Source organism: Equus quagga, chromosome 9 (assembly GCF_021613505.1).
Source record: "Equus quagga isolate Etosha38 chromosome 9, UCLA_HA_Equagga_1.0, whole genome shotgun sequence".
NCBI lineage: Eukaryota > Metazoa > Chordata > Mammalia > Perissodactyla > Equidae > Equus > Equus quagga.
Genome location: NC_060275.1, coordinates 38,064,842 through 38,209,020, shown reverse-complemented (window position 1 = coordinate 38,209,020; position 144,179 = coordinate 38,064,842). Strand labels below are relative to the sequence as shown.

Sequence of the window (144,179 nt, the reverse complement as noted above, 5' to 3'; positions counted from 1 at the left end):
AAATTCAGCTGCTCAGTTGTATAGCCACATTTCAAGTGTTCAGTAGCCAAATGTGACCAGTGGCTATTGAACAGACCTCAACTAGACCATACATCCATTTATTTATTCAGTAAATAAATATTTATTGAGTGTCATGTGTCTGCGAGGCACCGTTTTAAGTCCTGGATATGCTATAAGAGACGAAATATCCTTGCCTTTATGGAGCTTGCATTTTACATGCTAGTTTGAGGGGTGTTTCCACAGTACTTCAGTGCCTTGTTAACTCAAAGTGTGGTTTGTGAACTAGCAGCAGCGTTGCTGTCATCTGGGAGTTTGGAAGAATTGCAGAATCTCAGGTCCCAAAACACATCAACTGAATGAATATCTGTTAAAAGTGATTTAACAGATCACAGGTCATAAATCACAGATCTGTTTCAGGTGATTTGTGTTCACATTGAAGGCCTTATTCAGAAAACCAGTGATAACAAATGAATGTTCTGCTGGATTGTTAGATAGAGCTTTTAAGAAGCAGGGTCTAAAACTCTTGGGAGCCCTCACTGTTTATGCAAATGTTTGTTAAATGCCTGGCTTCTCCAACAGAGTATAAGCTTTGTGAGAGCTGAGATTGTGTCTTCCTTTTCTAGCCATGTATCCCCAGAGACTTCACAGTGCCTGGTAAGCAGTAGGCACTCAATAAATATTTATTGAGTATATGAGTGAACATGGTAAGAAGTGAAAACTGGTCGTTAACCTCAAGCAATTGCTGGCAAGGTAATTCTCAAGGCATCAAGTAAGAGCGCGGGACTGGAGTCAAAATGAATGAGCTTTTCAGCTCCAAACCTCAGTTATCCTGGCCTGAGTTTTACTCTTGGCTCACGTGCGTGCCCTATCTCTTTCTCTTTTTAATAATATAAAGTAATATTAATAAATTTAAATCTTGATCATATGTTAGTGCTGCATATATATATATTTTTTTTTTTTTTAAGCTAAATTCCAGACTTTATTTGCATTTCACCAGTTTTTCCATTAATATTCTCTTTCTGTTCCAGGATCCAATCCAAGGTACCACATTACATTTAGCTGTCATGTCTTCTTAGTCTTTGGTAATTTCTCAGTCTTTCTTGATTTTCATAACTTCGGTGGCCTTGAGGAATACAGTCCTGGCTGAATTTGATGGATAGCTTTCCATAGACCAGATAGGGTCATCCGGTTCTGAGAAAGGGCTCTCATATTCAGGAAAGTAAGGCCATGAGGGCGAGAACTCTTATTTCTGCTCTTATTTGTTTATGTAATATATACATCTCTTATGCTTGTATAACAACCTAGGACTTTAATACTTTGTTTTCAGTAACAGATTTCTTGGGATACAGTTCCTAATTGGTTGCAATTCAAAAGAGTGTTACAACATTGAAGTTGTGAACCACTGTTTTAAAATATAGAGTTTTAATCTTTATGATAGGTTAAGAGCTAGGCTGAGGTGGAAGAACAAGGAAAAAGGAGAGATTGCTAAAAGAGGCAGTAGGTCAGAGAGGGACCAAAGTGAATAGAGTGACATGATGGAGGAAGAAGAGTGGGGCAGCTGCGTAGAAGGGAACTAGGATGAATACTTACTGTTTGTTCATTTATTCAGTTAATATTTACTGAGTGCTTACTGTGTGCCACACCCAGTGCCAAATACTCAAGATAACTGGGGGTGGGACAGCATTAAACAAGTAAACATGCAGATAAGTATGTAATAATTACAGCTTGTGATGAGTGCTATAAAGAAAAAGTAGTGGATGCTGGAGAGACTGTGGGTTGGGGGAGCTGCTACTTTTGGTTGGCTGGGTTGGTGAGGAAGGCTTCTCTGAATAAGTGACATTTGAACTCCTCTCTCTGGCTTTTGGTGACCTTCCATAATTACCCCCACACTGCTTATCCCATTTTTCTGTTATTTCACAACATACACATCTCTCTCTCTCCAGAGGCACTGTGCTTATTTCTAGCCCTGTCTTTATCCATAAATGATTTCTTCTTCCCAAGGTGTCCCCCTCTCTACCTCCACTTTTGGAAATGCTACCTCTTGTTCGAGGATTTGCTTAAATCCCAGCTACCTTATCAAGTCTTTCACTGTTGATTTATGCCTGTATTTGTCACTCTTCTTGAGTTCGTGGTGTTTGAGGGTAGGAATAATATTTTACACTTTATCTGTGTATCCTCACTTATCCCAGCACAAAGCCAAGATAATAAAGAGTTGTTAAGAAGGTAAGTACATTCTGAAGTGTTGGGTGATGAACCTTAGAACAGTGAGTGAGGGTCCAGTTTTTTAAAAATATTTTTGTGGCATCATAGTAGATCCACATGTTGTTATAAGAAATAATTCAGAAAGATCCCATGCACTCTTTACCCACTTGGTCCCGGTGGTATCATCTTGTAAAACTATAGAACAGTGTCAGACCCCTGATAGTGTCATTGATACAGTCCGGATCCAGAATAGATCCATCACCACAAGGTTTCTGCATGTTGTTCTTATAGCTACAACCGCATCCCTCCCACCTCCCCCCCTCCTTAAGCCCTGACGATCAGTAATCTGTTCTCCATTTCTATAATTTTGTCATTTCAATCATGTTTTATAAATGGAATCATACAGTAAGTACCTTTTGGAATTGGCTATTTTCACTCAGCATAATTCTCTAGAGATTCATCCAGGTTGTTGGCATGAATCAGTAGTTGCTTCCTTTTTATTGCTGAGTAGTATTTCATAGTATGGATGTACTTTTATGGTTCTTTTAACTGTTTGCCTTTTGAAGGACATTTGGTTGTTTCCAGTTTTGACTGTTAACAGCACCATTTGTTGAAAAGGCGGTATCTTTCCTCCAGTGAATTGCTTTTGTATCTTTGTAAAAAATCAGTTGGCTATATTGGTATGAGTCTATTTCTGGGTTCTCTCTTCTGTTCAGTTGATCTATGTGTCTGTCTCTCTGCCTGTATCACATAGTCTTGGTTACCATGTTATAAGTCTTCAGTTGGTGTGGCTTGATTGCTCCCACTTCATTCTTCTTTCTCAAAGTTGTTTTAGCTATTCTCATTTCTTTGCCTATCCATGTAAATTGTAGAATAATCTTGTCTTTATTTACAAAAAAATCTTGATGGAGGAATTGCCTTAGACCCATATATCAGTTTGAGGAGAATTGACGTCTTTCTATGTTGCATCTTCCAATCTATGAACATAGTATGTCTCACCATTTATTTAGATCTTTTTTGATTTCTTTCATCAGCATTGTGTAGTTTTATCATACAAGTCTGTGTTTTGTTAGATTTTGTCAGATTTGTTTTGTTAGATTTACATGTAAGTGTTTTTCTTTTGAGTAATTGAAAGTGGCATTGTATTTTTAATTTTGATGCCCGTGTGTTTGTTGCTAGTATAGAGAAATATTAACTTGCTTATATTGATCTTGCATCCTGCAATCTTGCTGAACTCATTTGTTCTGTGAGTTTTCTTGTAGGTTCCTTGTGACATTCTAAATAAACAACCATGTCATGTATACACGGGTGGTTTTATTACTTCCTTTTTAATCTGCATGCCTTTTATTTCCTCTTCTTGCCTTATTGCACTGGCTAAAACTTCCAGTACAGTGTTGAATAAGAATAGTGAGAAGGGGGAACAGCCCAGTGGCATAGTGGTTAAGTTCATGTGCTCCACTTGGGCAGCCCAGGGTTCGTGGGTTCAGAACCCAGGTGCAGACCTACCCACTTCTCATCAAGCCATGCTGTGGCAGCATCCCACATACAGAATAGAGGAAGATTGGCACAGATGTTAGCTCAGGGACAATCATCCTCAAGCAAAAAGAGGAAGATTGGCCACAGATGTTAGCTCAGGAACAATCTTCCTCACTGAAAACAAAGAACAGTGAGAGAGGGCATCTTTGCTTTGTTCCTGATCTTAGGTGGATAGCTTTCGGTCTTTCACTATGTTTTGGATCAGTCTCAGCCTATCCATAGTGATGCTATGGGCTAGAAATGCCTAGGGCACTCTCCTGGGCCCTTGGTGAGACCTCACAGACATTTCCCCTTTTGCAGCCAGTGTTGTGGCTGTACTGGCCTTGTGGTTCTTATTATGATTGCAAGACACACCTCAGCAACAGCCATCAGGGAACTTTGAAAAGAGAAGATTTATTACTCAGAGGTCCTGGAGGATACACAGCACACCTGGGACCACACAGTGACATCATGGGTAGAGAGATAATGCAGACCTGGAGTTTTGCTTTTATTGGGGTTGAGGGTGAGGTGCCTAGGATTTTTGGGTTCACTGTTTATTGGTGAATTTAAAACATAAGAGTGGGAATTAGGATACAGGAAGGGAAAAGCAAATTGCCAATGGGTCACTTATCTAAGTGTGCCAGAGCTCTTTTAAAAAAAAGAGAACTGCATGGGTGGGGTGGCCTGACTCTTTATCTAGTTATGTAGCTGGATGTCTTTGAAGTGGATGCCTGGGCAGTCAAAAGCTTAATGTCATACAATTTACATCACAATCAAAAAAGCTAATTGTTAGACACACCACACACTATTAAGTATAGTGTTAACTGTAGGTTTTTTTTGTAGATGCTCTTTATCAAGTTGAGGAAGTTCCCCTCTATTCCTGTCTTTCTGAGAGTTTTTATCATGAGTGGGTGTTGAATTTTGTCAGGTACTTTTTGTGCATTAATTGATATGGTCATGTGATTTTTCTTCTTTAGCCTATTGATATGATGGATTATTTTGATTGGTTTTTTAAATTGAGTCAGCCTTACATCTCTGGAATAAAGCCCAGTATTTTCAACTCATGGGTTTATTGGGACGTAACCCTATCGAAAGTCAAGGAAGATCTGTACTAATATTTTGTTAAGGATTTTTTGCATTTATATTCATGAGGGCATTTAGCTCCATAAACTTCTCTCTTAGCACTGTTTTAGCTGTGTCCCCAAATTTTGATATGCTGTATTTTTATTTTCACTCAGTTCAATGTATATTTTTATTTTCCTCGAGACAACTTCTTTGACCCAGGGATTGTTTAGAAGTGTGTTGTTTGGTTTTCAAGTATTTGGCGGTTTTCCTGTCATCTTTCTGTTTCTGGTCTCCAGTTTGATTCCATTGTGATTGGAGACGACACACTGTATGATTTCAGTTCTTTTAAAATTTGTTGAGGCTTGTTTCGTGGCTCAGCATTTGGTCTATCTTGGTATATGTTCTGTGGACACTTGAACGTGTTTTCTGCTATTGTTGAGTGGCGTGTTCTATAAATGTCAGTTAGATCCTGTTGGTTGATGACATTGTTGAATTCTTCTATACTTTGGCTGGTTTTCTGTCTAGTCTGTCAACTCTTGAGAGAGGATGTTGAAGTCTCTGACTCTATTTGTATATTTGTCTTTTTTTCCTTTTAGGTTATATCAATATTTAGCTTTATATATTTTGCAGCTCTCAGTTTGATGTATGAACATTTAGAGTTGCTGTATTTTCTTGGTGGGTTGACTTGTTCTCTCATTATATGATGTCCTTCTCTGTCTCTAGCAATTTTCTTTCCTCTGAATTCTACTTTATCTGATATTAACATAGCCACTAATTTTCTTTTTCCTTTGATTGCTTTCCTTTTGTTGTTTGGATGAGCTATCTTTTCCCAGCTTTTTACCTTCAACCTGCCTATATCATTATATTTGAAGTAAGTTTCTTGTAGACAGCATATAGTTGGGTCATGTTTGTAATCCATGGTACCAATCTCTGTCTTTTCATTGATGCGTTTAGATCATTTACATTTAATGTAATTATTGATCTATTAGGGCTTAAGTCTGCCATTTTATTTTTTGTTTTTGTTCCCTCTGTTTTTTTGTTTCTCTGGGTGTTTTTTCCCCCTGACTTCCTGTGGGTTACTTGAAAAATCTTTTAAAATTACTCTTTGATTTATTGATATTGTTTTTGAGTATATTTCTTTGTATAGTTGTTTTAATTAAAATTTTTCTTATTGGTTGCTCTAAGTATTACATTATATATACATAACTTATCATTGTCTACTGTTGTCATTTGTGTTGAAGTGGAGTATAGAAACCTTACTTCCCTTTACATCCATTTACCCTCCCCCATTTTAATACACTTGTAAATATTTCCTCTACATACATTTAGAACTACACTAGACAGTGTTATAGTTTTTGCTCCCACAGTCAGACATGAATGAGAAAACTCAGGAGAGAAGGAAAGCCTGTTTACCCATATTTTTGCTTAGTTTTCCTTTTGATGTCTCAAGATTCCTTCTTTTATCATTTATTTTTTGTTTTAAGAACTTCCTTTGGCCATTCTTTAGGGTAAGGCTGCTAGTGACAAATTCTCTTAGTTTTTCTTCATTTGAGAATATCTTGATTTCCTCTTCTTTCATGAAGGATATTTTCTCTGGGTAGAGGTTTCTGTGTTGATTTTTTTTTTGGTGAGGAAGATTGTTGCTGAGCTAACATGTGAGCCAGTCTTCCTCTGTTTTATGTGGGATGCCACCACAGCATGGCTTGATGAACAGTGCTGGGTCCACACCTAGGATCTGAACCTGCGAACCCTGGGTTGCCAAAGTGGAGTACGTGAACTTAACCACTACGCCACTGGGCCGGCCCCCTTGTGTTGATCTTTTCTTTCAGCGTTTGAAAAATGTTGTACCACTTCCTTCTGGCCTGCATGGTTTCTGATGAGAAATCCACTGTCATTCAAATAGTTTTTCCTTTGTAGTTAAGGTGTCATTTTTCTCTCACTGTTCTCAGGAATTTTTGTCTTTAGTTTTCAAAAGTTTAATTATGCTACATCTTGGTGTAGATTTCTTCGGGTTTATCCTGTTTGGAGTTCACTCAGCTTTCTGAATCCGTAGGTTTATGTCTCATGCCAAATTTGGTAAGTTTTTACCATTATATCTTTGAGTACTTCTTTAGCTCACTCCCTTTCTCCTCTTTTTTCAAGACTCTGATAACTTGAATGTTGGATCTTTTGTTATGGTCCCACAGGTCCCTAAGGATGTTGATTTCTCTTTAGTTTATTTCTCTCTGTTCAGATTGAGTAATATCTATTGCTCAATTGCTCCTCTTTTCTTTGTCCCTTCCATTTTGCTATTGAGTCCATCTACTGAGCTTTTTATTTTGGTATTTTTCAAAATTTCCATTTCACTTTTCTTTATATTTTATATTTCTTGAGGTTATTCATTTATTTATTTTTAATTTTTTTTAAGCATGCTTGAAATTGTTGGAGCATTTCTGTCACAGCTGTTATAGTCATTGTGAGATAATTCCAACATCTCTCTCATTTTGGTGTTGGTGTCTACTGATGTCTTTTTCATTGAGTTTGAGTTCATCCTGGCTTTTGGTATGATGAGTAATTTTTGGTTAAAACCTGGACATTTTCATATTCTATGAAATTCTAGAGCTTATTTAAGCCTCTGTTAGAGCTGGGTTTTTTGATACCACTCCAGTCGGGTAAGGGGGTGGCATGCAGCATTACCTTGTTATTGCTAGGAGGAATTAGAAATAGACCTTCTCCTGGCCTAAAAAGTAGAGTGTTTTGTTACTGCCAGGTGTGGGTAAAGGTCCAGGATCCCCAGGAGAGATGGTGTGGAAGGATGTCTTGTTACCAGCTGATGTGGATGAAAGCCTGGGCTCCCTACGTGGCCACCTCAGTATCGCTCTAGTGTGGAAGGGGTTGGAGTGCCTTATTACAACCTGGAGAGTATGTGGAAGTCTAAGCTTCTCATCTGACCTTTGCTGGTCTGGATGGGGCCACACTTTTCTTTGTGGTGTTTGTCTGGAGTAGAGTGGTTTTTTTCCCTACGAGTTTTCTGTCTTGCTAGGATGTATCTTTGGCTAGAGAGAGCAGACTTTTGTTGGGGCTTTTTTTGTCTGTGCCTGTTGGCATTTGCAGGTTGTCAGCTTCTTCACCTCAAAGTCTGGGATTTATGAGGCAAAAATAAAACCCAGGGAAATCACCATTGTGTTGTTCCCTGGGACCTGAGATCCCTAGCCAGTCTGCCTTCTTCTCACCACACGTAAGAGTCTTCTTATGTTTGTTTCATATGCAATGGCCAGAGTTTTTAGTTGTAGTTAGTGGGAGGAATAGGGAAAAGTACATCTACTTTATCTTCTCAGAAGCAAATATCCCTGAAGGACCAGTTTTTAACATTTCCCCTTTGTCATGGCCTGATTCTTTTCTAACATATGTAAAAAATATATTTCAAGGAAAATGAAGTAAAAACCCTACAGTATATAACTCCCAATTTTTTATTATTAGATTCAGTAGATGTAAAATTTCTCTCAAGTTTCTATAAAGGTTTCTAAATACTTACTCAGTCTGTGTGCTTACCTTCTCATGGAATAGGTGCAAGCAGTTTGCTCTCTAGGAACTACACTTTGACTAGTACTGCCTGGAGTATTACTACTTCATTCTTTTTGAAATTATAAATCAATGATTAGTCATTCAGTTTAGTTTCTTCTCTGCTGTTTTGCTTGTATTTTTGTTGGGACATCCTCAATGTGAAACCCTTTTAGTCCTTGAGGAGAACGAATGTTCAGGATTGTTTTTAGGGCAGCTATAGCAATAGTGATGGGAGTTGAGAGTGCATCTTTGATTTTATGTGACTTCTTTCTCCTTTAATTTTTGTTTATTTATTTTGTTGAGGAAGATTGTCACTGAGCCAACATCTATGCCAGTCTTCCACTATTTTGTATGTGGGATGCTGCCACAGCATGGCTTGATGAGCTGTGTGTAGGTCCACGCCCAGGATCCAAACTCACCAACTCCAGGCATTGAAGCAGACTGAGTGCACAAACTTAACCACTATGCCACTGGGCATGCCCCTCTCCTTTAATTTTTAAATTCTTATAAATTGTTATGAACTATAAAGCAAATCCTTATAAATGTTTATAAGAATCCTCCTTTATAATTTTTGTAATTAATGACTTCTGATGTTATATCGAGAACGTGATTGTTTTAGTTCTGTAAAGTTGTTTAAATATAGGTTTCTAGTGTGTTATCTTTTGGATGACAACCTCAGCTATGGGACACACACTAAGGGACACTACGTGAAGCCTTCTGGGGAGCCATGAGGTGATTTGAAGACAGTTCCTTAGGTTTAGATGTCATGGTTTTTGCTAGATTTTTGTGTTTTTGTGTTTTTCCTTCTCATAGGAAAAAAGTTCTTTTCAGTATTGATTCAGTTATAAAAAGGAGTGGAATTTGCATTGCATAGGTAGAGTTACATGCTAAGTTATTAAATTATTCTTTGGAAATTATACATTACATTTCATAATTTATTGTTTTCTTTAAGGCTAAACAGTCAGTGAAAATTTCTTGGAATGTTGTAGCTCTCCTTTTTCTATCCCTAGGAATTAGTGAGTTGTCAATAAACACTTTACCAATGTTTACAAGTCCCTCTGTATAGCAGTGACTGTAGAGGGTAGGAAGGCAGTACTGTCATAGTGGTGAGGCCTGACCACTTCAGAAATTGAAGTCCATATTCTGCTCGTAGTAAGACTGCAGAATTAATTTTAATTATTTTGAGTGTTTCCATCTGAAGAGAACACTAATGTAATAGGACTGTTGTAGGGAGAGTAGCCATGAGAGTTTCAATTTTTACCCAGATTAGGGGCATAGGAGAACTAAGACAGCTTTGCCACTGGGCATGGAAAATGGTGCTAAGATGGTCTCTGATCTGAAACTTAGGAGGGGAATGAGAAAGTAGAGGGAAGAAAGGATGTTTAAGAAGAGTCTTTGAACAGGGCTGGAAATCCTTTGATGAGCAACCTCTGGGGCATTTCAGTGCCTGAGATACAAGGACGCTCCTGGAGAGAAAGAGCTTTGTGGTGTAAGCTTTTGACTGGAAATGCCCTTGATTTGGAGAAGCGGTGCAATACTGGCAGCTTATCAGCTGGTCGTTATCAGCTGGTGTTGTAGGCTCTTACCTCAGGAGGGAAAGTTTGAGGAGTGTTAGGAGAACCGTGAGTTGATTCAGACAGACTGGGATGTAGCTTTTGATAGTTGGAGATGGGGTATAAAACACAATGTGTATTGCACTGACCAGTGCCAGGCACTATTCTAAGTGTTCTACTTATATTAGTTCATTTAATCTTTATAAGAACCCTCAGAGGTAAATGCTTTTATCATTATCCCCACTGTACAGATAAGGAGCTGTAGCATGAAGAGGTTAAGTGGTGAAGCTCGGATCTGCATCTATCCCTGTGTCTGTGCATTTAGCATGGCAGTCTGGCTCCAGAGTTTATTGTCTTAACCACCAAACTAGGCTGCTTTGTTAGGATAGTGTGGACAAGATTTACAGGGGCTTTGAATACCAAGCAGAAGAGTGTGGACGTTATTTGGAAGGCAGTAGGGAGCCATTGAAGGATTTGATGGGAGTATTGATTGACATCAGAATTAAGCTTTAATGTACATGTAGGTGGGTGATTGTTATTTTGAAAGACTAGAGGTAGGAAATGAGGCTAATGCACTAGTCCAGGTGACTGTGTATACCAGAACATACAGGTGCATTTTTAGAGATGGAATCAGATGGTCTTGTCAGTCAGTGAAGGATAGTCATTCAGCCTCTAAGGGAGGCCACCATTAACAGCAGTGGAAAAAAATGGGAGAGTTTGAGGATAGTTAATAGTGTGTCTTGAGACATGTCCAGTTGCAGGTGCCAGAGAAGGACTCCAGGTGGAACTATTCTGCAGGCATCATAGTTGTGGAACTCAGTCTTGGGAGGAGAGGTCAGGTCTGGAGGTACAGATGAACATGATCAGCATGGAGATGATGAAAATAGGGAGTGGTAGAGAGGGCTGAGAAATACTTTTAGGACCCTAGGGAAGGAAAGAGTCTTGTACATCCTCATTGAGCAAATATTTGAGTGTCAGTTGTGTGCCAGGTGCTGTAGATACAAAGTGAACAAAACGGACATGGATCGTCTTGGATCAGTCTAATGGGGCAGACAGAGAGATGATTAAGTAAATAATGGGGAAATGACATTTCAGCTGAGACCCAGAGGTCAAACAGATTTTAGTACAGAGAGTGGGGGCAATAGGATTCTAGGTAAAAAGAAAGGTATGTGCAGAGGCCATGTAGCAAAAGAGAACTCATTCTGTTTAAGGGTCTGAAAGATTAGTGTGGCTGAAGGGCCATTGGTGCGAGGGAAAGTGGAGTGAGATGAAGGGAGAAAAATGGCATGGGACAGATGGTGCAGGACCTTTTTCTCAGCGCTGTTGAAAGGTTTTGAGCAGGAGAGAGCTCTGTTTCGAAATTTAAGCAGATCACCCTTGCTGTAATCTGGAGAATGGATTTGGGCAAGAGGGTAGGATGGGTAAAAGAGAGGCATGGAGACCAGTTAGGAGACTTGCAAGAGGCCTGGACTAACATGGTGACAGTGGATCTGTCTGAGGCCAAGGACGGCTCTGGTGTTTGTTTCTCTCAGCAAGCTGCTCTGGCCCTCCCTGGCCTTCCCCTTAGTACTTCTTTTTTTTCTTTATATTATCACATGTCATGCTGACACTGTCAGTTTATGTATCTGTGTTCCTTCTAGACTGTGAGTTCCTTAGGCAATGGTAGAGACCTTCTCTCACTGGTCTGCTAAGCACCAGTGCCTCCCACCTGAAAAGTGACCAGTAAATGTTGGATAAGTCAGTGTGCTTACCTTGAGAGGTGCAAGACTTTAATCAGGTCTTAGACTGAGTCTTTTTCCTGTTTTTTTTTTCCCTGAGGGAAACTCCAAGACCTGGGTTGGCTGGTGACAGTGTTACAGGGGAGGACTGTGCTGACTGGGGCCTATATGGCGTTCAGAGGTGTTTTCAGGTGTCTAACCATTGGAAGGTCTACATGATTTCCTCAGCAGGAGAATTAGAAGAGGGCAAATCAGGAAAGCCAAGGAAGGACACCTTATGAAAAATAGTGGGCACTGATATCCACTGCTGTTGAGCAGGCAGGAGTGTGAAAAGATTTCTTCCTCTGTCTTGCTTTTTCTCCTCTTTTTAGTTTCAGCAGAGAAGTAACAGTAGAAATCTCATTACAAGGGGGTAGCAGTGAGTGAGAGGCAGGGCATTAAGGTGGATGAGAGTCAGTGTAGGGGTGACAGGAGACCAGGAAAGGGGATTGTGGTACAGTGGAGATGGCAAATGCCCCTTTGAAAGGGAGCGGCCCGTAGTCAGCTCCTCACATTCTGTTGTTTGAGTATGCTCACTCAGTGGTGGCAGAGGATTCTGTTTTACCAGAAAAGCTAGAAATCCTGATTTTTCGAGTGAAATGTCCTGATTTTTAAATGTTAGCAATGCAATTTTTAAGAGTCTTTTTTTATGGGGAGGGAGGACAAAAACCCTCATCTCTGGGTGTAGTTTGGCCTGAAATTCAGTTACCTTGGGAGAAAGGGCTGGTGGAGTTGGCTGGTGAGTGCGAAAGAGAGGAGTATTTGTGGAACAAGGCCTCCAAGGCTAGAGAAAGGAATAGCAATTAAGTGTACAAGTGGAGAGCATTATCCTTGAAAAGGAGGAAGGATTCTGTGAGAGAGGAACAAAGGGAATGTGAGGTGAAAGTGAGATGGAGGGAACTTGAGTCTGAGGAGGTGAGACTTTGTAAAGTCAGAGGCCAGGGTTGTGTTGGGTGGTCTGTGAGGGTATGCATGCATGAAGGGAAGGGTCGGTGCGGGGGAGTACGGGAGAGGAATTGTGCAGAACAGTAAGGGCTCTCTCTGGCTAGGCTAGTTAGCATGGGTTTGCTGTGGACTCAGCCAGCCTTGTTTCAGATCTTTCTGTGTAATGTTAGTATCCTGGAAGTTGAAGCAGAAAAATTGAACAGCGGGACTTGTCTAGGGTTAGAGATTGAAAGGCTGAAAGGTCCAATAGGTGCGGGATTTTTTGTGTGTCCAAGAGGGCATAGTTACAAAAGCTATGTGACTTCTAGGTTGGTAGCTAAGCACATGAAATTAGAAACCTGGCTGGGTAGGGGAACAGGAGCTGACTTGGAAGCAGATGGAGAAGAGCAGGTTTGGTGAGGTGAGGGAATGTAAGCACCAGATGGCCAGGAGATGGTTGGGTGGTGGTTTGCATCCGGGTTTGGTTTTGGCTGAAGTGTCAGTTTCAGGTGTCAATAGGCAGGTTGGTGTTGGGCCCCGAGACAGAAGATAGATCACCAGGATTGGTGCTGCTGAGGAAGACAGTGTTAGAAGGCAGCTTGGATGGTGCAGCTGACAGAGGATTGACAGGTTGGAGGTGGACAGGAAGATGGTGAATCCAGTGCTGACATCAACTCACTGGGGAGGGTTGGATGGTATCTTGAAGTCTCAGAATATAAGGATAAATCTTTTGGGGGTGGGCCTAAATGAAGCAGCAGATTTTGACTAGTCCACAATTCAGATTTAACTATTACAATATAGTATTTTAATATTTAGGGAAATATCTTATGTAAAATACACTCATATAACAAAAAAGTAATGAAACACTGTAAAAAGATCTGGATTGATCCATTTTGCTTAGGTCAGACAAGGTGGGGTCCACCTGGAAATCAGTTTACCCACACCCACAGAGATGCTTGATTGCCGGCCCTGACCTATCCTGATTTACCAGCAACTCCCAAATGTGAGAAGTGGCAGTGACTAATCCAGCCATGCCATCACCTGGGGGCCTTAAAGTACTTGCAGTGTCACTTTCTGAGGGGTTAGGGGCTTGAAAATATCTTCAGATTTCCCTTAAACTTTTGGCAGTGGAAGACCACTGGTTTGTTTAGTGACCAGACTGTAAACTTATGGCAACAAGCTGCTGCCTGTCTACTCGCCACCCTCCAAACAAAACTAAACAAAATGATTATGAATTTAGGGATGCTTTCTTCTCCCCATCTGATATCCATGGTTCTGGATTAAAAGGCTTTTGGGAGAGTAAGGTGACTAAGATAATTTTTTTGCATTATTAAGTAATGGGAATTTTTTTAAGTAGAAAAAGTAACATGTTTACATGGTAAAATATCCTGATAGTACCGAAAGTTATACAGTGTAAAGTAATTCTTCTACCTCAATATTTATTTTTTTAATGTTGTAAATGGAAGTCATAGATATTTCCGGGCCAGATGAGAGTTGCCTCAAATTTTTTTGTAAATTTGAATGTTATGAAGGGATATGATAACTAAGCTAGAGGGGAAAGAAACCAGCAGTTGGATGTGATTTACTGGTAGGCATTTTTAAAAAGTTACATTTGGGGTGCATTTTGAGAAATGAAAGAAGGTAGGGAATTTGTATTTTGGAGAGAGAGAGTGCTATGGAGACCAGGGAAGACAGGAGAGAGTTTGGGGAGAACTTAGGACACTGGGTGTTAGGTTTAGAGGTTAGGGTAGATCATGTCAGAGAGAGAGGGGCACAAAGTTACTTAGCATGGGTTTATCTGAACCCTGAACTGGAAAAACTTCTTCTCTTCAGAGACTCAGAATGGGATCTAAAAACCAGCTTGATTCAGATCAGGCAGGAAGGTGGGAATAAGTAGACAAGTCAAAGCAGAATGGGATGTAGTGACATAGACTAGGATAGTGAAAATAGAATTCCTGGAAAAAATTGTTGAGGACTTGAAATCTGAACCAAGCCAACTGGATAACTTATATACTGTTTTCTCATCTCTGAATAACCTCTGCCCTTAAATACTATTGAGCTGTAATAGAGTTTCCTTATGAACTTGAACTTTCTATACGCCAGAATGTGCTGAACTAGGGAAAAAGGGTTTCCACCAGAGACAGAGGGTAAGATCTTCCCCTTTGCATCCTTGTATAGATAGCAGCAGTGAACCTGACGGTGAGCTCCTTATATCACACATCTCTTTAAAAGAGGTCTTATAGAAATACCTGTCCTAGAATTTCACCAGGCAGAGAGTTTCAGTGAGAAGTTGGTGGGCTGTCTTCCTCCCATGCAGCTTACCCCTCACACTGCAATTCTCCAGATCTCTGGGGCAGTCCTTCACATCCATACACTGGAATAAACCTAATTCCATTGCTCTTCTTCAGTCCCAGCAGAGTATCTTTATACTATACTCCAACAATTGATCTTAATTGGCTTCTCACTGGGATTCTTTGGTTGCAGACAGTAGGATCCAACTTTACCTAACGTGAGCAGGAGGTAATTTATTGGGAAGGAATTGGAAACTTACAGAACTAACAGACTGCTTGAGAACCACTCTTGGAAACAGGCAGAAACTAAGGCAGCTCTGGGGATCTGGAAAGCAGAATTAGAGGAATGATCTGATCAGGATGTCACCCCTGGGATGAATGAACTCCACCTGTTTCTTTCTTCTTTGCAAGTTACTTGCTCAAGATTGCAGACTCCTGGAGAACACATCTGATTAGCTGAATCTAGGTCATGCCGGGTGTACCAGTGGTGAGAGGAGGGATTTAGTTGCAGGAACCTCCAGGAATCCCTTTGGCCTCCATAGGAAGAAAGTGTTTACATGGGTTTACAGTCTCAGCAAGGTTATACCAGGTGGCAGAGAGGTCATTCTCCAAAAGGAAATTAGGAAGGGGGAAGAGATGAATGCTGGGCAGTTAAGAAGAAATGTCTCCTTTCAACATTAAAAAATGTCGTGATTCTTCACATCATAGTAATTTAGTTGTATGAAATAAATAATAGCTAGAATTTATTTAGTGCTTTGCTTAATACAATTTGTACTGTCTGATCTCCACCCTTTACATGCTGCTCCTTTAATTGTCACAACAATCTTGTAATGTAGGTGACCACTTTTGTGAACTTACTTGATAGTAGGTGTCAGAGCCAGGTGCAAACCCAGGTAGTCTGCTTGCAGAAGCTTCTGGGAAAGACATTTTTCCTTGTCCAAAGCATGGGAAGAGGCCGCCTCTGTGTGTAGACATTGTCATATGTGAATGTGAGGCTCTCAGCTGCTGCTGCAATCTTGTTATCAAGGAAGACACCAGCTCTAGAAGTTGACGGAGCTGAGAGAATTATAGAGGGATGGAGCCAGAGCTGCTAGGTCAAACCAACCTTGAATTCCACTCTACCTGTGGACTAACAGTTATGTGAGCCAGTAAATGTCCTTAAGTTTAAGCAGTTTGAGGTATGATTTTTGTTCACTTATAGCTAATGGCATTCCCAACTCATGTTGTAATGCAGAATTGCAATGGGAAGAGATAATGAGATTCCTTCTGCTGGATGTTTAAAGTAAAATCATCAACATACTGTTAGAATATGCTAGTACCCTAATCTGGCAAGGTAGAAACTGCATGAATTAGAGTCATACAGCTTGGGTTTTAGTTTCTACTTTGTCACTAACTACCTATGTCATCAGACCCAAATTTCCCTATCAGTAATAACAAGGAGATTGCCCTGGATACGCTGTAATGTACTTTTCATCTTAAATACCTTCTAATTTTGGACCCCATGAAAAATATCTGGTTAAACTTAATTAAGAATTAAGGAGATGTTTTTTTGAAAAACAATGAGCCACCAGATTTTTACTATAATCTAGTAGCCTCAAGACACTCCATTTCTACAACTTGTTTGTAAGTAGCACTGGGAAAGTCTTTTAACAATGTTTTTAAAACTTTTTTCTTTCCAAGGGCTTAAAACCAGTAGCACCTTTTCTTTTTTGTTTCCTTAAGATTCTTCAGATTGTTTGTTCTTTGTCTCTCTCTCTCTCTGTTTCTTTAACTTTTTATTGTGGAAAATTTCAAATGTATATAGACGTAGAGAGAATAGTGTAATGAACCCCCATATACTCATCTTCTCACCCAGTAATTATCACCATTTTGACAATCTTAAAACCAGTAGTTTGGAGCCGGCCCCATGGCCGAATGGTTAAGTTCATGCACTCTACTTCAGTGGCCCGGCGTTTTGCTGGTTCAGATCCTGGGCACAGACCTAGCACTGCTCATCAAGACATGCTGAGGCAGTGTCCCATATAGCACAACCACAAGGACCTACAACTAGAATATACAACTATATACTGGGGGCTTTGGGGAGAAGAAGAAAAAAAAAACCCTGTAGTTTTTAAGTGTTTACATTTGGCTCTTCTTGACAGACTTCTTTCTAGCTAAACTTGGGAGCTAAGTTAGGTCTCCTTGGCTTTAAAGTTTCAGTTGCCTGTATAGGTTTATTTAATACTGTTCTTTTTAACATCCAAAGAAGTTACAACACTGTGAAAACAAGTCTTTCTATTAGCAGTTGTGGCCAAACAATTATGAATATTTAGGCAGTCGTATTTGTACATGTCAAAGTAGGATAAGTTGTGACGTATTAACATAACAACCCCCAAATCTCAGTGGCTTAAAACAACACAACTTGTTCGCTTTGTTACTGGTTGACTGGGGACTCTCCTCTGCCTAGTCTTCCTCTGGGACTCAAGCTGAGGAAGCAGTTACTGTCTTGAATGTTGCCAGCACTGTCACAGAGGGAAAGAGAGCAGGGCAAATTATGCACGGGCACATTATGCACTATCTCAGAGCTTCTGTGTAGAAGTAAGGCATGTCATTCCTGTTCGAATGTCATTGGCAAGTTACATGGCTAACCCATACTTTAACGGGATGGAAAAATGCAAATCTACCAGGTACCTGCCAAGAGAAAGGAAATATTTGATTAATAGCACTAGTGACTATCACAGTATCATGACAAATATAAAATCTCATCTGTCTTTCAAATTGTAGGTAACAGCTCAGGCTTCAAGACTTGTTTACCCTTATGGAACCAGTGTAGGTAATGGTATTGAAACTAACCTCATTGTTTTCTTAGCTCTTGTTTATTTAAGAGCCACTTTTAGACCGATTAACTAGGAAAAGTCCTCAAGAGGGGAAATACCAGTTTCTAGATTGGATCCCTGGTTCTTCCTGGAAGATACAGACTTTTTATTTCTCTCGGGTGATGCTGTATACCAGGGAAGGGGCAGAATATTTGTGGCTTCTTTATTTTCCATTAGTGGAAATCCTTCCCCATACCTGCCCCTCATCCTTTTAAAAGTAGTATTTTGGATCTGAATTCTGATGTCGGTAAAATCCCAGGTCAGACCTTTGGAATGTTTCAAGTGGGGTTCAGGATTTTTGATCAGATCTCTTTGTTGGTGTCTTTTGCTTTTGGAGGCTGAGATTTAAACAAATAGATTCTGACCATCCCAAGTGAGATATATCAGTCATAGCACTGGCCATATTTATAGCACCTTGCAGAGGAAAATACTTGACCCCTGCAGTCCCTATTCAAAGGTACTCTTGCTTGGTCATATGTTACACCCCTCAGAAATGTACACCAGACCTGAGGCAGCCAGGACAGGAGCAGCTACTATGATATGACCTGGCTTGAAAAATTAAGTGAGGGGCCCACTTGGTAGCATAGTGGTTAAGTTTGTCTGCTCTGCTTTGGTGGCCCAGGGTTCAAGGGTTCAGATCCTGGGTGTGAACCTGCACACCGCTTGTCAAGCTGTGTTGTGGCGGTGTCCCACATACAAAATAAAGGAGGATTGGCACAGATGTTAGCTCAGGGACAGTCTTCCTCAAGGAAAAAGAGGAAGATGGGCAACAGGTGTTAGCTCTGGGCCAGTCTTCCTCACCATAAAAAAAGAAAAATTAAATGAGGCTGGCTATCTCTTCCTGAGAATTTAATTTTCAAGACTGGAACAGAGGCTCTGAGTCTAACATAATGCCATGAGAGACTAAAAAAGTCATGATCATCCATAGGCAATCTGAAGAAGTGATGATGGGAAGGAAAGGGACAGAGCAGAGAGTTGATTGCTTGGGGATAAGAAGGAAAGAAGCAGGCTCCTGGAGTGTGTGTCATCATGTAGTCCTTGAGGTACACCTTGCTAATTCCTGCTGCTGGGGTCCTTGTGTTCTTCAGAGCTTTTGCATTTCTATTTCCCTCTGGGAGGTCCGGTTCTATGGTCATTTCTGCCCTGCTTGGCTTGGGATTCCTGGATTTGTTGCATGCATTCTGTAGGATAGGGTTAGTTATCAGTACTTGTTGCAGAGAGCCAGAATAAGGATAAGGGTAGCTGAAGCAAGGAAGAGGTACTACATTTTCATGTCTAAGTCTGGACATAGCTCGTGGCTTGTATGGTGGCTCCATGGTTTTCTGGGATCTTGATTGTTCTAGCTTTATTATCTGCCATCCCAGGGTCTGGTCTTCATCCTCATGTTCTCAAATGGAGCTTGAGCCATCGCATCCCTGCAGGGTGGAGGAGAGTTGAAGAGGCATGCTCTGCTCCTTTTTAGACACCTCTAGCAGTTGCACAGAAGATTTCTCTCCTATTATATCAACTGCAAGGGAGACTGGGAAATGTATGTTTATTCTAGTGGTCCATGTGCCTAGCAAAGATGGAAAGTTCTGTAACTGCAGGAGAAGGGGGCATGAATATTGGGAGATACCTTGCACTCTGCTTTATTTATCTTGAAAGTAAAGTCTCTTGTTTGAGGCTTTCTCTGTGGCTTGGTATGAAGGGAGCCTAAATCACCTTTCAGAATTTCCTTCTTTCATTTCATGCCTGTTTATACCTGAGTTTCTGCTCTACTGATTGCTTCAGTGAAACTAAATAAAGTTCACTTGTTTGTTCATTTACTGAACGTTTTATTAGTGTCTGTTGTACACTTCATTTATGGTCCTAGATATTGAGAAGACACAAATTGAAATAATATGTGATTTCTGCCCTCAAGGAGCTCACCGTTTGGCAGAGAGAGATGCAAAGGTAAATAATAACACTGTGGGGTGACAAATGCAATAATGAAGATCCTCATTAGAGATACAAAGTATTCCCACTAAGATGACAGAGAAGAGTGCTGGCTGCATCTTCTACCTCTTTTCTTACTTCAGGACACAGGAAATGAAGGCCCATACCCTGGCCCTAACTAAGCACTAGCCATGGTAGCGTACTGTCAGTCCAAATTCAGATACTGTTTCCTACAGGAACTTCCCAGTTCTTTGCTGTCAGTGAACAGAGTAAAAGCTTTTTAAAAGCAAATCCCCAAATCTACCACAGTAAAGAGCAATATACATATAATATATATATATAGGTATAGGTACAGTGCTTTATGTCATATAAAATTCTTCTCATTACAAACCCCAGTTTTCCAGAAATCCAATTACCTAGTTTTATCAGAACTAAGATTTCTTTTGGGCATTTTTTACATGATAGTCTTTGGTCGTTGTTAGACTTACCAGTAGTGTTTTGTTTTATTTTAAATCTTATCCTCATTTACTTTTTTCCTGCATCTGTCTTTAGAAAGTTGATCTTGGATTGGTATTAGTGCTGCCTTAGGGAATATCTTCACAATAAGCTTAGGTTGAAATGGAATTTTTATACAAAAAATTAAGGTCCGTTAAAGTGCTGTCAGTTTATGCAGATTACATAAGTATAACATGAGATTAATAAAGCATTGTTCCTGTGGCCCATCTCCTGGGATGTGCAAATAGCTTTGTTGTCTTTGACATGGTGTTTGATTATTTTACCTGGAGCCTGTTGCTACCATAGAGCCTCTTCTCTGTCAGATAATGTGTTAAATGTGTAAACTGAAAGCACTGCTAGAAATAATAGTTTATCTGGATTAATTGCAATTCTAAATTTTGTTGTAGTTCTTGACATCATAATACTATTGAGACAGTCAAAAAACAGGTTTTTCTGTAGGAGAATTATTTAAAAAAATGCAAGGTGGGGAAGACAGCATCAGGAGCATTTTGGAGAGAGCAGTGACTGCGAGACAAAGTGAACTATTTTTTTTATATTAATTATAATTTGCTGCTTGCTCTTCGCTTAGTATTAATCCCTTTACATTTTCTCTGTGCTTTGAAGACATATGTTGTAATAATGAGATCCAAAATACTGCTTAATATTTTTTATATTTAAAGGTGAAATGAATCCCAAGCATTTGAATTATCTTCAATGTACATTTGATTCTTTTTGATAGAAGTAAAAAATTGTTCTGGAAGTCATTGTTCTGAAACTAATAGAACATAGGTCACTTCAGTTTTTTGTTTGTTTGTTTTTTTTTTATGTTCATTGTGCCTGGAACCATGGAGGTATATTTTGATAGAATGACAGTGTTAGAATTTCAAGGAATAGGATCAGCTATATAATGTCAGTCCATTGCAAAATGAAAATGCAGGGCCCCTTAGTAAAAAACTTAAGATTTTCAAGATGGTGACAGCAGAGCATTAAACCAAATGTGGGGCCCTTTGAAGTGTGGGGGCCCTGTGTGATTGCACAGGTCACAGGTCGATGAAGCCCGCTGTGCAAGGAAATCTTAGAGTTCACTTAGTACAGGCCCCTCCTTTTATAGATGAGGATGCATAACATTTATATGCAACTAGATGCTGATAAATTATTACTGTGTAGCAGGACAAGAACCTCAACAATAAAAAATGGGTGCTTCTGAAGGCTTTAATTTTTTTTGCTACCTTTAAATCTGTAGGCATATTTTGTCAGTGTATTTAAAATTACTATCAGTTATTCCCAGTGGTCATAAAAATAATGGCATGGGTAGCTGAAATAAATAATCCCCCAAAATTTTACCCTGAATTATTTCTCAATTCTCCATCTAACAAGGTTTTTTTTTTGTCATATTTTCTGTCCTGCTGCAAGATTTATTGGCTTAGATTTAAATTTATTTATTTTCCTGTAAATTCTCTGAGAGCTCTAATGGACATTGAAAGGACCCACAGGAAGGAGAATGAAGAGAAGCAAATGTCCTTCATAATCTGCAGTGTGGATAAGTCCTTTACAGCTGAGCGTGGTGCCTGTGTAAGTGTGGCAGGTGTCCTGTTGCTCACAGGACACAGGGAAGAGGCAGCATGTATTTGTTATTGGAAACCTGCAGTGTACATCCCTGTCGCTATAGTTTTTTAAATTAATTTTATTAGCTAGTAATCAAAGTTTTTGTTTTGTTTTTGCAAAATTACTTTTAAACTAATTATGACTGCTAATAGAAGTAAATAAATGGAAGCAGCTAGCTAGCTACTTAAGCATGATTCATGGTTAAATTACTTTAAAACTCCAATGTTGCCCTTCTGATAGCTACTTTTGGGGGGTGTTTTTATCTTGTTTCGTTAGGTTACCCAATTTTGTATGATGTTTTAACTCACAGACAATGATTTCATTTCATTTCAATTCAAATTAGACCTGCTCTTCTGGCACTGTAGAATACACTGGGTAGCCAACTGAAAGGAACTACTACAAAAGTTACGAGTAAACAAACTATTCATAGCGTGTGAAAATTACGAACATGATGGGGTTAAGGGTTTACTACCGTGTGGTAGAGCCACCTCTCACATAGCAGAAGTCAGCTCCGTTGATGAGAAACAGTAAGAACTAACACTCTTTTAAACTAAATAATTTGGGAGTCATCTTTTACTGTTTTGCCAGCTAGAATGCTGAATCTGGGTTACTTAACTTTCAGTTTGTGGCTGAGTTTTACTGCAGTCCAGTGTCTAACTAGGAGCCTTTGCTTCCATTAAATACTGACCTGGGAGCTGAGACCTGTGATGTTGATACCAGCCACCTCTTGCACCGTTAGGGTAGAAACAGAATGGGGGATATTCCTGTTTGAGAACATTGCCCTTTACAAAATGGCTCTCAAGTTTATAAAGTGCTTTAGAGATGAAATTCAGTTCAGTAATCTGATGAACATTTATGGAGTGGAGTATATGTGATGTATAAGGCCCAGTGTTAGACTCAGTGATTGATAGAAAGATAAGACATAATTCCCACCTTTAAGAGATTAGACATAAAAATAGCTATAGTTAGAATAAAAAATGTGATTCAGTGATTTAGTCATTTGTCTCATAGTTATTAAGCACCTACTGCTATGAACCAGCCATTGTGCTTGGCCCTGTGAATTCAAAAATGCCTTCCAGAACTCATAATGAGTCCACTCAAATGAGTGAACTTGGCATACAAAAACACAGTGTGATGACATCAGTAGAGGTGGTATAGAGGGGGAAGTCTGAGGAATGAGCAGCAGTTCCTTGAGTCCCAGCATTGTGTCCTCAGGTATACCCCCGGTCCTGGGACTGTACAACCTCTTCCTGCATGGAGTTTGGCCTGAGTTTTTTCTGAGTTTAGCAGATGGACAAGCAAGAGCCATTTCAGACAGAGGAAACAACACATGTGGGGACATGGAAGCAAGAGACAGCATGGCATCTTGGGAACTAGGAGTGGTTGGATGAGACTGAGGAGCAGGGCACCTGAAGGAGGTGCAGAGTGAAAGCTGAAGTGTGGTTGGGGTTATCTTGGGCGGATCCCAAAGGCTCTGCTTGGGATGCTCTTCCATGGGATCTTCCTGTGGCTGGCTCCTGGTCCTTGCAGTCTCCTTCTCAGTGACGCTGCCTCAGAGAAGCCTTTCCTGATCACCTAGTGTAAAGGAGCTGCTCAGTCACTTGCTAACACACCAAACCTCTCTTTTTTATTTATTTTCAGGGCACTCCTTACTATCCGACACTTTCTGTTTATTTTTGTTTATTGTCTGTATCCCAGTACTTGACTACAGTTCCATGAGGGCAGGACCCTGGTCTGTCCTGTTTATTGCTGTATCCCCAGCACCTAGAACCTAGCATAAAGCTGGCATTTAATAAATGTTTGTGGAATGAATGTAAGTATGAATTTTTTTTTACTATGAATTTTGGATATTTTTTTCTGTAGACCAGTGGTTCTCAATATTATTGTTCTCTAGACTTCTTTACATTTAAAAATTACTGAAGACCTGAGTTTTTGTTTTATGGGTTATGTCTGTTGATAGCATATTAAAGATAAAAACCTAGACATTTTTAAAAAAATTAATTCATTTAAAATAATAATAAACCCATTACATGTTAATGTAAATATATTTTTATGAAAAATAAGGGCTTTCCAAAATGAAAAAATTAGTGAGAAGTGTGGCATTGTTTTACATTTGTGCAAATCTCATTAATGTCTGGCTTCTCAGAGCTGGATTCTCAAATCTTCTTTTGTATTCAGGCTTTTATGATGTCACATGTTGTGTAGCCTCTGAAACTCAGCTATATACTCATGATGGAATGAAAGTAAAAAGGCCGATAGTGACTTGGTGTTAGTATACAAATAGTGTTGACCTTGCAGATTTCTTAAAAGGATCTTGAGGATCCCCAGAGCGGGGATCCTTGTGCTGCCATTTTAAGATCTGTTGTTATAGGTGGATGGTTTTCAGACTTTTTAGTATCAGGAGTATGTTTTCAAATAATATCTTCTGCCAAGCTCCAGTGTATAGAACAGGTAAAGGTGGAGCTGTTTGGGTTAAAGTGCATATGTGTTGGGGATTAGGGAGGAGGGAGAAGTCCCTGGAACCCTTCTTTACCTTCTTCCTCATTCCTGGGCTAAGCTGCTAAATTGGCCAACGGATTGATACCTCCAGGGTGGGGAATGTTGTGTGAGAGAGAGTGAGGTGCAGGTGAGCATCCTGTGGGGATTTTCCACTCTACCATAGTTTAGATTTCACTATTTTATTTAATGGTTTTTTAATGTATCACAGCTTACTCCATTTTAAACATTGAAATACTAGTATTACTATTTTATAAAGGCTGTTTCCCCTTAAGTATATGGTCATTGGTTTGCTTTTATTTAAACAAGCCAAAAAGATTTAGTTGCAACCAGGGACCTAATTTTGTTTCTAAGGTTTACTTTTCCAATTTTGTGTAAGTAAGTAAGAAAATTTACTGAAATTTGCAGCAACCTTATAGAAATATTTATGTCATTAAACATTATCTGAGGTTTTTTAAAAGACAATTTGCTCTCTTTGTACATCTGAGAGTATGTAAAATAAATTCAATCAAGGCCCAGTATATAGTCAGACAAAAGTAAGGAAGTGGAGGAAGTCTAATTCTACTTGCCAAATACAGGAGGAATTCTCCACGGGCTGGAGAGTGGAGGAGGAGGGCAGGCCGCTGGTGAGAGCAAGACTAGAGCTTTGACAGTGCTTTAACCATCATTACCACTAGCTGATTTTAGTATGTTGCTGTGTTAAAATGCAGTTATTTGTCTGCCTCAGGAAACTGTAGGTCCTGTCCTTTGGGAGTTTTATCTGACAGACAACATAAAGTGGCCATGCTGGAACATTAATTCATTACCATCATTATTTATTATGGTATCATTAAAAAAAAATCATCTATTGTATATAATTATAACAGTGTTTATATAGAGTATAAACTCTAGCTTTATTGTCTACCTTTTAAGAAATGGAAGGAAAAATCGAAGAATACAGAGAAAAATCAATGACAGAATTACAGGGCTGAAAAAGTACTGTCTTGGATTTGGACTTAAATATTTCAAGGTGTGATTTAATAACTCAACTTCATACGTGATTCTTATGAAAAGAGAAAAATCTATTTTTTTTTTGTTTTGAGGAAGATTAGCCCTGAGCTAACTGCTGCCAATGCTCATCTTTTTGCTGAGGAAGGCTGGCCCTGAGCTAACAGCCGTGCCCATCTTCCTGTACTTTATATGTGGGACACCTACCACAGCATGGCTTGCCAAGCAGTGCGGTGTCCGCACCTGGGATCCGAACGGGCGAACCCCGGGCTGCTGAAGCGGAACGTGCGTACTTTACAGCTGTGCCACCATGATGGCCCGAAAAAGCTACTTTAAAGAGTTATAAATAGGGCACATCTCCGTAAAAGATAGATGAGATATAATTGGGCAAATTGCCTTCTAGATTAGGTTTAACATTCAAAAGAACTGCCTAATAATGATACCAATTAATTTCTAATTATCTTTAGAAATATGAAAGAGAATTCTCAGCTAACCATTCTTTCAGGAAATATTTAAGTGCCTACTTTGATCCCATCATAAGTTTATTTTAAAATTTCATTTATTTTAATTTAGTTTTTGAATAGGTAGCCTCATAACTTTTTGAGCAGCATCTCCAATTATTATTAAAATTTTCCCCTATTTCTTTGAAGTGGATGGAGTCATGTAGTGTTAACATGTCTGTAGGCTGCTGGCCATCCTCCTTCACATCAAAAGAAGAGGAAAGTACTCAGAGTTTCTTACGATTTTATGTTTAATAAAAATTACTTGGTGGTATGTTGTTGGGAAATACTTAATGTTTTAGTAATAGCTAGCTTGTTTAAGATTGCAGCCCTTCTACTCCTGAGCTTTCTACCTGACTACTTCTTTCCATTGCTCTTACTACCTTCTATGATATAAATCAGTGTACATACGTTTATTCTTTGCTGTCTGCATCTCTCCTTCCACATAGGGTCTTTGAATGTGTTCATCTTTGTTTAGTTTACTGATACGTGCCAAGTGCCTAAAACAGTGTTTGGCACATATTTGTTAATCAAATGAATCATTTTTCCTTTGGCTTTTAGAAGTAGAGGTACATTTCTTCTGGGGGAAAATATTCAGGCAGCAGACTATTCACAATGTTTAGAGGCTTCAGTTTCTGGTAGTGTGGCAGAGTAAAGATTAAAAAAAAGTCCTCCCATATGAAACATTAAAAATGCTGGACCAGATATTCAAAGATATTCAAAATACCGTTTTTTTTTTTTTTTTGGTGAGGATGATTGACCCTGAGCTAACATCTGTGCCACTCTTCCTTTATTTTGTATGTGGGATGTCGCCACAGCATGGCTGGTGAGTGGTGTAGGTCCATGCCTGGGATTTGAACCTGTGAACCTGGGCTGCTGAAATGGAGCATGCTAAATTTAACCACTATGCCACTGGTCTGACACCTCAAAATATCTTTTAAATGCATAGTTGAGCTGACAAGCAAGTAAGGAAACTCCTCAGAGGTCAAAAACAAGAAATCTTGAATCCAGGGAGGTAAGCTAATGGTGATACTGGCTGCTATGCTGGGGGTGCTGGTATCTGGAGATCCCTGAAAGCCTAGAGCTTTGGATTTTGCAGGGTGACCGTGGGTCTAGGGATCAAGAATCTAGGTGAGATTCTTGCAAGATCAAGCAAGGTAAGAAGTAAGATCCAGAGACCCTTGTATAAAGCTGAAACTCCCTCAGAGGTGTCAGTAGGTAAACTAGGAAAAAAATTTAAAACGTGTCCCACAATGCAGGGGTCAGTAGGGGAAGTGTGGGGTGGGGTGAGTAGGAGTTGGATAAGGAGGGTTGCCTGTCTTAGCTTGTTTTTTATGGGAAAGGTAATATGGTCTTCCCTGAGAAATTATCACTACCAGTCCACTCTCACTGGATTTGGGGTTGGAGCTCATACTACCTGAATGTCCAATACAAAAAAACCAAAGCCATGAATTTAGTGAAAAGTGTTCTTGAGTTGTTAGGACTGAGAAGCAAATCACATCTTCTTTGGAGGACTATAGGAACATAGACGTCAGAGAATTGACACAGGTGAAGTTTCCAGGAACATGAGCTTACAATTAAAAAAAAAAAAAAGTTAAAAACACTTCAAGTAAGCCACAATGAGTTAATCAGTAGAACTAGGAAATCATATAGTCAGACATTCAGAAACTGCAGATACTCTAGTTGTCAGATACAGAATTAATATATGTTTAATATGTTCAGAGACCATAAAAATATGGGCTAAGGAGCAAGAGGCTATCAAAAATAATTAGGCAAGCTAAATTCAGTATATAAAGGAAATACTACATATTGAACAAAGGGTTTATTCCAGGAAGGCAGGTTTGGTCCTACATTAGAAAACCTATTAATGTAATTATCCACATGGACAGTTTAAAACTGGGGGAAAAAAAAGTGTCCAAAAAGATGCAGAAAAAGCATTTATTAAAATTCAACACTCTTTTAGAATACAAACTCATACCAAACTAAGGATAGGAGAGAAAGTCCATAACTTGAAAAGGACATATACAGAAAAACCTACAGCAAAAATCATACTTGATAGAAAAACGTTAAAAGTATTTCTTTAAAAATAAGCAACAGTATAAGGATGTCCCTTGTTACCTCATCTGTCCGGCACTGCACTGAAGCTATTAGTCAGTCAGTAACGCAAGAAAAGTTACAAGGCTCTAAGGAATGAACAAAATGGTTGTCCTTGGAGTTAGTATGAATATTTTCATAGAAAACTAAAGACCACGTATAACATTTTTAGGATTTATAGGAGTTAGCAAATTGCTGAATACAAGGTCAATATAGCAAAATCAGTTCTATTACTCTAACTTAGCAATTCACAATAAAAAAATGTAATAAAAATATTTCACAACAGTCAAAAAAAGCTACCTAGGAATAAATATAAAAAGAGATGGTAAGACCTTTATATAGAAATTTATAAAAGTGTATTGAAAGACATTAAAGAAGACCTAAACAAATGTGGGGACATACCTTGTTCGTAGGGAGAGAGACTCTCTCTTGTAAATATATCAATTAACCTGTCATTAATAGATGAATTCTTTGCTGTTTCAATAAAAGCTCTGCAGGATATGATTTCATTTGTTTGTTTTTATGGAACTTGACAAATTAATTATAAAATTTATTTGGAAAAGTGAAAAGCCAAGAATAGCCAAGATATTTCTGAAGACACTTGTCCTACCGAACTTTAAGACTCAATGTAAAACTTCAGTAATTGAGATTACTCAAGGCAAGGATAGACAAATAGATGATGGAATAAAATTGAGGGGAAAGCAAAACTGTACGTACATGGAAATCTGATGTATGACACAGCTAGTATTACAAATCACATAAGCAAATGGAATACTCTGTAAATGGTGTTGGAATTATTATTTAGCCGCATTGATAAAAGTGGTTTGTTACCTCACACCGTACAAAAACAATTCCAGATGGATTAAAAACTTAATTGTGAGAGGTAAAACTTAAGCATTCAGAATAAAATATTAGAGAATATTTTATGACCTTAGCCTTTCTTAACTAGATGCCAAAAGCACAATTGCTGAAGGAAAGGGTTAATAAACTTGGCTATATTAAAATTAAGATCTTTTGTTTCTTGTTTACAACAAAAAGAGTATGGAGACTAGTCACAAGGACACAAATAGGAGAAGATATTTCTAACACACATGATTGACAAGGGTTTTTTAAAAATCACAATATACACATGTGTATGTCAATACATATATATATATGTCAGTGTGAAAAAGATAAATGGACAATAGATAGGAAAAGCCATTTCATAGAAGAAAAATGAGTAGCCACTAAATGTCAACAGAGAAATGCAAATTAAAACTACATTGACAAAATTATAAAACTTGGACAATATTAAGTATACCCCTGCAATACTCTATGGCAGAAGTCAGCAAACTTTCTGTAAAGGGCCAGATAGTAAATATTTTAGGCTTTGCAGAACATACAGTCTGTTGAAATTACGCAGCTTTGCTGTTGTAGTGCAAAAGCAGCTGTAAACAAATGGAATGGGTGTGGCTGTGTTCTCATAAAATTTTGTTTATAAAAATAGTAGTTTACCAACCCCTGATCTATGGCACCAAAGTTGGTGAACTGTTAATACATCAACATGGACGAATCTTAAAAATATAATGTTGGATTAAAAACGTAGCAGAATATGACGTTATGATTCTACATATGTAGATTCCAGACACAGACTATAAAGAGTTCAGATTTGTGGGTTTTACCATGATTACTGGGACTAACTTGACTTGAATTCTGAAGTTTGAATTCTGACCTTGACAAAGTCTCTGTGAGTTTGGGCAAATTACCTGACTTTTTAGTATCAGTTTTCTTATCTGTGAGGTGATGAGCATAATAGTACCTAGCTGATTGGGTTGTTGGGAGGATTATGTTATATAGTGCCCCTAAAAGTGCTTAGCACATAGTAAGTGCGCAGTAATTGTTGCTGTGCTTTCCTTCTCCTCCTTTAACTTCTATCCCTATTAAAAGAAAGGATAGCCTTTCTTGCTTTGGGAACTCTAGGTATTTTTTATACAGCCTTGCACTGCATGTGGCTAATGTGGCTAGTGGTAACGCTTGAAATATCCTCACCCAGAAGTCTTGAGTAATGTTTAAATTTCTTTCATTTAGCATAGTTTGTGAGATGCTCTGATGTTTTACTGTCTTGTTTAAATTACCAGACTCACTGTAGCTTGCTACATACTTGACAAAAATAACTTCCAGCGTCACTTAACCTTCCTCTGTAGCATTGCGGAAAACTCCTTTCTCAGAACTCTGTCCTCTTTTTGGTTTTATGTGCCACTCTCCAGATTCTTCTCTGACCTCTCAGACCTTTCGGTTCTCTAAATGTTGATGTTCTGCCCACTGCTAAAACTTATGACTGTTCAGTTTCCTCAGCTGAAAAATGAAGACAAAACCCACTTGAAAGGGTTGTTAAGATAAAATTTTCTAATGCATAATCATCCGTAGAAGAACCCCATACCTAGAGATTCTGATTCATTTATGCTGGGGTGGTGTCTGGTAGGAAAACAAATGAAACTTCATGAGTAGTTCCTCTCCCATTTGAGCAGTGGTGATGTATGAATGTAATGTGTATGGCACATGGAAGGCATTCAGAGAGTTTTCCCCTCAGTCTTCTGTCTGTGGTTGCTGTTCTCTATACCCTTCTGTCACACAGCCTAGAATCCTTTATTACAGATATTCATATTGATTGTCTTCTGTCTGAGGACAGTAACATTGTCTAACTCATCTTTGTTCTCCCTGGGTCTGATGAGCCGGGGTCTGATGAGATGCTTGGTGTGTAGTAAATAGCTACTTGTTAAATTGGAGTTAAATGAATGAATATATTCATGCCTTGATTTTATTCACAAAACAGCAATGTGTGCGATTTTTGGCCTGCCAAAGTAGGATGTTAAATCCATTCATAATCCTAACTTAGCTTTCAGCTCTCTGAAACAAACTTGAAAGTTACTTCTTTGTATTTCAAAAAGTTCTAACATATATAAAAGTAGAGGAAACAGTGAAATGAACCTCCTTAAACCTCTATCCATCTTCCACGTTCAGCAAAGGTAAGGCTTGCCACGTGTGCCTTACCTCTTAATTCCCCCCCTCGCCTAAGTATGGTAAAGCAATATGAGACATCATGTTATTTCACCTCTAACATTCTTGAATATGGGTCTTTTAAAAATGAGAACATTTTCAAATCTATAATACTTTTATCATTCTTGGTAAGACTAACAATTGCTTAATGTCGTCTAATACCCAGTCCGTAGTGATATTTCCCCAGTGGTCCCTAAAGTATTTGTTTGAATTTGGTTTGTAGATTCAAAAGTCAAACAAATCACACACTGCATTTGGTTTTTATGAAAAAAATCCTTATGAAGAAATAATACCTAGCTTTTGTTGTTTCTCTCCCTTTCTCTTTTTTTCTTTCTTTTTTTTTCTTTTTAATAACTCTCCCTCAAGGTTCAGGTTCTTTATAATAAAACCATAAACTTTGCAGTATCAGGTGAAGGTTTCATCTTCTCTTTTAAGACTGTTTTGCTGTTCTTTTTTTGGTAATCAAGCACTTAATGTATATAGGACAGTAATGCAGTTGACAGCAGAGCAAAATGCAAAACTGAAAGTTCTAGTTAAATTTAGCTCTTCTCTGTAGTGCCGTTAGGACTTTCCATTAAATCTGTAAATTATTTTATATTTGTTAAAAAGTATATGCTCTTTGATAATGTTTAAATATGTTTTATATACTTTATAGTTATTCCTCTGGAATTTATGGTTGTAAGAAGGAAGCTAAATCTAGGGTGTAACATAGTGTGTGTTTTGAAAAATCTACTAATGGATGAACTTAATTCTTAAATTCTCCAAAGCTTAAGTGGAGAAATGTCATCTGCAAAAATGTATGTTTTAGTTATATTTTTATTGGTAAAAAATAAAAACGTGTGTAACTGATGTTTGTAAGGAGAGATAACTCAAGTGTTTAGAGATTTTAGCAGAATACCTTTTGAGAATTAAGTGGAATTTAAAAAAAATAGTGCAGAAGAAATGTTTTGAGTTATTTATGTGAAGTAAATAGCAGGATTATTTCAGGGGCTTTTTCAACAACTTTTCTGTTAACTTTCTATTATATTGTTAATATTGTTAAATGAACGACATCCTTGTTAGAGTGGTTTTTTGGGTCTGAGAGCAGGAAGCAAAATCTATCATCTGCTCCCAAAGAGCTAAAAAAAATTCCAAGGAAAGGCACCTGGCATGTTATTTTCTGGTATGGATCTTAACTAGTATCAGTGCAGAAGCCATCTGAGACTAGGGGAAGACCGAATTGAGGGAGTGAGACTGAGAATCGCTATTCAGAGAAACGAGAGGCAAAGGGCCAGCAAGTTGAGTAAACTCCGCAGGAGAGAATGCAGAACAACCGCTCAAGTTATAAGCTAAGAAAAGAAGTTAAGTGGTATTAAGGAGAAACCAAATAAGAGAGAAACCAAATTAGGAAAAAAACCCACAAAAACAAAAGCTGATGTACCAAATTGCTGACTAGTTAAGAAAATGAAGGGTATGTGTATTTTGCAGTGTGTGGTACCTATGATAAATCTATAAAGTGGAATTTGTGACTGACTAGAGTATCTTTCTGTAACACGCTAAAAAATGAACAAGGGTATTTTTTGTTTTGTTTTTTCACATGGTAACTAAATACTTCAGGACATTATCTTGGGCCAAAATCTAAAATCTATCCCTATCCCAAGTTTCTGTTTCATTTATTCTGTTGAGCAAACTTTAAAACTTTTTAGATCCCAGAAGGTCACTTAAGTTAATATCCAAGTAACATCAGACAGTATTTTAGGTGAAGTGGTTCTCAAAAGAATCATCATGTTTGCAGTTGTAAAAGACAAATTTCTTCTGAGCGTGCTATTGTCCTTTGATATTTTTTCTTCCTTCTCTCTTCCCAGATGATCCAGTTGTAGAGGAGGGAAAGTATGGCCCTGAGCTTTGGGGAATGCATGGAGAAGGAAAAATAGGGAAAAGGGAATGACAACAGAGATTTCCATTTAGTCTGCAAATGGGTTTGGTCTTTCTCATCCCTAGGCGAGAGCCAAGAGACTGTGGGCTCTTACAGTCTTGTTTATTATCCAAACTAGCAGTAGCGGTGCTGGTGGCAACAGCATAGTAACTGTCTGCACTCTGAGTGTGTGGTTGGCCAGTTTCTTGTGAATTCTTTATCCACTCTGGTTGGCCACCTCATAAAGTATACATGTTGTTTTGGCATTTTGGTTTGATCTATGGGCCAACAGTTGTCTGTGGGTGAACATTTGAGAATGTCTGTTTAAAATCTGAGAAATAAAAGATTTTTTTTAATAAAAAATTTTACGTATATAGAAGAGTACAATAGGAGAAGATAAGGAACAGTCATGAACCCACATTTCCCCTACGTCTTTTCTTAACGTTTTCCGCTATTTACTTCTGTGTCAGTTAGCATAGGTTTGGTTGCATCTAAAAGATCCTTTGCACCTCTTCTTTCCCCCAAAAAGGTGCTTTAAAGAGGTTTTTAAAGCACCTTTAAAACTCTCAGGACAAGGCAGCTGTATGATCATGAAGGACCCTACTCCTTTTTTCTGCTTTGTAATCCTCAGTTTGTGGCTTTCTTTCTCAAGGTCATCTCATGGTTGCAAAGAAGGTCCCTGCAGCTCCATTCTGTGTGTTCACATTCCAGACAGAAGGATAAAGGAAAGGATAAGGGCAAAAGGGCTGATGGCCCAGCGAAGTCAGTCCCGTTTCAATACCTTTCCCCGTAGCCCCACCCAGTGACTTTCTGATTTAATCTTACTGGCTACATTAATTTGCATGGCAGGCTAGGATATGTAAATTGTCACTATTAGTAATATAGTAGTTTGATTTGTAAGACAGAAGAGGAAAGTAGATATTTGGTGAGCAATAGCAGTCTGCTGCAATTTAGATCTATTAATTAATTAATTTATTTATTTATTTTAAAGATTGGCACCTGAGCTAACAACTGTTGCCAATCTTCTTTTATTTTTCCCCTGCTTTATCTCCTCAAACCCCGCCGTACATAGTTGTATGTCTTAGTTGCGGGTCCTTCTAGTTGTGGGATGTGGGACGCCGCTTCAACGTGGCCTGACGAGCGGTGCCGTGTCCGTGCCCAGGATCCAAACCCTGGACCGCTGTAGCGGAGCGCGCGAACTTAACCACTCGGCCACGGAGCTGGCCCCAATTTAGATCTTTTATATAAAAAAAAAAGTTCCAATATGCTTGAAGCCCTTCCCTCCCTCCTCAGAAATAACCATAGCATACTATATATAGCATATAAATTTGGTATATTATTTGCATGCATATTATTCTGTCTTTACAAATGTTTGTGTCCATGAACAGTCTTATTTTAATATGCTTTAAAACTGCATAAAAATGGAACATACTGTACATATCTTGCATATTGCTTTTTAAAATTTTTTTATTCAATATTGCTTACACACGGTGATGCACATAGCTCTAGTTTAATTTTAACTTGTATATATTCTGTTATGCAGTTCATTTATCCATTTTCTTCTTGATGTACATTTAGGTTGTTACTTTTTTCCCCATTGTAAACAATGCTGCAGTCTTTGTACGTGTGTCCTTATACATGTGTGCAAGATTTTCTCCAGGGTATGTACCTAGAAATGGAATTACTGAGTAAAAGAGTAGTGCTTTCTTCAGCTTTGCTAGATGTTGCCAGATTGCTCCACAAAGTGGCTGTGCCAAATTACAGTTGGAACAACGTTGTATCGGTGTCCCATTTCTTTATGCCTTAATAACATCTGTGTTTTTGCCAGTCTGATGAGGTCACATTTATTTCCTTGAATACTACTGAGGTTGAGCATATTTTCATGTGTTCATTGGCAGTTTATGGTTCCTTGTCTGTGATTTGCTCATTCATACTTTTTGGCTGTTTTTCACTTGTGTGTTACTGTTGTTTGTTTTGATTTGGAGAAGTTTTTAATACGTTCTGATACTAATCTTTTGTTGATTATTTCTATTGTGGATATTTTCCCCTAGTCTTTGACTTATCATTTAACTGTCAATGATGTCTTTGGTTGTATTAAAAAATTTAATTTTCATGTAGTAGAAATTATTCATTTTTTTCTTTTATGGTTTGTGCTTTTTGAGTACTGTTTAAGAAATTCTTACCTATCGAAGGTTGAAGATATTTGCCTTTATTTTACTATAAAGTTTTAGAGATCTGTGTCCTTAAATCTGTAATCCACCTGGAATTTTTTTTGTATGGTGTGAGGTTGGACTTTTATTTTTATGTGTGAATGAACGTTTATTAACTAGCCCATCCTTTTCGTACTGATTTGTAGTGCCGTCTCTGTTGTATATCAAGTTTGCATGTTCATGTGGGTCTGATTCTGGACTCCATTCTCTTTCATTGGTCTTTTAATCTATCTCGGTCCATGTATCCCACTGACTTAATTAGTATAGCTTGATATATGATAGATGGAATTCTCTCACCTTATTCAAAATTTTGTTGGCTTTCATGGCTTGTTCTCCCTTGTGATTTTAAGATCTGCTTTTAAAGTTCTGTGGAAAAAACTGTATCGACGGGGGCTGGCACTGTGGTGTAGTGGTTAAGTTCGTGTGCTCCACTTTGGTGGTCCAGGGTTCTCAGGTTCGGATCCCAGACGTGGACCTATGCACTGGTCATCATACCATGCTGTGGCAGCATCCCACATACAAAATAGAGGAAGATTGGCACAGATGTTAGCTCAGGGCCAATCTTCCTTACAAAAACAGAAAAAACAAAACTATATTGAGATTTTGATTAGAACTGTATTAAGTATATAGATTAATATTGAGAGGATTTCCTTCTTTACTTTAATAAACCTTCCATACATGAACATGCTATCTCTTCATTTTTTTAAAGGTCTTTCTAAGCAATTTTCTAGTTATTAGCAAAAGAATTCATTGAATTTTTTATGTTGATCTTGTATCCAGCAACCTTCCTGAAAGTTCTCATTAGTTCTAATTGTCTTTATTTTCTTAGATTTTCTATAATTTCTTTTTTTTTGTTTTGTTTTCTTCTAATTCTTAAATCTTTTATGTCTTTTGCTTGTTTTACTGTTTCGGATAGGACATCTAGTACATTGTTGACAGGAAGAAATGGTAGAAGACATTTTTGTCCTTTTCCTAACTTTAAAGGGAATGCTTCTGATATTTCACCAGTAGGTATTTTATTTACTGTAGATTTGGGGCAGATATCCTTTATCAGGTTAACAAACTTCATTCTTATTTCTAATTTCTCAGGATTTATTTTGTTTTTGTTTTAAATATCACGTGCTTGGTTGTACTATTTAACATAAAATGTAAGTCCCTTGCAACTCTGTAATTCCGCTTACTCCCACCTCTATGCTTTGCTCTAATTTTGTCATATTTTACTTCTTCATATTAATAAATTGTACAATACAAAGTTGCAATTTTTGTTTCAGTCAGCCGTATGTCTTTTAAGAAATCAGGAGGGAAAAAATAGGCTTTTATATTTACTCACATAGTTACCATTGCAGATATTTTTCATTTCTCCTTGCGGATCTGAGTTTCCATCTGTTGTCATTTCCCTTCTGCCTGGAAGAACTTCCTTTAGCATTTCTTATACTTCAGATCTATGACAGATGAGTTGTTCTGGCTTTTCTTTACCTGAAAATGTCTTTGTTTCATATAATGAGAAGTCAGCCATTTTTTCTCTGTATATAATCTTTTTTCTCTGGCTGCTTAACATTTTTCCTGCTTTTTCATTTTCAGCAGTTTGAATATGATGTGCTCTAGTTGTGATTTTCTTTGTAATTATTTTGCTTAGGGTTCACTGGACTTGGATTTGCAATTTTATGTTTTCCCCAAATTGTGGACATTTTCAGCTGTTACTTTTGCAGGTACTTTTCTGCATAATTTTCTATCTGCTGTGGGACTGTGACTTCACATATGGTAAACTTTATGGTATTGAACCATAGCTCACTGAGGCTCTCTGTTTATTAAAAAATTTTTCTTTCTTCTTAGATTTTCAGGTTGGATAACTGCTTTGGTCTGTCTTTAAAGTGACTGACCCTATATTCTGTTATCTTTAATCTGCTGTTAAACCTGTCAAGTGAGTTTTCCATTTCAGACTTTGTATTTTTGTGTTCTGCATGGTCCTATATGGTTCCTTTTTATAGTTTTCATTTGTTTGATGAGAGTTTCCTCTCTTCATTTATAGTTATTAAGTTCTTGAAGGTATTTATAGTAAGTAGCTGCTTTATTTGTTAACTAATTCCATCATCTGGGTAATCTTGTGTTCAGTGTACATTGACTACTTTTTTACTGACTGTGCGTCACATTTTCCTTTTCCATCTCTAGCAATTTTTAATTTTATTACTGGATATTGTGAATATGGTTTTGTGACCCGCGACTCTGTTTTCTCCTAAAGAGTGTTAATTCTTTGTTCTAGCAGGCACTCAACTGGCTAGACTTAAACTCCAAACTGTTTTCCCTGAATTGGGCGACAGCTCAGTTCTTTGAGCCATCTATCCGTTGCTTTTCTTTGGGGCCTCTGGAGTCTCTCCGTGTTTTGTGGTTCAGGGCGTAGCTAAGAATTGTGGTGGAGTTTATATATATATTTCTGGAGTTCCCTCCTTTCTAGGATTTCCTCCCTCACTTTCCAGTTGCTCTACTAGCTCCAAACTTCATCCTTTAATGCCACAAGCCAATGTGATTGTGATTTCCTTCTTGAGTTTCAACTTCGCTACACAGTGTTGGCTGGTATTTGCCCTCAGGCAAGCAGCTATGTAAAGGCAGATCTCACCTATATAGTTCCCTTCTTTAAAGGGTTGGTTTCTCTAGTTTCTGCCTTTTAGTTTCTCCCCACTGCTTTTAAATAGTTGTTTTTATATTTCGACCAGAGTTTGTAATTGTTGTTTGTGGGAGGATTATTCCAGTGTAAGCTGTTCCACCTTTCTCTGTGTAGGTATTTATTCCATGCTTTCACTTTTTTTTTAAAAGACTTCATTTTTTTAGAACAGTTTTAGGTTTGCAATAAAATTGAGAGGAAGATACAGAAATTTCCCATATGTTCCCTATGCCCCCATGCACAGCCTCCCCCATTTTCAGCTCACCAGAGTGGTATGTTTTGTTTTTTTTTTTTAACGAAGGATAAACCTACATTGTCACATCATAATCACTCAAAGTCCATAGTTTACCTAAGGGTTTGCTCTTGGTGGTATATGTTCAGTGGGTTTGGATTAATGTATAATGACATATATCCATCATTATAATATCCTCCACCCCTGGCAACCACACTGATCTTTTTTTGTCTCCATAGTTTTGCCTTTTCTAGAATGTCATAGTTGGAATCATACAGAGTGTAGTCTTCTCAGATTGGCTTCTTTCACTTAGTAATATGCATTTAAGGTGACTTCATGTCTTTTCATGGCTTGATAACTCATTTCTTTTTAACACTGAATAATATTCCATTATCTGGATGTACCACAGTTTATGGATCCATTCACCTAGTGAAAGACATCTTGGTTGCTTTCAAGTTTTGGCATTTATGAATAAGGCTACTGTAAACATCCACAGTCAGGTTTTTATATGGATAGAAGTTTTCAGCTCCTTAGGGTAAATAGCAAGGAGCATGATTGCTGGATGATATGGTAAGAGTATGTTTAGTTTTGTAAGAAACTACCAAACCATCTTCCAGAGTGGCTGTACCATTTTGTATTCCCAGCAGCAATGGATGATAGTCCCTGTTGGAAGAGAGTTCCTTGTCAGTTTTTGGTGTTGTCAGCATTCCGGATTTTGGCCGTTGTAATAGGTGTGTGATGGTATCTCGGTGTTTTAATTTGCATTTCCTTGATGACATATGATATGGAGCATCTTTTCATATGCTTATTTGCCATCTGTATATCTTCTTTGGTGAGGTTGCTTTCACTTTTAACTTTCCTGAATCCTTATTTTTTTTTTAAAAGATTGGCACCTGAGCTAACAATTGTTGCCAATCTTTTTTTTCTCTTCTTCTTCTCCCCAAAGCCCCCCAGTACATAGTTGTAGATTCTAGCTGTGACTGCCTCTGTTTGTGCTATGTGGGATGACACCTCAGCATGGCCTGATGAGTGGTGCTGTGTCTGCGCCCAGGACCTAAACTGGCAAAACCCTGGGCTGCCGAAGCACAGCGCTAACTTAACCACTTGGCCGTGGGGCCAGTCCCTGAATCCTTATGTTTTTGGTGTATGTCTCATAAATAGCATGTAGCTTTTATTTAAAAAAACATTTAACAACTTATCTTTTAATGGATACATTTAGTCTTTTAATCTTCGTTTTAATTACTTATGTATTGGGACTTATTTCTGCCATTTCATTTTGTGCTTTCTATATTTGTGTTTTTTTAATGATTCTAAATATTCTTCCCATTTTATTTTTAATTGATTGATTTTCTTATTCTTCTCTTTTTCAGCTTTGGTTTTTAAGTTATACATTCCATGTTTACTTAATTAGTTGTTACTTTTTAATTTTCAATAATACTTGATCTTAAGTCTAAAATTAATCAAATATCTCTACCCTATACCTTAACACAACAACGTTAAAATGCTTTTATTTCTGTTACCTTTATTCCTTCTTGCATGGTATTGCTTTCTGGTATTTTCATTCATTTAACCAATAATTACTGAACTCTTCAACCATGTGCCAGGTACTCTTCCATGGACTGTGGTCATAGCATTAAACAAAATACCATCTCTGCACTCATGAAGCTTACAAGATAATTAAAAAAATAATTAATATATATTATCTTGTAAATTAGTGTTTGGTGCTAGAATGGAAAGTAAAGCATTAGGAAGGGATAAAGTATGGCATTGGGGTGGAGATGCTATTTAGTATATGAGTTTCTGCTGTCTTCAGACATTTCATAAGATTTTTAGGGTTCAGGTATGAAAAACATAATTCCCGTGCTGAGGGAGTTTGCAGTCTAACCAAAGAGTCCCAGGAAGAAGATACAGATGGGGAGCCATCAGCACGTGGTGGGTGAAGCTTTACAACTGATCAGTTTGGAAAGGGGGTTGTGTAGAGTGTCAAGCAGCCTGAGGACAGATCCACTGCAGAGTGGGATGAGCCCAGTAAAGAAAATTGTGAAGCATGGTCAGAAAAGGAGGAGAACAAGAGACAACCCTGAGAGCCAAGAAAAGAAGAGGTGGTATTTTATTTATAGCCTGCCTATTCCAAAAATAAGAGATTGAGACATCAAGTAGAATGAATCTGAGAGAGACTGGTCTTGGGGCCGGCGCAGTGGCATAGTGGTTAAGTTCACATGTTCCACTTCAGTGGCCCTGGGTTTGCCGGTTCGGATCCTGGGCATGAACCTATACACCACTTATCAAGCTATGCTGTGGCCGGTGTCCTACATATAAAACAGAGGAAGATGAGCACAGATGTTAGCTCAGAGCCAGTCTTCCTCAGCAAAAAAAAAAGGATTGGCAGCGGATGTTAGCTCAGGGCTCATCTCCCTCCGAAAAAAAAAAAAAGAAAGAGACTGGTCTTGGTAGTTAGAACATTAGAGTGACTTGATCAACAAATGGTTGCATTGAAGTGAAGCCAGACTACACTGGGTTGAGGAGTTGAGAAATTAGAGATAGAGAATAAAGACTGTTTGCACAAAAGGTAGTAAAGGAAAGAAGAGAAAGCGATAACTTGACGGAAAGAGAGCAGCATTTTGGAACTCAGGGCTGAGGTTGTGTTTTGGCAAAAATACAGAACAAAGCCTTGGAGATTTGGGGGACTGTATGGCCAGAAAATAGTGTGGGCCCTTGGCCTGGGGGAGGTTCCTGATGGATCCTTGACTTCCCAGAAGGTGTTCCCCAGGATTCTTGAGATTTTCCATTGTTGATGGTGGCAGTGTATTTCCTAGTGTACTGAGTTCATGGTTGGGAGGAAAGATGTAAATTTTCTGAAATCACAGTGTTTTTTTGTAATGAATTGGCATTTGTATTAGAGATAAAAGTAAAAGCCTGAGAAGACTTCCCCTGACCATTGCTCTTCAAACTCCTCAGGGTGATAGTCAAGATTTCCCCTGGTCTGAACACACCCCTTCAGTCATATCTCCCAGTTTGTCTGTTTTCTGTCCTCTAGACATCCCCTGCATTTTCCTGCCTCCCTATTTTAGCTCACACTGTTTTGTCTGTTTGAAATGTCCTCTTGCCTTTTCCTAACTCAGACAACAATTCCTTGGTCATTCTCCACCACCAGTTTCCCTCCATTGTGCATTGTAGCCCCTTTTAACTTGGCACCTCTCGCAGACATACAAAAGCATTTTGTAAATTGTGCAGTGCCACACAAACTTGCCTTGTTATCTCTCCCCCTAAAGTGCAAGCTGGTTGAGGACAAGGTCTGAGCTTTTTTCATATTTATGTACATCAGGCTACTTAATGTAGCGTCTCGCACATATTTGATATTTGTTAAAGTTTGAATGAATTAGGGGTATGTGATTCTGTGATAGATTAAATAATGCTGTGTCTAAGATAGGCATGTTATACACCAAGTTTGATTTTGTAGCTATTACATTTATGTTGAAATTGTGCTTCTATGCAATCTCCTCTAAAAGTAGACTCCTTAATTTGGATCCTCCACTGATTCACATCTTCATTTTTTTCTTCAGAGGATACGTGCCCATCTAAATCAATAATTGTAGGTTGCAGAGTGGTGTATTGGGATGTTTTTGCTGTAGTAGCAAAATACTCAGTTAAACAATGAGGGCTTTATTATCTCATAACAAGAAGTCCAGACATAGATTTCAGGGTTGGTCTCTTCATTGGCTTCATGGTATCATTAGGGTCCCACATACTTTCCAAGTTTGCACTTTGCCATCCTCAGCATGTTGACGTTGGCTTCCCTCATGACCTCAAGATGGCTTTTGCACTTCTAAGTATGCTATATAAATGATAGCCAAAGGTGGAAATGTGTAGTTTCTCCTTCAGCATCTCTGTGCGGGAACATAACTTTTCCTGAATGCTTCCCAACAGATTTCCCCTCAGGTCTGATTGTCAAGATTTGGTCACTTGCACTGGCAAGAAGAATAGGACAGCCATGATTCACTTGGACCAATCAAGAATAGGTTGTCTAGTGGAGAATGGTCACTTGAATTCAGTTGGGGGTCTAATGCAGTAAAAAACATGGGGGGCTGAGGGTGGTATAAGGAACAAGCAGTATCTGCCTAGGTGGTATCTATGTGCTTTTGGCCTTCCCACCTGGAAAGTTAATATCCTCATAGATTTCTAAGAGGAAGAAAGATACTTTTTAAAAAAAAATTTTTATTGAGATTATGATAGTTTACAACCTTGTGGAATTTCAGTTGTACGTTATTGTTTGTCAGTCGTGTTGTAGATGCACCACTTCTCCCTTTGTGCCCACCCTCACTCCCCCTTTCCCCTGGTAGCCACTAATCTGTTCTCTTTGTCTACATGTTTAACTTCCACATAGGAGTGGTGTCATACAGAGATTGTCTTTCTCTATCTGGCTTATTTCACTTAACATAATACCCTCAAGGTCCATCCATGTTGTTGTGAATGGGACGATTTTATCCTTTTTTATGGCTGAGTAGTATTCCATTGTATTTATATACCATATTTTCTTTATCCAATCATCAGTTGATGGGCACTTAGGTTGCTTCCATGTCTTGGCTATTGTAAATAATGCTGTGATGAACATGGGGGTGCACGGGACTTTTGGAATTGCTGACTTCAAGTTCTTTGGATAGATACCCAGTAGTGGGATGTCTGGGTCATATGGTATTCCTATTTTTAATTTTTTGAGAAATCTCCATTCTGTTTTCCATAGTGGCTGCACCAGTTTGCATTCCCACCAGCAGTGTATGAGGGTTCCTTTTTCTCCACAACCTTTCCAACATTTGTTACTTTTTGTTAAGGTTATTTTTGCCATTCTAATGGATGTAAGGTGATATCTTAGCATAGTTTTGATTTGCATTTCCCTGATGATCAGTGATGATGAACATCTTTTCATGTGCCTATTGACCATCCATATATCTTCTTTGGAGAAATGTCTGTTCTTGTCTCTTGCCCATTTTTTGATCGGATTGTTTGATTTTTTTTGTTGTTGAGCTGTGTGAGTTCTTTATACATTATGGAGATTAACCCTTTGTCGGATATACGACTTGCAAATATTTTTTCCCAATTAATGATGGGTTGTTTTTTTGTTTCAATCCTGTTTTCTCTTGCCTTGAAGAAGCTCTTTAGTCTGATGAAGTCCCATTTGTTTATTCTTTCTATTGTTTCCCTTGTCTGAGAAGACATGATGTTTGAAAAGATCCTTTTAATACTGATGTCAAAGAGTGTACTGCCTACATTTTCTTCTAGAAGCCTTTTGGTTTCAGGTCTTACCTTTAGGTCTTTGATCCATTTTGAGTTTATTTTTGTGAATGGTGAAAAAGAATGGTCAGTTTTCATCCTTTTACATGTGGCTGTCCAGTTTTCCCAGCACCATTTGTTGAAAAGATTTTCTTTTCTCCATTGTATGCCCTCAGCTCCTTTGTCGAAGATTAGCTGTCCATCGATGTGTGGTTTTATTTCTGGGCTTTCAATTCTGTTCCATGGATCTGTGCACCTGTTTTTGTATCAATACCATGCTGTTTTGATTACTGTAGCTTTGTAGTATGTTTTCAGGTCAGGGGTTATGCCTCCAGCTTTGTTCTTTTTTCTCAGGATTGCTTTAGCAATTCGGGGTCTTTTGTTGCCCCATATGAATTTTAGGATTCTTTGTTCTATTTCTGTACAGAATGTCATTGGGATTCTGATTGGGATTGTGTTGAATCTGTAGATTGCTTTAGGTATTATGGACATTTTAACTATGTTTATTCTTCCAATCCATGTGCATGGAATGTCTTTCCATCTCTTTATGTCGTCAGCAATTTCTTTCAGGAAAGTCTTGTAGTTTTCGTTGTATAGGTCAAGGAAAGATACTTTTATAGTATTTTCACTGAGCTGGTGTTGGATCTCAGTAATACTTTATTCATTGACTCACTCATTCGTGTGATAGACATTAACTGAACACCTATTGTGTGCCAGGTCCTTGTCCTCAGGTGGCAGCTGGCCTACAATCTAATGGAATAGGATGACTGAGGTAAGGGGGGAGGGCAGAATTATTCTGTAATAAATTGATTTTAGGAAATTTATTTTTCAACAGGAAATGTGGGACATGTGGATTTGGGATATGAATTCATTTGAAAAACCACTGTGGGGTAAGTTGATAGCTGGGAGTGGATGACTTCAGGATTGCACGTCTCTTTGCACTGGGGTTTTGCTTTTACAGCTCCATAGGTATCAAATTTATGTTGATTGGATTTTTTGCCTCCTATACACACAAGAGAATGGCTTGTATTAAAATCCCAGTTTAGTAATTTGAGAAGTGTAACCATCAAACATAGCCTCACTACTAATTAATTCGGGCATTCACTTCTCATTAGGGAGGTCAATTTGAAGACTAAATGAAGACCAGATTTATAAATAGAAAGATGCTTATATAGGGTTTAACCTGCTTGAGCTTACCCAGTAATCCTGTCATGTGGACTGGAAATCACTCACAGAGCCAGTGTTGAAGATACAGGGTCAAGTTTATCTCTAAACTTCTCTTTGCAGTACAGTCATGTATTGCTTAACGACAGGGATACCTTCTGGGAAATGTATAGAGAAATGCATCGTTAGGCGGTTTTGTCATGCGAACATCGTAGAGTGTACTTAACTAGATGGTGTAGCCTACTACACACCTAGGTTATGTGGTACTAATCTTATGGGACCGCTGTGTATATGCAGGTTGTTGTTGACTGAAATGTTGTTATGCTGTGCATGACTGTACTCCACATGGCCATCTGAATTCTCATTGCGTCAGCACACATATAAAAGGTTCCCAATTTTCTTTTTCATCTAAGAAAGTGCCTCTAGAAATACTATTTAATAGTTACTGAGTGTGTACTGTGGTATATGAGTGTGTTGTGCATTACTCTTAACTTAGTGCAATGGGACTATAAAGTGGGTATGTTTTTCTATTTAGAGGAATAAAGAGGCCCAGATTTATGCAAATGAGGTAATATTGCTGGGATCACATAACTAATAATTAGTGTTGGAATTGAAATTTAAACCCAAATTTGAATTTCAATATTTGGCCTAATAGACATTTGCTTCTGTTTTATATGCTGATTGTGTTAGGGGTTCCCAAGACCACCTCCAGGGTTCAGGCTAGGAGGGAGGATTCACAGGATTCAGCATATAGTCATATTAAGGGCTAAGATTTATTACAGCAAAAGGATACAGAACAATGTTATCAAGGGAAAGAGTGCATGGGCTGAAGTCTGGAGGAAACCAGGCACAAGCTTCCAAAAGTCTTCTCCCAGTGGGGTCACACAGGACGTACTTAACTCCTCCGGCAAGAATTGTGACAACGTGTGTGAAGTGTAGTCTACAGGGGAAACTCAATAGAGACTCAGTGCCAGTGTTTTTATTGGTGCTGGTCCTATAGGTACCCTTTGCCTAGCATGTACCAAAATTTCAGGCTCCCAGAAGGAAAGCAAGTGTTTAGCATAAACCATATTGTTTGTACAGTTTAGGCACTGTGAGTCATGCTTATCATTAATGGTAAGTTTTAAATCAGTGTAGGGAACTGTTTATCATTCAAGTTCCCAGATGCCAGCCAAGAGCCAACCTTGCAACCACGTCTTTCTAGGGATAGCAGTCTCAGGCCTGCTGCTTTAACCTTTATCCTGAGCATGACTAATTATTTTAAGGAGGTTGTGATTATGATCATTTAGCTTCTGAAAAATGAGAGAAGTAGGTGTTATGGCAAACCAAATTCTTTAGTGGTATCTGTTTGGGGGTCCCATGACTGCCCACTAGTTTAATTTGTGGAAGGACTCACACAAGCCAATTTCATGTTGTACTCATGGCTAAGGTTTATTACAGCAAAGGATACAGTGCAGGAACAACAGGAAAAAGGTAAATACAAGTGAGTGCTAGAGAGATCAGGCGCGGACTTCCAAGTCTTCCCTCTACAAGGATCACTTGGACACAATTTTCTCTCTAGTTGTGAATGGTAGAGGTGTACAAGATGTCTCTGGCCAGGGAATCACATGAGTGTTACAGTCCAGAGTTCTTATAGGAAGCTGGTCACATAGGCACATTCCTGCCACGTGACCAGCCTTGGTAACTGAAACTTAGGACCCCAGACCTGATACCAGGTACACGTCATAAATCTTGATGATTATTTTAAACAGTGCTGACAGCTTGTTACATCCTGACCCACTGCCTCTAACATCCTTAGCCAGTGACTGGGAACATTCTGGGAGTTTAGTTCTCAGAGTTTGGCTAGGGGTCTTTGCCATGGCTCTAGGCATCCCCCAGAGATTAGGAAGGCGTGAGTAAAGCAGACCTGCTGTGTCACTTCTTTCTTCACAGCATCCTGCATGAAATAATGTTGCATTTGCTGAATGTAATATTTAATGCTAGATAGATTCTTTAGAATATGGTATTCTAAACTTAGAAAAAAATAATTGATAGTAGAAACAGTTGACAAATTTCACTTCTCTGAGAGCAAGTTTGTAGATTCTTTTCTTTTAGGGATTTATAAAATGGTGACTGTTGGATTTCTGATTTTTGTCCACAACTATTTCTATTACATACAGGTATATGTAATGTTAAAGAACAATACAGAAATATAAACTTAAAATGAATCAAGATGCTACAAAATTAACCTTCACTTTATGAAGGTCTTCCTCATGAGAGGCTTTTAAACACAGTGGCATCTCTTTTTTACAGAATTTGCAGATGAACAGAAATACCAGTTTTGCAGAAAGAAAATAACCAATAATTTAAAAGTTGCCTGATTCCAGGATTTAAAACCAATCTTTACTACTTTATTTATTGCTATTGAAAATCTGCTTTATGTTATGCAAAAAAGACCAAGTAGATGGGGAAAGTTCCATGCTTGAAAATGAGAAGTTCTAAGTTAACAAAGTTGAATAGGTTTCCTTTTTGCAGAACTTCACAGAAGCTTTAGTGCAGTGATATACAGTATGACTCTCCCAGGGCAGATAAAGTGTATAATGTTTCCCTAACTTATTTGACCATGGAATTTCTTTAGTGAGGACTCTGAGATGTGGGTCCTGCAGTAACAGTGATCTTTAGAACAGGGCAGAAGGACAGTGGGAAGCCATTAAAGGGTTTTAGGTAAAGGAGAGACAGAAACAAAACAACTGTAGAAAAAGTTTACTTTAAAGAAAACATTGTTGCAGAGAAGTGTAGTATCTTATACTGCCTCCTCATAAAACCTGTTGAGAAACTACCCTCTCTGGCTGTCTTTTTCTGCCAGGTTTCCTGAATTGGTGTTTCTCTTTTGTAATGTGAATGGCATGTCTCTTAGACTGGTGTTTAACAGTGTGATAAGAGCTTCTATGGTGTGGATCATTGCCTTCATGCTTGTACCATCTACAGTTCCTAACATGGTATCAAGAACATTGTTGGCCAAGAGTCAGTAAATGTCCAGAGAACATGGAATGTGTTGTGACTCTGAAATACTGAAACTTCTTATATTTAAGGAACAGCAGTATAGTAGCCATAAAAGGTGCTATACATTTATTTTAAATAATGATGTCATTTTGAAAAACATTTTTGGAACTTTTAGACTTCTGTTGAGTTTAACTCCTCATCACCAACTTTTTTTATGATCTTTATGATTTTCTTAATTTGTTTATTTTCTCAGAACGGTAGAATTGTTCCAACATAGACATGTAAAAACTTTTAACTACTAGATTTCTTTTGCAGTAGATGGAATACCATTTTAAATAATTAAATGTTCATCATAGGTAAGGAAGGCCAGTGGGTCGAGAATAGCCAGGGTCTTCCTCAGGAAGTAGTGAAAGATGAGAAGACTTGCTTTACCATATAGCAAGAATTATTATAAAGCTGTAATAATTAAGACAGCAGTGTGGTACAGGGATAGACAGATAGACCAGTGGAAAAGAACACAGAACCCCAGAAACCTGGTTTATGGCAAACGTGGCATTGCATACTTTTAAGGAGAGGATGACCTTTCCATAAATAGTACGGGGACAGTTGGTTATCCACATGGAAGAAAATGACATAGAATTTCTACTTAAGCCTGAAAGGTAAAACTTCAAAATTTTTAGACATTAAAACATTATTTTTAATGATCTCTAGAGAGAGCAGAATTCCTTAAGACATAGAAAATATGAACCATAAAAGATACCTCTTATTAAGAGGATAAGCTACAAACTGGGAAAAGATACTTGCAGTACATGAAACTGACACAAGATTAGAATCCAAACTGTATAAAGATGTCCAAAAATTAATAGGAAAGGGACAAAACAACCCACCCAAAACAGTAGTGGACTAGACGTTAGTAGGCACTTTAGGAAGAACAACTAGAACGGCCAGTAAGGTCAGAGATGGTGGGGAAACACAAGTTAAAACTACATCAAGATACCAACTACACACCTACCAGATCGTCCAAAAATGAAAAGTCTGACATCGATAAGTGTTGCCAAGGATATAACATCCAGAGCCCCCAATTTATTTTCTATTTTGCTGCAACCAACAGGGAAAACAAATTGGTCATATTTAGTCATATTTAAGATATGTATACCCGATGACATAATACCCCTAAGGATGTCCTCTAGATCAGGAGTCGATGTGACAACTGATGAGTTAAAAAGATTTTTACATTTTTAAATGATTTTAAAAAATTAAAATAATATTTTATAATTTGTGATGTGAAATTATATGAAATTCAGATTTCAGTGTCTATAACTAAAGTTTTATTGAATACTGTCACACTTGTTTACGTATTATTTACGCTGCTTTTGTGATACAAAACTAGAGCTGAGTAGTTGTAACAGAGATCTTATGTCCTGCAGAGCCTAAAATATTTACCATCTGGCCCTTTGCAGAAAAAGTTTGCTGACCCCTTCCCTAGATAAATACTCTTGTACATATGTACCAGGAAACATGTTCAGGAGTGTTCATAGCAGTGCTGGTGGTAATAACAGAAACTAGAAAGAACCAAATGTCCATTAAGAGTAGAATGGATGAACTATGGTATGCTAAGCCAAAGGAATACTACGCAGTAGTGAAGAAAATGAATTAACTTCAACTACATGTAACATATGGATAGATCTGAGGAACATAGTGTTAGGAAAAAAGCAAGTCTCAGATTTTTCTATTTATAAGCAATTCAGAAACAAGGCATATTAAGGATACCACTTTGAGGAGCTAGGGAAGAGTTGGGTTTGGAGGGGGAATTTTAAAGGTGATGTTCTTGTTCTAAAACTGGGTAGTGGATACATGTGTGTGTTGTGTGGTGATCCTTTATTTCTTTTTTCTTTTTTTGGCATGGAAGATTGGCCCTGAGCTAACATCCATTGCCAATCCTCATCTTTGAGTTTGAGGAAGATTGTTGCTGAGCTAACATCTATGCCAGCCTTCCTCTACTTTGTATGTGGGATGCCACCACAGCATGGCTTGATGAGCGACATGTAAGTCCGCACCTGGGATCCAAACCCACAAACCCTGGGCTGAGAAGTGGAGCGCGTGAACTTAACCACTACAGCCCTCGGCTGGCCCGTAATCCTTTATTTCTGTGGTGCATTTTATACATGCTTTTGATATTTTATTTGTTTTTGTGATTTGGGGCATTAAAAAGTATCTTTTCAAATACTGTAGTCTGCCTCATAATGTATAATTGTTTATGACTAGTAGAGGGGAACCTTGTCAGTGGACCAGAACCTACTTGATTTTACCTGTAAGTCTGCTATCCCCTTCTGTCCCAGGTATTCTGGTTGTGTCAGGAACTCAATTCAAACTCTTAAGTAGAAAAGGGGATTAATAGAAGGAAGAGTCAGGGACTTGATCACCATCATGACCCTCTGCCTCTTGTTCTGTATGCCTCTTCTTGGCCTCATTCTCTTGGGCTACAGGTGGGCTTTCTCTGTGTGTTGGGCTGACTGCAGTTCTAGATGCACAGGCTTCTAGCTTTGTGACTCAAGAAGCCAAGGGGTGAGGTGCTGTGGTTGGCCTGGCTAGATCATTTGACTATCCTGTGGCCTCGGGGCTGGGTCTGTTACCAGAAGAAACCCTTGGGGGAGGGTGGGGAGCAAGGGTCAGAATCCTGAGCCAGGAAGCCATCTCAGTTTGTATCTATTTTATGTCTGTTCTTTAAGGGTAAAACAATATGTGGTATTTTGACGTAGCTTTGTGGATGTCAGGGCTGTTTTGAAGTGACCATTAAGACATTTGATGTTGCCTAAGACATGATGCTCAGTAGTCAGAGAACGGGAAGAGAAGTTAGAAATGTCTGTTGAGCATTATTACTTTAATTTAAAAAAAATACAGCATCACCACGATCTCATGCTACCCCTTTATAGCCACACCCATCCCTTTCCTTTCTCCCTGATAAGGACATTTAAGACACTAAAATGTTTGAGGAAAATAGACATTACAAACTTGCTTTAAAACGTGACGTATCTACTATTATTCTGAATGACTGGAAGGATGCTTAACCCATTGGTAATAGTGTTTAGCTGGGATGAGAGTTTATAAGTTTTGTATCTTTTACTTTTCTGTGTTTGCCAAGTTCTTTGCATTGAGCATATATTACTTTATAATTGGAAAAAAATATCTTTTAAAGATATTGCTAGAAGTTGTCAGTTTATTACCTTAGAAATTGACATTCCACTCAAGATACTGAATATTGAATGCTCTAAATTGGAGTCTTTCAGCCAATAAATTTTATAGGAGCCCATACCATAAGTACCCCAAAATTATAAGCTTTTTCTCCCAGCCTCTAAACTTGGGGTAACACCTGGGAGATAATTAGAGAAAGAGAATATCTAGGTTTATATAGAATATGGACATCGTTTTGTGCAGGAATTTTGGGTTAGTTTTTACTTGTTTTTGTCAAATACTCAGGTAGAATGAGAATATGCTAATACTTGAAAATTGGTTCGGTTTTTTTGGGCTAGTGAATGAGCATCTTAGTGCTAAATTTTAACCAATAATGACTTGACAACTCCAAGACAGTGGCAGAAATATTGGCCTAGATACTTTGTAGGAAGTGGAGACTATAATATTGAATCCTAAGGGACTAGAGCCATCCTTACCTAACTAGTAGGTAGCGGACCGAAATAGCTGCTACTTTGACAACTTTGGCTTCAGTTATTTTCTATTCACAGATTTACTTTTGTTACTGATATAAGGTAGGATCTAAATTTTCTTTTTTACCATATGGAAAGCCATTGTCCTTGCACCAGCTTTCTACTCTGATTTCTAGTAGCACCTTTCCAACTTTCCATCCTTGTGTGGGTTTGTTTCTGGGTACCATGTAGTTTTAGATACCTCTGCTTTATATTAAATCCAGTCCCCAAAAGCTTCATTTGTGTATTGATTAGAATTACCATCATGTGCTGTGTAATGATGTTTCAGTCAACGACTGACTGCGTATATGACAGTGGTCCCATCAGATTAGTACCATATAGCCTAGGTGTGCAGTAGGCTATATTATCTAGATTTGTGTAAGTACACTCTGTGATGTTCACACAGTGACAGAATCATCTAATGATGCATTTCTTAGAACATATCTCCTTTGTTAAGCAACGCTTGACTGTATATTAAATTTATAGATTAATTTTGGGAAGAAGCTGGATTTTTTCCCCCTGAACATAGGAAATATGGATATTTACTATCCATTAGTCAGGTGTTTTTTTATATCCTTCAATAAAGCTCCACAATTTTCTCCATCTCTTGCACCTGTTTTGTTAAGTTTATTCCCAAATACCTTAGAGTTTTTATAGCTTTTTGAATGTGGTTTATTTTCTTTTATACATTCTAGTTAGTTATTACCATACAGGAGCATGATTGATGTTCTGTGTTCATCTTTTTATTCAGCAACCTTGATGAAATCATCAGTTAGTTCTAGCGGTTTATCTGTTGAATTTTTTCAGAATTTCTGTGTGGAAATCCTACTGTCTGCAAATGATAATTTTGTCCCTTTTTTTTCTAATCCTTATTCCTTTTCTTGTCTTATTGCTTAGATCTCCAATACAATGTCAAAATGAAGCAAGGATGCATAACTTGTCTTATTTCTAATGGTATAGAAATGCATCAGAAGTTCCATCATTAAATATTTTAGGATAGGTTAAAGAATTTCCTTTGACATCCTAGTTTGCCGTTGAAGGTCTCTATTGATGAGAACATTGCCTCAAAACTTAATGGCTTTATACAATAAACATTATCTCATATTTCCTTTGGGTTAGGAATGCAGGAGCAGCTTAGCAGTCTGGTATTGACTCAGGATCTTTCAGGAGGTTGTAGTCAAGATGTTGGCTGGGCCTGCTTCCAAAGAGGTTCACTTTCATGCCTGGCAGGGTAGTCCGGGTTGTTGGCAGGAAGTTTCGGTTTCTCACTACATGGACCTCTCTATAAAGATGTGTGAGCTGACATGGCACTTGCTTTCCCCGGAGTGTTTGATTCTGAGAGTGCTGGGAGGAAGTGTGTTTTATGACTAATCTTGAAATCACACAACATTACTTCCACCATATTCTGCTGGTTAGAAGCAAGTCACTAAGTTCAGCCCATACTCTAGGAGGGAAATTAGGCTCCGCAAAAATTATTTTGTATGTGGATTTTTTTTTTTTTTTAGTCTATCTGACCCCACAAAGTTGCATGAGAGCAGGGGCTTCTGTCTGTGTATCTTTACCCTAAACCCTCTCCTGGGAGCCCCAAACTTTTGGATCCAGCAGCTGAAGTTAACATCTCTCCTTGAAGGTATCAAAAGTACCTCTTACTCTACATGTCCAAAATCAAACTTAGGTTTCTTTCCGTCTTCATTCTCTTCCCTTCCAAAAATTGGTCCTCTTTTGCTGGTCCCGTTTCCATGACTGGTACTACTCTACATCCTGTTGTACAAACCAGGGTTTCTTCCTTTTTCCACCCATCTAATCGTCCTTAAATCCCATTGAGTTATCCCTTAATCTCTTGAATCTGCCCCCTTTTATCCAGCTCCAGCTTCATTTCACATCACGGTTTCCTCTTTTGTCCTCAATGCACTGATCTTTCAGTGTTGGGCTCCTTCCTGCTTTAGAGCCTTTGCTACTCACTGCCCCAGATGCTTTTTTTCCTCCCTAAAATCATGTCTTCTTCAGGGAGGCCTTTTTTACAAGGTCAGATCTCTCTATTACAGATGTTTATAGTGCTATATACCTCCCTTCAAAGCAGTCATTGCAATTGGAATATCACATTTATGTGACAATTTGACCAATGCCTGATTTCCTGGAGCCAACTCTAAACTTCATAAGGAAAGGGAGTGTGTATATTTTGTTCACTTTTGTATTCCCTGCTATTTGACACATTCCCTACGTTTACCGAGTTTGTATGTATTAAATTAGTAAGTGAGTGAATACATTTGATTATGATTCTTATTGAGAAATAGAGCAAATGGAATATATAACTAATAAATAAAATAATCTAGGCTCTCTTGACAATATTAGAGGATAACTATCATCTTTTTAAGTCTTTCAGTTTTTCTGGCACAGATTCCAGCTACAAATTAAAGGCATAGATCTATTGAAGGGCCTCATATCTCATGCCTCTGCCTGGTCAGTTAGTAATCCTAGTCTGGATTGTTGAATAAAATTTAGTAATCCTAGGTCTGGGTGCCTGAGTACTGTGTTCTCAGGAGGGGGGACGTAAGCACTGCAGTATACCCCAGAGTCTAAAGCATTAGGTCCAAGAGAGTGAAGCTTCCATTTTATCCTAAAGGTTCTGTTGAGCCTGAGATTCTTCTTAAATTTGAAATTTCTGGAAAGCCTTGGTTAGAAGTGTGAGGGGTAGGAGAAAATAATTATTTAGCCCTAGAAAATGCTGATCCATCTTTGGAAGAACTTGGCTTATGATGTGTAGGGTAGGATCAGAAGTTTACTGATGTAATTGATTATTGTACTTTGACATTAGTTCTGATTTTGTAACTTGTAAATAAATTAAGTAGTTAAATGCATTTCAAATGGAAGGTTTCAATCTATTGCAGTTGGGACAAAACAAACTCTGAGCTCTTAGTAACTTCCAAGATAAATTCTAGTATGTATCATTTGAGGAAACAGTTTTTCTCCTCCTAAAATTGGCATTATTTCTTTCAAGTATCCCCCTATATTTATCTATTTGTAAGTATATTGGGGTCGAATTTATATATAGTAAAATTCAGCCTTTTAAGTCTAGTTTTCTAAGTGTGGACAGATGGACGTAGTCATATGACCACCACCACAAGCAAGATAGGGAATGTTTTCATTATTACAAATTCCTTCATGCCCCTTTGAGGGCAATCCCCTACTCCCTCCTCAGCCTCTGGCAGCCACTGATCTGATTTCTGTCCCCATAGTTTTGCGTTTGCCAGAATGTCATATAAATGCAATTGTATGGTGTGGTATGCAGCCTTTTGTGACTTACTTTCACTTAGCCTGATGCTTTTGAGATTCGTCCATGTTATTGCATGTGTATCAAGAGTTTGTTCTTTCTTATTGCTGGATTGCTGGGTAGTAGTTCACCATATAAATGTACTACAATTTGTTTATCTGTTCACCAGGTGATGGACATTTGGATTGTTCCCGGAGTTTGATGATTGTGATTAAGCTGCTGTAAAGATTTGTGCACAGGTCTTTGTGTGGACATATGTTTTCCTTTCTCTAAAGTAAATAGCTAGGAAGGGGATTGCTGATTCATGTGAGAAGAAACTGCCAAACTGTTTTCCAGATAGGCTATACCATTTTGCATTCCCACTGGCAATATATTGGAGTTCCAGTTGCAGCAATTCCTTCTCAGCACTTGGTATTTTCCTTTTTTCTTTTAGCCATTTATGTCAGTGCATAGTGGTGTTTCATTGTGGTTTTAATTTGCAATTCCCTGATAGCTAATGATGTTGAACATCTTTTCATGTGCTCATTTGCCATCTGCATTGCTTTTGAGGGAAGTGACATTTCAAACCTTTTACCTATTTTATTGGCTTTTTTTTTTTAACGTTCTTTATATATTCTGGATACAAGTCATTGATCAGATATGTAATCAGTAAATAATGTTTTTCTCTCCATCTATGACTTTTTTATTTTAACAGTGCCTTTTGAAGAGCAGAAACTTTTGATTATGAAGGCCAGTTTATTAATCTTTCGTTTACAATTTGTGGGGGTTTTTTTGTTCTACCTAAAGAATATTTGCCTAACCCAAGATCTCAAAGATTTTTCCCTCTCCTTTGCCTGCTTTTTTTTTAAATTTATTTTTTATTGAGGTTATGATAGTTTACACCATTGTAAAATTTCAGTTGTACATTATTGTCAGTCACTATATAGGTGCGCCCCTTCACCCTTTGTGCCCACCTCCAACCTCCCTTCCCCCTGGTAACTACTAAATAGTTCTCTTTGTTCAGGTGTTTGTTTATCTTCCACATATGAGTAAAATCATACACTGTTTATCTTTCTCTGTGGGGCTTATTTCGCTTAACATAATACCCTCAAGGTCCATCCATGTTGTTGCGAATGGGACGATTTTGTCTTTTTTATGGCTCAGTAGTATTCCGTTGTGTATATATAATATATATATATATACACACACACCATATCTTCTTTATGCAGTCATCAGTCGATGGGCACTTGAGTTGCTTCTACATCTTGCCAGTTATGAATAGTGCTGCAGTGAATACAGGGGTGCATAAGTCTCTTTGAATTGTTGATTTCAAGTTCTTTGGATAGATAACCAGTAGTGGGGTGGCTGGGTCATTTAGTATTTCAATTTTTAGTTTTTTGAGAAATCTCCATACAGTTTTCCATAGTGGGTGCACCAGTTTGCATTCCCACCAGCAGTATATGAGGGTTGCCTTTTCTACACAACCTCCAACATTTGTTAATTTTTGTCTTGGTTATTTTAGCCATTCTAATGGGTGTAAGGTGGTATCTTAGTGTAGTTTTGATTTGCATTTCCCTGTTGATTAGTGATGTTGAGCATCTTTTCATGTGCCTATTGGCCATCTGTATATATATCTTCTTTGGAGAAATGTCTGTTCATATCCTCTGCTCTTTTTTTTCTTTTAAGTAAGGATGTCTCTTTTCTTTTCTTTTTTAAAGATTGGCCCCCAGTTAACATCTGTTGCCAATCTTTTTTTTTCTTTTCTTCTTCTCCCCCAACCCCCCCAGTACATAGTTGTATATTCTAGTTGTAGGTCTTTCTAGTTCTGCTGTGTGGGACGCCACCTCAGCATGGCTTGATGAGCGGTGCTAGGTCTGCACCCAGGAGCTGAACTAGTGAAACCCTGGGCTGCTGAAGCAGAATGCATGAACTTAACCACTCGGCCACGGGACTGGCCTCTGCCCATTTTTTGATTAGGTTGTTTGATTTTTTGTTGTTGAGTTGTGAGAGTTCTTTATATAGTATGGAGATTAACCCCTGTTGGATAAATGATTTGCAAATATTTTTTCCCGGTTGGTGGGTTGTCTTTTTGTTTTGATCCTGGTTTCCTTTGCCTTGCAGAAGCTCTTTAGTCTGATGAATTCCCACTTGTTTATTGTTTCTTTTGTTTTCCTTGTCCAAGTAGACATGGAATTCAAAAAGATCCCTTTAAGACTAGTGTCAAAGAGTGTACTGCCTATATTTTCTTCTAGAAGTTTTATGGTTTCAGGTCTTACCTTCGAGTCTTTGATCCATTTTGAGTTTATTTTTGTGTACGGCATAAGATAATGGTCTACTTTCATTCTTTTACATATGGCTGTCCAGTTTTCCCAACACCATTTATTGAAGAGACTTTCCTTTCCCCATTGTATGTTCTTAGCTCCTTTGTTGAAGATTAGCTGTCTGTAGATGTGTGGTTTTATTTCTGGGCTTTCAATTCTGTCCTATTGATCTGTGTGTCTGTTTTTGTACCAGTACCACGCTGTTATGATTACTATGGCTTTGTAGTACATTTTGAAGTCAGGACTTGTATGCCTCCAGCTTTGTTCTCTTTTCCCAGGATTGCTTTAGCGTTGCCTGCCTTTTTCCCTAGACCTCCTGCTTCCTCCATACCCGTCTCCTCTCAAACACACACACCCCTACTGCATTTCACTTTCAATTTTAGAATCTAATTGTGCCACCTTGGAAAAATTAAATAGGAGTGGATGCAAAGTTATAAAGATTTACATTTAAGTATTCTGGGCTATAAACATTAAAAAAAATCAGATTTTAGAGAACATAAAACCACATTTGAATTCCAGATATTGCACTAGAAGTCAGACTGTTTGTTTTGCCAGTGGACAAAAGAGGAAGCCTTTCACGTGAAGTACCTCGAAATATAAATTTATATATATCTGGCTTCTCTGGAGAGAACTATTGTTCATGACACTGTGCACTATAATGCTCTTAGTTTTCCCTTCACCCGAGTTACCCTAGTTATTAGTAATTGGTCACCACATGTGACACAATATCAGATACTGAGGAAATATGATTTTGAGGCAAGAACATGACAGTAGTATCCCCAGAGAAATGAGCAGAAATAATACTTTAGATTTATAAGTATCACTTAGTATTTTTTGGGGGGGCTGCTTTTCAGGTTGCTGTCTAGCAGGCTTGTGAAGGAGGCAAGAACTAGTATATCTTTTTCATAAACTCTCTGGCCTGTCCTGAATTATTCAGGTAAATTTATCTCTGTTGCCTGCTATGGAACGTGCCGTATAAAGTTGCCCTTTATGTATCTGCTATATTGCCCATCAGCCTGGTTCTTCAGAGCATCTGCTCACATGCCTTCAGCACGGGGTGTGTGTGCGAAGTATGTGTTTCCTCCATCCACCTCATCTGAATGCACTTGACTTGTCTCTCTCCTGATCAGCAGTGACACAGGCCTTTGAGCCTGAGTGTTGACTACTCAGTGGGCTGACTCCATGCCTCTCTGAGGTCCCTTAGACTGCTCCAGAGCTCCCTCAGATGACTTCCTTATTTGCCAGAATTGTTTCTAGTTGAACTATCCCAAATGACTTTACAAATTTGGTGACAGTTCCTCCACTCATTTTTTCAATTGTAACAGATTTGGGGGGAGTGGGGAAGCTGGGAAATGGAAAATAAAGATCAGGGAAACCTATAGAGTTTCTGTCAGAGCCAAGACAAGGTCTCAGATCTTATGATACCTTTTCTTTTTCATTATACTTTCCGTAAGTCTGTTTCTGAATGGCTGGTAACTGTAGCATTTTAGAATGGGATTCAGTAGGACAGAGAGACAAGAATTAACCCAATAAACTGCTATAGTACAGGCTATTAGGAGAACTCTTATTAATCCTTGGGCTGTGGGAAATGAATGTGAGTGGTTGAAATGGACTGGGAATCACTGGATTCTTAAGCCCCATGTATTTGATGATAGGAAATAGTAGCTCACTGTTGTTTTAATTTGCATTTTCCTGATTATGATGAATTGAGCACTTTTCCACGTTTATTGGCTATTAGGGTTCCTTTTACGTGTTTTACAAGTATTTTTCTAAGTCTGATTTATAAACTTATTCTTCATAGTAAAGTTTCATATGCATCTTAAATTAATCTTACAATTCAATTTCCAGGTTCTGAATTTTTAACTTAATCTTTTTTCTTTTTTTCTCTATAGGTTATGAACGTGATTTCTGATGAAACTGGATTGGAATAATTTTCATGATCTTTGTATATTTATATATATATATATATTTTAAAATTTTGCATTTGACTTAAAGTGCCATGAGAAAATTTGCATATTGCAAGGTGGTCTTAGCCACCTCCTTGATTTGGGTACTCTTGGATATGTTCCTGCTGCTTTACTTCAGTGAATGCAACAAATGTGATGAAAAAAAGGAGAGAGGGCTTCCTGCTGGGGATGGTGAGTGACATTTCATAGTAATACACCTGTTTTGATAAATATGTCACTGGTTTTTACTAACTAATTTGGATACTATAAAATTTTAACATTTTTAGATTAATAATATCTGGCTTCCTATATATGATCATATTTCCAACAATTCTCCAGTGGGTTCTTCCAACAGTTAAAAGTATTAAAGTATCATGCATAGAATTGCTAAATTCAATTTTTGTGTTCAATGTTAAATGTAGTTAGTTTTCTGGAAGTTATGTTACCAAATAATGTAGGGAATCTCATAGTTGGAACTATCAAACTTGTACAGAAGATTAGTCTAATGCATTAATGCTGAGTGGAGCATTAAAATCACATTATCAGGTATCAAAAGAGATTTCTCTTGCCTTCCCATCTCAGTCCTAACGTAAGAAGTCCTTCTAGGTAGATGGGATCTGGAGAGTTCTTTTAGTCAGTGCTGTAGATAGCTCCAGTTAACACTTTTAGAGAGGGCTTTTGAAAAGATCAGGCTATGGGATAGGAGCTACAGTGAGAACATTGCAGTATTTGGTATGGAAAAGAAAGGAAACACAAATATGAAGGTCCTGGGTTGGAAGTACTGGCATTTTTGGCAGAGGACACCTGAAAAAGTCAATTTTGAGCTCCTTATGTTTCAACCAACAAACAAATGCTGCCTTTTGTTTTTTTTAAACATAATGAAAATGATTTTGCATTGAAAGTCAGTAATTCAGCTGTTCTGGGCTCTAATTTCTCTGTGATTAGTTATAGAATATCTGGCTATACAGTAATTCTGTTTTTTAGGAATTATATGTAAATGATTACTGTTTTAACATGTTTTATTCGATTATATAGCCGCTTTTAATATTTTGCACTTTTTTAATGAGGGCACCTAGTCCCCTAAAATTTATGATCTAAAAATTATTTGTATCGGTAACTTGTGCCTACCTCCTGTAATTTTTGTAGATGGGATTATATAACCAGTTCTGTTTATTTCTTCTTGGGAAATTTGCCAAAAATTAAGCTCAGTTGCTAGCACCGGACTCTAGTAATACATGGGCTACCCCTAACTTTTAAATTTTCACTTTCCCCGTAAGTTTTAATAAGATATATTTTTATTCAAAGTCAGCCTGTGAATTTGCTGACTTTCCTGGTTTCTTTATGGCCCTGCTGTATAGTAACAAAATGCTGCCTCCTTAACTGTTGTTAGATTTATAACTCAGTCTTCATTTAAATCAAAGGGCAGGTATTACCATTCACCAGTAAGAAACCAGGATATTCTTTTCCTTAATAGAACAGATTAACTTTCCCTTCACTCCACCTTAATTCATTGCCATTTATAGTGGGAGCTCATGGTGTTCTATCTTAAATGCAAAGGTATGAAAGTAAGAAAGACTAGGACCTGTGTTGTTTAAACTCTGATATGTGCTGGGCAGTGTACTGGGTGCTGGTGATAGACAGTTCAACAACAATACTGACATAATAAATAGCATACTAGAGATGTGCATAAGAGCAGAAAGGAAGGAATGCCTTGGGGCATCTGAGAAGGTGCAGTAAGGAAATAATGCTCAAGTTGAGTAGTATCGGGGTGAGCAGATATTTGTTAGGTTTGATGGGTGAGGGGAACACCTTCCAAGCAAAGGAAAGAAGCATGTGCAAAATAAGCAAGTGAAAGAACAGAGTTGATGGGTAGGAGAATTTGAGGAAAGAACAGGGGATGGAGCTTGGGAGAGGCTATATCACAGAAAGCCTTTTATGACATGCCAGGGGTTTTGGACTGTATCCTGTAGGCAGTGGCATGCCACCGAAGGATTTTAAACAAGGGAGGAATAAGTAACCTGATGGGATCTGGACTTTCAGAAGAAAGTTTGGTGGTCATGTGGCTAGCATACTGGCAGAGAATGAGATAGCAGAGACCAATGGTGAGGCTATTGTGAAAGATTGGAGAAGTTCTTGGGGCATACACTAAAATGACACTGAAGGAGGAGAGGAAGTATGTGAGAAGTATAGAAATAGTGAAATTTACATAATGAGGGGAGCCATTGAATGTAGGTAATAAGAGAAAGAGGGAAGTCTAAGATGACTCTTAGGTCTCCCTGTTTGGATGAATTTATATGTGATAGAGCCTCAGAGGTAGAGCAGCTTTGATGAGAAAGTGGATGGATGAGCTGGGTTTGGAATATTTAACTTTGAGGTGATAATAGAGATTTTCTGCAGTAGAGAGTGGTTGGGGTGGAGCACACAGGTGGTAGTTTGAGCCTTGTCTGTACATGAGACTGTACCAGAAGCATATGTAGAGTTAGAAGAGACAGATCCAGTGTTGGAGAGCTTCATGGAGGGTCAGTAAAGTAAAGCAAGTCAGAGTAGAAGCCAGAGGAATGGGGTCATTGAAACCCAGGAGTGATGTTTGTTAAGATATTACCTGAGATGAAGCTGAGGTATTTCTGATATGTTTGGTAACCCGGGTTTCTTGTGATCCTAGCAAGTACATTTCAGTGCCAGCAGATGTGATACACCAGTGAAGTAATCAAGATATGTAGCTTATTCTTTTAGGCAGCTTTGACATGAAGACAAAGAGGTAGTACAGTACTTAAAAAAAAGGAATGGAGCTAAAGTTAGTTTTCTCCATATGTATGTATTTTTTATGTATGTTGAGGGAGAGGTTTAAAATATAAGAGAAAGAAGTAATACTTGAAAGAGCAAATTCTCAGCAGATTAGAGTATCAAAACCGTAAAAAAAGGATTATCCTTGAAGAAGATTCTCAGGTTAATATAGTTTTGAAAACCACTAGTGGAATGAGCATCAAAGAAAAGGAGTAGCTTTTATACAAAGTACAGAAGTACAAAGTAAAGGAGAAATGGTCTGGAAGTCACAACATGGAGCTATGAGATAGCGTCATTACCTCCTGAGAAAAGGAGAAAAACAGTTCTCCCAGAAAAGGTTGTGAGGTTAGTGGGCTCTTGGAGAGAGCCAGATGTGAGTTAAGTCTGGTAGATGGGGCCTCTGTGTTGAGGAGATAAGACGAGGAAGAAGTTTTGTAATGGCCTGGGAGTATCAGGGTGTTTAGTGGGACAGACTGAGAAGGAAGTCAGCAGAGAAAGAATGAGAGAACCACTGAGCAGTAAGTCAGAAGGTGAGTAAATAGCTGAAGAGGGAGAGGGTTCGAGAGGCCCACAGACAGGGCCTTAGAGCATCTGTTTTTAAACTGTGTTCCATGTAGCCTTAAGGGATTGAAGGCAAAGAGGGGGGAAACGAGTTGGGGAAGGGGGACAGTTGATACTAAGCAAGAACAGTTTGAAAAATCTTCTCTGTGTGACATTTCAGTGCAGTGGGAGCTGAGAAGTCCCAAGTAGCGTCAGAGCCCTGAAGTTGTTAAGGTTCTCAACAGAAGGCTGATGAAGACTTACTGTGGTGCCTCTGAAGAGATCTTTTACTAAAGTTTTTGAGAGAGGGTAGATAGATAATGACACCAAGGATGTGGACTTTCTTAGTGGAATTAGCTAGTAGACTCAGTGACCTAGAAGAATGTAGGTCTCTTTTGATAGAACACATAAGGTCTCCAGGATCTTTGTTTTCTGTGGCATTTGAAAAACCAAAACAAGACCAAAAAGCAAAAAAACAATAAGCAGATATGACACTCCAGAGTAATTGTTTTCAGTATTATAAGGATCTCATTTCTGAACATTCTTTGAACTGCTTTACAGTGCCAATTTGGTGAGATTTACCAAATTCTGTTCTTTATATTGTGGATAAGGTGTCCTATTTTTAAGTAGAATGGATTATTTTTATGATAATGCTGAAGGCCTCTTATAAGATTGTCATTGATATACTTAACAGTTTTCTAGGATTCTTACCTTTACTTATTAGTTGTCTACTTCAAGTAACAGTGGGCTAGTCTTCAGTGATTACGGAGGGTTGGTTTTGTTTGGTTTTGTTTTCCTGAGCAGTTCTCTTGCATAGTTTTATACTTATATTTTATATCCCAGGCTATCTGAGAATAGCAAAATTCTTCTGTTGCTAGAGAATTAGATTGGGCTCCTCTTGCAAAAACAAGGTTTGCGTGGGTTATGTCCTTGGAATATTTTTGCTACTCTTCTGCTTTTCAGAATTAGCTAATTTATTCAGTTTATGAGTTTGGATGTTGCATAGAATATTCAGTATTTTTACAGATGCAGTTTCAAGTAGGAATTGATCCTTTATGCCAGTGCTGTACTTGATATTCAGATCTTTAAATGATGATTCAACTTTTCACGTGCTTATGATAGAATTATTTCAGCTGTCGAACATTAGGAAACCTTACAGGAACATAGTTTATAGAAGAAACTTGAGATGATTAAAAACTTAAGAATATTATTACTTAAGGCTTTCAGAAACTTTATTACAAATTTTTTATGTGTTTAGTTTTCTATACTGAACACATTACAAATAAATTGAACATAAAATTGGAAAGGAGGGTTGAAACTTAGAAGAATGTTGAGGTGGCAGAGAGTTATCAGAGAATTTTGTTATATATAATATTTTAATCTTAAAAATCAGGTAATTTTCTGTGTTTCATATCTTGCATACTTTTGTTTATAGAATACTTATTAATTTATATACCACTAAGAAAGCAAAAACATTACAGTTAGCATTATAAGCCACATCCCAATTTCAGAGATCTTAAAAATAAGGAAAAAAATATTTTGGAATAGGTGAAACATAGTGCATAAAAATGGTAAAGATGGGGCCGGCCCCTGGCCAAGTAGTTAAGTTCTCGTGCTCCACTTCAGGGACCCAGGGTTCCACTGATTTGGATCCTAGGTGCAGACATGACACCGCTCATCAGGCCATGCTGAGGTGGCATCCCACATAGCAGAACTAGAAGGACCTGCAACGAGAATTTACAGCTATGTACTGGGGGGCTTTGGGGAGAAGAAGAAGAAGAAGAAGAAGAAAAAAAGATTAGCAACAGATGTTAGCTCATGCACCAGTCTTTACCAAAAAAAAACCCAGTAGAGTTGATAATTATGTGATAAGAAAATCATTTGGGAGAAATGATTTTAGCTGTTTATTAGCATTTTTCCCCCAAAAGGGTATCAGATAACTTTATTCTTCTTATTCTGCTTCCATGAGAAAAATACAAATTAGAAATTTGTGAGGTTTATTAAAGTACATTCAAAGGTATGTTGTGTGGTTTGTATATGTCAGTCTTATTTGGCGGCATTCAGAGTAAACCTGTAGTTTTCTTGGTAATTAAGTTTTCTAAAACAGGAATTTCCCTACATTGTCATGTAAATGAAGTTTAACTGAAGTATTTAATAAAATTGATTTCCTCTCACATAATACTTTGGAATAACTCCTTAATCACTCCCTTGTCAAAGTTGATTTGATTCTTAGAAATGATCTGCATGTAAAATTGTATGCCAAGAAAACTTTTTTTCAGTTCAGGAAATGATGATATCCAAACCCGGTTTCAGTTGCTTTCAAACAAAAATGTCACTGAACTCACTTTTAATTTACATAAAAGACTAGTAAGCAGAGTACATGGAAAGTTAATGCTTACCATCTTTTTGGTTAGTTGCTTTTTAATACTGCAAGTGCATTAGTAAAAATATTCACTGACCGCATGCATTTTATCCTGGCCTCTTTGCCAAAGAAAATTAATTTATTAATCCATTTAATTCTTTAGGATGTTACAATTTCTAAATTAGAGTATCGTGGTGAATTCTGTAAGTCATGCGGTAGTTATATAACTTTTGGTTAATAGGAACTTTAAATGTGGCTCTGAAATCTCATGTGTACCAGTAGGTTAAAGTATATAATATGGGCTCTATACTATTCAGATTATTAATAAGTACCACGTGATCAAATGTGTAAAATATTGCAGCAGCAGGATTGTATACATTGTACAGTTTTGCCTGATTCTTTAAGATCTCAAGGCCAGAGTTTTACTTCACAATGATAAGGCAAGATTTTAACTTTCGGGTCATATAGTCTCTTATTTTATAAGCTTTATAAACTTCATTGTTTATACTTACTAGTTCTTATAGTAATAATTTCTTGAGTCCTCTTTCATGCTTCCCCAGCACCATGGAAAATTTCAAACATAAAAGTAAAGAAAATAGAAAATTGAACTCCCATATACCCATCATCTGGCTTCAGCAGTTGTGAACTCAAAGCTAGTCTGTGGCATAGATATCTCTTTCTCTTTGTCTCCTCCACTCCCCTAGTTTTGGTTGTTATTGAAGAAGAAATTGGCTTGTTTCCCTTTTCAGTTTCCCTTAGTCAGGATTTGCATCCCTTTAATGTTTTTATAGAGGTTCTGTCCTCTATATTTCCTGTGAATTGGTAGGTAGGTCCAAAGGCTTGATCAGATTCAGGATCTCCTCCACCCTCCCACACCCCACTCTGCCTGCAAAAATATTGTTATAGATGGTGTTCTGTATAACTTAATATTTTTAATTAAAAAATTGAGAAGAATGAAAATGTTTCCATTTTAACTTTTCTCCAAAGCATCATCTTATACTAAAATAAGGCACAGATAACTGAAGGATATTTATAATCACGGTCACTAGATGTCTCCCACCTACTCTTTATGTTATCTATGCCATACACAAAAAATAATTGTCACCTCCAGAACTCTGCTCCTTTCTGTTGACCCCTCAACATCCCAATCTCCAAGTCTGTTGATTGTTGTTTATTTTCAGAGACAAGTAAGTAAGTAGAATTGACTCTAAGAGTTTTATAATTTATAATTTTTAAAGTTTTAAAAGCTAATATAAGCGTTAGACTTCTGTACTTGTATCATAGTTTTTATTACACTTGTCATTGAGAATTTTTGTCGTTGAGTTTTAAAAAAATTTTGTCAACCTTTTATATTTAAAGAGCTTCCTTGCTTGGCAAACATTGGTCAGGGTTTGTTTTTAAAAACTGTATTACATGAGTTTCCTATAATTTTTAAAGTTATTTTGTAATATTTTAATGTCCCTCCTAAAGTCACAGTTTATTCTGAGAACCGGGGAAGTTATTCTACGCCATTTTTTCCTTGAGGGTTCTCAAAAATAGATTTTTATATTCTAGACAGAGTTGTTGAAGACACAGGGAATAATTTCCTGTTCTGCAGCTCTGGTGTTCGTAGGTTGCTCTGTACTACTGTCTGAAACAGTCGTCCTGTAGGTCAGCTTTACCAGCCAGTGCTGTTCTCGGGCAGCTGCAGCCTGGTGAGGAGGGACGGTTTGTCTGCTGCCTTGGCGTCTTCATTGTTGTGCAGAGATTTTTGGGGATGCCTAAAAAACAAACTGCAGGAGAATAAAACTTTGAGCTTTAAAAATAAACAAGTAATGTATAAAACAGATTTTTTTCATCCTATTCTTGTCTTCACCTCATTCTCTACTCATCCCTTTTAGGTGGGAAGTTTAACACATTTTGTTTCAAATTTAATATATCCTAGAACCTGTTTTTCTTGGAACGCTTTTTCACATCTCAAAAGCATGTAACAAGGAACAAGATTTGGGAATTGCTGATCTGGAATATTACTCTTTTTATGTATATATTGAGAGATAACATTACTTCTGATTAGAATTATCTTTCATGATGCTCCACCTTGCATAATGCTTATTATAATGTCTACTATTATCAGTTCTAGGATTTTGTTTTGACTTACTTTGAATAGCACTTTTATTCACATATTCATTCAGCATATAGTTATAAAACTCCTATAAAACACCATGCTAAACTCCAGAGAAGGTACATGAATGAATCAAAAAAACCCAGCTAAAAAGAGATCGTAATCTGGTGGGGGGAGTCATAAAACAGGTTTAACAATCATTATAATAAGAGATAGCAATTGATTAGAGACATAGGGCCCTGATGATATGATGCGGTAGTCAAGAGTAGTAAATGATCATTATAGAGAGATTCAGAAAAACTACAGGGAAGAGGAGCCATTTTAGCTGGGCCTTGAAAGACAAATAGGGCTTCAGTATTGCAGAAATAGAAGTGGGAAGGAGACACCAAGGGAGGGGACCCGTGTGAGCAAAGGCACCAAAGCAGGAAAACAGGAGGTACATTTGGAGAAAAGTAGTAGGTTGCAATTTGACTAAAGGATGAAGAACTGTGGAGTGGGAAGTGGAGGGCCAAGCAGGTGGTAGGTTTGGAAAGTTAGATTAAATTCCCTATTAAAGAGATTGGACTCTAGGAGACTATGGGGTTGACACAATGAAAGCTATGCTTTAGGGAGGTTAATGTGGTATCACTATTTCAGATGGGAGTGCCAAGGCTATGCAGTGATTCAGGTGAGTGGTGCAAGGTGAGGAGGTCTTGAGTCAGGACACTGGTGTGGAAGTGGAGAACAGGGGAGCCCCTAGGAGGTATTACACACTGGGAGAGGATGGCTCAGAAATGGCTCTGGTTGTTGAGGGCACAGTTTAAACTCAAATGTTATTAAACAGAAACATAAATCAATTGTTATAAAATCAATGTTAGTTAAGTTTCCTCCTTATTCTTAGTTCTAGAGCCAGTACAAAAGCCTCATGAAGGTCCTGGAGAAATGGGGAAACCAGTCGTCATTCCTAAAGAGGATCAAGAAAAGATGAAAGAGATGTTTAAAATCAATCAGTTCAATTTAATGGCGAGTGAGATGATTGCACTCAACAGATCTTTACCAGATGTTAGGTTAGAGGGGTAAGTACCTACTGTGGTCTTGATAGTATTTAATTTGAATGAAAAGTATGTTCTGAATTCCCAATAAATTGCACTTGAGTGTTGACTGTTCTTAAAGTGAGTGTTATATCACTAAGTTACTGTTTTCCCCACTTAAAAAATAATTAAATGCTGATAAAATAATACCTCAAGTTACTATGTTCATTAGGACTATATATTTTCAGTTTTGGAAAATAATTGTTTATCTTAATAGATTAGTAGGAGATTTTAAACTGCATTATTACCAAAACATTCATATAGTCAACTTTTTTAAAAAGATTCAGGTTGTGTGTAACTTAAAATAGTGAAGTATACAGTCCTAAGTGTACAGATTACTGAATTTTTACATATGTATATACCTGTCTAACCATCATCCAAGTCAAGTTGTAAAACATTTCCATCACCTCTGAAAGTTCTATGTTCCTTTCCTGCAATACTCTCACCCCAGAGGCAGCCGTTGTTTTGACCTCTCTAAACATGGATGAGTTTTGTCTTTTGGGGAACTTTTTATAAATAGATCTGTATAGAATATATTCTTTTGTGTCTGTGAGATCCATATTGTTGCATATATCAGAAGTTTATTCTTTTCCATTGCAATGTGATGGTTTGTTATCTGAATATACTATAGTTTATTTACACATTGATAGACATTTGGGTTGTTTTCACTTTTTGACTTTTATGAATAAAGCTGTTGTGACATTCTTGTGCATCTCTTTTGGAGGACTTAAGCTCTCATTTCTATTTGGCATGTATTGGGGAAAGGAATAAGGTATACATTTCCATAGCTTTAGCATGTGCTGCCAAACATTTTTCAAAGATGGTTGTGTCGGTTTACACTCCTACCAGTAATGTAAGAGGCCCAGTTGCTCCATATGAAGAAGAGAATACAAGGTATCTAGACTAGAGGACATAAGGCCCAGTTAAAAGCAAGGGAACTGTACAGAAAACAGGTGGATTAAGTGAGCATATATATTCTGGCTGCTGAGACCCTCTTGCCACCTTGCCTTCTGTGACTTCCATTAATGCCAGCAGCCAGGCCTTCCCCCTCGAGGCAAGAGATTGGAGGATCTTTTTCAACAGAATTGGACTAGCCCTAGAGGAAAAAAACCTACACATACTGACATTGGAGATTAACCAGTTTAATGGCACAGCCTGATCACCCCAATGGAAACTCAGAGTCAGTAAGCCTCACTCATATATTCAGAGCTTATAGTCAGCTTTTTGGTCTTCCGTTTTTAATAAACAGATAACCAGGAATGCTAAATTTCACAGGAAGCCCTCAAACATGAAAAGTACAGTCCAAAGCTATAAGCAACTTTCAAAGAGAAGAAAACTTAAAAAAGAAATAGTGATTCTAGTGAATAAGAAAGCATATTACAACCATAAAACAAGAATAGGACACTGTTCAAAAGCTAGACTGAGAGAACCAAAAAGAGCTTTTGGGAATATTAAAAAAAAACACAAAAACTCAATAGCAGGTTGGGAGGAAATCTTTCATGAAAATGGACCAAAGAGATTTACAATAGTAAATGCATATGAAAGTCATGTGACAGTCAAGGAGGAACCAGTATTTGATTAATAGGAGTCTCAAAGAGAACAACAAAAAAAGCAAGGAGTGGGGAGAAGGGAAGAGGAGAAAATTTATCCACAAAGTTTTCCAGAACTGGACTATACAGGTTTGGATTGAAAGAGGCTACCAAGTTGTCAGGACATAGATGAAAATAGACTGCACTTCCAAGGCATCATGAATTTCAGAACACTGGGGATCCTTCCCCCCAAAAGCCCTCTTATAGGTTTCTCTGGAGAAGAAAGCAGGTCACAATTGAAGGATTATTAATCAGAATGTCTTCAAACTTCTCAGCAGCAACGCTGGAAGCAAAGGAGCAAAATTCTAAAGGAAAATAATTTGCAACCAAAATTCTATATCCATCTAAACTCACAATTGAAGGCACGGGTTAAATAAGGACATTTTTGGCAATATGAGTTCTCAAAACATTGAACTGTCACACGTCCTTTCTTGAGAAGTTGCTGGATTGTGCTCTCCACCAAATGAGGACTTAAACCAAGCAAATGAAGGACACAGGATGTAGCAGACAGGAGATCCGACATGTGAGAGATGATGGGAATCTCCGGAAGAGGGTGAAGGGACAGCCCTGGATGAGAGTTGTGCAGGCAGAGAAGCACCAACCAAGACAGGAGCAGGTCAGAAAATGCACAGTAGGAGACACTTCAGGAAGATGTCGTTGAAGTCATAACCTGATAGAGCTGAATGTTTTCAGAAGAAATTTAGACAATTGGTGGAGAGTTTGAGATTGAATTAGTAATAAGTACACAGAAAACCACTGCAAGAAAAAAAAATTAAGTAGTCATTAACTCCAGGGAAAACTTTAAAAAGTTGTTCAGAGAAAGCAAAAGTAATTATAGTTTACTACATAGCACAACTCTGAATAAATCATAATAAAGTAACCATTGAATATTGTGCACATAAAAATTAAACGGAATGGAGAGTATCTGTTCATACAGCAAATTGGTTAAATGGAGATCAGTCAAGACAGACTTCATTGTAATCTTAGGTTTTCATGAACTGTATACTTTCTTGAACAATTTAAGAAGTATTGAAGAAAGCTAGATTCTTCAGAGAAGTCTACGGTTAAAATTCTAATGATGTTCGTGTTAGAAAGAACGTTAACTATTACTGTTTCTAGTAGAGTTATTTTTGTAATTTTAGTAATTTCCTAAGTACATCACCTCTCTCAACACATTTTATTGTGTTGATGTTTTTTAATGTTTTGCATGGTTCTTTAAGATACTTTTGTTAATGAGTAGCTTCCAAGTGTATCATAAGTCACCAGTATTTGGACAGTGAACAACTTCATGATAAATGGTGTGATACATATGCTTGTGCGCTGCATTTTGGGCTTGCTGAGGAATCCTGCTTCAAGCAAGCAATATGTAGTCCTCTGGTTAGCCACTGGGTCTTTGTGGGACAGAGCTGCTTAGAGGGTCACATAAAGTCACTACTACTACTGGCTAGCCTTTTTATACCTTCTTGCTCTGTCTCTGTGCTGGTATCCTTTTTTAAAAGAAAGTTTAAGAAACCTTTTTGTTATGGAAAATTTCAGATATATACAAAAATAGAGATAATAGTATAATCAACCCTCATGTATTCATCACCTTGCTTCAACAATTCTTAATAGCCCTTAATGGTTTTACCCTCTAAGACGTCCCCCAACAGTCTGTCTCCTGGTATTTATACCTCTGTAGTCTCTTCCTCTGTTGTGCTAGAATTGGGCTCTATGAGCAGTAGAACACAGTACAAATGATGGAATGTCACTTTCAGGGTTGGGTTATAAAATACACTGTGGTTTCCAATTTGGTCTTTCCCTCTCACTTGGATCAGTGGAGTAGATCTCACAGAAGTGGCCCTATGGAGAAGCCCACATGGTTTGTGGCTTTTTGTGATCACCCAGATCAGTGAGATTAGAAGCAGATCCCCCAGCCCCAGGCAAAGACATATTTGCAAATATTATAATATGTATCTCTGAAAGATAAGGACTCATATAAAAAAGAAAAATTATGATACCATTTTCATACCTAAAAATATATTAACAGGGGCTAGCCCTGTGGCCTACTGATTAAAGTTCCATGTGCTCCACTTAGGCAGCCTGGGTTCGCGGGTTCAGATTCTGGGCACAGGCCTACACCACTTGTCAGACATGCTGTGGTGGCAACCCACATACAAAATAAAGATTGGCATAGATGTTAGCTGAGGGCTAATTTTCCTCAAGCAAATAAAGAGGAAGATTGGCAGCAGATGTTAGCTCAGGGCGAATCTTCATCAGCAAAAAAATATATATGTTAATAGTGATTCCTTAATAACATGAACTACCCAGTTAGTATTCAAGTTTCTGTAGTTATGTCATATATTTTTCTTTTTTTTTTCTTTTTTTTTAAGACAGAGTCTGTTTTGGTGTTTTTTTTAAGATTTTATTTTTCCTTTTTCTCCCAAAGCCTCCTGGTACATAGTTGTGTACTTTTAGTTGTGGTTCCTTCTAGTTGCGTATTTTTCTTTTTTTTATAGTGTTTGTATTAGGATCCAAATAAGGGCCACACATTGCAACTGGTGGATACCAGTCTCTTTTAGTTTTTACATTCCCTCTCCATCTTCTTTTTTCCCTTACAGTTTATTATTTGAAGACCAGGTAGAATGTCTTATATCTTTCCTCAGCCTGTATTTTGCTGACTGTATCATTGTGGTATCGTTGATTGTGTTTCTCTGTTCTGTTTCTTTCCTGTGGGTTGGTAGGTTAAAGGCACTTTGTACCAGTATTCTTGAAATCAAGTAAATTGTGTGCTTGTGGTAGTAAAGGTGTGAAATCTGGTCAGTCGTGTGCGTCATCATTGGATAGGTCTGTTATATGTCCCGTCTGTCTGTCTTCTCATACTGGAACTCCCGTTAGCCAGGCTTTGAACTGCTTGCATTGATTGTCTTAGTCTCTTATGTTTTTCTGCTTTCTTGTCTTTTTGTTCTACTTGCAGGGAGAAATCCTAGACTACCTTTCAGCTATTCTCTTTTAATTAAATTTTTTATTACTGAGTCTTTGTCATTGTGTTCTGACTTTTTAAAAACATAGACACAAAACCCTGCAATTTACCTTCTTTATACATGTAAATATTTGTGAGATATTTAATATAAGAGTAGCATTTTAATCTTTCTAGTTTTTAAAGTAATTTTAACTTCACTTTAAAAAAGAAAAATCAGTCCCATGAGGCAGGCTGCTGTTATACTGCCTCAGAGAGATGGCCATAGCCCAGGACAATTGAATCAGGTTTGAATACAGGTCCTCTGACTCTTAGTTCCCTTCTTTCTCTACCTAATTGCTGAAAGTTATTTTTTTCTCATTTTCTTAAATATTCCCCCCCTTTTTTTTTGTAAGGAAGATTGGCCCTGAGCTACTGTCTGTTGCCAATCTTCTTCCTTTTGCTTGAGACAGATTGTCACTGAGCTAACATCTGTGCCAGTCTTCCTCTACTTTATGTGGGGTGCTGCCACAGCATGGCTTGACAAGCAGTGCTAGGTCTGTGCCTGGGATCCAGACCTGCGAACCCCGGGTTGCAGAAGCAGAGCACTTGAACTTAACCACTATGCCACCAGGCCAGCTCCTCTTAACTATTCCTTTTATTGATAGATTAAATTCTGAAACATTAAAATCATATATTTAGTAGAATTCTATTTATTTTCTCATATCAGATAAGCTTCTCTAGATGATTTTGATGAACTCATGGAAGTTGCTCTGCTTATAGTTTTTGAGACTCATGGTTTTATATTTTTCATGGGCTTTTAGTAACTTTGATGTTATTCTGTAAATAGTAATTGGTAGTTCTAAGACTAATATGTACTTTTTTCAATTAGATAAAATTTTGTAAACAAAATATTCTAACATAAATATTACTTTTTTTGTACCTGTATTTATCTTTTTATGGTTTGGGTTTTACTTCCTTCATGAAATATAAATTTTTCTGTTATATAAATTTAGTGAATTTTCTGATCGTTTTGTTTTCTTCATTGCATCAAAGACATGATAATTTGTAGTTTAAAAACATGCTTTAAAATATTTATCTTGAAGTATTTTTTATTTTGCATTTTCCATCTTATACTAGTGATTTCTCAAAATTTTTTCCTTTGAAAATGTAGCCTTTTCTTTCCTTATTTTAGCCATTAATATTTTGAACAAAATGGTCTAAACATTCAGAATGCTGTAGGAGATAACAAACCTTTGTACCAACCACCAGCTTTATTGAATCTTAATAAGTTGCCATAATTTCTTTGTATTTTGTTTTTAGCAATTAAATTTTACAGCTGCAGTTGAAGCCATTTGTCTACCCCTCCCCAGTCTGTTCCACTCCTCTTTAACCATAGGTCTGACTTTTGCATTTAAAACTGTGCATGTTTTAAAAGTACTTCGTCAGATCTATATATATAAATGATATATAGTATAGTGTCATATTTTCAACTTAACAAATGCTGGTATTGCATATGCACATATCCTTCTTCAACTTGTTAAAATTTTTTTTTGTTCAAGTGTTGATTTTGAGATTTATCCATGTCAATACATGTAATTCTAGGTCATTCATTTTAACTGCTTTGTAAAAGTACATTGTATGAATATACCATAATTTATCTATTGTTCTTTTACTTTATATGTATATATTTTATAGTTACAAAGTGTCTGTAAACATGCTTTTTAAACAAACATATTCTTTTGTACAGATGTAACAGTTTTCTGTAGAACAGTGCTTTTCAAATTGCAGGTCATGGCACTTTAGTCAAATGACTCATGAAATCAATTTAGTGAGTACCTATCAGCATTTGAATTAGTGAAATAGAATAGAAGATATCAAAGTATGTCTTATGTAGTAAAAGGGTTTTGTTTGTTTCTTTTTGGTTTTTTGTTTTTTGATTTTTTTTGGTGAGGAAGAATGGCCCTGAGCTAACATCAGTTGCCAATCTTCCTCTTTTTGCTTAAGGAAGATTGTCCCTTAGCTAACACCTGTGCCAGTCTTCCTCTATTTTATATGTGAGATGCCGCCACAGCATAGCTTGATGAGCAGTGTGTAGGTCCATATCTAAGATCTGAACTTGCAAACCCCAGGCTGCCGAAGCAGAGTGCACAAACTTAAGCACTATGCTACTGGGTCAGCCCCATAAAAGTATGTTTTTCATTAATCATTGTTTCAGTATGTATGTGCTAGATTAACATAAAATATATTTGTTACCATGGGTTATGGTAAAAAATGTATGACCATAGACGCGAAATTATTACTCTGAGAGATATGTGCTTTTTAAAATTTCATTCAGTTTTTAAAAAAATTGCTCCCACAGTGGTTTTACCAATTTATACTCTCCAGCTACAGTGGATGAGAGACTACATTTCCCTGCATATTCATGCAGAGAATAATAGGGGCACAAGTGAGCTATAATAGTGTCATGGACTAGGCTGGCACAGGTGAAGAAGTTTTCAAATTCTGATTTCCTTTTTAAGATGGAGCCATCAGAATGCTGATGGGTTGGATGTGGAGTAAAAGAGAAAAGGAGGAGTTAAGAATTCAGGCCTGAGCAGCTCTCTGAATAATAGTGATACTTGCCAAGATGGAAAGAAGAGGAAAGTAGAAATACGGGGATAGAAATCAAGAGTTCTTAGCACATATTTATAAAATCCTGGAGGCCAAGGGAGAGGTTGAAGCTGGAGTCAACAAGGGACAAGAGAATTTAAAGACATGAGGCTGGTGAGACAGCCTTGGGAGTGAAGGAGATGAAAAAGAGGTTAGGTGACTGACATTCCAGCCTTTGGAGATTGAGAAGAGGAGGAAGATCTAGCACAAAGCTGAGAAAAAGTGAAGTAAGAGGGAAAAAGTGTAGAGTGCCTAAGAAGCCAAGCAAATGTTTCAAGAAGGAAGAGGTCATCTATGTTAAACATTAGTGATAGGAAAGTAAAGTGAGGTCTCTAAATTGACCAGTGGATTTCAGTGTGCGGAGGTTGTTGGAACTTGGGCAAAATTGTTTCTGTGGAGTGATAGGAATGAGACCTTGACTTGAAAGTGGAAGTCTTCTCCATTCTTTTTATAATGGTGGCCTTGGTGACCTGGACCAACTCCGAGTGGAGGACACCTAGAGAGCTATAAAAAATATAAAAATTATCTGCTTGAAAACATCCAGAAGTTAAATGGCAGTAAAGAATTACAGAGCCAAAATATGGGAGAAGATGGAAACCCAGAGAAATAAGCCTAGCATTTAGAGGCTACTTTTTACCCAGAGGCATCTGCTGAATCCAGAAGGTGTATCCTAAGAAACTAAATAGTGCTTTAGACTTCCCTTTGGTTCTAGGGTGTAAGAACTGGAGCCCAGAGGCCAGCCCTGTGGGCTAGTGGTTAAAGTTCTGCGCATTCCGCTCTGGCAGACCAGGTCTACAGGTTCAGATCTCAGGTGCAGACCTACTCCACTCATCAGCCATGTTGTGGTGGTGACCCACATACAAAATAGAGGAAGACTGGGACAGATGTTAGCTCAGGGCTAATCTTCCTCAAGCAAAAAAAAAGAAAGAGCAAGGTTGGCCCCAGATGTTAGCTCGAGGTGAATCTTCCTGACCAAAAAAAAAAACCAAACTGGAGTCCAGAGCCTACTGTGTGTGTGTGTGTGTGTGTGTTTAATAGTAGAATCTGATAGCCCCTTCATGCATGCTTTAAGGTTAGGCTCCTAGAAGTAATGATGAAACTGAAGTAGATCAGCTCTTACAGGGACTGAAGCCCAACATCAGACCATCTCAATGCATGAAACTGAATTAAGGTGATTAGGGTTATGAGTGCTTCAGAGCTCCCCTAGAAGCAAATGTAAATCCTCTCTGAAGGAAGATCTTAGGCCTCAAATTTTTTTTAATGGTGTTTCATACACACTCTCTGGCTTGCAGTCAAAAAAGAGCAGACACATGAGGAAACAAGAAACATGAAAAAAACCCGAAAATGATAGACAGTGGAAATAGACCAAAAAGGATTCCAGATAATGGTGTTATCAGACACAGACTTTAAAATGATTGTACATAATATTAGTGTGTTCGGGGAAATTAAAAACAAGATTGAGAATTTCAGCAGAGAACTGAACCTATTAGACAGTAACCAAATGGAAATTCTAGAACTGGAGAAGTACAATAGTAAAAATTAAAAACACAAAGGATGGGTTTAATAGCAGATTAGATATAGCTGAAGAGAGAATTAGTGAATTGAATTATAGATCAGAAGTAAATATCCAGAATGAAGCATAGAGAGTTAGAAGGATGGAAAATAAAAGATCATAAGAGATACAGGAGATACAATGAACGTCTAAAACTATCAGCAAAATTGTAGTCACAAATTGAGAAAGAAAATAGAGCAGTAGCAATATTCGAAAGTATAATGGCTGAGAATTTTCCAAAACCAATGAAAGTCATTAAGGCACAGAATCAGTAAGTCTGATGAACCTTGAGCAGGATACCTGCCACATCATACCTGGGCATATCATAATAAAACCATTGCAAACCAAAGCTAGAGGGAAAAAAAAACAAACCAAAGGGAGAAAAAAGATAAAGATTACTTTCAAAGATACAATAGGAAGTCTGAAAGTTGACTTCTCGCGTGAGAGAGAAAAAAGCCAAAAGATAATGGAATGATATCTTTTAAAAGCTGAGAGATAACTATGAGCCTAAAATTCTGTACCCAGCAAAAATGTCCTTCAAAAATAAAAAATGTTAAGATAAAAACTGAGGTAATTCGTTACCCACACTAAAAAATACTAATGGGTATTCTCTAGGCAGAAAGAAAATGATCAAATAGTAGAAATGAAGGAAGAGCAATAGAAATGGTAAATATTTAGATCAATTAATGTCAACTATGTAAAACAACAGTAATATCTTATGGGATATAAAATATCTATAAAATTAAGACACAGAACAAAGCATTTTCTTTGGGTGGGGGGATGGAGTTAGACACTTGGAAGCTTTTTTTGTGTTGCCAAGAAGTGGGTAAAAATACCAGTTAGTGTTAGACTTTAATAAATCAAGGATGGATGTTGCAGTCTTTAAGGTAAACACCAGAAGAAAGTGAACATTAATAGAGTGGGGAAAGTGAAAATGAAAAAAAAATCCAAACTAAGGAAGGAAAGGAGAGAAAAAGACAAATATTTCTGTTTATGTAAGATGGTAGATTTAAACTGAAATATATCAATAATTATATTAAATGGATTAAAGGTTTTGCTTAAAAGACAAAGATTGCTAGATTGGATAAGAAAAAAAATGTACTGTTATGAGATGCAGACAGAAAAAAATAAGGATATAGGAATATTTAGGGTAAAAGAATAGAACAAAAGAACCAGTGATGGCCTAGCTGTTAAAGTTCAGCACGCTCTGCTTCTGGCAGTCTGGGTTTGGTTCCTGGGTGCAGAACCACACGACTTGTCTGTCAGCAGCCATGCTGTGGTGGTGGCTTACAAAGAAGAACCAGAAGAACTTATAATTATACACAACTATGTACTGGGGCTTTGTGGGGAGCAGGGAGGAAAAAAGGAGGAAGACTGGCAATAGATGTTAGCTTAGGACGAATTTTCCCCTGCAAAAAAAAAAAAAAAAAAAAAATCCAAGAATTAAACAAAATATACCTGACCTATTTTACTTTCAGGTAAGGACTTCAAGGTAAAAAGCATGTTTGAAAATCATCATTTAAATTTACTACATCAGCAGAAAAAAGGAGATAAGTTATGTGATGATTTCAGTAGATACAGAGAAGGGATTTGATAAAATTTTGCCACTGGTCATGATAACAACTCTTAGCAAATCAGGACCAGAAAAGAACTTATTTAATCTGGTAAAAAGTATCTACAAAAGAACAAAACAAACTCTATATTTAATAATTTTGAAAGCTTTCCCTTTGAGATCTGGAACACGATCCAGATGCCTATTATCACTACTTCTATTCACTGTCATACTGGATGTCTTAGCCAGAGTAAGGAGGCAAGAAAAAGAAATAATATTATATGGATTGGAAAGGAAGAATTAAAACTTATTTGCAGTTGATGTGATTGTGTATAATGAAAATCCAAAAGAATTACAGATAAAGGTTTAGAATCAATAAAGTTTAGCAAGGTGTATGGTTTTAAGGTAAATATTTCTAAGAAAGATCAATTATATTTCTATATTTTGGTTTTCTTAAAAAAGTTAGAAAATAAAAATTTTTTAAATATCACTTAAAATGCAATCAGAAAATATCAAATATAAGAAACCCTCTTCAAATAAAATTCTAAAACAGTGAGAGATGTTAAAGACCTAAATAAATAGGGAATGGGTAGACAGCTCAAAATTATAAAAATGTTGGTTCCTTCCAAATTGATTTATAGATTTAATGCATTCACCACCAGCTGTGTTTGTGTGTGTGTATGTGTGTATAATTTGACAAATTGATTCTCAAATGTAACTGGAAATGCAAAGACCTAGCACAGCCAGGCATTCTTGTAGAAGAATAAGGTTGGAGGATTTGTAGAGACAGTTACCAAGATTTCGTAGAAAACTATAGTAATTAAAATAGTGTAAGATTGTTGCAAGAATAGACAAACAGATCAGTGAAACAAAATAGAGAGTTCGTAACCAGTCCTGTACTACTTGAGCACTTGGTTTAGGACAAAAGTGGCACTGCACAGCAGTAGGAGAAGGATGATCTACAGGAGCAGGTAAACAGTACTGGGTCAACCTGACAGAATTAAGGACAAAACTGAAACTGACCTGTAACTCACACCACCTAGAAAAATCAGTTTCATGTGTATTACAGATATAAATAATGAAGACAAAGCAATAAAGCTTCTAGAAGATCACATCGAAGAATGTTTTTATGATCTTTGGGTAGGAAAAAATTTCTTAAACAGGACACACAAAGCACCCAAAAATGAAGGAACAGTTTGATAAATGGGACTCCATTAAAGACTTTCTGTTCATTAGAAAAAATAGTGAAAAGAAAAATATGTTGAAAAGGCAAGTCACAGAAGAGAAGATATTTATGACACTCATAACCAGCAAAGTGCTCAGATCCAGAATTTATAAAGAACCCCTACATATCAGTAAGAAAAAGATGGACTATCCAATAGAAAAATGGGTGAGAGACTGGAACTTCACAGAAGAGATTACCCAGTGACCAACAGACATACGACAAGATGCTCAACCTCGTTAGTACTCAGAGAAACAAAACCTCAATGAAATACCACTTCATACACTCTTGGTGAGTGTGTAAATTGGAATACCCACATTGAAAAACATGTCATTGTTTACTAAAATTTACTAGAATATTAAGATACTTCATGACCCAGCAGAGCCATCACTAGATATATCTGACAGAAATGTATGCACATGTGCTTCGGGAGACAAGGACAAAAATGTTTATAGCAGTGCTATTTGTATTGGCTCCAAACTGAAAACAATCTAAATGTCTATAAACAGTAGAATGTGGTATAGTCATACAATGGAATACTTTGTAGCAATGAAAGTGAGCAAAAGCTACATGCCACAATATGGATGAATCTCACTATTATACTGAGCAAAAGAGTCGCACAAGAGTGTATACAGAATAATGCTGTTTCTGGGAAGGTCAAAAATAGGCAAAACAACACTATGATGTCAAGTGTTAGGATAGTGGGTCACCTTTGGGGAGGGAAGAAAAGGTAATGGGAGCAAGAGGGACTTGTGAGGTGCTGGCAGTGTTCTATTTCTTCGCTTGAGTTGTGGTTACATGAGTGTTTGCTGTGTGATAACTCATTCGCTCTAAATTTATGTTTTGTGCAGTCTGTTATCCTTTAAATAAAATCAACTTGAAAAATGAGTGGGAGAAACAAAGTGGGAGGGGTAGCAATGGAGATAGCAAGTGTACCAGTACTTTTGAGGTGTTTTTGGAAAAAGGAGAGAAATGGGGACGTTAGCTGGGGAGATCATGCAATCAAGGGAGACGTTTTCTTTTTCGTTTGTGAGATGGCATGTAGTGCAGTATTTTTTTATGTTGATGGGAATAATCCCAATGGGGAAAAATTTGAGAGGAAGGTATTATAGCAGGAGCTTTGAACTTGAGTAGGTGAGAAGGAATGAAGGTGGCTTCAGACAGGGGACAGGGATAATTTGGGCATCGTGTAGCAGGAAAAAGGCACACCATTTATGATCACAAATGCCTACAGGATGCTAAATGCATTGATGGGAGTATGGAAATTTTCATTTGATGGCTTTTATTTTTTTCGGTGAAATTGGAAACAAAGTTAACACCTGTGAGTGAGGAGGGTGAGAAAGGTATTGGAAATCACTGGAGATGTGAAACAGTTTGAAGGAGTTGACTAGGAAATGTAGTATGAATATTGGATAGTGCTGAGAGCTTTTTGGGTTTGTGGTTGTAAATTGAAAGTGAGACTATTCAGCCCATTCATATGTTTTCTTTAGCCCTATTCAGCAGTTTAAGTGCAGATGCAAAGTCAGCAGAAAGTTGGATTTAGCTGGGATTGGGATATCGCCAGGCAAGTGAGATAGAAGAGGGAGACATAAGGCAATGATTATAATAAAGAGCTGTGGATCTGAGCAGAGTAGAGGCAGTAGAAAACCTGAAGAGGGTAACAGAAAGTAAAAAGATAGAGGAGTCTGGATTGGAGGTCCCAGTGAAGGAAACTAAAGATCTGGGATTTTCGGAGTAACTGAGTTGAAAATAATCCAGGATGTTGGAGTGGTTGGGGAATAGTGGCCAGAGACTGGGATGCTTAAAATGGAGATTATCAGTATTGACATGGCCTAGGGATATAGCATGAAAGTAAGTGGGTGAGAATGGAGGAGAGTTTCATTGAAGGAGAGGAGAGCAGAGCAAACATCTGAGAGGCCAGGTATTGAAAAATTGACTATGTGGAAACTGAAATCACCAAGAACATGATGACAAGACTAGTGATGGAATTGATAGGGAAGGTGGTAGATACTGTAACAAAGGTGGGCTGGCAACTTCTGATAGCACTGTCTTTAAAGAACCTGAGATGTCTTAGAGAAGAGGGAGAAACAATAGTTTTGAATCAGCAATGAGGAACATGGAAGATATTTATCCCTATATCCAGACTCTGTGGTATGCGGGATGTAGAAGAAAAGTCAGCTGCTTCTTGAAAGACCACTCAGTAAGTGGTATTCTTGGCAATAGTTTAATTAGTATAGAAGATAAAGGGAATATTCAGATAAGGGATGGTGAATATAGGGGATTTTACTGACAACAATACGATGAATTCTGGAGAGCACAGTGGAAAGGTAAAGAGGTCAGGAGCCTTAGTCAAATCGAAATTAGAATTTGGGTGATTCACAATGACCTGGAAGGCTTGAGTTTTTTGTTACTTGTTCATATCACTATTTTTAGTACCTTAGGATTTTAAAACATTTTCACCAGATCTATAATTATATATCTATCCTCATTTCTAATATTGATTGTTACTTTTCTCTTTTTCCTTAAACAGTCTTGCCTAGTGGTTTGCAATTTTTAATTTTTTAAAGAGAAGTAGCTTTTCCTTTTGTTTATTTAGTTGTTTTTTAAAAATTTGTCTATGTAATTATCTTTTCTTCTATTTTGTTTAATCTATTGTCTTCTTTAAACACTTACCCTATTAATTTGAAAATATTGTTTTTCTAATAAATTCATTAAAACTCTAAATTTGCATCTCTGAATCACTTCAGTGCGTCCTACTAGTTTTATGTGTAGTACTTTCATCCTTGTTCATTTGTAAGTAGTTTGTAATTTTCATTTGATTTCTCTTTAATCCAGGCGGACTTAGAAGTACGTTTAAAAATTTCTATGTACATTTCTTTTTGCCTTTTGAATATCTCGTTTTTTTAATTATTGATTTATAGATTAATTTCATCATGGTCAGAGAACATGATCTATATATGAACATGATCTACCCGAAATGTGTTGAAACCTGCTTTTTGACCTAGAAAACCTTCAGCTTTTTAAAAATGTTTCCTCTGCAGTCAAAAATAACATTGTTTGCCTGTTACTTCTGTTTGTTTTTTTCTGTTTTAGTGAGCATGCTCTAATAGATTCTGATTAAGTTGGATTTTTTTTAAAAAACTCCCACTCTGATTGTGGATTTGACAGTTTCTCCAACTTATTCTGTTAGTTTATTTTTCAAGGCTGCATCATTGGATGTATTTAAGACAATTCATAGTTTTGTTTTGTTTTTTAACCCAGTGTTCACTATATCTTTATTAACTTTTTTTCCCCGCTGCTTTTGGTATTGCTACACCACTTTTAGTCTGGTTAACATTTTCCTGGTATGTCTATTATTTTTTTTTCTATTTCTTTACTTTCAGCCATCTGTATGATTTTGTTTTAGGTGTATCTCTACTAAGTGGCTGGATGTTTAAATTTTTAATTCACTCTAAGAGTCTTTCTTTTCAATAGGTGAGTTTAATGCATGTACATTTATTGTATCTGTTGATATATTTGGACTTACTTCTTTTAGGGTGAAATCATGTGAAATTGATATTCAACCATTTTTGACCTATGAAAATGACAGTTTCATTTAGTTCAACCTAATAAATCTTGTTTGCTGTTTACCATCTTATTTTTTTTCCTCCTTTCCTGCTTTGCTAATTGACACAGTTTCAGTTGATAAAATTTTTAGTATCCATGTTTTTCTCTAGCTTGGTTTGGAAGCTGTACATTTTATTTTTATTCCTGTAGTAGTAGGACCTGGGCACGTTGTAATTGTCTGTCAAGGTGTGGATTTATCTATCTACATGCTCAGTGCACAGAGTGTACTTTTGATCTGAGCATTCATATTATTCTTCAATTCTAGGACGTTTCTAGGTATAATCTCAGATTTTGCTGTTTCACCATTTCCTTTAATCTATTCTTCTGGAACTACTTGTATGTATGTACTAGAGCTTCTCAATCTATACTCTTATTTTTTCTCCCTTTGTCCCTTTTTGAATTGTATCTAGATGAATTTCTCATTCATATCTTGCTAGTGGCAAAATTCATATCTGGCTCTGCCGTTTACTGGTAGTGTGGCTTTGGACAAGTTACTTGGCCTTTCTATACCTCAGGATCCTTGTCTGTACAATAGGAATAACTAGGATTGTTGTGAGGACTTGTAGTGTTTTGAATAGTTCCTGGCACCAAGGATATAGAGAGGGCCTCTGTTCAGGGAGTGAGCTCTGGGTCCCGGTGCCATTCTCAGGAGAAGCTGACTGCAAGCATGCTTTTCCATCCCCACTCTTTTTTTACTAGGCATTGTCTGGGTTCTGAAGTGTATACACAGTGAAATATCAGATTAATATTTAACTATCCCAACACTAAGCTGGACAAAGCTGGCCAGCAGGTGCTTTTCAGACCAGTTCCCAGAGGTGGAAGATAAGTAGTGTGGGACAGCCCCCTAGAGTTCAGCTTTTTCACCCCTTTTTCTGAATCTGGAAAAGTCTTGCTTGTTCTAAGTCATGGGCTTAACTGGTGGTATAGCTGGCAGCGTCCAGATCATCCTTTGCCTGCCAAGAACCTTTACTGCCTTGTAGGATCTCCAAGGGCACATTTCCTAGAGGAAAGTATGACATTGTTCCGGTGTCAAGAATACTTAAATAGAACTAACAAAGAATAACTTTTGTAATGTATGATCTTAGGGAAGAAGGTTTAAGACAAATTTCAGGTCACCTAACATGGCAATTCTCTCTTATATAATTAGTTGCTTAAAAAGTACTAATACCATTTATTGAGTGCTTAATATTGTACCAGGCACTGTACGAGTTATATTTAAGCAGTTGAGCAAAATAATGTGCCCAATTTACAGATGGGGAAACTTGGATGTAGGGAGATTAAATGATTTGTGCAAAGTATGGTTAATAAGTGACCCAAGTGAAATTTGTCGATGACAAAACATGTAATCTTAATCATTGTGCTCTGCCATCACTTTTATGGTTGGATCTTCACTGATCTTGTCTGAATGAGAGTATATGGAGGAGAAATTTTGTAACGTTGCCAAACACTGCTGGGCAGGTAGCCACACATCTTAAGAAGTATTGAATTGTCATTGGGAAGTGGTTATGACAGGCTAAATTTAGTGGGTGACAAAGAATGCTTTGAAAATCATAGCTCAAAGAGACATGGAGAAGAGGATTAGATTATATGTGCATATTCACCTTGATTTGGAATCAAGCTACTTCATTTCTCTAAGCATCAGTTTTCTCATCTGTAAAATTGGGAGAATAATACCTCTGTCTTAGGTTGTTGTAAGGATAAAATGGGATAATGCATATAAAGCTCCTAGTGCCGTTTCAGGCTCTGAGAGGATTCGGATAAGTAGGGTGGGACTTTAACAGTTGAAAAATAATAGAAATAGTTATCCAGGGACTTCTGTTGTTCTGCATTCCTGAATTGTTAAGTATATGTGTGGATTGTTTCTCTGGTAAGCCCAGTCTCACTGAGATGAACACTATCCTAAGCAAATTCAGTAATCTCTTTATTTCCAAAATAGTGCTGAATCACTCAGCCAGGCACTCAAGCTAACTCTCAGATAACTGTAATGAATTTCATGCATTACAGTTTATTCAGTAATCCTTTCACTCACTTATATATAACAGTGTTTATTATGTAGGCCATCTTTTAATTAGTGTTATACATAGGGACATAGATGAAACCTCTTGTGTGTACACTCACTGTTTAAACACCAGGGATCTTCAGTCAACTCCAGCTCCACTCCAGTATATAATTCAGTCCCACAAAAAGCATCAGCCCAGTATGGTAGTGATGGTGTAGTTTGAAAAACCTGCCCATCTCCCCTCATCCTTTCTCAGTCTGTGCTCTCTGCCAAAGCAATGGAGTAAACTAAGGAAGAGAAAAACATGGGCTATAGAAGACAGGAGATCCAATGTGCAAAAGATAACAGAATCCCCAGGGGGCAATAGTGAAAGGAGAGCCTCAGATGACAGTGGTGCAGGCATGGAGGCAACCAGCCCAGAAAATTCCAAGAGAGATTTCTTTAAGAAGATTTCACTGATATTATAGCTGGTGCTTTTGAATATCTTAAGAGACTACACAATTTTTAGAGAGTCTGAGTTTCAATTAGTGACAAATACATAGAAAACTAAGGAAAAGGAAAAAAATAACCAGGGTGAAATAGAGGGAAATGTTTTACAGAAAAGGAAAAGTATTCATAATATACAAATCGGCGTTGAAGAGCATTTTACATAGTCCTGATATGAACATTAAATAATGATATAACCAAACTTATAACCACAGTAGAAGACTGAGGGACTAGCAAGTGTACGTGTCACGATGGGGATAGGAGTAAAATACACCCTCATTTTATCAAGTCAGTGTGTAATATCTAGAACTAGAAAAAAATCAAATAAAAAATGCAAATACAGTTTTTAGAATTATGAAGGTAAATACCGAGAGAAACAAGTAAAAGAATTGAACTTGGTTTGCTTTATGGGAAGGGAGAAGTGGCAGAGAGGTGAGGGAACAGTTTTTTTTGTTACGAGCTTTGGTCAGTTGTTTATGCTTTAAGCTGTGTACATGTCCTTTGATCAAGATAAAAGCTAAATAAAGTTGCTCAGGTAATTTTGATCTCTACACACAACCCACCTCCCAGGAGACTCACTCCTCCGATCTAGTGCTTCTCAAACTCAAACTTGCTAGGGCAGGAGAAGAGGAAGAAAGGAAAAAAAGCAGAGGTAGTTACCGTTGCTATCTGACCTTTGGGTCACTCCTTTCTAGTTCCTCAGACCAGAAAGAGAGACCTTCTCTTGCGGTTCTTTCTTTGGGCATCTAGTTCACACTTCCAATTTTGGGGCTGCCTTTGAGTGCATGCTGGCTATTGCCAGAACGGGAGAAAATGGAAAACTCACCACTGGTTCAGTGGAACTTCGAATTCTGGTCTCCCCCCACTTGACCTGCTACCATTTACATTTCAGAGTCCCCTCCCATAGCTGCTCCATGCATTCTGTCCGAGATTCATAGTTCCACTCACTAGGAGAGACAGAGTGGTGTGCACTTACTCCATCTTTCCTGGAACCAGAAAATACACCCATTTAAAGTGTACAATTCAATGATTTTCAATAAATTTGCAGAGTTACACAAGCATCATCACTTTTAGAAAATTTCCATCACCCAAAAAGATCTCTGGTATATATTTGTAGTCACTCTTCGTTCTCACTCTCAGCCCCAGGATTAGATTATCACTAAAACTCTTACCTGTATAGATTTGCCTTTTCTGGACAATTTATATAAATGGAATTATAAGTATGTAGTCTTTTGTATTTGGGTTCTTTCACTGAGAATGTCTCTGGGATTCATCCTATTATAGTATGTATTCTTTGTTACTTTTTTATTGCCCAGTGTTATTCAGTTGTATGGATATACCACATTTATTTCTCTGTCACCAGTTGATAAACATTTGTGTTGTTTCTATTTTCTGGCCATTATGAATAATGTTGCTAAGAATATTTATGTACAAGTGTTTGTGTGGACATATGTTGTCAGTTTTCTTGGGTGGATTCCTACTTGCTGTGTCGTATGGTAACTCTGTGTTTAACCATTAAAGAGACTGTCAAACTGTTTTCCAAAGTGGCTGCGCCATTTACAATCCCACCAGCAATGTATGAGGGTTCTAGTTTCTCCACACCCTCATCAACTCTTCTTTTTGACTGTCTTTTTATTATAGCCATTCTACTGGGTGTGAAGTGGTATCTCATTGTGATTTTAATTTGCATTTCTCTACTGACTAATGATACTGGGCATCTTTTCATGTACTTATTGGCCATTCTTATATCTTTGATGAAATGTCTCTTCAGATCTTTTGCCCATTTTTAATTGGATTATTTGTCTTCCTTTTATGAGTTGTAAGGGTTCTTTTTATATACTGGATACAAATCCTTTATCAGATATATGATATCCAAATATTTCTGGTTTGTCTTTTCATTTCCTTAATGATACCTTTTGAAGCACAAAAATTTTAAGTTTGATGAAGTCAGATATATCAGTTGTTTCTCTTATGAATTGTGCGTTTAGTGTCATATCATACTTAATGGTACAAGAGTGAAAGCTTTCCCCATAAGATCAGAAACAAGGAAAAGATGTCTGCTCTCTACTTCTATTCAACATTGTATTTGAAGGCAGTCCAAAACCTGAAAGTATGTACTGAGTGCAGAAAGAGCCCCAAGAGAAGCCCTTTCCTTCTGGTCTGAGGAATGAGAAAGGCGTCTCTTAAGAGCTAAAGAATGGAGGAAACCCCTTGCTTTTTCCTCTCTTTTTTTAACCTGCTTTTTTCCCTTCTCTACTATCCCAGCCCCTGGACAGTATTGCCAGGGCAGCACAGCCAAGGGAGCAGTGGTCAGGCAAGCAACTCTCCTGAGGAAGGGGAGTCTTCTCTCTAACCAGAGGGTGTCTGGTCTCCAGAACATGGGTAGAATCCTGTTTGCTTTTCTTTTTCTGTCTCCTGCTGTTTGGCCCAGAACACAGACACAGTCACAGGAAGTGTGCAGCAGAGTGAGAAAGCTAAAGCCTCAGTTTTCTACCTGTGTTAGAACACTCAGCGTAAAAGATGTCAGTTTTCTCCTAATAGATGTCTAGATTTAATGCAATTCCATTCAGAATCCCAGCAATGGATTTAAAAATTTATTTGGAAAGGCAGAGGAAATAGGATGGCTAAAATAATTTTGAAAAAGAAGAATAAAGTTGGAGGAAATACAGTACCCAATTTAAAGACTTACTATAAAGCTAGAGTAATCAAGATAGTGTGGTGTTGGCAAAAAGACAGATACATCGATTAGTGGAAGAGAGTAGAATGTTGAGAAATAGAGCCGTATTTGGCTATTTGATTTTTTGACAAAGGTGCAAAAGCCATTTACTAGAGAAAAGATGTCAACAAATGGCATTGCATACATCTGTATGTAAAAACATGAATCTCGACCTAAGTCTCATGTGTTGTATGAAAATTAACTCAAAATGGATCATAGATCTAAATCTAAAACCTAAAATTTATAACTTTTAGGGAAAATATTCAGCACCCTGGCATTAGGCAGAGAGTATTTAGACATGACACCAAAGGATGATTTCATAAAAGAAAAAAGTTGTAAATTGAACTTCATCAAATTTTAAAACTTTCACTTTACTAAAAACACTGTTAAGAGAATGAAATGACAAGCTGCAGACTAGAAGAAAGTATTTGCAAACTGTACTTCCAACAAAGGATTGTATCTAGACTATATAAAGAACTCTCAAACATACAGCCCAATTTTAAAAAATTGAATGCAATAAAATGTTATCAACAGACTTGATACTTCACCCAAGATGCTATATGGATGGCAGATGAGCATGTGAAAAGACATTACCTATTGGGGAAATGCCAATTAAAGCCATAATGAGATACCACTCTTTGCCTATTTAAATGGCTGAAATAAAAAATGCTGGCAGTAACAAGTGCTGACAAAGATGCAGGACAGTCAAAACTCTGGTACATTTCTGGTGGGAATGCAAAATAATACAGTCCCTCTGGAAAACATTTTAGCAGTTTAAAAGTTACACTTAGAAAGTTACACTTACCATGTAACCCAGCAAGCCCATTCCTGGATATTTACCCTAGACAAATGAAAACATATTCATATAAAAATCTATACATGAATGTTTACAGCAACCCTATTCATGATGGGTGAAAACTGGAAACAACAGGTGAATGAATAAACAAACTGTGATATATCAGAATGGAATGCTATTCAGCAATAAAAAATAAACTTCTGATGCATACAACTTGAATGAATCTCAGAGACATTATGCTGACTGAAAGAAACCAGTCTCAAAGATTACACATATTAATTCCATTTATATGACATTTGTGAAAAGACAAAACTGTAGTAATAGATGTTGGTTGCTAGGGGTTAGATGTAGGGGGAGAGTGTGACTCTACAAGGATAGCACAAGGCAGTTCTTTGAGGAGATGGAACTATTCTGTTTCTTGATTCTGGTGGTGGTAATATGAATCTATACATGTGTTAAAACTCATAGAACTTACTACTCCCTCCCACCCCTCAAAAAAAGATCATTAAAAAAAAATGACACAATGCCACATGTTGGTGAGTATGTGGTACAGTGGAACTCTAACGCACTGCTGGTGGGTGTAAATTATTACACCCTCTTTGGAAAACCATTTCACAGTATCTATTAAAGCTGAGCCTATATTGACCCTAATGGCCAACAATACGGAAATGCATACATGTAAGTCACCAAAAGACATGTACATGAGTGATTATCACAGCACTGTTCATAGCCCAGACTGGAAAGTACCCTGATGTCTATCAGTAGTTGAATAGAAAATAAATTAGGATATATATTCATATAATGGAATACTGTGCAGCAATAAAAGTAGACTATTGCACATAACAAGTATGATACACAAACATAATGTTGATTGAAAGAATTCAGACACAAAAGAATGTACTCTAAGTAATTCTCAAAGTGTGGTCCTGGGACTTCTGGGGGTCCTTGAGATCTGTTCAAGGAGTCTGCAAGATTAGCCCCCTCCATAAGGCTGGAGTTCAGACCTCATTGGAAAAGGTCTCATTGCATCTCACTAGATAGTGGAGAAGTTTGCTGGTTACCCCCCGGGCAGATCTGGCACACAGTACTCTCCAGAGTAGGCAGGCCTAACAAGCTGGAAATAGACTTTCAAGTGCCTTTGGGCAGAAAGTCAGAACCAGAACTGGCAAACAGGAACCAACCTTCTTGGGTACAGGTAGGTAAAACTGGGAAACCAACTGCTCGAGTGCCTGGGAGACTCACTGAGAATCTGCCTGTGGAGGTGCTACTGAAACTCAATGGAGATGAATGCTTCTGGGCATCCACCACACACTTCACTAGCAGCCATGCAGTAAGAAGGAGAAGAGAACAAATGGAAGCACACTGGAACCAGGAAGGGAAGTTTCTTCCTTGTGCAGTGTCCCTCCAGCACCCTCTACTGACAAAGCTTGTGTAGGCATCTTGCCCCTGCAAAGGAGAAATGCTTAGAGGAGCTAGTTACGTTATCACAGAGCAGGCAATTAAGGGTGTATGTGGAGCTAAGAGGCAGTAAATCCATAATGGGCCCACTGTATGACAGTGATGAATCATCTCTCTGATAGCTAATGTAGTATGTGTTTGTGGATTCTTGTGTTTAAAAATTTCTGTTTTAGTTTATAATATGATAAACATCAATAGGTATAATCCACATAAAAGCATTTTGGGATCATCAATTTTTAAACATGTAAAGAGGTTATGAGTCAAAAAGTTTGAGAACCACTGCTCTATATTATTCCTTTTAAATAAAGTTCAAAAGAAGAGGCAAAACTCATCTGTAACGTTAGAGGTCCAACTGTTACCTTGGTAAGAAGCACAAAGGAGGCCTCTGGGTTGTTGGTAACAGTCATTTCTTCTTCTGAGTGCTGACTACTTGATGCATTTACTTTGTGGAAATTCATTCAACTGTATACTTATGGTTTGTCAGCTTTTTTGGTATGTATATTATATTTCATCAATAAAAATTTGACTCTTCTTTTCCCTCTCTTTCTAGCCCTATACCCCGTTGTTAAACCTGTATGTAACTTTTTTTTTTTAAGTATCACGACCTTATACTGGCTAATTTTCATTCCTGAAGATGAAAGACTCAATTGGGACAGAGTGAAAAAAGCTTTTTCATAACACTGCCTGTGGCCTTCCTACTCATCCTCAGCTCTGTGTCCCCCACCTGTGGAGGGATCCCCCACTCCACCTCCACAAGGATGGGTGCTCCCTCCATGGGAAAAGCTTAGCTAGAATGCTGAAAGGATCTTTGGTTCTTCTGAAGTGCTTTATGGCTTTCCCAGGTAGAGGAGGCTGTGTGTGTTTGCCTGTTCTGAGATCAGTTAAGATGATTTTTCTATTTTGCTTTGAGAGAATATTTATGAATTTGTTGTATTCTCTGAATGATTACATTTAACTGTTTGATTTGGGAAATTATTTTTCTTTTTGACAGGAACCTTATATTTGCTTTGCCTTCTGATTCTTCCGTCCTATTTTGAATGATTTCCATTTTAGTCTTATTTCTAGTGTGCTTATAGTCTTACTTCCTTTCCATACTATTTCAGAATTTAATTCTTTAACATATCATCCAAGAAATAAATCCGTCTTATCACTTTTCTGCAGAACTTGCCATCTCAGATTTTTCTCTGTTCTTCCTGTCTGCCTCCTAGCCATGCACATGGCTAACAATACTGTTTATACACTGCGCATTTGGCCTGATCATCTTCTCTGTCTTACTTGATTTTGTTCTTTTTGTTGTTTTGGTAAGCTAGCAGCTTTATAGTCACTTTGGCTGTTTTCTGTTTCCCAATTCTCCTATAATAGTAAGTAGGATTAATTTGGGAAAAGAGGTCATATATGACTTAATACAATTTGGTTAAATAGTAATAGAAACTCCTTTTTTGAACCCCCTTTACCCATACACAGGACATTCCTGACTTCAAAGTCCTGTTCCAGTAGCCTGTGAGTCAAGCATTCAGGATGCATTTTCCCATAATAACATGGGTGCCTTGGCTTACTCACTTATGACGTACCTGAAGTATGGTACTAATGATACATATATATAAAATCTAGATACCATTTATCATATAACAGAGTTTTTATGGGGAACTATTTTCAGAAGTATTATTTGGAATGCTAAGGACACATTATCCTTCCCATAGCTTACACAACTCGTCTTTTGAGCCTCACCTCTGTAGCCCCGTCTTGGAGGGAGGGAGTTGTACACAGGGTGGCAGGCTGTGTGGTGGCCTTCTAGTGGATCTAGGGTCAAGAGGGGAGTGAACTGTGATGTGAAAATGAGGCTATGGGTTTTTTGGGTCAGTAGATAGCTAGTAAGGTTACTGGTAATAGGAGATGGAGACCACAGTGTGAAACGGAGTCTTGGGAATGGTAAAGAAGATGGGAGGGGCTGAAATGGGATTTAATGAAGAAGGACAGTGGAAGCTATTTATGTCTCCTTTTCTCCTTAGTGGAGGGACCAGTGCTGATGGGCCCCCTACAGTGATCTCTCCTTCAGTTTCTCCTTCTTTCAACCCCTTTACCTTGTCATCTTTTTTCCCTTCCACTTTCCTTTTCCTCCAGCTGCTAACCAGCATCCCTAGGGTGGTACTTTCAGTAAGTAAGGTTGTTGTGGCTGCTTCAGAAGAGGGGTTTTGTTGGTATTTTCCTCGTTTCTTCACCTGTCTTCCCTTTCTCCACTCCTATTGACAGGTAATAACTGATGAAATTGGAGAGACTACAGGTTTGAGGAACTTACTAGAGAGTAGGGAAAAAAGGTGAAAATAGAAAACTAGAGCAACAGTTACAATTAGGGGACACCTGAGAAAGAGTTATATGTATACACTCTTTAGGAGTACATGTGTTCTAAAACATATCCCTTATGTCCGGTTACTTATTGCCACTATACTCTAGTAGGCTATTTGGTAGTTTCATCTAGCTAACTAGATTAAAAGAAGACACCATGTTGCCTAATGAAAGTGCTAGAAACATACAATCAATATGTTGATTTCTGTGTGTATGTATTCTGGGCGTATTTTGTCTTTCTGCTGGTTGCATTTCTAGACATAGTCTTTGCTAAACAAGATGCACGTTGATAGTTCAGTTTGGAGGAGGCAGCACCAAGAGTTTGGTCAGCAGAGCATGGACTGTGGGGTCCTCAGTCAGGCACTGCTGCTCCCTCACTGTGTCTGTCCTCACTTTCTCATCTGTGAAATGTGGCTCCAAGGAACTCAAAATTATTAGGAATCTTAAGTGGCTAGTACACAGTAGATACTCATTAAATATTAGTTCTTTTCCTTGGTGGAAGCTATGTTTTGTTTAGATCATTAAACCACGTCGACTCTGGTGGTTCTAGTTTTTTTGTCTAATTGGGTTCTTTGATATACAGTCAGTTTGGTTTTGATGATATAGCCTTAGTACATTCTCCATTGAAATTAGTCAACAGAAAACATGCATCAGGAAGAGGTACCTAATTTTAAGAATGCAATTTACATCTTTAAAAGAATTTTAACTTAAGCATAACTTTAAATAGGACCTCGTTATTAAAGATGTAACATTAATCAAAACTTAAATAAATGAAAAGTTACCAAGAGTCTCACCACTAAAGCAAACTGTTTATTGTTCTGTTGCCCCTTCTAGTTCGGGGTCACTGATTATGCTGTCTTAACAGTCACTTTTTATAAAGGCATTTGCTTTGTCTCTAGGTGTAAAACAAAGGTGTATCCAGATAACCTTCCTACAACAAGTGTGGTGATTGTTTTCCACAATGAGGCTTGGAGCACACTTCTGCGAACTGTCCATAGTGTCATTAATCGCTCACCAAGACACATGCTAGAAGAAATTGTTCTAGTAGATGATGCCAGTGAAAGAGGTAAATTTTAAATTTTAATGCCAATAATAGCTATGCCTTTTGTTATTAATCGTTAAAAAACTAGTTGCTATCATTTTTAGCCTAATAATTTTATAAAAACTTCTAATTTATCCTAAAAATATTTATGGCCTTTGGACTCATTCACATATGCAAAAAATTATACCCTGTGAAACTTAAAATAATATTAGTTTAATTAGCATTTAATTTGTGTCACATCTTAATCTTGTTTTAAAAAGAAATAATGCTATATAATATAAACGTTTATGCAGAACAGGGAAAAAACCCACATAATTTTGTTATGATTTTCTCTGTGGGAAGCTGTAGCCCTGAGTCACTGAGGAGAGTCTGTATCCTACTTAGAGCCACGAAGGGAGAAATTTAGTTCGGTATACAGTGGGAAGTATCTCTGACAGCAAAATGGAGCCCTGCTGGGTGAGTCTTAGTTCTCCAGAGTCATCTTAGGTTTTCCCATTTTCTCCATTTCTAAGTTCAAGAATGATCTATAGCTAGGTGCCTGAAAGGATGAGGAAGGAGTTTAAGAAAAAGTGTTTTATAATAGAACTCTGATCTCATAATAAATCTCTATGTGAATGTTGCCCAAATAGTCTTCCAGGAACCTCAGAATTTTTCACAGGCTTAGAATCTGTCAAACTGTTTCATGAAGCATTGTTTTAGGAGAGGTATATTAATTAAAAGTACCTTGGGCCAACATTATTTATTCTGAATTCTTCTTGGAGATTTCACACCACAAGGTAGCACAGAAAAGGCTCCATTTAGTCCATCAGTATAAAAACCTGTTAAACTCAGAGATACCAGGCTTTTTCTTACAGCACATCTATTTAGGAGCTTTGGTGTCTGTGTTCCCCTCAGTATTCCTATGCTCACATGAGAAAAATTTGGAGGAAACTACAGAAAATGGCTTTCTTCCATCCTTCCTTGACCAGCCTTAAATTTCATGACCCATCATTTCAACCTCTTTTGCTAGTCTCCTTTTCTTGCCTAATCTCTCATTGCATCTCCTGATAGTTTAAAGTATTATACCTTCTCCTTCCTGTGCCTACACTAAATATGTACATTTAACCGTGATTAAGTTTAATCACTTCATATCTTAATTACTGGGAGTAATTTGCGTGTCAGTAACAATTTAAATCTCATTACGTTGCCAGATAGTAGAGGTACAAATGAAGAATAAGACATAGTCCTACCTTCTCAAGTACCTTAAAGTGTACCTCCTTAATCTAATTAAGGAGACAGCTTACAATCACAAACCATTTAAATAGTATAATAATGTAATTAATGTCAAAATGAATGAGAGTTGTTATAAATTAAGAATACCACACTTAAATAATTACCGTTGACAATAGAAGTATAAGTCTCATGTGGATAATTGTTTGCTAGGCGTTAATTAATCCCTCTGTAAGAAAATTAACTAAAGTTCATTTGAGCAGCAATTTATACAAACATCTATCCTGCAAGTGACTTGCGTTTGGTTTACTTATATGTTGACATTTGCTAAATTAAATATTCCTCAAGGAGAGATATTTTTCTTCAGATGAAATGAATTGTTTTTCCATTTCCTCCTTTGGTTTCTCTATTATTCTGTTGAGTGCCTCAGAAGGCTGTGTGGAATAGTAAGTTTTTGTAGGATGTGTTCTGATCAGAAAGACACGTGTGCCCACAACTTTAAAGTGACAAAGTCATATGTACAGTTATCTTTTTCCCTTCCTCCTGTGGGCCCTTCTTAATCATCCCAACCTGTATAAATCTGTAAGAGAAGGCGTGTGGGCAGATGTCTGCTTCGCCCCACTTGGGGCTCTTAGTCACTAAGAAGGGTCCCCAAGTTGCCATCCCAGAGCCCCTGATCAGGGGTCTGGTTCTCCTTTATCTTCTTGCCTAGAAAAGCTCAGGTGTCTAGGGCACCATTTCTGATATTTGGGAACTGCTAGGCATTGTGTTTTTGTGGTTATAATTGTAGTCTTGCTATCTAGATATAATTTTCTTTGGCTCTCTTGTTTACATGGTAACTGTTGGTTGCAGGAACCAGAGCAAGCTCTTTATTTTTGTATAACTCTGTCTGCTTTTTCCTCTTCATGAGACACATCCAAGGCACCATCATTTATCACCTAGACTGATCCAACAGACAGACTAGTCTGACTAGTCTCCCCACGTATACTCTCACCCCTTCCCATCTGCTCATCAAGCTGCATGCAGAGTGAGTTTTTAAACATGTAAATCTGATGATGTCACTTCTCTGATTAAAACCTTTCCTCTAAGGCTTGCATGACCTGGCCTCTGCCTGCATCTCTAGTCATATCTTGAACCATTCCCTGCCCACTCCATCCATACAGTTCAGCTCAAATGTTTACTCAGAATCAAGTTGTCTTTAGAGAGGTCTTCCTTGACCTCTCAAGACCAGGTCATGGCCCTCTGAACACATCTTGGAACACTCTACTCCTCCACAGCTCTCATCAGTTTTACCTATTTACTTATCTGTTTAATGACTATCTCCCTCCCACCCGCATTAGACCCTACTCTTCATCAGGGCTGTTTGCTCACCATAGTCTCCTCGGTGCCCACAGTGCCTCTTGTATAGTAAACAGTCCAGAATTAACTTAGTGAATGAATGAAAGAATAATCTACCAGTCAGTTAATCTTTACTTTTACTTTTTGTCTGTGCAGACTTCCTAATTAGGTTGTGTAGCATTTATAGTCTGCTCATGGCCTCTGGATACCTGATTTCACAGTTAACCTGCTGAGTTGTCAGTAGCTCCATTTATTAAAGAAGTATGAAGTAGGTGCTATAATTATCCCTATTTTATTGATGAGGAAAATGAGGCTTAGTGTGAACCAAGGGCTTGACCTCTTAACTGCTGTATATATCACGTCTGTCATAACTTTACTGTTACAGGATATGTAATGAAGACAGAGTCTGGATGAATCCCTGGGTCATGTCAGAAGTTATGTAATCGTCATTCAGAAGGTTATCTTAAGACTTAGAACATATAATATTGAAAGAACATATAATATTAAAAGACTTAGAACTTATAATATTCCTAATCTGAGTTTACTATTGTTTTTCTCATTTTACACAAAAGGAAATGGAAGTTCTTATTTAGTAGGAATTAGGAGTCAGATTTATCAGACTCTAAATTCCTTGCTCTTTCTGCTGCTCTTTAGAGTTCTGGCTAAGATTTCTCAGATGTTGCTGTGAGCAGTGAAATTTTCCCTGACACTCACACTCCCTGATGGAGAGATGCCTAGGGATCCATTTATAGGCTAATAGCTGTAAAGGTATTCTAATAAACAAGATTTTCCCTTTTTAAATGACATAGTACCTTCTAACCATAATCACTTAACTCGTCATGCCTTCACTTTATAAATGAGCCTTGGATAAATAATTCCCAATCACCCACCTAGCCCTGAGTCCATAATTCTCTATCAACTGTTAGGAAGACACCTATTTCTTAGCCTTCTTGCATGAAAGCCACAAAGATGTAAAAGATGCCAAGAAAGATTTGTGGAACAGCAACTTTTTTTGAGCTACCAGATTAGAGGATCATGCATTTTTCATTTTATTTTTAAATAGGGGAGAGCATTATAACTTTCAAAGATGTGGAATTCAAGAATTAGATTGCTTTGATTCTTAAGAAGCACTTTGTCTGTTTTTGGGAAAAATTACTGGGAGACACATTGTTTATGACATACTCAACCTTGACTGGTCTAAGGAACTAGAATATATCTCACACCCTACCACGTGAGATTCTATCAAACTCTGGACATAAGGTAATTTAAATTTGTGTCAGATCCAGTGATTCCACAGTCCTAAATTATTTTGTCTAGTTCCCTTCTAGGATTCCTGCTATGGATGAAAAGATGGCCTTTGAAGTCAGGCAGACCTGGATTTGAATCTTGGATCTACCCCTTAACAAACTGTGTCACCTTGATCAATTTATTTAATATTCTGAGCCTTAGATTTTTGTGTCTGAAATAGTAATAACAATCTCATAGGGTACTTGTGAGGATTAAATGATATAAAATATGTAAAGAGTCTAGCATTATGCTAAATGGCCACAAAACAATAGCTACTATGTTGCTTTTCTCCAGGATTAGCATTACCCTCACCTTTTTACTCAGAATCAAGTTATATCTTTCTGACCCTAAGATAGAGTTCACAAAATCACAGTGGTGATCAGGTAGGAGTTTTACTCCAGATATTTTTCAGATATAAAAATTTTTTAGCCCTGGGGCTGGCCCCGTGGCCGAGTGGTTAAGTTCGCACGCTTCGCTGCAGGCGGCCCAGTGTTTCGTTAGTTTGAATCCTGGGCACGGACATGGCACTGCTCGTCAGACCACGCTGGGGCAGCGTCCCACATGCCACAACTAGAAGAACCCACAACGAAGAATACACAACTGTGTACCAGGGGGCTTTGGGGTGAAAAAGGAAAAAATTAAAAAATCTTTAAAAAAAAAAAATTTTTTTAGCCCAAATATATTAGGAAATGTAATAGCAGAAGTAAACATGCTTGGTGTTCTGGTGTAGTGGGACACGTAGGCCTTTCTCTTTCACAGTTTTCATATCCCTGATTATTTCATTATTGAGTCATCCCGGTCTTACCAGTTCAACAGGCAAGAACCATTTCATTCCTATTTGTCTTTTCCTCTCCACCATATAGAAAGCCCTTTGGATTCCCACGTTTAGTATTTAAAGCATCCCTTACTGCATACACCCTGATCTCTGTAGGACCTTCCCATTACTAGAGTCCTATGGGGCAAAGCTAGTCATAGGAGTCCCAGTAGTTCCATGGCAAGTTTTTCCTTCCATTTGAATTCCCCATATACCCACTTACTCTCTCCTTTTCTCTTTTCCCTTTTCTTCTTCAATTGCCCGCCCTTCTCAAAACCTTTTTCTACTTAGACCTACTTGTCTGTTAAGGATCTCTATTTGGTCTTGCAGCTGTAGTCTAATATTTCTCTTTGGAGCTTGACCTCATTCCCTGCCTCCTGATAGAAGAACTACATAGTCAAAGACTGTGGTGATCAATACGACAATTAGTTTGTGCTTTTGAAGAAATCCCACAATTTTCTGAACAGTAACAGCTATTGCGTGTTCTGTTCCTTCACTCTATTGTGGTCTGGATTTAATGCTCTTGAATTTCTTTCTTTCTGTTCCTGATCTTTAAACCTGATTAGAAAAAGCAGTATTGAGGCTGACAGAGAATTGCTTAGAGAAATGTGGTAACATGCCTATCTTTGATTGAACCTGAGCCCAAAGGCTCTCTCCTCATTCCTCATTTAATAAGGTAGAGGCAGCCCTAGTACATTCTCTCAGGAAATAAAAAGGCTTCCTGTAGCAAAATGGTTTTGTGAGTCAGGGAACCTCGTGAAAATGCTCAGTAAATATGTGATAAGTGAATATTGCAAGTCAAAATTGATTTATATCTGGATAGTGCCAGATCACAGTTTTTTCATATTATTTTTTGTTTGTTTTGTGTTGTTAATTTTTCAGACTTTTTGAAAAGACCTCTAGAGAGTTATGTGAAAAAATTAAAAGTACCAGTTCATGTAATTCGAATGGAACAACGTTCTGGATTGATCAGAGCTAGATTAAAAGGAGCTGCTGTGTCAAAAGGCCAAGTGATCACCTTCTTGGATGCTCACTGTGAGTGTACGGTGGGATGGCTGGAGCCTCTCTTAGCCAGGATCAAACATGACAGGTACTTTTCTGGAGTCTATAAATTTGTTTTCAGTGTATTTGTCCTAAACTATATGGTTAGTTGCAAAATTCTGTATTTTTAAATAAACATAAAAATTATTTCCTCTGAAGTTTCCTTTAAAATACTCACGAAAAGCACTCTAAACTAAATATGAAGAAGACCACATTCTGAAGTCTGGAAGGAATGTTTGCAAACTCTCATTATTGAGGATGGATTGGGAGGTGTGTTGTTAGGATGTACACTATATGCTCTGTTCACTAACGAGGAGCAGAGCAAATGAACAATGAACTCAGGGAAAATAGGGTAAAACCCTTTATTTGTCCCCACTCTCTAAGGCTAACACTGGGGCAGGCAGGTCATCTCATCTCTGTCTACGTCCTCACTGGGACTAGAGCTCTCGGCTTATAGCACAATATGAAGTACAAGCGGATGGGGAGATACACATTGCATCAGGAAATGCTTAATTGTTTATGGAAAAACACTATAATCTTAGATAATACAGGAAGAGCATTAGGAGCAGTGCATGCCCGTGGTGGTAGTCTTTCATCATGCACATTATTCAAAGAATTACCTACTGCTGGGCTCTGGTTTAGTTCTTGGATATCAGGAGAGAACCTAACTTTAGTCAGTTAGACCTATATTAGTTGAATTTCTGCTTGTCATTGAAATTTGAGCTGGAGGCTGTCTGTGTCAGCTTAACATTGAGGTTTAGATTTTAGCAGGGTAAACTTTTACTAGTCAAGTGGAGTATAGTGGGAGCTAAAGTCATTGTATCTATTTCTGTTATCAAATGCTGGGCCTACATCTCTCCCTTTTCAGAGATGAATAAATAGGAACAACCAGCACTGAGGCAATGAGAAGATACAGCAGCTTTAGGAAGGAGAACATTGCCTGAAGAAGGAATAGAGTATTTCTGTAAACTTTCTGTAGGTAGTAGATGACTGATTCAGGGAATATTTGCTTGCATAAAGACAACACATAACTCTTATGAACCAGGAGCCTGAACTCATGGAGACAAAGCAGTGTGAGGTGATGACAGACATATAAAAGGGGAATAGACTGAAATGACAACCACAACAACTTCCAGTTTAGGCTGCGTATCCTGAATAACTTTTCCAACTGAAAAAACTAAAATGCTAGATAAAATACAAAACACATTTTTAATTGCATCACTGAATTGGCATCATAGTAAGAAATTTTGCGATCTCAAAATGAAGTGAGAACAAGTGAGCAGTCCAAACACAAAAGCTACTAGCTTTCACTTGTAGGGTTTCTACTGAACTTAGGGGACACTGACCTTTTGCCTTGATGGACAAACAGATGGGAGGATAGGAAATAAGCCCTAGGCCCTGCCTAAGGTTGGAAGATGAATAACAAGCACCTGTATAAAGCTAGGATCTTGACATCTGTACCTCAGTGTAAGTGAGAATGAGAAATAAATCCCACTACACCAAAGAAAACTTGCCTTTTCAAGTTTCAAGGCCCTTGGAATGGGGTTGAGGAGGGGAAACAAATCTCCCCTAACAATTTATAAACAGAATGTAGAAAAAGAGGGAAGAAACTGGACTTTCTTTATGAGACTACTATAACCTTGATAGGAAAACCAGAAAAGAAGTATGTGGAAAATTACTCAAATCTATTAATGAATGCTAACAAAAATCTCACAATACCAACAAACAGTCCAAGCGGGAGGGGAAACAAAATTTCATTTATATATATATATGTAATACATATACTATAACATATCATGACTAATTTGTTTAGTTCAGTATTACAAAGCCAATCACATAATACACCCCATTATCATATTTCTGAAAGTATATTAAAACCCTATCATTAAAAGTCTGATCACTTCAGTAGATAGAGAAAAGTGTTGGGGGCCGGCCCAGTGGTGCAGCAGTTAAGTTCGCACATTCCACTTCGGCGGCCGGGGATTTGCCAGTTTGGATTCCTGGTGTGGACATGGCACCACTTGGCAAGCCATGCTGTGATAGGCATCCCACATATAAAGTAACGGGAGATGGGCACGGATGTTAGCTCAGGGCCAGTCTTCCTCAGCAAAAAGAGGAGGATGGGCAGCAGTTAGCTCAGGGCTAATCTTCCTCCAAAAAAAAAGAAAGAAAAGAAAAGTGTTCGTTTATGATTGAAATGAGCATCCATTTATGATTAAAAATACTTAGCGAACTGTTATAGAATGGAGATTTACTAATCTGAGAAAGGATAGCTAAATAAAATCCTTAGCAAGCAAAATCATATTAATGGAGAAATTTTGAAAGTATTTTTTAAAAGATATAAAGCAAGATAAGAATGCCCTGAATTACTACTGTTACTCAGTATTATTAGAAGCCTTAGGTTTTGCAGTAATACAAGAAATAAAGCATATAAGGATTGGCAAGAAAAAAAACAAGTGCTGTCAACTGCAGATGTGTTTTTTAATGAAGAAAAATAATATATACAAAAAAAAGTAGAAATAATAGGAATTTAGCAATGTTGCCGAACATAAGATCACTATAGAAAAGTCAGTTGCCAGCTAGACTGTTGGTGGTGAACACGATGTAGTCTATACAGAAGCTGAAATATAATAATATACCCCTGAAATTTACACAGTGTTGTAAACCAGTATGACCCCAATAAAATAAAAGGAAAAAAAAGTCAGTTGCCTTCTCCACACCAGCAAGGAATAGTTAGAAGATATAAAGTAAAAAGAAAAAAAGAAATTATACCATTTATAACAACAATGGAAATCATAGACTGTAATTAGGAGTATGTTTAATAAAAGATGTATGAAATAGGAAACTGTTGAAATTCACTGGAAAATAATCTAAGTGGAGAGAAGGATAATGTTCATGGTTAGAAAAGTCAATATAAAAATAGCGATTCTCCCCACATTGATCTATAAATTCAATGCATTTCCAACTGAAATCTCAACAGAATTTTCTTCAAGAAACTGACTGTTTCTAACATTTATATGGAAATGCATATTTAAAAAAAAATAGCCAAAATACTCCTGAAGAAGAAGAGTCAGGTACAACTGGGCTTGCACTCCCAGATATCGAGACTTACTTTACAACTCTATTAATTGTGGCAGTGACATATTTATGCAGAAATTCACAAATAGACTAGTAAAACAGAGTAGTGTCTGGAAACTACCCCATGTTTATATGGAAACTTGATTTATGAACAGAGCAGGCACTGATAAATATGGCAGAGGAAAAAAGGACCATTAGATAGTGCTGGAACAATTGGTTATCCACAAGGCAAAGAAGTGAAGTTAGATACTTACTGCATATCATACCTAAAACCAGTTCCATGAGGATTAAAGACATATGTGAAAAGCAAAAATATAATTCTTTTTGAAGACAATATAGGAGAATATCTTTATGATTTTGGAGTAGGAAAAGATTTCTAAATAAGATAACAGTTGGGTGGGGAGGATATCACATGCTTAAAAATGTGGCTGCCAAGGGCTGTGAGCAGCACATCTTTCCTTAGAAGTGTAAGTTTTTAGGTTTATTAAAAATATCACAAGGGCCGGCTGGTGGTGTAGCAGTTAAGTTCGCGCACTCTGCTTCAGCAGCCTGGGGTTCGCCAGTTCGGATCCTGGGTGCAGACCTACACGCCGCTTGTCAAGCTTTGCTGAGGCAGGGGTCCCACATATAAAGTAGAGGAAGATGGGCACACATGTTAGCTCAGGGCCAGTCTTCCTCAAAAAAAAAGAAAATCATAATACCAATAGAAAAACTTTTAAATGTGTATGAAGAAGTACAAGCCTGCAGGAAAAATATCCTTTCTAATACTTAGAAAATATAAATTTTAAAAATCTTGAGATACTATTTAACATTACATTAGCAAAACTATAAGAAAATAGCATCTAAAGTTGATAGCATTATAGGGAAGCTGTAGGAAGAAATATATATACACACACACACATATAATAGTTTTGGAAAGCAGTAAAGAAAAGTACCACAAAAAAGTACCTTCCTTTAATTTGGTAAACTCATTCCTGGAAGTTTTCTCGTAAAGCAAAAGCAAAATATTATGTATATGAACATGTCCACCCAGTATCTTAATGGCAAAAAACTATAAGGAACACAATGTCCAAGAGTTGTTTATTAAGAAAATTATTAGTTTAAAATTATTAAATATGTAGTCATTAAAAGTGGTATTTTTGAAAACTGTAGAAATATTTGAAGTATTTTCACGTATGGCAAATATGTAAAAGTATAAATGAAAAAGGGATGGAAAGTTATCAACAAGTTATAAATAATATAATAAATAACTATGCTAGTTTGGTAGGATATAGCAGGAAATTTTTTCATCATCTTTAACATTATAGAGTGTATTTTTATTTTAAAAACACTTAGTATTCCATTATATCTATACCGCATCCCTATCTATTCATCAATGGGCACTTGGGTTGTTTCCAAGTCTTGGTTATTGTGAATAATGCTGCAATGAACATAAGGGTGCATATATCCTTTTGAATTAGTGTTTTCGTGTTCTTTGGATAAATACCCAGAAAAGTGCAATAGCTGGATCATATGGTAGCTCTATTTTTAATTTCTGGAGGAATCTCCTTAGTGTTTTCAATAGTGCCTGCACCAATTTACATTCCCATCAGCAGTGTACAAGGGTTCCCTTTTCTCCGCATCCTCTCCAACATTTGTGATTTTTTGTCCTTTTAATAATAACCATTCTGATGGGCATGAGTTGGTATCTCATTGTGGTTTGATTTGCATTTCCTTAATAATCAGTGATGTTGAGCATCTTTTCATGTGCCTGTTGGCCTTCTGTATATCTTCTTTGGAAAAATGTCTGTTCACATCCTCTGGCATTTTTTAATCAAGTTGTTTGTTTTTTTTGTTGAGTTGTGTGAGTTCTTTGTATATTTTGGATATTAACTGCTAATCGGTATATGAGTTGCAAATATCTTCTCTCAATTATTAGGTTGTCTTTTTGTTTTGTTGATGGTTTCTTTTGCTATGCAAAAGCTTTTTAGTTTGATGTAGTCCCATTTGTTTCCTTTTGTTTTCCTTGCCTGAGAAGTATTCAAAAAGATACTGCTAAGACTGATGTCAAAGTGTACTGCCTATGTTTTCTTCTAGGAGTTTCATGGTTTCAGGTCTTACATTCAAGTCTTTAATCCATTTTGAGTTAATTTTTGTGTATGTTGTAAGATAGTGGTCTACTTTCATTTTTTTGCATATGCTATAAAAAAAAGATGAAATCTTGCCCTATGTGACAACATGGATGGACCTTGAGGGTAGTATGCTTAGCACAGTAAGTCAGACAGAGAAAGCCAAATACCATACAAATTCACTCATACGTGGAAGATTGAAAAAACAATAGTAACAACAAATAAACATATAGATACGGAGAATAGATTGGTGGTTACCAGAGGGGAAGAGAGTGGAAGAAAGCAGAAGGGGATAAAGGGGTACATTTGTACAGTGATAGTTGGAAACTAGACTATTGGTCGTGAACATGATGTAGTCTATACAGAAGTCAAAATATAATGATGTAGACCTGAAATGTATATAATGTTATAAACCAGTGTTACTTCAGTAAAAATAAATAAATAGTAAAAAAATAAAAACACTTAGTATACAATTGTTAAATAGTTCAGAAAGGAAAATTTTAAAAGATTTTTTAATTTGCTTTTATGATTTTAGGAAAACAGTGGTATGTCCTATCATTGATGTGATCAGTGATGATACTTTCGAGTACATGGCAGGCTCTGATATGACCTATGGTGGATTCAACTGGAAGCTCAATTTTCGCTGGTATCCTGTTCCTCAAAGAGAAATGGACAGAAGGAAAGGTGATCGGACTCTTCCTGTCAGGTAATTAGTTTGACAAACATTTCCCCTAAAGTGTTATTGGCAGGGTATTGTGAAACATTGGGAATCATATTGAAAGGATTCTAAGTGTATTTTGAGAAACATGAAGCATTTGTGCACCATATATGTAGTTGAGCTATCTTTTACATATCATTTTAAAGAGGGGTTTTTTCCCTCTGATCAACTCATAAAATTAGAATTTTTCATTTATACAAGCTAGTGCACATGAGAAATGATGGTGCCATGCATATGTTCTTTCATTCCTATATGAACAACATTTTGCAAATCTCTAAATAATACTACTTATATTAAAGTGTCAATTAATTGTAAGTGTTAGTATGTGAAAATATTACCTAAAACTGGGTCCTTGCACCAAAGTTTAAGATTTTAAATTCAGACTTATACCATCTGGATGATAGTTACTGACTGGTAAGGTTAGAAAAGCTTGTTTCAAATATAAAAATAACTAGAATTGACAAAAATATAAAAAAGGATTTCTATTAATGGATTTCTGATTTTTCTTTTGTTCTACATTTGGTCGTATATAGATTTTTTTCAGAAAGGATAAAAACTTCATACTATTCAGAACCTTTAAATTGAGACCTTGGGCTTTCTGAGTCATCCTAGGATTTACTCCAGTTGCATCAGCCTGCTTCTTCTGAGAGTTCCTTCAGAACCAGGTTTTTTAGCTTTCTCGTATCCTGGGCTTCTTAGATCTACTTTCCCTTGAATTCAAGTCCAGTTCTGGCAAAGTTGAAGAGAGGTTTCACTAATTCTATGCTCTTTCTCCCTGGCCAGGCTGAATCCTTACCTACTGAAAGGACTTTTCCACTCTTTTGCTGACATTTTCAAATCACCATCTAAACCAAGGGTTCCTAAACGTTTTGTAGATGGTGGACTTAAGAGCTGATAAAAGCTATGAGTTTTTTCTAAGGGAGTAAAAAATGCACTTCTGTAAAAAAAAAGATTTAGCATCCAGTTCTAGGAAATGTAGAGATAACCCAAAACCCAGGTCAAGAAACCCCTGTACTAAATGGTAACTCTGGGTGTTGGCCTATTTCCTGACTCCTAAGATATATTAGACTTTTTCATTCTTTTTCTCTTCTAAAATCAAAATAAGTCTTTACTTTTTTTCTGGAAACGACTATTTCTACTGGAAAAGCAAATGCTACCACCCTCACTAGGGTATGTAATGAGTATGTTTTAGGGTTACATTATAGAGGTGGCCAGTTCACCCTAAAATACGATCTCCATAGTGTCCTCTGTTCCTGAAACTTAATTATTTTCTCCTAGTTGGAGTCTCCTTTTCCTCCATGCTCATCCTTCATGGAAATCAAATGTTTGACTGGTATTCATTTATTTAAATCCTCCTTCATTATCACTTCTCTGCTTCACTCCACCTATTCCCACCCACTCTGCATACCTGGGCTGTGTTTTGATGATTGGGCTCCTCTTTGCAGAGAATATACTACACTAGGTCAGGATGATGATCCCCTTAGAAGGAGGATATTGATTTTGTTCTGTACTTCATCTCCTCTTTTCCTTAAAGGTTCCTATTAGGAATAAGGAAAGGGCTGCCTTGTTTTCATCCTGTTTAATCTTATGTCTTTGCAATATTTGCCACCTTTTAGAACCTGGCATGTTAGTGTTGCTAACATGAGTCTAGTTGGTTAGTACATAGTCAACTGTATTTATAGTTGCTAGGAACTATGGAGTAGGTACACAGTCAGATGGAGAGGGTTACGAGAAATAGCTTCAATTTAAGGAGCTCAGTCATGACAGGAGAACCAAGAAAGGTACTAAAGACAGGAAGAGCCCTTGGGACAGGCAGAGAAGGATGTCTGGGCAGAAGCTGTGACAGCATGACTGGGGTGCAGGTCATGTCTGAGGACCAAATAACATAGCATAAAAACAAAGAAAGCCCCTGGGGGCCTATGAAGGTTTCTGAAGAGTGTGAGAATAAGCATTTATTCTGTAGTTATAAACAGTTATAACACTAATTTTAAAAACAAAAACTGTAAATTTTAAATTGTTACAATTAATAGTATTATATTCTGATTGAATTTCAGAACACCTACAATGGCAGGAGGCCTTTTTTCAATAGACAGAGATTACTTTCAGGAAATTGGAACATATGATGCTGGAATGGATATTTGGGGAGGAGAAAACCTAGAAATTTCCTTTAGGGTAAGTTCCCTTTGAAAAGAGTAATCTTCTATTTAACCTCAAATATAGGTATACTTTAATTATTCATGTTCTCTCTAAATTAAAAATAAAAAGTGAATTTAGGGGCTGGCCCCGTGGCCGAGTGGTTAAGTTTGCGCGCTCCGCTGCAGGCGGCCCAGTGTTTCGTTGGTTCGAATCCTGGGCGCGGACATGGCACTGCTCATCAAGCCACGCTGAGGCAGCGTCCCACATGCCACAATTAGAAGGACCCACAACGAAGAATATACAACTATGTACTGGGGGGCTTTGGGGAGAAAAAGGAAAAAAATAAAATCTTTAAAAAAAAATAAAAACTGAATTTAATATGAGTTTAATCAGACTTCAGAGCCTTCAGTCCATAGAACGTTTGTTGATACTATTAAGGATTCATTATAAACTATTTTAAGCAAATAATTCACTTATCTTAATTTCCTACCCATAAAACTCATGCAATATTCTCTAGTTGTTTTTAATTTCTGTTATTTTCAAGGAAGTAATTCAAGCTCCAAAAATAAACAAAAAATAACATGTAGTTTGTATATGCTACTTTGGTACTTAACTGCCCAAAATGTAATTTCACTTTGTGTAATATGCTTTGTCCTTCTGGTGTGAAAATAGATCTCTCTTATATGAAACCTGGTGACTTTACAGCTTTATATTTTTCAGTACAGAGAAAAAGGCAGAGGAATTCTGAAATTACTCTAAATTAATTTAACCCAGTCAAGCGTAAGTCTTATGCATTTCACATTCACTAAAATCAACATGTTATTTAAATGACACTGTGTATTTCTGAAAATGATCAACTTTAGACACATAGCTATAGTGGAAACCACACTGAACTGCACTGTGATCTAAATCGGCTAGCTCACTTTGTTCCTGGTGAAGAGAGGTTTAGACAGTGGATCGTCTTGGAGATCCTATCCAATTGTATCATTTTATGATCCTGGGAAAAAGTTAAAGTAGACACACTGAGTATTTAACAAAATCAAAACTTTTCAAAATGTGTTTTAATTGTAAATAGTAGATTTTTAACTTACGGAAAAATGTATTTTGAAAGGAGCAGAAGGATAATTTCATTAAATTAAAGATTTCAAACCATACTTGATGATCTTTCTCTTACCCCTTTTTTGTTTTTATTCTCACAAAGACAACAAAGCATGTGATCACTGTCTCACTGAATAACTCATGAGAGATCCAGTTAAGATTCTTAGGTTCTGTTTAATGTACAGGCTATGACACAGGGTTGGAGGAGGAGGAACCAGGTAGGACTGTGGCTGAATTCTCCATGGTCAAAGTCTTGACCATAAACTGCATTAATAAATACATTACATGTTATACATAGACAACACACAAAATGTAAACATTTCATGAAACAGTGTGTCCTTGTTAGCAAGTGCTGGTTGCAATTCATCAAATTTGAATTTATGATCCTTTTATGAATCATGGCCTGCAATTAGAAAAATACTGCTCTAGACCTCACGTCTTTTCTGTATTTAGCCTTTAAACTATCTTTTCTGAATTTAACTTTCAATTTCTGGTTTGATCAGAACCAAAAATTAGAGAAAGGCTTGCTCCTGAGGAAGCACTGGCTTTGTGACCATATAGCAGGAGCTCCACTGTTCACCCTTGATTCTGTGAAATTCCAACTATGAAGCTCAATAGATGCGAACAATTCTTTTTTAAACTATCAGTGTTGAAAACTGGTCTTCTTTGTTGCCGTTTTCAGATTTGGCAGTGTGGAGGAACTTTGGAGATTGTTACTTGCTCACATGTTGGACATGTGTTTCGGAAAGCTACACCTTACACGTTTCCAGGAGGCACAGGGCAGATTATCAATAAAAATAACAGAAGACTTGCAGAAGTGTGGATGGATGAGTTCAAGAATTTCTTCTATATAATATCTCCAGGTTAGCATTATTTTGCATTATAAATACAGGACTGACTTTCTTGTTCCTGATCCTAATGCATTCTGAGGAGAGGTAAGAAGGAGTGAAAAGAAGCTTTGAGCAGAGGCTCATAGGTCATTGTAAAGAATAAATGGAATCACACAAAGTATAGAAAGTGCTTAGCAGAATGCCTGGTATAATATATTATTAACAATACTATTAAATTATCCAGGTCAGTATTGCAGAAATTACTGCTAACCCAGGTGTTATCCATGTTCTTTTTTTTTATTTTAACCTTAATGTCACATTTAACATTTGTATGAAACTGTCGAGTATTTCAAGGCCAGTGCAGGGCCCTATAGCATGCCTCAAGGGACTTCTCTCCAGGAACTTTTTTCTGCCCTTCAGAGTTTTGTGAGAACAGCTGTTTCACCAGCTGTCAATCTGCCTAATATTGTTACCATTCTATCCTCATTTTTTAGTTACCATAGAACTGTCAAGTGGCAGGGTGCACAGCAGTGAGGTGTGTAAGAGAAACCTGACTGGAAACAATTGCTCTATTTAATATCTGTTTAATATTTGGGCAAAATAGATCTTGATTTTTGTTTTTGTCTGTTAATATATGTTAACTTATTAAAGTTTTCTCATCCATGTAACTTATATTTGTGTGTAATATTAGCATGTGTATCATTCTCACATAGATTTAATTTTTCTTTGAAAAGCATATTAATCCTTGCTTCATACTTTGGGAGGTGGATTTATGGTATATCATTTGTGTAGTCACATATCACCAAAATGATACTACTTTTCTCGTTCATCTTGCTTATTAGATGCAATATATAAATAGAACTGTGTTAACTAATAGAAGATTAATCATTCAGTTACTTATTTCTATTAACAGGTGTTACAAAGGTAGATTATGGAGATATATCATCAAGGCTTGGTCTAAGACACAAACTCCAATGCAGACCTTTCTCTTGGTACCTAGAGAATATTTATCCTGATTCTCAGATTCCACGTCACTATTTCTCTTTGGGAGAGGTAAAAAAAAAAATGTATTCTATGTCGTTATGTTCTCACTTTTTTATCAAAAACAATAGAGGTTAAACTGCCATCAGGGCTGGCATGTTAAAATTACATAATCTCAAGTGTGGAAAAGTTCTTGTTAGTTGAGACAGTCTACCTCATAACTTGAAACCTTGTTAATTTTTTATCATGTTATATTTTATTAAAATAAGAATGGTCTACCATTTCATACTTGGTCTCTTGTTAAATATATTAGTGTCTTCAGTAGACTTCTTTTTTTTTTTTTTTGAGGAAGATTAGTCCTGAGCTAACTACTGCCAATCCTCCTCTTTTTGCTGAGGAAGACTGGCCCTGAGCTGACATCCATGCCCATCTTCCTCTATTTTATACGTGGGATGCCTACCACAGCATGGCGTGCCAAGCGGTGCCATGTCTGCACCCGGGACCCGAACCAGCAACCCCTGGGCTGCCAAGAAGCAGAACATGCGAACTTAACCGCTGTGCCACCGGGCCGGCCCTATTCAGTAGACTTCTTATTTTAACAAATTGACCCATTTAGTTGAAACCATATATTCCTAAAGCAGATGTCCTAGTATTAATTAGTCTGAATAAAAGCTTGAGTAACTTCAAAGTAAAGATAAATTGTAAAGAACTGACAAGGAAACTTGAAAGACCATTTATAATAAATTGTATTTTTAGCACCCATTAATTTTCCTTTGGGAGTTCTAAATCTCAGTTTGGGCAGGGAGGTTGGAACGAATGTCAGTAAGCATGTTGTTTCTGATGATGCCTTTAGTTATTGCTCTTTGAATTTGGCAGCAAATTTTCTTGAAACCTGAAGTAATTTTCTTTTTAATGCCTATAATTAGTTAACACAATCAGTTGTGCTTTGGAGTCTGGCCTTTTTATCTTTTGGAGTGCCCAGTATAGGGTCTGGCGTGAGATAGACTTATCTTACCTTCTCTTATACCTACCAGGATGGTCATAAGGGACTATTTCTTCCTCAGTGTCGATAGCCATCCAATCTACCTCCCAGCCAAAGCTGGCTTCTATGTATAGGATAATCTAAATAGTTCCTTCTCTTTAGCCCAGGGGTCTGATCAACTCAAGGATTCTATTAGTTTCCTAGGGCTGCCATAATAAAGTACCACAAACTGAGTGGCTTAAACAGAAATTTATTATCTCACAGTTCTAAAGACTGAAAATCTAAGATATCAAGCTGTGGGCAGATTTGGTTCCTTCTGAGGTCTGTGAGAAAGAATCTGTTCTGTGCCTTTGTCTGGCTTCTGGTGATTTACTGACAATCTTTGGTGTTTCTTGGTGTGTAGAAGCATCACCCCATCTCTGCCTTCATCTTCATATGGCACTCTTGTGTGTGTATCTGTCTCCAAATTTCCCCTTTTTATAAGGACATGTCATATTGGATAAGGGACCACCCTAATGACCTCATTTTAATTTGATTACCTGTGTAAAGACCCTATCTTCAAACAACATCACATTCTGAGGTACTGGGGATTAGGACGTCAACGTATGAATTTGGGGGGGGCGCAGTTCAACCCATAACAAGGATTGAGCTGGGTTGCAATTTTAGAAAGACTTGGTTTACTTCTGGCTCATGTATTCTTCTTCAGCCTGGTCCTCTAGGGCTTTTGAGTAATGGCATGGAGCGGTCTCTCTCAACCCTGGAAGTTTTCCCTTTTTGAGGTTTTCAGGATAGTACTTTAGCCTCCAACCTTATTCACTGGGGGGACCAGGTGTTATTTTTTGCAGGTATTCTGTCCAGCAGGAATTTGTCTCCTAAGCACCAGGAAACTGTGGATGCATTTCCAGCCTCAGCTTCTTGTCCACCCAGAACTCAGCAAATGTCCCATCAGGAAAATGGTCTTGCATTTGGGGGTCCTCTAATTTTTAATTTGTCAAACCAGCCCCACATAACCCATAGCGCTGTGCTTTTCCTTTGGTAAAAGGTTCTCTTTAGGTCCACACCCTGTCCTCAACCTGTACCATCAGCACATGCCCTCACAGAGGAAGACAACTGGTGACTGTCACCTCATCCAGGAAGAGCTCTCCCCACTCCAGAATTACAGTTCACCTCATCCTAATTGCTTCCATAGCTCTCCAATAGCCTCAAAAATAGGACTTTGGCAGTTTAACTGTTTTTCCTCCTGGTTGTTGAGGCAGAAGTGTTGGGCTGCTATGTCCTACTGAGAAGCAATGTTTCTCCTTCTCTTCTTTACTACAGTATAATACCCCAAACCAATGGGCCATAAAGACTCCAGATCTCCTTTCTTAATCTTCTGACTTCCCGAGGTCCCTCTTTTTATTAGGTCAAGGCAGTGATTTTCAGTTTTCTGGTCACAACCCAGTAGTGGTTTATAAATCAGTTTAGCTGCTTTGACCACCATTTTTTAATAGTCTGCAAAAGAATATATGAAAGTGCATTGCTTATAGTAAAGGAATTTTGTTTTTACTGGGTCAGTCTGCAATTCATTGCAAGTCTTTATAAACTTAATTATAAAATTGACTTTTAGAAAACCTATGAAACTAAGTAGAAAAAAACATTCAACCTTTCTGTGACAGAAAGTGATAGCAGGACAGAATTTCCTTTTGTAAGTCACAGCAGGGAATGATGATATATGTGAACAGGGCTACAGCCAGGCCCCATCCCAGGACTGAATCTTGCTGACACTCGCGAACAGTCACCCCCCTCAAACTGTAGGAGGTTGTCACTTGATTTCATTCCTTTCATTTATGCAACAAATATCTGAGTACCTACTATGTGATAGGTACTATTTTAAGTACTGGGACTACAGCAGTGAATAAAATCTTTGCTTATGTGGATCTTACAGTTTCTGGAGGAAGACAGATTTTTTGAAAAATATACATGTCAGGTGGTGGTAAGGGCAAAGTGGATAGAAAATGACTGGCGGGCATGAGTAGTGGTGCTGTTTTATGTAGGGTAGTTGAAAAAGTCCTCTCATATAAGGCGATTTTTGAGCAGAGATCTGAAGGAAGTAAACGAGCAAGACATGAATTTGGGGAGAAAGAGTGTTCCAGGCACAGGGGAAGTCCTAAGACAAGAGTGTACTTTGGCATGTTCCCGAAACAGCAGAGAGGCCAGTTGTCTAGAATGGAGGGAACAAAGTGGGGGAGGGTAAAAGAAGATAAAGGCCAAGACCTAGTGAGGGTCAAATCACATAGAGCTTGTACGCCATGGTAAGGGCTTTGGGTTTTATTCTGAGTAAGATGGGAAGCCATAGAGACATGAGCAAACTTTGATTGAAAAAAGGTCAGATTGTCTGCTACTTCAAGCAAAACTACATGAGAACAAGTGTAGAGCTAGTGTATTGGTGAAAGGAAAAGAATAGTCAAGGATTAAGATTTATCCTGAGAAACTGGGGCAGTGAAGTTGGCCTCACTGAAGTGGGAAAGTCTATGGATTAGATACAGAAGGCATTCACCAGTGCAGTTTGGGACATGTTAAATTTTATCCAGGTAAAGATACTGGGTAGCTAGTTGCATTTAAAAATCTGCAGGTTGGATGAGAGGTTGGGGATGGAGATAGAAAGTTAGGAGTTGTCACTATATAAGTGGTTTTCAAAACCACAAAACTTCATGGGATCACCTTGGGAGGAGTCAATGTAGATGACAAAGAAGTGAGGAGTGAGGACCAAGCCATAGTAAACTTCACAATTTAGAATTTATGAAGATGAGAAGGAATCAGCCAAAGAGATTGAGAAAGTGACCACTGAAATAGGAGAAGAACCAGGAGAGTGATGTTCCAGAGACTAAGTGAGGGACTTGTTTCAAGAAAGAGGAAGCGATCGCTATGTTGAACACTGCAGAGATGTTGAGTGAGCCAAGTGCTGAGAATTGGTCATTGGATTGTCAAGGAAGAAGTTGTGAGTAGGCTCCATCTCACAGTGTCAAGAGGCTCCCATGGATACTGGAGAGGACAAAATCCCTGATGGCTTCAAGCCAGACAGGGAGAAGAGGAAGTGGAGATCATGAATGTGGACAAGTCTTGCAAGAAATTTTGTTGTAAAGCAGAACAGAGAAATGGGTGGTAACTAGAGGGGAATATGGGACTAAAGAAAGGTTTTTTTTTTAATTTTTGCTAAAATGAAACTCTGTGCTGATGTCAATGACTCAAAAGAGAAAATGTGAAGATGCTAAAAAAGAGCCACTGATTGCAAGATTCATGTGTTTAGTAGGGGGGAGGCAATGAGCTCCAGTGCACAAGTGCAGGTAGTGGTTGGGGTCAGGGGGAGAAGGCAGTTCATCCACTGCAATAGAAGGAAGGTCGAAGGAATGAGGACAAGTGCAGGTCAATTGTAGATTTGGAGTAGAAGGTGGTACTTTGTGGTGGAAGTCTGAGGAAGTTCTCCTCTGATGACTTCTGTTTCCTCAGTTGAACATAGATCATTGGCTGAGACTGAAGAGGGGGTATTGGTGATGGGCAGTCTGGGGAAAGAGGAAGAGATGTAAAGTAGGATGTAGGCGAGCAAATAGATCACAGAAGGGAGCCAGATGGTGGGGAGTTAGAGTGAGCCATTGGGCCGGCTGCATTTGCCCCAGTGCCCGGGCAAGCACAGACTCCTGTGTTCATCCTTGGAAGTTACAGAGGCTACTTCTGGGTTGACTTGAGCTCCCTGCCTCAGAACTTTGTTGTGATTTGAGGAATTCACACTCAAACAAGTGAGGGCTATGCTGAGTGTCTTGCCTCATTAATGAGTATCTGTTCCCTTTGCTGTAGTTTCATTCCAGTCAAGAAAGACCCAGGGTGGGTGATGTGCCGTGGGAAAACTTACAGCAGTTGCTACAGTAACTTGCCTTTAGAATAGAGAATGAGGAATTGTTTTTCTCCTTTCAATTGACCCAATTTAGACAACTCCTAGGCATTGTTAGCTCGGCCAGAATATAGGCTTATTACAAAGAGCCATTTGTCTAACCCATAGTAAGTGATTGCCAAAACAAGCTTGCCTTTTACCTGCCTCTTGCCAGCTGGCTTTCTGTATAAGCAACAGATTTTACCTTCTGTGGTCTGCTTGTTATTGCCTTATTAACTAAGCAGCTGGTCTTAAGCCTGTATGCCCATAATACCAGGCCACACTGTCCAAATTAAAGCGCAGATTTCTGGATCCAGGGTCATTCTCAAGTACCCACCACAGGGCAACCAGGATCTTATGTTTGTGATCATAGCTCCACCTGTGTGAGCCTTCCTTCACCAAAGACTGAAATGTAGCCTTTCAGGGATCTTTTGTCATGCTTCAAGGGTCTAGGGAAACCTGAGCTCACAGGATTTTAGAGGGAAATTAGTAGGTATAAATTTATAGTCTCTGGCTTTGCTAAGTCTGACTGTCATAGCTCCTGTAGCACTTGGAACTGAATAAATGTGTTTCATTGTGATATCTAATAGTTGTTAATCCAGGAGATGAATCTTCTAAACAACCAGAAAGCAAATAATCCAGACCTTTGACAGTTTAGCCAGTCTTATGGACTGACCAATTGCTTCTCCAGGCATATCTAATAATCTTGAGATTTAATGAGCATAGGTTCTGTGTCAAGCACCAATCTGAATGTTTAGAAGTATTAATTCATTTTATCCTCCGATCAACACTGTGAGATAGAGATGCTATTATCCCCACTTCATAGCAAGTAAATTGAGGCATGAATAAATAGTTTAAACAACATGGCTCAGTCACAGCCACAGAATGGGAGAAAAAGGATTTTAACACAGGCAGTTAACCACTGACACCATACTCTTTCTCATATCTAACCAATATTTCCCTTATGACAGAGAATGAAAAACTGAATTCAGATTCCATTATAGTAGATTCCAAAAATCCTTTAACTGCTTACATTGTCCACCCTAATGGAAGTACCAAGATTCTGGAGGAGACTATAGTAGAAACTAAGAAGCTTAGGCTCTAATTTCTTGTCCATTTCCCAGGAATGAGTGCATTCAATTGTGAGTTATTTTAATTGTGGTCAAAAATAATATTTTAGTAATAGCTATGTACAGCTAAGTTGCTACTTCAGAAAGGGTTTAAGAGTTGCTGGATCTGTGGATAAAGAAGGAAACCCCACAGTTATTGTGGGCCTACTATGTGTCAGTTTCTGCTAGGCCTCTCTATATGTTACTTCACTGAGAGGTTTCAGCAAACCTGGAAGAGACATTGTTATCCGTGTTTTACAGATGAAAAAATGAGGTTCTTTCAGGGACATTTCCCAATTACTGTGTTCTAAAGAATGCTGATGTCTGATGTCCCTCAAGATGCTCAATTAGAAAGGCAGGGGATGGGGGAGGAGGGAGTGTGTCTTGTGGCCAAAAATCCTGCTTTCTTTATCTTATATCCTTCTGTACCACCAGTCCCCACCCCTACCAAGAGTTACAGTACATTAAAAGGCTTTGAGAAGTTCTTCAATAAAGAAACCTATTTAAATTTGTTTAACTCAGTATTTCCTAAACATCCTTGATCACAAAACCCCTTTTTTAGTGGCACATGTTTCAACACCTGGCCATGTACTGTAGTTCACATCATGGTTTCAGGAATCCTTGTCTTAGAGTACTAACCTGCCGCGGTTTCATGGCTAGTACTGGTAGAGTCGGGAGTGAGGCCCACTCAGGTCTGCATGTCCCCACACCCTAAACGCTCACTCCTGCCTGTCCACCTCCAGACACCTTGAAAGTGCAGCTATTTCCCCCTGACCACCATAGTTCAGATGTTGCTATCATTCAAGTAGGAAACTTGTGATTCTAACAACTCCTCATGCTTTGGCATTCTCACAGTTGTATATAGTGCCTGCAACCATTTTGGTTTGGCTTGTTAGCAAGTCTGGCTCTGTAAGGAAAGATGTTATTCAGTCATAAACAAATCCTATAAAAAGGACCATTAGCCTGCTAACCTTCTCCCTTGAAATCATTTAGATCTCCTAAAACTTCTAATTCCAGAAAGTATGAATCAAACTTGGGTACTTCCTCATGTCTTTCACAGAGCACCAAGAGTGTGATAACTTGGCTTCATTAGCATGTTTGCAGTGTCCCATCATTGACAAGTACCCCCTCACAAATGGTGGAAGACTTTCCCCTGTGTGTCAGCATCTAGACCTGAGCATCCAGTATGGTAGCCGCTAGCCACATATGACTATTTAATTAAAATTAAATAAAATTTAAAATTCAGTTCTTCAGTCACACCAGCCACATATATAGTGCTCAGTAACAAGAAGTAAGAGGTAAGCAAAATAAGCTAGAAAGAGAAAGACAAACACCACATGATTTCACTCATATGTCGAAGATAAGCAAACACATGAACAAAGAACAGATTGGTAGTTGCCAGAGGGGAAGGGCATTGGGGGTTGGGTGAAAAGGACAAACGCGCACATGTGTATGGTGATGCATAAAAATTAGACTATTGGTGGTGAGCACGATGCAGTCTATACAGAAACTGATAAATAATAATGTACACCTGAAAGTTCACAATGTTGTTAACCATTATGACCTCAATAAAATAATTTTTTTAAAGAAGTAAAAGAGAAGAAAAATGAAGTGTTCAATAGCCACATATGGCTAGTGGCTGCCATACTGGACAGTGCTGAAGACATTAACACAAATAGCCAACACAGGAAATTATCCATCTATCTTGCCGTCATTTCCCCAAATTTCTCCCTGCCAAGGCCCTATGTTGAGGTGTCCATATGCCTGTCAAACCCAGTGTTTTCAAAACTCATAACTACTGTATACCCTCTATAATTATCTTTATTCTCAAATAATTTAGAGTAGGTACATCCTAAAACAACTTTTGTAGGGATGTTCTATATCAAATTCCCAAAGCATCCTGCCAGGAGTTATTTTCCTGCTAGGTTAAGAATCATATTTATATTCAAGAGTATCTACTCCAATGAGGAAAAGCTCTCTTCTTTCTTTTCCATATCAAATCGCTCTTTTAGTTTAAGGGTCCCTGATAATTTATTTTATTATTTTTGTGTGTGTGAGGAAGATTGGCCCTGAGCTAACATCTGTTGCCAATATTCCCCCTTTTGCTTGAGGAAGATTGTTGCCAAGCCAACATCCATGCCAGTCTTCCTCTACTTTATGTGGGATGCCGCCACAACGTGACCCCATGAGTGGTGCCAGGTCCCACCAGGGACCCAAACCTGTGAACCCTGGGCTGTCGAAGTGGAGTGCATGAATCTAACCACTACACCACCAGGCCAGCCCCAAGGATCCCTGATAATTTAGAATCTCAGTTGCCAGTAGACATCCTGATGATTACCGAATATATTACCAAACAAGAGGGCATATCTCATTTCTCTTTCCAAGATAGTGCTCAAGATGTAACTTGGAATGTGGGTAAGTTGGAAGGAATTGATAGTTTAATAAGTACCACTAAACATTCTGCTGTTGATCCACACTGTATGTATACCAAAAGATGGGACAAAATCCTCTAAAGAGTGGGAGAACCCAGAAGCTAGCCCATCTTTTCCTTAAATTGAACTTCAGAATACTCCCTATATGTCAGAAGGTTCCTACTTTTCTTTTTTTTGGTTTTAGTCCTACTTTTTTCCGGAACTTAACAAAGGAGACGTTTGACTAGAACATCCTTACATTAACTAGTCTTCTTTCATGTATTTTCTTTTCCTCCTTGATAACATGTCTACATTTTATCTCATTCTGTATTTTCCAAATGCTATTTTTTCAATGACTTTTTACAAGTGTCAGATTTTGGATAACCAATTCTAGTACCTATTTACATCCCAATGTAAACACTGGAGCAAATATCTGTCAGCACTGTTCTGCCTTCCACACCTTACTGGAAAGCTGGTAATTGGTTAAATACCCTTAAAGCTATATATGGAATTACAGTTTTGAACATCTGATTCAACATCCCTAGAAAATATGTTTGTTCCTAATTTGTCCTTTCTCTCAAGACTTTTTAAAGTTATCTGTCACCAAACAAACCTATTAACTAGCATCTTAAAGGGCAAAACTGTTCCCAGAACACCCCCTGGTCTTCCTGGCTTTTCACGTTCTCGAGAAATCATCTTACACACTCCATAGGTGAGTTAGTCCACATGTATTCCTACAAGGAGGAGGAGGACCTTCTCTGAAAACTGTCTTCTCTAGCCATCTACTGTGTAGAAGTACCAGCCTGGAGAGCAGATGGCTCCTTCGGCTACAAACATGCCACATATCTGTTGAGCCAAACAGAATCCTTCCAGTTGGCAGGAAAGAGTGGTTTCCAATCTTTGGAGAAACTCTACTTTTTAACATCTAATGGTCAGTAGTAACCCAAAGGGATAGAGACTCAGATCTCTCAAGTCAGAAAACAACCTGGAATTATTCATAGGAATGTTGTAAGGATGGTATAAGCTGTAACATACAAAAGTCATAGAACAATGCCTAGCACAGAATAACCATACTTTATTTGCTATAATTTATTAGCAACATCAGTTATAGAAACAAAACAACCAAAGTTGATTTATTATAATTACAGAGTAGTAGGAAGCCCTGTTACATTTGGGGAGAATTGTATTAATTTTGACTTTGGTAAAAGATAATTATTTAACCAAAAGGCCATTACATATGAGAGAGAAACCGAGGATGACATTGGTTCTTCTCTAATCATTCCTATGGCATTTGTTCCCTTTCTTCAGCCACCTTTACATCTATATTTGAAAGAAAAAAATCGAGAAAAAGAAAGAATTGAGAGTTTGTACTTTTTTTCAAAAGTACAAGGAAATAACTTTTATTTGAATATAGGGGATAAAGACTCATTTTGTCACAATCTGAACTCAGTTCTTTTTCAAGTAAGATAGTCATGATCCTCAAGTATTATTATTACCCACTGGAGTGGAGAAAAATGTGTTTTATGCAAATTGGTATCTAACTATAAAACCTTTTATAAACTCTATATGAGATAATAGGTTTCTGAATTAAAATAGTGGATAAAAGAGATGATGTGAATTACGTGGTATAAGAATTCCTGGATATGATGTGTTGGACCCAGGAGAAAAAGGACCCTTGGGTTTCCATCTTGAACAGTTGGACTAATTGTGGGATTACTAATAAAAATAGGGATATCAGGAAAAGAGGGGAAATTCTGGAGGAACAATAAGATTTGTTTTAGATAGCAGTTCTCAAGGTTGGGTAGAGTGGCAGGGGCATATTAAAATATTGGGAAGAGGAAGCATCAGCATTACAAAAAAATCTTGTTTTGCATGAACCGAGATTAAGGTTCTGATGAAATAGCCAGATCGAGGTGACTAGCAATAAGGTGGCAATGCAGATTGTTACTATTTCTGAGCCTGCTATGTGCTAGACTCTGAAACAGGTACATGGTTGCATTATAAATGGCTTATTTGTGGTTTTAACTTTACCCCCACTTTATCACACAAAGTTAGCTACATTTTTTTTTTCCTATCTTCCTGACATGACAGATATAGTTTGTCACACATCTCCCTTCTGGCTTACCTGCTAACAATACCATCCATGGAATGAATTTAAGACTTTCAAATGTCCATTAATTTACCATATGCTTTTGAGCTACCATGGTTCAGAGGAAACAAAATATCAAGGGGCATTGCTTAAAAATTCTTCCTACTTCTGATGACTGGTGTAAATTCCTTTTATGTAATTGACAGATATCTAACAAAAGATTATTTCCACCACACCATGCTAAGTCTTCCAGTTAAGCCAGGCTCCAAACTCTGATTAGAAAATACCCACCTTGAGTATCCTAAGAAGTCATCATAGTTATCAAAAGTAATACCTCTTATCTGGGCAGTTAACTGTGCACACGGAGTTGTTAAATGGCTTTAAATTATTAGGCGGAGTAGAGCTTATTGAACTAAACATAAATCCTAAAAGAACAGCTTAGAAAAATGAAAGAAATAAGAATTTAAACAATTTCTCCATGAAACACAAAAATTACATATATAAACAGTAAGACCTTTCTAGACCACAGAATTTTAGATAGCCAGTGATTCCCTGTCCACACCCCCCCACCCCAACACATAGCCCTTGCCTCAGGAATTTGAGGTTTTTTTTTTTAGATTGATTGATTTTTTATTGCAGTAACATTGGATTATAACATTGTATAACTTTCAGGTGTACATCATAATATATTTCGAATTCTGTGTAGATTACATCATGTTCACCACCCAAAGACTCATTATAATCTATCACCACACGTGTACCTAATCACCCTTTTGCCCTCCTCCCTCCTCCCTTCCCCTCTGGTAACCACCAGTCCAATCTCTGTTGTAATGTGTTTGTTTGTCGTTGTTTTTATCTTCTACTTATGAGTGAGATCATAGGGTATTTGACTTTCTCCCTCTGACGTATTTCACTTAGCATAATACCCTCAAGGTCACATGTTGTTATCCATGTTGTCACAAATGGCCAGATTTCATCATTTCTTATGGCTGAGTAGTATTCCATTGTGTATATATACCACATCTTCTTTATCCATTCATCCCTTCGTGGGCACCTAAGTTGCTTCCAAGTCTTGGCTATTGTGAATAATGCTGTGATGAACATAGGCATGCATGTATCTTTATGCATTTGTGTTTTCAAGTTCTTTGGATAAATACCCAGCAGTGGGATAGCTGGATCGTATGGTAGATCTATTCTTAATTTTCTGAGGAACCTCCGTACTGCTTTCCATAGTGGCTGCACCAGTTTGCACTCCCACCAGCAGTGTACAAAGGTTCCCTTCTCTCCACATCCTCTCCAACACTTGTTTCCTGGTCTTGTTAATTATAGCCATTCTGACAGGTGTGAGGTAATATCTCATTGTAGTTTTGATTTGTGTTTCCCTTAGCTAATGATGTTGAACATCTTTTCATGTGTCTGTTGGCCATCCGTATATCTTCTTTGGAGAAATCTCTGTTCAAATCTTTTGCCCATTTTTTAATTGGGTGGTTGGGTTTTTTTTGTTGAGACGTATGAGTTCTTTGCATATTTTGGCTATTAACCCCTTATCAGATATATGGTTTGCAAATATCTTCTCCCAGTTGTTAGGTTGTCTTTTCACTTTGTTGATGTTTTCCTTTGCTATGCAGAAGCTTTTTAGTTTGATGTAGTCCCATTTGTTCATTTTTTCTTTTGTTTCCCTTGCCCAGTCAGACATGGTACTTCAAAATAGGCTGCTAAGACCAATGTCAAAGAGCGTACTGCCTGTGTTTTCGTCTAGAAATTTCATGGTTTCGGGTCTTACATTAAAGTCTTTAATCCATTTCGAGTTGATTTTTGTGCATGGTATAAGATAATGGTGTTCTTTCATTCTTTTACATGTGGCTGTCCAGTTTTCCCAGCATCATTTATTGAAGAGACTCTCCTTTCTCCAGTGTATGCTCTTGGTTCCCTTGTCGAAAATTAGCTGTCCGTAAACATTCTGTTCCATTGATCTGTGTGTCTGTTTTTGTGCCAGTGCCATGCTGTTTTGGTTACTATAGCTTTGTAGTATATTTTGAAATCAGGGAGTGTGATACCTCCAGCTTTGTTCTTCTTCCTCAGGATTCCTTCGGCTACTCGGGGTCTTTTGTTCCATATAAATTTTAGGAATCTTTGTTCTATTTCTGTGAAAAATGTTGCTGGAACTTGGATAGAGATTGCATTGAATCTATAGATTGCTTTAGGAAGTATGGACATTTTAACTTTGTTAATTCTTCCAATCCAAGAGCACGGAATATCTTTCCATTTCTTTGTGTCTTCATCAGTTTCTTTCAACAATGTTTTATAGTTTTTGGTGTACAGATCTTTCACCTCTTTGGTTAAGTTTATTCCTATGCATTTTATTCTTTTTGTTGCAATTGTAAATAGAATTGTATTCTTAATCCCTCTTTCTGCTACTTCGTTGTTAGTATATAGAAACGCAACCAATTTTTGTATGTTGATTTTGTACCCTGTGACTTGACTGTATTCATTTACTATTTCTAAAAGTTTTTAAATGGATTCTTTAGGGTTTTCTATATATAAAATCATGTCATCTGCAAGTAATGACAGTTTCACTTCTTCTTTTCCAATTTGGATCTCTTTTCTTTCTTTTTCTTACCTGATTGCTATGGCTAGAACTTCCAATACTATGTTAAATAAGAGTGGTGAAAGTGGGCATCCTTGTCTGGTTCCTGTTCTTAGAGGGATAGCTTTCAGTTTTTCTCCATTGAGAATGATATTAGCTGTGGGTTTGTCATATACAACCTTTATTATGTTGAGGTGTTTCCTTCTATACCCATTTTATTTAGAGTTGTTAATCATAAGTGGATGCTGTATCTTATCAAATGCTTTCTCTGCATCTCTTGAGAGGATCATGTGATTTTTATTCTTCATTTTGTTAATGTGGTATATATCACATTGATTGATTTGCGGATGCTGAACCATCCCTGCATCCCTGGAATAAAACCCACTTGATCATGATGTATGATCTTTTTAATATATTGTTGTATTTGATTTGCTAGTATTTTGTTGAGTTTTCCATCAATGTTCATCAGTGATATTGGCCTGTAATTTTTCTTTTTTTGTGTTGTCCTTATCTGGTTTTGGTATCAGGATAACGTTGGCTTCATCAAATGAGTTAGGAAGCCTCCCCTCCTCTTCAATTTTTTGGAAGAGTTTGAGAAAGATAGGTATTAAGTCTTCTTTGAGTGTTTGGTAGAATTCACCAGGGAAGCCATCTGGTCCCGGACTTTTATTTTTGGGGAGGTTTTTGATTACTGTTTCAATCTCCTTACTGGTGATTGGTCTATTAAAATTCTATACTTCTTCTTGATCCAGTTTTGGAAGGTTGTATGATTCTAAGAACTTATCCATTTCTTCTAGATTATACAATTTGTTGGTGTATAGCTTTTCGTAGTTTTCTCTTGCAATCTTTTGTATTTCTGAGGTGTCTGTTGTAATTTCTCCTCTTTCATTTCTGATTTTATTTATTTGAGCCTTCTCTCTCTTTTTCGTGGTGAGTCTAGCTAAAGGTTTGTCAATTTTGTTTATCTTTTCAAAGAACCAGGTCTTGGTTTCATTAATTTTTTCTATTGTTTTTTTAATCTCTATTTTGTTTATTTCTGCTCTGATTTTTATTATTTCCTTCTTCTGCTGATTCAGGGCTTTGTTTGTTCTTCTTTTTCCAGTTCTTTTAGGTGCACTGTTAGATTGTTTATTTGGGATTTTTCTTGTTTGTTGAGGTAGGCTGTAAACTTCCCTCTTTGAATCACTTTTGCTGTATCCCATAGGTTTTGGCATGTCATATTTTCATTTGTCTCCAGGTATTTTTTTATTTCTCCTTTCATTTGTTCATTGACCCAATCATTGTTCAGTAGCATTTTGTTTAATCTCCACATTTTTGTGGCTTTTCTGGTTTTCTTCCTGTAGTTGATTTCTAGTGTCATACTTTTGTGGTCAGAAAAGATGCCTGGTATTATTTTGATCTTAAATTTATTGAGACTTGTGTTTTGGTCTAATATGTGATCAATCCTGGAGAACATTCCATGTGCATTTGAAAAGAATGTGTATTCTGTGGTTTTTGGATGCAATGTTCTATATATATCTACTAGGTCCATCTGGTCTAATGTGTCATTTAAGGCCAATGTTTCTTTATTGATCTTCTGTTTGGATGATCTATCCATTGGTGTAAGTGGAGTGTTAAAGTCCCCTACTATTATTGTGTTACTGTCTATGTCTCCTTTTATGTCTGTTAATAATTGCTTTATATATTAGGTGTTCCTATGTTGGGTGCATAGATATTTACAAGTGTTATAGCTTCTTGTTGGATTCTTCCCTTTATCATTATGTAGTACCCTTCTTTGTCTCTTGTTACAGTTTTTGGTTTAAAAAGCCTATTTTGTCTGATACAAGTATTGCTACCCCACTTTCTTTTCTCTTTCTTTTCTTTGTCATTTGCATGGAGTATCTTTTTCCATCCTTTCACTTCCAGTGTGTGAGTGTGTTTAGGTCTAAAGTGTGTCTTTTGTATGCAGCATATGTATGGGTCTTGTTTTTTTATCCAATCAGCCACCCTGTGCCTTTTGATTGGAGCATTTAGTCCATTGACATTTAAAGTAGCTATTGATAAATATGTATTTATTGCCATTTTGTTATTTTTTTTTCTGGGTGTTTTAGTAGCTCTTCTCTGTTCCTTTCTTCTCTTGCTCTCTTCCCTTATGGTTTGATGGCTTTTTTTAAGTAATATGTTTGATTTATTTCCTTTTACTTGTTTACTTATTATAGTTTTTGGTTCGTGATTACCATGAGGATCCTATAGCAATCTATATTGAGTTGATAGTCTCTTTAGCTTGACCTCTTTCTAAAAGCTCTACTCTTTTACTCCCCTCCTCCCACATTTTTTGAAATCATATCTAATCTCTTGTTTTGTGTCTACCCATTACCCTCTTATTGAAATAGGTAATTTTAGTACTTTTGTCTTTTAACCTTCATATTATCTTCATAGGTGGTTGATCTGCTACCTTTACTACATTTTTGCCTCTACCAGTGATTTTATTGCCTTTTTTGTTGTTGTTTTTTTGTTTTTGATAATTTTCTTATCCCTATTTATAGTCTTCTCTTTCCCACTTAAATAAGTCCCTTCAGCAGTTCTTGTAGAACTGGTTTCTTGGTGATAAACTCCTTTAACTTTTGGTTGTCTGGGAAGTTGTTTATCTCCCCTTCCATTCTGAATGATTACCTTGCTGGATAGAGTATTCTTGGCTGTAGCTTTTTTCCTTTCAGCACTTTAAATATGTCATGCCACTTTCTTCTGTCCTGTAGGATTTCAGCTGAAAAGTATGCTGATAGCCTTATGGGCTTTCCTTTGTATATCGCTTTTTGCCTTTCTCTTGCTGCTTTTAGGATTCTCTCTTTATTTTTAATTTTGGAAATTTTAATTAAAATGTGTCTTGGTGTGGGCCTCTTTGGACTTATCTTTTTTGGAGCTCTCTGTGCTGCTTGTACTTGGATGTCAGTTTCCTTTCATAGGTTAGGAAAGTTTTCAGCTATTATTTCTTCAGATAGGTTCTCTGCCCCTTTGTCTCTCTTCTCCTTCTGGGACACCTATAATACGAATGTTGGTGCACTTGATATTGTCCGAGAGTTCCCTTAGACTGTTCTCATTCCTTTTAATTCTTTTTTCTTTTATCTGTTCACTTTGAGTGATTTCCTCTAGTCTTTTATCCAGCTTGCTGATCTTTTCTTCTCTATTATTTACTCTTCTGTTGAGTCCCTTTAGTGAATTTGTCATTTCCAGTATTGTATTCTTCATTTCTCATTGCTTCTTTTTTATATTTTCTAATTCTTTCTTGATGTTCTCACTCTGTCCCCAGTATCAGTGATGACCATCCTTATGAGTTTTTGTTTGAACTTTTTGTCAGGTAGATTGCTTATTTCTGTCTCATTTAGTTCTTTTTCTGGGGTTTTGTCCTGTTCCTTTGCTTGGAATTTATTTCTTTGCCTTTAAGATTGTGTTATAGAAAGTTTAGATTGATTTTAATGTGTGTCTGGCTAGTTAACCTCTCTGACTCCTGATATTTTCATTTTTCATTGTCCCATAGATACGAAATGTGGAAACAAATCAGTGTTTAGATAACATGGCTAGAAAAGAGAATGAAAAAGTTGGAATTTTTAACTGTCACGGTATGGGAGGTAATCAGGTGAGTATTTTAGTAAAGCTTTAAAAGGGATAATTTTCAGATTTGATTACTTCTGCCCTTTTATCTCATGATGTCATTCAGGAAATATTTTCCTATGTTTAAAGAGAAAATAATAAAGACCTTTAGGAGAAGGGATCCTTCAATCCAGTGATTATTTTTAAATGAAACATTTGTAAAAGGCCCCTTGTGACCACTGTATTTATACTGCTGTGTGTGAGATTAATTTTTCCCTTTTTAGTCAAACACATGACAGCCTTTGACAAAACACTCAGGGTATACGGAGAACTCAAAGTTATTTTTTCTTTCCTCTGTGCAAAATTAGTGGTAGCTTTTCTGAGTCATTTATTCTCTGTTACGTTAATAAACTTCCAAAATCATGTAACTTGAAATACGTGTTTTTTCCCTGCCAGAGTACTGGGCATATAAAACACTGACTAATTTCTTTTACTGTTAAAACTTCTATGTGTGCATTTGTGTTTTTCAGGTTTTTTCTTATACTGCCAACAAAGAAATTAGAACAGATGACCTTTGCTTGGATGTCTCCAAACTTAATGGCCCAGTCACGATGCTCAAATGCCACCACTTAAAAGGCAACCAACTTTGGGAGTATGACCCAGTGGTAAGTTATTAGTTGCATATAGGAGTAAAGTTATGTGTGTCATTGGGTATATTTATATACTTTACAGCTAAAAGAATGAATTCCTCTGGAGTGAATATGGATCAAACTGTTCTTGTACTCTAAAAATTGACAGATGAGAAAAACAGTATAAGTACAATAAACATGTTTTAGTCTCCTCAGTAATTAAATTAGTCTTACCTCTAGTCCCTGGGTCCTTGTTGTCACTAAGTAGCCACTCTTGCCTCTGTATGTCCTCAAGCTCTGCAGTCTAGCATGGGAGAAATGGAACAGTAAGTATGCTTTTTAAATTAATGAATTAAACACTTAGGTAGAAGGTAAGCTTTCATGAATAAAATTCTCTGGCTCATAATAATTTTTCGGTGACATATATAACAAAAATTTTCTATTTATCTTCGCTTTCCTCTGGAACCTCCCCCTCTCCCCACCCACTCTGTGTACTCACCTAGAGGCACTTACAAGATACTGGTTCAATCAAAGCATCTCCAGTAAACCACTCTCCCTTGCCTCATGTCTGCCTAACCTCTGAACTTGTGCTTTTGCTCCAGGGTTCTGCAACCAGCACCAGCATCTTCAATATGTCTTTCTCTGGTTCTTTTTCTTCTGCTTACAAGCGCTAGTTTTCTTCTTCATGTTAGGAAAGACTTTTGTTCCTATTTCACTTTCTACAGACCATCCTACTTTTCTTCTGCATTGTATGATGGTGAATGAATGGCTGGCACTCATGCCTCTGGGTCTCCAACCCTTCCTCCTGCCTTGGCCTGACACTGTACAGAAACAGCTCCTAGATACAAAGCCAGCATTCCTGTCTCTTTTTCCTTAACTTCTCTGTAGCATTTGCTATTGCTAAGCAGATAATATTTTAAAGTCCTCTTATGCATTGGCTTTAGATGCCCTACTGTTTAGTTTCTTCTGTTTGCTTTCTCTCTCTTCCTTTTGTCTGCTTTCTCACTCTGCTTCTTCATTCTGCCCCTTAAATGGAGATGTCCAAAGTTTTGACTTTGGCTGTCTTTTCTCCCCATACTGTGTCATATACAAACCCTGGTCTACTGTAATGGTCAACCTGCTGTTCCCTGAGCACAGCCTCTACTTGCCCACTTGACATTTAAGATCATATCCAGCATGACAGTAGCCTATTTCTTTGTTACGAGTTTATTTTAATGAATCTAAGTAAGTGAAACATACATTTTTAGAACTTGGGATGTGAAAGATGGATTTCCCAACTAAATTTTTCGTTGTGTTTAGTTTTTTTGTTTCTAATACTAACAGTGGGCTTGATGAAGGTTGCCACTCAGAGAAGCTTTGCAGGGCCTTCTGGAATGTTTGAGGGGTTCTTTTTGTACTTTGTTTTTGTCTTACATGTGACTGAAGGCCTTGGCAGCAAGCAGTGTGCATGGAGACCTGTGGCTCCTCTGGGTGTCAGATTGTGTTCATGGCTCCTCGGGGCATTGCTAGGATTTTGAGTTTTCCAGTAGTGAGTGCCACTTATCAAGAGCTTACTCTAAGCTAGGAAGCACTTTCTGTACATTATCTTAATGTTTCTTCATAACAACTCTTGAATATTTTTGTCCCCATTTTATAGATGAGGAGCCTGAGGCTCAGAGTTCTTCATTTAGGGGCATATTGTTGGTATGTGACAAATCTGGAATTCACTCTAGAAATGTCTGACCACAAGGCCCATCCTCTCAAGTACAGTACTACACAGCATCCACATAAGAAGTAAAACCCACAGCCATGCTGACTCTCTTCCAGGTTCTATTCTTAGGCATTTATAAGACTTAAAATTTATAATACTGAACCTAAAGTCAGTGTTGATAGTAAACTATGACATCTGCAAATGTATACTGCCTTGCCAGTTTCCTACTTTGACTGTAACACAGAATAATAATAAACAACTGAAAGCTCAAATAGTTGTACACAATCATTAGGTTTTAAGTTCACATAGGTAGAAAAGAGGCCTTATAAAAATGAAACATTCCGGATAAATGAATTACATTAAAATAGAGCCATGAGTAAAAAAGATAAATGTGTTAATAAACATATTTCACATTTCCTTATAGTTGTATACACCTATAGGATAATGCTTAATACAAATGCCTGCACAGCCGCTTTGGAGTCCTTAGCCTGACCAGGTTCTGGTACCAGATTCATTAGTGTGGGTCAGTGTGTATCTCTTAACTCTCATCTGTCCTCTCCTTTTGAAATTATTCTAATAGTCAACATGACATCAAGTCTAGAATGTAAACAAATAGATAGGAAGATATATAGCTATGTCTATCAGCCATTTATTAAAGACTGCTTTATAAATCTTATGATTTCTTATGATTGTAAGTCTTCAAAAGGACCTGAGTTTCTAAGGACTTGAGGTTTGGCATCACAGAATTAATCTGAACAGCTTTATCACAGGACTTTACAATAGCTTTTTGAACACAGGATGAGGATCCTGAATTAGGAACCATTAATATGATCATTTTTTTAGGAAGCTGAAGCCAAAAAAAGTGAAATTTCTCACAGTGTTACAGAGCTTATGGAAGAATTGGGACTTAGAATTTAGGTCATCTTACTGCAAGTCCAGTGTAACCCACTGTACCCCAGTGCCTTTCTCCTTCCCACATAGCTTTTAATGATGTCTTTTAAATAATTTATGTTACCAAAGGAAAAAAAAACCTTTTCTACAGAGTAACTTAATAATCACCAAAAGTTTTGTTTTCCTCTTTGATCTTAAGACTTTTTTCCTGTCACTTTCAGAAACTAACCCTGCAGCATGTGAACAGTAATCAGTGCCTGGACAAAGCCACAGAAGAGGATAGCCAGGTGCCCAGCATTAGAGACTGCACTGGAAGCCGCTCCCAACAGTGGCTTCTTAGAAACGTCACCCTTCCAGAAATATTCTGAGACCAAATTTACAAAAAAAGAAAAAAATAAGGATTGACTGGGCTACCTCAGCATACATTTCTGCCACATTCTTAAGTAGCAAAAAAGGAAAAGTGCTTTCCTCCTGTGGGATGTAAGGTTTATCAGCCATTAAAACTTAGACTCCTCTCGCTTTTCACTTGCTGTGAACCAGCCTTCCTGTCAGAGGACGTGAAACTACATAGTAGCGAGACTGTGCACACTGATGTTTACAAGATTGAAAGAGTCTTTCATCAAGAGTCATTGTAAAGAATATTCAGACAATGAGACAACAAAACGTGCTTTCCGGAGAGCTGCACCTTTTATGGTTTGCTTGCACATCAGTAATTTCTGCTGAACGTGCTGTCATAATGAAGAGATTTCCAAGATTTTTTTCTGATTAGAACTGGTAGCCAGTATATTAAATATTGATATAAAAAGAACTGGAACCAGATTCAGAATCATGAAAACAACATTTTTACAACAATTTAAAAAAAGCTATATTAAACAGGGTTTAAAGGAAATTAGAACTATGAGAAGTAAAATTTGTTATAGTATAGTATCAAATTTCTATATAGATTTTATACCTCAGTGGGGAAAAATAACTGATTCCAATGACATTCATTTTGTCTTCATCTGTGATAGTCATGGATGCTTTTTTTTCCTTGGGGTGCTGAAATTGAGCTGAAAAAAGTGGCTCTTTGAACGTAGTTTTAATTGCTTTCTACTATTTTTTTATTTGGTTGTGGGCTGTTGGAATTGTAATTTTTAATTGCCGTTAAAAATGGAGATTTAAAATAATGTCTGGTCTCACTGAACAAGTTAGATGTCTCAGTTGCTCTTGGGTCAACTGGCTTACAGACTTTCACACACACATTCTTATTAGATTTTTCAACTTAATTTGATTCAGCTAATTATGCTTAATACCCAAGATTCATACTACTGTACTACGGATTTGTTTTCACAGCAATAAATCTCTTCAGTTCTTTGTTTATGATTCCACTCAACAAAAGGCCTACAGAAGTGATTTATTATTTGGGTATTTGGAGAGGATACAGTTGATGGTTTTTTGGAAAACTTTTTTCACTCCATATTCAGATGTGCTTCACTGTCAAGTGCATATTTAGATTAGGTTCTTGAATTGTAATGTTGATTTGCTGCTTTTTTTTTAATAAAATTTGACTGAAAATGTTTAATTGGCATTTTTTAATGGGTTAGCCAAAGAAGTGCAGTTGTTACTCCGTATTATTAGTCCTGCATTTCTTCCCTAAATTCCACTTAGGTTAAATTGGTTTTCTTTTTTTTCCCTCCGATTTTTAATACCACAGAATAACCTGAGTATTGATTAAAAGTTGAGTATCAAATTAATATTTTAATCTCATAGAGAGATCTCATTGTGACATTTTTCCTGATATGTAAAGCAATCCATTGACAAAAGTGAGTATATTTTCCTTCCTGTTTGTAAGATTATATTTAATGATATTCTTTTCTTTGATTATCAAAGACTCTCACTGCAGGCAGTGCTATTTCTTGTGCCTAAGAATGTTTCTGAAAGTTGCATCACTAATTATACTTGCCAGGTTGAGTGTACAGAAAGTTTTTCCTATCCTATTCAAGTTAATCAATATCAAGCACATGTGGATGCTTTAGGGTGAGGCTGTTAATACAGAATGCCTAAATTTTGTCCCCAGGAAATTTGAAATGAAGCAGGTGTTGGATGGAATTTTTTTTCCTACTCCATGAGCTGTGTTAATTCTATCTTCAGTAGGCCTAATGCTTGAATAAACCAGATGTCTAATCAATAAATTATTTTCATGCTCAGAATTTCAGGTTTTTGTACTCTAGCATAGCTTGGTCTTATTGCTTACTGTAAGAAAGCTTAACAGCAATGTGATTTAAGGTTTTGTTTTGTTTTTTAAGAGGGGGATGTGAGTGATTTAATTCATGGGTACTTTTAGAACCTGATAGATAATCCCATTGCCTTTATTTTTCTAATTAAAGAATTCCTAAATACTTTGAAAATATAAAATATTCCTGAGTAGTTGTGCCTTACATTGGTTTTATTTGAAGTTAAAATGGATCCCTATTCATAACAGCTATTTGTAAATTAGGCAAATATGTTAATCACTCTGTTGGAAGTCAAACTGGGAAGAAAAGAATGAATGAGAAAGAAAGCAAAGAATGAAAAGACGGGATTATTATTTAACCAGTGAAGAATTTATAAATGTGACAGTTAAGGATAATTTGAATCTCACAAATCGATTCATCCTGCTCCAATCCCAATCTAGCCTCTGTTATAATTGGCATTCTTGAAAAATAGTACTTTGTTCACCATCCTGCAAATAAAGGGCAGCATGTAGGCCATGTCCTCATTTCCCTAATTCTGTATTCAGCTGAAAAACAGAGGTTCCTCTGTAAAGATTTGGGGCTCTCCCATCTTTCAAGAAGCATACCAAGAGCAAATTTAACTCCAGAGTTACAAGTTCTTCAAAGGAGAAAGAAAATTGGAAGGTAGTGTTTCTGAAGTGATAACTATGAAAGAAGGTACACAAAGAGTGAATCACTTTTTACTCTGAAAAAGTAGGTGGGTTTCCAATTATATGACACTTCTCTTCTCCCATTCTGATTTCTTGAAGATTACCAAGTATTTGCTTGATAAATCTGCCAGAACTAATAATATGAGGCAAAACTCAGTTGTATTTTTTACACACTAGCAACAAACAAGTTAATATTAAATTTTAAAATATATCATTTATAATAACATCAAAGAAGTCAAATACCTTGACAGAAAATTAACAGAAGATGTGCAAGACTTCTACCCTGAAAACTACAAAATGTTGCTGAAACTATAGAACACTGCAATAAATTATTATGTTCATGGATTGAAAGACAGACTGCATAATGTTAAAGTCTCAGTTTTCCACAAATTGATCTACAGGTTCAATGAAATCAAAATCCTATGAGGCTTTCTTGTTGAAATTGACAAATATATATAGAAATGCATCAGGGGCCGGCCCCGTGGCAGGGTGGTTAAGTTCGTGTGCTCCACTTCAGTGGCCCAGGGTTTCGCCGGTTCAAATCCTGAGCGTGGACACTCATCAAGCCATGCTGAGGTGGCATGCCACATGCCACAACTAGAGGGACCCACAACTTAAAGATACACAACTCTGTACCGAGGGGCTTTGGGGAGAAAGAGGAAAAATAAAATCTTTTAAAAAATAAAGAAATGCATCAGACCCAGAATAGCTAAGCTAATCTTGAAGAAGGAAAAAAAAGTTGGAAGACTTAACACGACTCAATTTCATTACTTGCTTTAAATCTACAGTAATTACAAGTGTGGTACTAGAGTCAGGAGAAACAAATAGATCAATGGATAGAAGAGAGAGTCCAGAAATAGACCCACACATAAACATGGTCATTGGCTTTTCAACAAAAACATGAAGCAATTCAAAGTTTTTTCATTTGGAGCTAGAGTAACTGGATATCTGTATGAGAGAAAACTGAACACTGATTCAGTTTGATTCAGTTCATTGTGCTTTCACACAGTGGACAGTTTATTCAGAATGGATCACAGACCTAAACATGAAGGGCAAAACAATAAATCTTCTGGAAGAAAAAACAAAGTACCTCATGATTCTTGGGATAGGCAAAGATATCTTAGGACATTAAAGATATTAGCCATAAAAGAAAAAACTGGTAAATTTCACCAAAATTAAACCTTTTTCATCAAAAGGTACCATCAAAGTGAAAGGCAAGCTACAGCCAAGGAGAAAATATTTGCAATAAATATAACTGACAAAGGACTCATATGCAGAAAAACAACTTTTAAAGCCCTTACAGAAGCAACACAATATAAAAATTAACCTGAATACACACTTCACAGAAGTTATCCAAATGCACACTTAGCATAGGAAAAGTTGCTTAACATCAGCCAACAAAGAATGCAAAATGAAACCACAAGGAAATAACCACTGCATACCTGTCAAATGGTGAGAACGTGGAGCAACTGGGGGAAATGTAAGTTGGTATAATCACCTTGGGAAACAGCTTGCCAGTTTCTTCTAAAGGTAAAATATATGCCTACCCTGTGACTCAGTGATTCCACTTCTAGAGATACAACTAAAAGAAATGGGTGCATATGCACATCATAAGATTTGTACAAGAATATCATAGCGGTTTTATTTATGATACCCTCAAACTGGAAACTACCCAAATATCCATCAGCAAGTTAATGGATAATCAAATAATGGTATATTTATATACTGGAATACTAATCTGAAATTTAAAAAATGAATTGCTGATAGAACAATAGGTATAAGTCTTAAAAATACTGTTGAACAAGGAAAGCTAGACACATTACATTTATAGCAAGCTCAAGAACAAGGGAAACAAATCTAGGATGGTTACCTGTGAGTGAGCAAATTGGAAGGGGGCATGAGAACTTGCTGGAATGGTGGAGATATTCTGTAAATTAATTTGGATAATGGTAACATGCATATTATTGAAAATTTATTGAGCTGTATACTTAGAATATATGTATTTTATTGTATATAAATTATGCTTTGATAAAGTCCTGGGGGAAAATGAGGAAGATATTTATCCTTATGGCATTAAGATTTTCTAAAAAGTACTCCACTGCTACAAAACTTCATACTTCTAAATGGGATGCTAAGTGCACAAGAAAATATGGAAAATCCCTAATGTTCAGGAAAAAAAGTATACATAAACTTAAGCCATAGAAGTAACTATTAAATATGATAGCCCTTCCTCTCCTAGGAACAAAATATAATAATGAAGAGTTTGGGGAATGGGAGCTTATGCCTTGGGCCTGAACCAAGTTGGAAAATTAAAGATCTGTGCATAAAGTTGGGATATTCAGAGGAGTCACACTGACAAGTAAAAGGGTAGGTAAGGAAGTCTGCCACTTGTAAAGGAAACCAAAGGGTAATCTGACTAACTCTGTGCCTTTTCCAGGTAGTAAATGGTGATGTGGATGATGCCACCCTTGTAATCATAAGGCCTCCTTTCCTATAGATCAAGGGTTTAAAACCACAGTCAGGAAGTCTGCAGATCAAGAAAAAGTGAGTCTAGACTTATGACACTTGGTGGAAATCATTAGAATACATGTCTTTTTGGGGAAAAAATTGTCAATCCAAACCCATACACTCCCATAAATTATGAAATCACCATCAAAAAAGAGGAAATGAGCCCCCAATATGAATGTTAACAACAAAAGTCTGGCAAAGTGGGAATAGCTAGTGTCAGACTAAACTTCTGCAAGTAAGTTAATAACTGTAGATGACAACTTTTTAAAAGAATATTTGAAGGCCCTGGAGAGTGAACAAAAGGCAGGAAATGTAGGGGATTTGACTCTTGTTAAGAAGGACCTTCACTAGGTAAGATGATATATAGCTTTTCCCCACAGAACATCCCCAGTGCACACGGCATGCTAGAGGTGGTGTTCATACAGCTAGTGACTATTGTCTTAGGCTGAGTCAGAGATCTCATTTAGAAGCAAATAGAGTGGCTAGAAATTGAGGGAGGAAATCTCAAACAGGAGGGAGTCATAGAGGAGCCCCCAAATCTGCACAGAAATTTTCCTGAAACCTTTGGCAGATTCGGCTGTGTCCAAGAAGAGCAGGGGAAAACAACTGGAAGGCAGAAAGATCTAAGCAGAAATCTTAGCAGTTGCCCAGTACCAAGAATACAGAGTTTTGAGTTCACATTCTTCTAATTTGGAGGGGCTTGATAAACACTTTAGCCTTTATGTCAAAACCCAAGAATGTCCATGTGTAAGAATAAAGACCATTTCTTAAGGATTTAGGGCTATTTCTAGGGCAAAACAGGAAAGGAGCAGACTTAACAAAGTGTAAAACCAAGCCTCTATAAGATCAAATTGATCTGCCAATAATTAGCCTTCTTGGACAAAATGTAACATTCGTCTGAGGAAGATAACCGAATACAGAATCTCCTCAATGCATCGATCACCATGTCCAGTATACAATGAAACAGTAATAAACTTTCAAGAAAGTGAGCTTTATTTTTTAAAATAATCTGTAAAAGGAGACCCACTGATAACCTAAATAATGAAATTAGCAGACAAGTTCATCTAAGTATGTTTTATAAAAAAATGGATATGGGGCTGGCTCCGTGGCTGAGTGGTTAAGTTCGCGTGATCCACTGTGGCGGCCCAGGGTTCGGAGCCTGGGCGCAGACATGGCACCGCTCGTCAGGCCACGTTGAGGTGGTGTCCCCCATGCCACAACTAGAAGGACCTGCAGCTAAGATATACAACTATGTACGGGAGGGTTTGGGAAGATAAAGCAGAAAAAAAAAAAAAAGATTGGCAACAGTTGTTAGCTCAGGTGCCAATCTTTAAAATAATTTTTAACAAATGGATATAATAAAAAGATGGGAAATTTCAGAAGAAATTTAGAAACTAGAAAAGAGAAAAATAAGATTCCTAAAATCAAAAAATTCAGGGGCCAGCGACTGAGTGGCTTAAGTTCATGCGCTCCACTTCGATGGCCTAGGGTTTCGCCGGCTTGGATCCTGGGCACCGCTCATCGAGCCATGCTGAGGCAGCATCCCACATGCCACAACTAGAAGGACCCACAACTAAAAATGCTCAACTATGTACCGGGGGCTTTGGGCAGAAAAAGGAAAAATAAAATCTTTTAAAAAGAGAAAAAACCTTTTAAAAAAATTCATTGCATGGGATTAACAGCAAATTGGACACAACAGAAAAAAGGATCAGTGAACCTGAACACAAGTTAACAAAAAATTTCCAAACTGAACCACAGACAAAGATTGAGGGGCCAGCCTAGTGACATAGTGGTTAAGTTTGCAAGCTCCACTTTGGCAGCACAGGGTTTGTGGGTTTGGATACTGGGCGTGGACTTAAACACCACTCATCAAGCCATGCTGTGGCAGCGTCCCACATACAAAACAGAGGAGGACTGGCACAAATGTTAGCTCAGCAGCAGTCTTCCTCATCAAAAAAAAAAAAAGATTGAGCGAGGAAAAAACATCATTGATGCTCAAATACATGTGTTTGAATTCCAGGAGTAAGACAGAATGGAGGCTGTAAGGGAAAATTTGTTTCATGCCTCCCTCCTCATTTCCATGGTTGCTGGCAATCATTGGCTTGTGGATGCATAACTCCAATTTCTGCCTTTGTCTACACATGGCATTATAGTCTGTGTGTCTGTGTCTCTCCTCCTATATGGACGCTAGTTATATAGGACTTAGGGCCCACTCTAATGCCGTATGACCTCCTCTTTACTAACAGTATCTGCAAAGACACTGTTGTGGGCTAAATTGTGTTCACGCAAGAAAGATATGTTGAAGTCCTAACCCTCAGTACCTCAGAATGTCACCTTATTTGGAAATAGAGTCTTTATAGAGGTAATCAAGTTACAATGAGGTCATTAGGGTAGGCCCTAATCCAATATGACTGATGACCTTATATAAAGGGAAATTTGGACACAGACATGTAGACAGGGAAGATATTGAGAAAACACAGGGAGAACCCCATCTACAAGCCAAGGAGTGCCTGGGGCTACCAAAAGCTAGGAGAAAGGCATAGAGTGTATTATCGCTCACATCCCTCAGAAGGAACCAACTCTGCCAACACCTTGATTTTGGACTTCCAGTCTCCAGAGCAATAAATTTCTGTTGTTTAAGCCATTCAGTGTGTGGTACTTTGTTATAGCAGCTCCAGAAAACCAATACAGACCTTATTTCAAAGTTAGGTCCCATTTTGAAGTTCTGAGGAGACATGAATTTTGGGGAAACACTATTCAGGCCAGTGCACCCACTAAACATTTAAAGAATTAACACCAATCCTCCACAAACTCTTCCATAAAAGAAGAGGAAAGAACATATCAGTTCATTCCATGGGGCTAGCACTACCCCAACAACAAAGCCAAAGATATCACAAGAAAAGAAAAAACTAAAGACCAATATCCCTGATAAGTATAGATTCAAATATCTTCAACAAAATACCACTAAACCAAACCCAGCAGCATGTCAAAAGAATTATACATCATGATGAAGTGGGATTTATCCTAGGAATGAATGCAAGTTTGGTTCAACATATGAAATCCACATAATACACCATTTAATAGAATAAAGTACAAAAACCACATGATCATTTCAATAGATGCAGGAAAGGCATTTGACAAAATCCAACACCATTTTGTGATGGGAACACTCAACAAAGTGGGAATAGAAGGGAACTTCCTCAATCTAATAACAGGCCTCTATGAAAAAACCCACAGTTACCATCATTTTTAATGGTGGAAGACTCAATGCTTTCCCCCAAAGATCAGGAATACTATAAGGATATCCACTCTTGCCATGTCTATTCACCATTGTATTGGAGGTTCTAGTAAGGCAACTGGGCAAGAAAAAGCATCCAGATTGAAAAGGAAGAAATAAAACTCTATTTGCAGATGACATCATCTTGTATGTAGAAAATCCTAAATCCACTAAAAAACTATTAGAACTAATAAATGAGATTAGCAAGGTTACAGGATAAAAGATCAATATATAAAAATCAGTTGTATTTCTATGCCCTAGCAATGAACAATTTAAAAATAAAATTAAGAAAACGTTTAAAATACTACCAAAAAGAATAAAATACCTAGGAATAAATTTAACAAAAAAGTGCAGACTTGCACACTGAAAACTAACACAGAATCACTGAAAGAAATTAAAGAAGACCTAAATAAATATCACATTCATGAGTCAAAACACTTACTGTTAAGATGGTAATATTTCCCAAATTGAGCTACAATTTCAATATAATCCCTCTCAAAATCCAAGGTGCTTTCTTTGCAGAAATTGGCAAGCCAATCCTAAAATTCCTATGGAAACTCAAGAGGCCCAGAAGAGGCAAAATAATCTTGAAAAAGAAGACAAAAGTTGGAGGACTTAAACTTCCTGGTTTCTAGTCTTACCACAAAATTACAGTAATCAGGGGCTGGCCCCGTGGCCGAGTGGTTGAGTTCGCGCGCTCTGCTGCAGGCAGCCCGGTGTTTCGTTGGTTCGAATCCTGGGCGCGGACATGGCACTGCTCATCAAGCCACGCTGAGGCAGCGTCCCACATGCCGCAACTAGAAGGAACCACAACGAAGAAAATAGAACTATGTACCAGGGGGCTTTGGGGAGAAAAAAGGGGGAAAAAATAAAAATCTTTAAAAACATTACAGTAATCAAGGCAGTGTGGTACTGGCATATGGATAGATATATAGATCAATGGAAGAGAATTGAGAGTCCATAACCTCTTATATTTATGATCAATTGATTTTCAACAAGAGTACCAAGAAAATTTAATGGAAAGAATAGTCTTTTCAACAAATGGTGGTGGGACAACTGGATATCTACATGCAAAAGAAGGAAGTTGGACCCCTATATCATACCATATACAAAAATTAACTCCAAATGGATCAAAGACCTAAATGTAAAAGGTAAAACTATAAAACTCTTAGAAGAAAACACAGGCATAATTTTCATGACCTTGGATTAGGCAATGGTCTCTCAGATATGAAACCAAAAGCACTAGCAAAAGTAGAAAAAAATACATAAATTGGAATTCATCAAAACTAAAAGCTTTTGTGTTTCAAAGGCCACCATCAAGGATGTGAAGACAACCCACAGAATGCAACAAAATATTGGTTAATAATATATCCAATAAGGGACTTGTCTCCAGAACATATGAAAAGCTCTTACAGCCCAACAATTTAAAAAAGACAACCCAATTAAATAATGAGTGAAAGATTTGAATAGACATTTCTCCAAAGAAGATATGCAAATAGCCAGTAAGAATATGAAAAGATACTCAACATTATTAGCCATCCCTGGGAAATGCAAATCAAAACTATGAGATACCACTTCACACCAACTAGGATGGCTATAATAAAAAGACAGACAATAACAAGTTTTGCTGAGGATGAAGAGTAATTAGAACATTCATACATTGCTGGTGGAAATGTAAAATAGCGCAGCTGCTCTGGGAAACAGTTTGGCAGGTTCCTTAAAAAGTATGATCATAGAATGATCATAAAACCCAGTAATTCCACTCCTAGGTTTATACTCAAAAGAACTGAAAATATGTCTACACGAAAATTTGTTCATAAATGGTCACAGCAGCATTATTCATAATAGCAAAAGAATGGAAACAATCCAATATCCATCGACTGATGAATAAAATCTGGTACCTCCATACAATGGAATATTACTCAGTCACAAAAATGATTGCACTATTGGAGAGTGACATTAGCAAGACGGTGGACTAGGAAGCTATGGCCCTCCTTCCCCCACAAAGACACTGGGTTAACAACAATATACAGACCAGAAAACCTCTGTGAGAATTCTAGAGACCAATTGAGATGCTACAGCACCCAGGCCATTGTGAAAAATCAAGAAGGAATTCCAGGAAAAAGGGAAGGAAAATTCACATTTGGAATTTTCTGCTATGCCCCTCCTTCTATGTGGCATAGCAGAGAGCAATCAAGTGGAAATCTGCACTCCTCCCTCAGGATGGAAACAAAAGAGCATGCCATGTATCCAGCATTCAGGCTTGTCTAGGGGAGTGACTGGTTGCTGTCTTGCCTGCCCCAAAGCACTGCCAAGATCAGTACCAGAATTTGGAAGCTGCTGAAAACAGAGACAAACAGCACATTAAAACAGCAGGTCTGCAGAGTGACACTAAGGGGAACAAGAGAACAAAAAAAGGATAGGGAGGTTTTAGAACCTACAACTAGGATGACTGGTGAAGGTCTTCCCCTGCACAAAGCCAGTATGCAAAGACTGGGAGAGGTGGTTGTTTTTTCCAAATGCTCAAATCCTAGCAAAATAAATTACAAGGCATACAAAGAAACAGGGAAGTGTGGCCCAAGTAAAGGAACAAAATAAAACTAGAAACAAACCCTAAGAAATGCAGATCTATGAGCTGCATGACAAAGAACTTAAAATAACTGTTAAAAAGATACTCAGTGAGAGTTAGAAATAAGTCCTGAGTGACGTCAGCATCATGGCAGAGTGAGCTTTCCAGTAATCTCTCCCCTCCAACATACAACAAAAAAGACATCCATACTCCAACAGAGGACATGCAAACACAACACAAAAAACGTTGGCGAGACTGACGCAGCCATAAGAGAGAGGGTGGAAAGACTGGAGCCCCCTTGGAGGAGGTGGAACAAGGTAAGAGAAAACTTCACTCCCTCTCCTAAAGACTGGGATCCTGGACAGGGGGAGACCTCCAAGAGGAAAGGAACAGGGGAGGGGACGTTCATTTGTGGGAACATCAAGGATCCCTGAGAGAGCTTGCAGCCTAGAGGGAGCCCCTCTACCAAGGCGAAAGCTTTCACAGGGAGTGACCTTATCAAGCCAATACCCTAGTAGAGCAGATAGCAAGACCAGAGGGAGAAAATCCTGAGAGCATGAGGGAGAAAGCACCCTCCCCCGCATCCACCCAGCCAGCAGCTGGGATCTCGACTGAAGGCAGAGGGCTCAGAATACGTGGCTCTTGACCTCCACCAAGTGGCGATAGGCAGTAACAGCAACCAAATAACATGAGGATGCGATAAAACAGAGCCACACACTACAGCAATATCAAACATTATATTAGATCTCCAGATCAGAGAGAAAATGACAAGTATGTAGAAATCAGTCCTGAGGACACAGAAATATGTCATCTAAATGACAAAAAATTAAAAACAGCTATCATCAAAAAATTCAACGAGTTAAAAGAGAATGTAGAGAAACAATTCAACGAGTTCAGGAGCTACTTCACAAAAGAGATTAAAACTATAAAGAAGAATCAATCAGAAATATTAGAGAAGAAAGATATAATGGAAGAAATAAAAAAAAATATGGATTCCCTGAATGCTCAAGCAGACATCATAGAGGAGCATATCAGCATAACTGAAGATAGACATGTTGAAATGCTCCAGATAGAGGAAGAGAGAAAACTAAGGCTAAAAAGAAAAGAAGAAAGTCTTCGAGAAATATCTGACTCAATTAGGAAATGCAACATAAGAATTATAGGTATTCAAGAAGGAGAAGAGAAGGAGAATGGAGCAGAAAGCTTGTGCAAAGAAATAATAGCAGAGAACTTCCCAAACCTAGGAAAGGAGATGGAAATTCGTGTGGAAGAGGCTACCAGATCTCCTAAATATGTCAATGTAAAAAGACCTACTGCAAGGCATATAGTAGTGAAACTGGCAAAAGTGAATGACAAAGAAAGAATCCTAAGGGCAGCAAGGCAGAAGAAAATAACCTACAAAGGAACCCCTACCAGGATTTCAGCAGATTTCCCTGCAGAAACCTTACAGGCTAGGAAAGACTGGAATGACATATTCAAATCTTTGAAGGACAAAAACCTTCAGCCAATAATACTCTATCCAGTGAAAACATCCTTCAGATATTATGGAGAAATAAAAACTTTACCAGACAAACATAAGCTAATGGAGTTCATAGCCACGAGAACCTTCCCTCCAAGAAATCCTCAGGAAGGCCCTCATACCTGGAAAACAAAAAGGAGAAAGGGGTCATAAAGCACACAGTAAGGAGATAAATAGGGAGACAGAATCAGAGCAGGATAGCAAATATGCAAGTATAGTATTAAAGACAAAAGGACGGAAAACACCAAAAACAAAGATAATCCTGTCATTTTAACCACAAACTCACAACACAAGATGGAATAAGATGTGACAAAAACAACTTAGGAGGCGAAGAGGAAAGGGACTGAATCCACTTAGTCTAAGGAAGTAAGAGGCCATCAGAAAATGGATTATCTTATCCACGAGATTTTTAATACAAACTTCATGGTTACCACTAAACAAAAAAGCAGAACAGAGACACAAATACTAAATAAGGAGAAGACAAAGAAACACAACATAGAAAACTACATAACTCAACTGGTAGACCAAAATACACAGGAGGAGAACAAAGGAAATGCAGGAAAACTGGAAAATGGGTGATAAAATGGCAGCATGAAGCCCTCATACATCAATAATCACCCTAAACGTAAATGCATTGAATTCTCCAATAAAAAGACAGAGCGGTGAGATGGATTAAAGAACAAGACCCAACAACAAGCTGCCTCCAGGAAACACAGCTCACGTCCAATGACAGAGTCTTAGAGTGAAAGATGGAAGATGATACTCTAAGCTAGTGGCAAACAAAAGAAAGCAGGTGTTGCCATACTTACATCAGACAAAGTAGACTTCAAGATAAGACAGCTAAAGAGAAACAAAGAGGGGCAGTATATAATTATCAAAAAGACACTCCATCAAGAAGAAATAACACTTAAAAATATCTATGTATCCAACACAGGAGAACCACAGTATATAAAGCAACTATTAATAAGCCTAAAAGAAGATATTAATAATAACACAGTAATAGTAGGGGACCTCAACACTCCACCCCATCAATGGACAGATCATCCAGACAGAAAATCAACAAGGAAACAGTGGAATTAAATGAAAAGCTAGACCAGTTGGACTTAATAAACATAAACGAACACTCCATCCAAAAACAGCAGAATACACATTCTTCTCAAGTGTGCATGGAACATTCTCAAGGATAGACCATATGTTGGGAAGCAAGGCAAGCCTCAATAAATTTAAGAAGATTTAAATAATAACAAGCATATTTTCCAATCACAACACTATAAAACTAGAAAATAATTACAAGAAAAAAGCTGAGAAAGGGACAAAGATGTGGAGACTAAACAACACACTATTGAACAAGCAATCGATTATTGAAGAAATTAAGGGAGAAATCAAAAAATATCTGGAGACAAATGAAAATGAAAACATACCATACCAACTCATATGGGATGCAGCAAAAGCCATATTAAGAAGGAAATTCATCAGAATACAGGCTCAACTTAACAAACAAGAAAAATCCCAAATAAGCAATCTCAAACTACATCTAACTGAATTAGAAAAAGAACAAACAAAGCTCAGTCAGCAGGAGAGAAATCCTAAAAATCAGAGCAGAAATAAATGCTATTGAAATTTTAAAAAGGCAGTAGAAAGGA

The 144,179-nt window shown here is 37.6% G+C and overlaps 1 protein-coding gene across 2 annotated transcripts; it reads left to right on the top strand.

Annotated features, from left to right (window-relative positions):
• Positions 1–43,928: 43,928 nt before the first annotated feature.
• On the top strand, positions 43,929–131,317 carry GALNT1 (polypeptide N-acetylgalactosaminyltransferase 1). Of its 2 annotated transcripts, XM_046671760.1 has the most exons (12): positions 43,929–43,985; positions 58,406–58,651; positions 67,127–67,301; positions 93,122–93,288; positions 98,795–99,002; positions 104,675–104,845; positions 106,912–107,029; positions 108,774–108,954; positions 109,835–109,974; positions 126,499–126,597; positions 127,082–127,216; positions 129,983–131,317. In XM_046671760.1, the coding sequence occupies exons 2-12, from the start codon at positions 58,513–58,515 to the stop codon at positions 130,127–130,129; spliced, it is 1,680 nt and encodes a 559-aa protein (XP_046527716.1). In that variant the 5' UTR covers positions 43,929–43,985; positions 58,406–58,512; the 3' UTR covers positions 130,130–131,317. The 2 variants fall into 2 exon arrangements, 1 of the variants encoding a protein (XP_046527716.1); XR_006890123.1 differs by lacking the exon at positions 43,929–43,985 and having other exon boundaries at positions 126,499–126,599; positions 127,083–127,216; positions 129,983–130,120.
• The last annotated feature ends 12,862 nt before the right edge of the window (positions 131,318–144,179 follow it).

Bases quoted from the DNA above. Each gene is read 5' to 3' on its own strand.
- GALNT1 (XM_046671760.1), top strand. From the start codon at position 58,513: ATGAGAAAATTTGCATATTGCAAGGTGGTCTTAGCCACCTCCTTGATT. The intron at 104,846-106,911 runs GTAATTAGTTTG...ATTGAATTTCAG, and splicing joins GATCGGACTCTTCCTGTCAG to AACACCTACAATGGCAGGAG. The intron at 127,217-129,982 runs GTAAGTTATTAG...TGTCACTTTCAG, and splicing joins TTTGGGAGTATGACCCAGTG to AAACTAACCCTGCAGCATGT.